The 133793-nt window shown below is 34.4% G+C and overlaps 20 protein-coding genes, 2 long non-coding RNA genes and 1 pseudogene across 37 annotated transcripts; 16 read left to right on the forward strand and 7 right to left on the reverse strand.

Annotated features, from left to right (window-relative positions):
- The first annotated feature begins 3577 nt into the window (after positions 1-3577).
- Positions 3578-4297, forward strand: LOC8266886 (auxin-responsive protein SAUR68). Its single transcript, XM_002522628.2, has one exon. The coding sequence runs from the start codon at positions 3682-3684 to the stop codon at positions 4123-4125; it is 444 nt and encodes a 147-aa protein (XP_002522674.1). The 5' UTR covers positions 3578-3681; the 3' UTR covers positions 4126-4297.
- A 953-nt stretch (positions 4298-5250) lies between these two features.
- LOC8266887 (auxin-responsive protein SAUR68) lies at positions 5251-6073 on the forward strand. Its single transcript, XM_002522629.4, has one exon. The coding sequence runs from the start codon at positions 5553-5555 to the stop codon at positions 5994-5996; it is 444 nt and encodes a 147-aa protein (XP_002522675.1). The 5' UTR covers positions 5251-5552; the 3' UTR covers positions 5997-6073.
- Positions 6074-7303: 1230 nt separating this feature from the next.
- Positions 7304-8047, forward strand: LOC8266888 (auxin-responsive protein SAUR68). The gene has a single exon (XM_002522630.4). The coding sequence runs from the start codon at positions 7542-7544 to the stop codon at positions 7983-7985; it is 444 nt and encodes a 147-aa protein (XP_002522676.1). The 5' UTR covers positions 7304-7541; the 3' UTR covers positions 7986-8047.
- Positions 8048-8329: 282 nt separating this feature from the next.
- Positions 8330-10220, forward strand: LOC125370377. 2 transcript variants are annotated; one of them, XM_048375492.1, is made up of 2 exons: positions 8330-9602; positions 9696-10220. In XM_048375492.1, the coding sequence occupies exons 1-2, from the start codon at positions 9465-9467 to the stop codon at positions 10128-10130; spliced, it is 573 nt and encodes a 190-aa protein (XP_048231449.1). In that variant the 5' UTR covers positions 8330-9464; the 3' UTR covers positions 10131-10220. Both variants share the same exon structure in this region; 1 of them encodes a protein (XP_048231449.1).
- Positions 10221-10903: 683 nt separating this feature from the next.
- On the forward strand, positions 10904-11508 carry LOC8266891 (annotated as a pseudogene).
- A 2715-nt stretch (positions 11509-14223) lies between these two features.
- On the forward strand, positions 14224-14943 carry LOC8266894 (auxin-responsive protein SAUR68). The gene has a single exon (XM_015721476.3). The coding sequence runs from the start codon at positions 14407-14409 to the stop codon at positions 14848-14850; it is 444 nt and encodes a 147-aa protein (XP_015576962.1). The 5' UTR covers positions 14224-14406; the 3' UTR covers positions 14851-14943.
- Positions 14944-15944: 1001 nt separating this feature from the next.
- LOC8266895 (auxin-responsive protein SAUR68) lies at positions 15945-16547 on the forward strand. Its single transcript, XM_002522637.4, has one exon. It carries the CDS (start codon positions 16034-16036, stop codon positions 16460-16462), a length of 429 nt encoding a protein of 142 aa, XP_002522683.3. The 5' UTR covers positions 15945-16033; the 3' UTR covers positions 16463-16547.
- Positions 16548-17798: 1251 nt separating this feature from the next.
- Positions 17799-18674, forward strand: LOC8266896 (auxin-responsive protein SAUR67-like). The gene has a single exon (XM_015721451.3). The coding sequence runs from the start codon at positions 18179-18181 to the stop codon at positions 18611-18613; it is 435 nt and encodes a 144-aa protein (XP_015576937.2). The 5' UTR covers positions 17799-18178; the 3' UTR covers positions 18614-18674.
- Positions 18675-18891: 217 nt separating this feature from the next.
- Positions 18892-22752, reverse strand: LOC8266897. Its single transcript, XM_015721450.3, has 6 exons — positions 22393-22752; positions 22216-22311; positions 20766-20806; positions 20467-20584; positions 20058-20138; positions 18892-19220 (listed from the first exon to the last, which is right to left on the reverse strand). The coding sequence occupies exons 1-6, from the start codon at positions 22606-22608 to the stop codon at positions 19164-19166; spliced, it is 609 nt and encodes a 202-aa protein (XP_015576936.1). The 5' UTR covers positions 22609-22752; the 3' UTR covers positions 18892-19163.
- Positions 22753-24041: 1289 nt separating this feature from the next.
- LOC8266898 (GATA transcription factor 19) lies at positions 24042-29800 on the reverse strand. Of its 4 annotated transcripts, none has more exons than XM_048375550.1 (11): positions 29095-29800; positions 28425-28523; positions 28180-28319; positions 27530-27634; positions 27255-27360; positions 26250-26309; positions 25992-26057; positions 25689-25754; positions 24951-25031; positions 24483-24560; positions 24042-24364 (listed from the first exon to the last, which is right to left on the reverse strand). In XM_048375550.1, the coding sequence occupies exons 1-11, from the start codon at positions 29359-29361 to the stop codon at positions 24317-24319; spliced, it is 1116 nt and encodes a 371-aa protein (XP_048231507.1). In that variant the 5' UTR covers positions 29362-29800; the 3' UTR covers positions 24042-24316. The 4 variants fall into 4 exon arrangements, with proteins under 4 accessions (XP_048231507.1, XP_048231506.1, XP_048231509.1 ...); XM_048375549.1 differs by having other exon boundaries at positions 27255-27369; positions 29095-29795; XM_048375552.1 differs by lacking the exon at positions 25689-25754 and having other exon boundaries at positions 27255-27369; positions 29095-29798.
- Positions 29801-32642: 2842 nt separating this feature from the next.
- Positions 32643-37181, reverse strand: LOC8266899 (GATA transcription factor 24). Its single transcript, XM_002522641.4, has 7 exons — positions 36647-37181; positions 35430-35513; positions 35200-35333; positions 34679-34801; positions 34332-34437; positions 34167-34238; positions 32643-33110 (listed from the first exon to the last, which is right to left on the reverse strand). Exons 1-7 carry the CDS (start codon positions 36962-36964, stop codon positions 33012-33014), a joined length of 936 nt encoding a protein of 311 aa, XP_002522687.2. The 5' UTR covers positions 36965-37181; the 3' UTR covers positions 32643-33011.
- LOC8266901 (KH domain-containing protein HEN4) lies at positions 36810-52364 on the reverse strand. Of its 11 annotated transcripts, none has more exons than XM_048375543.1 (8): positions 51453-52362; positions 50529-50972; positions 50154-50429; positions 49560-50039; positions 49394-49476; positions 47691-47802; positions 37986-38068; positions 36810-36942 (listed from the first exon to the last, which is right to left on the reverse strand). In XM_048375543.1, the coding sequence occupies exons 1-7, from the start codon at positions 52083-52085 to the stop codon at positions 37997-37999; spliced, it is 2100 nt and encodes a 699-aa protein (XP_048231500.1). In that variant the 5' UTR covers positions 52086-52362; the 3' UTR covers positions 36810-36942; positions 37986-37996. The 11 variants fall into 11 exon arrangements, with proteins under 11 accessions (XP_048231500.1, XP_048231497.1, XP_048231496.1 ...); XM_048375544.1 differs by lacking the exons at positions 36810-36942; positions 37986-38068 and adding an exon at positions 45907-46300 and having other exon boundaries at positions 50529-50705; positions 50799-50972; positions 51453-52361; XM_048375540.1 differs by lacking the exons at positions 36810-36942; positions 37986-38068 and adding an exon at positions 40582-40820 and having other exon boundaries at positions 51453-52364.
- On the forward strand, positions 38310-41579 carry LOC8266900 (costars family protein). The gene is made up of 2 exons (XM_002522642.3): positions 38310-38489; positions 41170-41579. The coding sequence occupies exons 1-2, from the start codon at positions 38409-38411 to the stop codon at positions 41377-41379; spliced, it is 291 nt and encodes a 96-aa protein (XP_002522688.1). The 5' UTR covers positions 38310-38408; the 3' UTR covers positions 41380-41579.
- A 4784-nt stretch (positions 52365-57148) lies between the features above and the next one.
- On the forward strand, positions 57149-57637 carry LOC8266903 (dnaJ homolog subfamily C member 4). Its single transcript, XM_002522645.3, has one exon. It carries the CDS (start codon positions 57149-57151, stop codon positions 57635-57637), a length of 489 nt encoding a protein of 162 aa, XP_002522691.1.
- Positions 57638-63780: 6143 nt separating this feature from the next.
- On the forward strand, positions 63781-64398 carry LOC125370304 (secreted RxLR effector protein 161-like). Its single transcript, XM_048375320.1, has one exon. It carries the CDS (start codon positions 63781-63783, stop codon positions 64396-64398), a length of 618 nt encoding a protein of 205 aa, XP_048231277.1.
- A 3622-nt stretch (positions 64399-68020) lies between these two features.
- Positions 68021-68509, forward strand: LOC8266906 (dnaJ homolog subfamily C member 4). Its single transcript, XM_002522648.3, has one exon. It carries the CDS (start codon positions 68021-68023, stop codon positions 68507-68509), a length of 489 nt encoding a protein of 162 aa, XP_002522694.1.
- A 22311-nt stretch (positions 68510-90820) lies between these two features.
- On the reverse strand, positions 90821-94219 carry LOC112535413. The gene is made up of 3 exons (XR_007216253.1): positions 94104-94219; positions 93576-93646; positions 90821-90935 (listed from the first exon to the last, which is right to left on the reverse strand). It is a non-coding gene; the product is annotated as an uncharacterized LOC112535413 (long non-coding RNA).
- An 801-nt stretch (positions 94220-95020) lies between these two features.
- On the reverse strand, positions 95021-99583 carry LOC107261524. 2 transcript variants are annotated; one of them, XR_007216251.1, is made up of 5 exons: positions 99487-99583; positions 98940-99011; positions 96517-96665; positions 95956-96046; positions 95021-95340 (listed from the first exon to the last, which is right to left on the reverse strand). It is a non-coding gene; the product is annotated as an uncharacterized LOC107261524 (long non-coding RNA). The 2 variants fall into 2 exon arrangements; XR_007216252.1 differs by lacking the exons at positions 98940-99011; positions 99487-99583 and adding an exon at positions 96977-97017.
- An 805-nt stretch (positions 99584-100388) lies between these two features.
- On the forward strand, positions 100389-100877 carry LOC8289854 (dnaJ homolog subfamily C member 4). Its single transcript, XM_002538408.2, has one exon. The coding sequence runs from the start codon at positions 100389-100391 to the stop codon at positions 100875-100877; it is 489 nt and encodes a 162-aa protein (XP_002538454.2).
- Positions 100878-103362: 2485 nt separating this feature from the next.
- LOC8266908 (dnaJ homolog subfamily B member 14) lies at positions 103363-103851 on the forward strand. Its single transcript, XM_002522650.1, has one exon. It carries the CDS (start codon positions 103363-103365, stop codon positions 103849-103851), a length of 489 nt encoding a protein of 162 aa, XP_002522696.1.
- A 1072-nt stretch (positions 103852-104923) lies between these two features.
- Positions 104924-107579, reverse strand: LOC8266909 (fructose-1,6-bisphosphatase, chloroplastic-like). Its single transcript, XM_048375322.1, has 4 exons — positions 107538-107579; positions 107277-107387; positions 106622-106707; positions 104924-106463 (listed from the first exon to the last, which is right to left on the reverse strand). The coding sequence occupies exons 1-4, from the start codon at positions 107577-107579 to the stop codon at positions 105869-105871; spliced, it is 834 nt and encodes a 277-aa protein (XP_048231279.1). The 3' UTR covers positions 104924-105868.
- Positions 107580-107800: 221 nt separating this feature from the next.
- Positions 107801-110155, forward strand: LOC8266910. The gene is made up of 2 exons (XM_015721464.2): positions 107801-108256; positions 109826-110155. The coding sequence occupies exons 1-2, from the start codon at positions 107801-107803 to the stop codon at positions 110153-110155; spliced, it is 786 nt and encodes a 261-aa protein (XP_015576950.2).
- Positions 110156-124750: 14595 nt separating this feature from the next.
- LOC8266912 (dnaJ homolog subfamily C member 4) lies at positions 124751-125239 on the forward strand. Its single transcript, XM_002522654.2, has one exon. It carries the CDS (start codon positions 124751-124753, stop codon positions 125237-125239), a length of 489 nt encoding a protein of 162 aa, XP_002522700.2.
- The last annotated feature ends 8554 nt before the right edge of the window (positions 125240-133793 follow it).

Here is a 133793-nt window from a genome sequence, read left to right on the forward strand (position 1 = left end):
ATATCATTGATTTTATTATTGCATGATAACACGGGACGGGACGACAGTAGAACATAAGAGTTTGATGAGTGTTCCGGTATAAATCCGAGAGTGATGGAAAAGGGTAAATAGGTAAATTTAAAAAGAAAGGATTAGGACTTGCCTTGATCGAGCTTGCTCTCTGGGCTTAGTAGAGTGTGTTTGCCGGAGGTAAGGTCCCTGATCGAGCTTGCTCTTTGGGCGCCGGCTTAGTTGGAAATCAAGTGTTCAGGCTGGAGGTAAGGTCCCTGATCAAGCTTGCTCTGTGGGCGTCAGACCTGTTGGATTAAGAGAGCCGAAAAACTAAGACAAGTGACCAGACTGGAGGTAAGGTCCCTGATCGAGCTTCGCTCTCTAGGCGTCGGTCCTATTGGAATGAGATTAGTCGGGATGTTAGAGTTGAGATTAGCCAAGATGTCAGTATGGAGAGTGATTGAGATGTTTGTGTTGGGATTAGGGTTCTACTGTAGTACTCTGTCCCGTAGCGTGTGAAAATTATTTTATTTAACTTAAGTATGGCATGACACGTATTTTTTCTTTTTACATGACTTATGTTTATTTCAAATTATATAAATGTATGATCGAAGTATATGCAAATGTTTTTCTTTTTGGATAAATATGATTTTAACTCACTCTCGAGACTGACAGTCTCAATTTTTCTGTTTTCCAGATCCATGACTGTTAGTCTTCCTGTGACTCTTATCTAGTAACCCGACTCCTTCATCATCAGGTGGTGTATTTGATTTGGTATGTTAATTTGTAAAATCTTAGATTCTTCGCAATTGTAATAGTAGATGTATCAGTTGTAAATTTTCTGAGTTTCAGGTCTCGCCAAATTCTTCTGGCAGACCGAATTAATTGTGTAAAATTTAATGGTTCCGATAAATTGTGGCATTAATAACATTAATTGAGATGAGATTTGTTTAAGTCAGTGAGTGTCAGGCTTACTACGAGATTTGGTGGCCTTACGCCTACCCATTCCTTAGTGTCGGTCACGGGCCCACAGACGGGGTCGTGACACTTATATTAGCAAGGCCCTCAGTAAGAAGAATCAAGATTTATCAGTTTACGAGAAGGAACAGCTAGCAATCTTATTTGTTCTTCACAAATGGAGACACTATTTGTGTAACTCCCATTTCATAATTAAGACTGATCATGAGAGTATCAAGCACTTATTACAACAAAGAGAATACACTATGGTGTAGCAGAAGGGATTAACGAAGTTATTGGGCCTGGACTACAGCATTGCTTAGAAGAAAGGTGTCTAGAACAAGGTGGTTGATGCCTTGTCCAGAAGGGATTGGTCCTAACAGGAGTCAGCAGATTGCCACAATATTGGCTCTATCTAGTGCCAACTTGGCTACACGAAGTCATTGATAGTTTTGTTAATGATTCCTCTAATCGGGAAATTATTCCAGCTTTGACCATTGATCTAGCAGCTAAGGAGCATTATGTGTACAATCAGGGGATTCTGAAGTATAAAGGAAGGATTGTCTTAGGTAATCAACATGATCTTAGGCAGAAAGTCATAATTTCTTTTCATGATTCTTCTATTGGTGGACACTCAAGAATGATGGGCACTTATAATAGAGTAAAGTCTCATTTCTATTGGTCAGGTATGAAGAAAAAGATATACCAATGGGTGGCCAATTGTGATGTATGCTAGAGGTGTAAAGGGAAAAATATTATATGTCCTCGGTTGTTATAGCCCTTGTCTATTCCTTCACAAGCCTGGCAATCCATTTCTATGGATTTTATTGAGCAACTTCCAAAAGTAGAAGGTAAGAATATTACTATGGTAATTGCAGACAGATTAACTAAGTGTAGTCATTTTTAGCATTATCACATCTTTTTACAGCTCAGAAAGTAGCAGACCTTTTCCCAATGTCTACAAATTACATGGTTTTCCTAAGACCATAATTTCAGATAGGGACAAAATCTTCACAAGCCTATTCAGGCAGGAGTTATTTAAATATGTGGGAGTCCAACTTAACCTCAGCTCAGCTTATCACCCACAATCTGATGGGCAGACTAAGAGAGTAAATAGATTTTTGGAGAATTACCTAAGATGTATGTGTTTTGAGAAGCTAAAATGTTGGAGTAAATTGTTAGCATTGGTTGAGTGGTGGTATAACACCAACTTCCACAGCAGCATTCAAATGACTCCATTTGAAGCATTATAGATTTAAGCCTGAACAATTACCACTGATCCATGACATTACTACCCCAGCAGCTGTAGTAGAAGAGATGCTAATTGACAGGCAACATATGGTGCAGCTGCTAAGGGATCAACTTGCATTAGCTTAACAGATGGCTGATAAGCATAGAAGTGACAAAGAATTTCAGGTTGGAGATATGGTGTTCCTTAAACTACAGCCTTATAGACAGAGTTCAGTGGCAGTGAGAAAATGCTTGAGAATATCTATTAAGTACTTTGAGCCATATAAAATTTTAGCAAAAGTGGATACAGTTGCTTATAAACTAGAATTGCCTAGTGATTCACAAGTACATTCAGTTTTCATGTGTCCTTTTTGAAGAAACAAGTTGGACCTACTAAACCAATTTGTATGGATTTACCAGCAATTCATTCAAATGGTGGTTTCAAGTTGTTACCTACTATTATTACAAGGGAAATCAAAAGGAAGAAGCAAACGGTTGTTCAAGCCCTAATGGAGTGGTAACCTCAGCCCTACTGATAGTACTTGGGAAGATTACAATTTCTTGAAGTCTCAAATTCTAGAGTTCTCCCTTCAAGACAAGGAAACTCTTAAAGAGGGAGGTAATGTTACATACCCAGCCCAAGTGAATGGAAAATGATTAGCTAGCCAAGAATAATAGCAGCTGTAGTATTTCGTTTATTAGTAAGAAAGCTGTCAATTGTCATTTAGCTTATTTATCTTTTAGTAAGTTTGTTATACCAGCTGATAGTACAAAAATTGAGGTAGATTCGATAAGATAAGAATGACCTATATAGGCACCACATATTGTATTAAGGGTATCCATAATTTAATACAATCATTATTCTTTCTATTTTTTTCTGTCTCTCTCTCTCTCCTTTTTCTCTATGTTAACTATTGTGTTATGCAACAGTCTTTTTGAAGTATTTATGCATATAGATTTACGCATATAGATTTACTTGACAGTTCTCAGACATATATTAGGTCAAGTATGCTATTTCCTTCGACCACAAATAGACTGCAATATCTAACTTGCCCAACAATGCCAGCTTTCACCACTAATGTCTTGGTTTTCACATAGAGAGTCATGAGCTTATCATTATTATTATTATTATTATTTTATGGTTCACATGGCTATTTTTGCATGTCAATTAATTCCATGAGCCACCTGCATGTCTTGTTACTAATTTGATACGAAACGACCTTGCTCCACTCTAGACATTAAGTTGGTTTTTCAAACACAAGCCAACATGTCCACCTTGCAAATAGGCTTTCACATCCACCTATCACATGGCTTTGCTTTCCTTGTTTCCTTACATTGTGGGATCTCTTTGGAAAGGTACTAGTCCTGCCCTTGATTAATATATAGCCAAGCTACTTCCTTTGCCTTCTACCCATCACAGCATAAGCATTGAGAACTCCAAAACCAAAGCTCTCCTCAACTTTTTTCTCTAAAACTCTCTTCCGCTATAGAATAATTAACAAGATGATCAGCACCAAGAAGCTCCTCAAATTGGCAAGAAAATGGCAAAAGATGGCTGCTATCAGGAGAAAACAGATCCCTTTGCCAAAAACCATCACACGAATTGATACAAGCAGTTGCAGCGTACCTGCAAAAGCTGAGAAAGGTTGTTTTGTTGTGTACTCTGCAGATCAGCAACAATTTCTGCTACCTTTAGAGTATCTTAACAATGAAATAGTAAGAGAGCTATTCGACATGGCAGAAGAAGTGTTCGGTTTGCCTAGCAATGGACCTCTCACATTACCGTGCGATGCAGAGCTTATGGAATATGCAATTTCTTTGATCAAACAGAAGGTTACTAGAGACATCGAACAAGCATTGCTGACCTCCATAGCTAGCAGTTGTTCATCATCTTTCCATCTCCAACATCAAGCAACAATCCACCATTTACCAATTTGTAGCTTCTGAAATAGATACAATTAGAACTGTAAATATAGATTACAAGTGTACATTAATATACATCATCAAGAATCTCAAAAATTTTGGTCCTATCTAGTTTTTTCTCCATGGAATATAAATTTCATTATCAATATGCTGAAATTTTTTGGTATGGCAAGAAAATGAGACTTGTAATGGAACCCAAAAGGATTCGGTACTTTCACATTGCCTGAAAGTGTATGGACTATTAAAAAAATGAATTTCGTGGATTATGCAATTCCACTAACAAAAATGCTATAGAGCGTCATATCATAATTAGCCATTAAGGTTCAGGAAGAAGAATATTTATTTTCCACAATTAAATAATAATTCCAGTCATATGTTCACTTGCGTAAGAACCCTGTCTAAGCTTCATTACTGTACGAATGTTTGAAAAACTTGTAATAAAGAGGAAAACAAAAAAAAATTAATGCTTACAGAGTTGACCACTTGACCTTACAAAAATGTTAGCAGACGGTTAGGCACATTCTCAAGAAATCAAGAATCTGGAGACATTGTGATCTATGAATCATTAGCAAAACCAATAAGAGTTGCGGAGAAAATGAGGTTAAAAGCCATACTTCAGGAATTGCAAAAAAGAAAACATCAATAACTAGGCCAACATAGCGAGCATCTTCTCTGAAGTAACTAACCATGTGCTTCTGCACTGAAAATAGCAATAGAAGATAGATTTTTACCAATCACAAAAGAAAAAAAATATCCATTCTAGCTTTCCCTTCAATAGTTTAGATATATATGTGCATACCTCTTCTTATAGTTAGTTAAGATTCCTTGGTTTCTGTTATGTTGCAGTCTTGTGTTCTATATCTTGCGAATTATATACTTACCTATATCTGATTTTGTTAATTATACAGAGATGTACAATCACACCAACAAATTCCGTACCTGTACTTATCATAATGGTACAGGGTGATAATGGAAAAAATACATAACGTTGGACAACTCTAGACTGGACTGGCATCTAAATTACAAGCAATTCTGTTCTGATGTGAGGTAGGAACTCCATGTTATCTGTTAGGTAGTTCTTAGATGTATGGGCCCAACTTCCCATCAATGGAGGGGTTTCTTGAATGCAAATAAATTGTTCTTAGAAGTATGGTCATGACCCACTCGCCTAAGCTCCACCTTGCATGGTAGATTATGAACATAAGAAAACATGCCTGACCCGTAATCAATCTCTCACAACCACCTATCACATGGTTTTGATTCCATTCCATGTCCACCTGCATTGTGGGAGCTCACCGGAGTGGATGGTGTCTGGCTTTGGTGAATATATTATCAACCTACTTGCAGTGCCTTCTACCCATCACAAGATTAGCATCCAGATCAAGAATATAAAGGTTCCTCCTCTATTTCTTCTCTTAAAACCCTTTCAATTCAGTTACTAATCTAACAAGATGATCAGTGCCAAGAAGCTCCTGAAATTGGCAAAGAAATGGCAGAAGTTGGCTGCTATCAGGAGAAAACGAATCACATTACCAAACACCATCACAAGTATTGATACTAGCAGTTGCACCACATCTACAAAAGCTGAGAAAGGTTGCTTTGCTGTGTACTCTGCAGATCAGAAACGGTTTCTTCTTCCTGTGGAATATCTTAACAATGAAATAATCAAACAGCTATTCGACATGGCAGAGGAAGAGTTTGGATTGCCTAGTAAGGGACCTCTCACATTACCATGCGACGGAGAGCTTATGAAATATGCAATTTCTTTGATCAAACAGAAGGTTACCAGAGAAGTAGAACAAGCGTTGCTGACCTCCATTGCTAGCAGTTGTTCGTCATCTTTCCATCTCCAACATCAAGCAGCGATCCGTGAATTACCAATTTGTAGCTTCTGAAAAGGTGCAATTAGATCTGTAAACATAGATTTATCAAGTGTACATTAATATACATCAACGAGAATCTCAAAATTTTATTCCTGTCTAGTTTTTTCTCCATTAGAATATAACTTTCACTATCGTTATACTGAATTTTTGGTGTTAGACATTGGCATTTATTATTTTAGTATGGCCAGAAAATGAGAATCCTGATGGAACCCAAAAGCATTTGGTTCCTTCACATTGGCTGAAAGTGTTTGGACTATTAAAGAAACGAACAATTCATAGATAATTTAGTTCCACATATAGAAAGCCATCCTTCTCTCCCATCAATTTGGGCATAAATGAAATTCTTTGATTGTGCCAAAATTTGCATCTCCCACTCACCCTGCCACCATATATGGCACCAGTCCTCCACCTCTACCTTCAGAAACTCCACTTTTATCAGTCCAACACCTTACTATTCAGAAATCATGTATAATATGATTGTTCTATATAAATTTCTTATGTAATTTTTTTTTTGTTACAATGTTTTTAGTAATTTAAAATATATATTTGATTGCTAAATCTTATAAATTAAAATACAAAGCTAAATATGTTTATCCAAAAATTTTAAGGATTTTCAATAATTACAATTATTAAAGTTTAATATTAAAAAATCTTAATATTTAGGATTCAGCTTCTATTTTTCAATTTTAACCAAACGTATGCTACAAGATCTTTATATACATGCAATTCATAGATACATCATCAAAATAGACCTCATAATACATTAGTTGCACAAGAATCTTCAAAAAGAGCAATGCTTTCGTGGTGGATATGTTTCAGACATCAAAATTTCTTAAGAACTCTTGCATGCATTTCAAAAACTTTTTAGTTTTCATTAATTATCATTAATTTATAATAATTGATTTATCAATTATGTTATGCTATTAATAAAATATATTTAAAATTAATACTTATATTGTATTGAGAAAATGCAGAATTTTACAAGATATTGGTCAATTCAGACTGGCATCTAAATTATTACCATATCTGTTTCTGAAAGACTTGTGCACAACGGGTTTCATTTATCTTTCAGGCAGTTTCTTGACATATTGGCTTCCGGGTCCTACTTGAAGTCTCTTTGTAATACCATATAAATGTCAAGATTGCATAATAAAATGTCCACAACTATTTCAGTCTTCACCACCAATAATTGAGTTACTTGGCATAACTGAATGTATCCATGTTATCCTATTCTTTCCTGTGGTATGCATTGTTTTGCTTTTAATTTGCTACGATATCCACTTTTATATCTGCTTCACTGACCACCTACTTGGCAGAAAGATTGCTACGAGTGATATGACCCAACATGCCCACCTCCCCAATAGCCGCTTACAACCACCCACCACATGGTGTTGCTTCCCATTTATCCCTACATTGTCTGCCCTTTGTGAATATAAATTCAAGCTTACAACCATTGATTTTATCCATCATAAGATTTGCATTATTCGCTATTCTAATATCCAAAGCTTTCTTTCTCCATTTTTCTCCCATCGATCTTTACCTTTATAGAGTACCAAGATGATCAGCACCAAGAAGCTCCTCAAGTTGGCAAGAAAGTGGCAGAAGATGGCTGCAATCAGGCGAAAAAGAATCGCATCCCCACAAATCATAAAGGCAAGTACAGATATTACAAGTACATCATCAAAAGCAGAGAAAGGCCAGTTTGTTGTGTACTCTGCAGATCAAAGACGATTTCTGCTTCCATTAGAATATCTTAACAATGATATAGTCAGAGAGCTATTCGATATAGCAGAAGAAGAGTTCGGATTGCCCAGCGATGGACCTCTTACATTACCATTTGAGGCAGAGCTTTTGGAATATGCAATTGATTTGATAAAGCAGCAGGTCACTAAAGATGTAGAAAGAGCATTCTTGACTTGCATAGCTGATCGTTTCTGTTCATTGTCTTTCCATCTCCAACATCCACTACCAAGCAATCATTTTCCAATTTGTAGCTTCTAAATATACTTAGACTTGTAAAGAAAGACATTCTTTTTCAATAGATTTTTGTCAGAAATTCTATCCGTTTTTGTAGTCTCCGATCAAAACCCACAAGTCTCTGGCCAAATTAACATGAAAATTAAAGATAGCCAGTCGCTCAATTCTTGCTAAAGGCGCACAGAATATTAAACCTGAAAAAAAAACAACCTTTTTTAAAAAAAAAAAAAAAACAATTGTAAATAACAGAGCAAGGACAAAAAAAGAAAATAGCCCCAAAAAAGAAAAAAGAGAAAAGAAAAGAAAAAGGAGAAAACCTAATCCTGGTCAGCTTCGGCCTAAAATTATATGCATGTTTTGCATATTCTGGAAATTCATTTACATTATCTTTTTGGAAACCTTACTTCTAATCCTTAAACAGCAGTGAAATCCTTATAAAATAAATATTTTTACATGCGAAGAAATTCTAATCCTGATCAGCTTCGGTCTGAAATTATATACATGTTTCTATATTCTGGTAATTTATATACATCATCTGCTTCAAAATTTCAATCGCTCTCTATCACCAACAATGGAGGGACCTTATGACTTACCTGAAAAGTCCTCTGACAACAACAACAACGTCAGCAACAACAATCATTGCACTACTGTCTGTGGGAACGCGAGTAACAATAACGCAATTCCTGCCGATGCGAATACTGAAGGCAACAGTGAAGCGGTGCTTATGCCATTCCCTTATAGTTATCTATATGAGCAAGACAACGATCACAACGGCAACGCAATCATTGTGAATGCTGATGTAGCGAACAACAATATTGGAGAAAATTTCATGCCATTGCATTATGATCAATTTTTGTACAGCAACATGGGGAACAATAATAATAATAATAATAATAATAATTATTATAATAATAACAACAATGCAATGGTTGCATATGAGAATGTATCTGACAATGGTATTAAAGGATATTTCAGGGGAATGCCTGTTGGTTATCGATTTATGCCTAATGATGAAGAGTTAGTGAACTACTTGAAGCACAAGGTCGAGGGTTTTCCCTTACCTCTTGGCCTTGTTCATGATGTTGATATATACAAGTTCCACCCTCATGAACTCACTGGTTAGTTTTTTTTTTTTTTCTTTTTTACTTCTTCATCAGAAAACTCACTGCTTAGTTAGTCTTGCATGCATGTCTGCCTTCATGTTTAAATTTAATTATACTTCTCCTCGTTTTATTTATACATGGAAAGATATAAAGAAAAAAAAAATCAGTTATTACATACAAGATATGAACTTAACATGAAAATTATATAATTGATTATTTAACTTAATTACGATTAGGAAAGTATGAGCTAATAGGAGAAAGGGAATGGTATTTCTTCACTCCTAGAAATAGAATATCCCCAGATGGGAGTAGGCCATCTCGAAAAGCAAGCAATGGCTATTGGAAGCCAACTGGAAGTGAGAAAGAGATTCCAAATGAGAAGAGCCCTGTAGGGGTTAGAATGTCACTAGACTACTACGAATTTTCGAACACGGAAATTCAAAAGAGGAAGCAATCTTCTGGTACGAGAACGGACTGGAAAATGCATGAGTATATTGTAAAGCAGTACAAAGACAATGGCAATGACTACAGAAAAAAGGTATGGACGTTAATGATTTTACTCATATTAGTGCTTGTATAGAAATTCCAGGACATGTTCTTTTCTTGATTTTTCTTTTTTCGCTTCTATCAGTTTCATGCATTGGCTCTTTGCAAGATATATAAAAAGAAAGCAAAAAATGATGAAGATGAACCAGCTGCGGGGACTTCAAGTTCTGTCCCAAAAAATGCACCGATCCAATCACAAGAGCCTTCTAGCTATGGATTTCAACCCATAAGTGGATTTGAAGAACAAGCTTACTGGACACAGATGATGATTACTGCAAATAATCTTTTGGTTCCACAGGGAACAACTTACGCAGAATTGGTAAATAATAAAGTTACAAATGTTCAACCTGTATCTGCGCAGATTGTGGAAGATCAGAGAGATAATTCTTGTCCTGATAGCCAGCGTCAGAATGATGACTCTTGTCCTGATAATGAGCATCAGAATGATGATAGTGGTCTATACTGTATCGTGCATTCTTCTCGAAGTTGGAATAAGAGATTGGAAAAGAATCCTAATTAAGTTCAAGTTGTAGCACTCCTCTTGCATCTCAATGTTGCTGATAGCTAGGAGGATGTTGCTGATACCTCAATTTGCTAATTTTTGAGTGATGAGTTTTGGGTCTTTTATACATTTTTGTAGCAACATAATTGTTATTTTACAGCAGCAGAGGTTTGCCTTTTATTTTCAATGCTTCTACTTTGTATCAATTATTACCTATCTTCCAACCAAAGTTTTAATATGAGGACAGAACATAGCATTTATAGGAAAAATGAATTTGAAACTACTAAAGCAAAACTAATGCCACTTGTAGTGGCTACCATCCAAAAGCAGGGATGTGTTATCCAAAGTATATGCATATATTTGCTTGGCAGTTCTCAGACATATTGGGTCTACTACAAATAGACTGCAATATCTATCTTGCCCAACAATGCCAGCTTTCTTACCTGATCTAATGTAGATCTTGGTTTTCAATAACTGTAGCTATTAGAAGTAGATCCACATTCAGGTCATGAGCTTACCAATTTTATCTTAATTTTTCTGGTTCACATGGCGATCGAGTTTGTTGTAAAATTAATTCCATGAGCCACCTGCTTGTCCTGTTTCTAATTTGATAAGGAACAACCTTGCTCCACCTTGAAAATTAAGTTGGTTTTTCAAACACCAGGCTGTCCACCTTGCAAATAGGCTTTCACATCCACCTATCACATGGCCTTGCTTTCCTTGTTTCCCTACATTGTGGGATCTCCATGGAAAGGGACTAGTTCCACCCTTGATGAATATATAGCCAAGCTCCTTCCTTTGCCTTTTACCCATCACAGCATAAGCATTGAAAACTCCAAATCTAAAGCTCTCCTCAACTTTTTCTCTAAACTCTCTTCCGCTACAGACTAGTTAACAAGATGATCAGCGCCAAGAAGCTCCTCAAACTGCCAAGGAAATGGCAAAAGATGGCTGCTATCAGGCGAAAAAGAATAGCCTTGCCACAAACTAATTATGCAAGTGAAGATACAAGCAGTTGCAGCACATCATCAAGAGCTGAGAAGGGTTGTTTTGTTGTGTACTCTACGGATCAAAAACGATTTCTCCTTTAGAGTATCTTAACAATGAAGTAATCAGAGAGCTATTCAACATGGCAGAAGATGAGTTTGGATTGCCAAGCAAAGGGCCTCTCACATTACCATGTGAAGCAGAGCTAATGGAATTTGCAATTGGTTTGATTAAGCAACAAGTTACCAGAGATGTAGAAATGGCACTGTTGACTTCCATTGCTAACAGTTGTTCTTCGTCATCTTTCCATCTCCAACAGCAAGTAACAAGCCACCAACTACCAATTTGTAGCTACTAACGTGTTGTAATACTTTTGTAAATAATACATATGTTGATAGATTTCGTTACAGTTCTCTGAAATTTTCCATCAAGTTGGTCATTTTCCCTTTGTTTTCCACATACCAAATTCAAACAAACATCTTACAAATAAATAACCAAAACCCATTAACATTATTTTATTCAACAGTTGTATTAGTAAGAAAAAGAAATTCAACCAGAAAAGAATCCTGGAAACTTATTCACAGAATAAAAAAAAAAAATAACCTACTATATTCTTGATCATCCAAAATCATTACATTCAAATTAAAGAATAATGATGATAAAAGGAAAAAAGACGACAGCATTCTTATTACTAGGTTTGAGCTTCTAACATCTTCCTAGTTTCTTCAAGCTTATTAGCAATTTCCTCAAGCTTCTCATCAGGATCAATGTAACCTTGTTCCATAAGCTTTTCTTGAATTAGCAAAACAACCTGGAGATAAAGTCTTCGCCTGATTTCATGTTCAAGATAGTCCTTGTTCTTTGGCTTCTTGGTCATTAAGTCCGGGTCAGAGAAGCGACCCGATGAGAGGATTGGACTCCGGGGCAAAAAGGGATGCCTAGGCTCTTGGCAGACTTTTAAGTGGTGTGAGATTAGGTTTGGTGATGGTTTGCAAGGCATAAACACTATGAGAGAAAACAAGCAAAGTTTCTCCACCGACGAATCCACGGTGAGATAGGAGAAAATAATAGGGATAACTTCAAATTTGAAAGATAAATGTTTAAATTTTTAAAAATTATAATTTAACCCAGTAAATGTTTATTGTTCAGTATATATAGCAGGTCCATAGTTTATTACAAAATAATATATCTAACTTGTTAAAATCTAATAATTCAATGTTTAAACTTTTAAAAGTTGTAATTTAGTATCTGAAATAAAAAATTATTAACTTATAGACAAATGACACTCTATTACATTTTCATAGTGAAATATAATATTTCTATGCAAGATAGTAAATTTTTCATATATACAATAAAAATTATAAAGATAAATTAAATATTATACATGTCATAAGAAGATGTATAAGTAAATAATATTATAATTAAAATTATCATCCTCAATAATTATCAATTTCTATTTTAGATATTTATAGTGATGGGATAAAAAAGACAAAGTGTCACTCAAAGTCAAAGTTGAATAGAGATTTCTTTAAAATAATTGATGAAATATCGAAAAAATAGTATAATTATAGTAATAATAAAAACAGTGTATTAATATATTAAAAATAGATATTTTTTTAAGATTACTCAATATTTTATTCTTGTTACTAAGCGGATAATATGTGTTTTAAGATTACAAGTCTGTAATTGCTATTAACTTGCTATATGCAGTCAAGTATTTATCAAAAAAGTTCACACACCAAATAGTAAATTTTAAAACTTTAAATATTTAATTATCAAATTTTAACAAGTTTACATACCATTTTTGTAATTAACCAACTCTTTTTATATAAATTACCGGTTCTATACATTTAAATGTTAATAATTTCCGGTTTCACACATTAAATTGTAACTTTTAAATTTTAAGAAGTTTATCCACCATTTTTATAATTATTCCGAAAAAAAATTATTTTGTTCTGTTTTTTTAGTTTTATTGTGTTACTTTGCATGGTTCTTCTAATCCCCATACCAGGAGTATTTATCCCCATTTCCAATCCACAACATGTCACTAGTTGTTGTTATTGCTGCTGCTGCTGTTGTTGTAGAGAGTTAAATTGAAGATAGGCAGGATTAGTCATATCTGATGACATCCCAATTGCTGGAAAATTGGTTGGACAAGGAGGAAATGTCTGCATCAAAACACATACAAAAGAGAATCAAAGGTTCGGTTAACCAGATAAAGTTGCAAACACTTGGAATTATAGCTTTAACTTAGCAAAATTATGATTCCATTACCTCTTTTGCGATCAAATTATTGATGTTAAAGTCAAGCCTTGGATTGACAGCAGCTAGTTTCATTGACAAGAACTGTTCATGGCACCAAAACCAGGATCAGGATTAAGAAATAAATGCACATAACCATATTTTATAGAGATAGTTAGTTGAGGATTAGCTAATAATTACTTCTACTTGTCGTTGAAGAGATTGAACATAGTTAATGATTTCATCAAGCATGCCAGCCTGTAATTTCTTTGCAGTAACATCATCAAAGTACTATTTCCAGATTTCCGTAGTGTCTGGGCTACCAAGTGAAGCTCCTATTAAATTGGCACGATGCTGTGTCTTCATCGGAAGACGTTTAGCTATGACATGGGAAAAGCTTCTGTATTCACTTATATGCACGTTTTATTCAACATCATAATTAGTTAAATTTCCTTTTTTTGTATTCTGTTGCAGTCTTGTGAATTATTTACTTTTCTATATCTGAATTTGTTGGTTATGGACTGGATCTATCTAATATAGATATGTACAATCACATCAACAATTTCCGTACCTGTACTTGTCATAACAGCACAGGGTGATCATGGAAAAATTAGATACCATGGGATAATTCTACACTGGACTGTGTAAGCAATCCTGTCTCCATGTTATCTGTTAGGTAGTTCTTTGACGTATGGGTCCAACTTGCAGTGTGTTTCTAAGACATGAATCTTTAGACTATATATCCAGCTTTCACCAATGGATAAGTTTCTCGAATGCAACTAGCTTGTTCCCAGAAAGATGGTCATGACCCACCCACCTGAGCTCCACCATGTTGGGCAGATTATGAGCAATCTCTCACAACCACCTCCACCTATCACATGCTTTTGCTTCCATGTCCACCTGCATTGCGGGAGCTCACTGGACCGTGTGGTGTCTGGCTGTGGTGAATATATAACCAAGTCACTTGCATTGCCTTCCACTCGTCACAGGATTAGCATCCAGATCCAGAATCTAAATTTTCCTCCTTTTCCTAAAACCTTTTCAATTCAGTTTCTAATCTAACAAGATGATCAGTGCCAAGAAGCTCCTGAAATTGGCAAAGAAATGGCAGAAGTTGGCTGCTATCAGGAGAAAACGAATCACATTACCGAACCCCATCACAAGTATTGATACTAGCAGTTCCACCACATCCACAAAAGCTGAGAAAGGTTGTTTTGCTGTGTACTCTGCAGATCAGAAACGGTTTCTGCTTCCTCTGGAATATCTTAACAATGAAAAAATCAAAGAGCTATTCGACATGGCAGAGGAAGAGTTTGGATTGCCTAGTAAGGGACCTCTCACATTACCATGCGACGGAGAGCTTATGGAATATGCAATTTCTTTGATGAAAAAGAAGGTTACCAGAGAAGTAGAACAAGCATTTAGGACCTCCATAGCTAGCAGTTGTTCGTCATCTTTCCATCTCCAACATCAAGCAAGGATCCACCAATTACCAATTTGTAGCTTCTGAAAAGATACAAATAGATCTGTAAAATAGATTTACAAAGTGTACATTATTATACATCAACAAGGATCTCAAAAAATTGTATTCCTATCTAGTTTTCTCCACATGGAATATAAATCTCAAAATTTTGTTCCTATCTAGTTTCTCCATATGGAATATAAATTCCATTATTATACTGAGTTCTTTAGCTGTTAGGATTGCATGGCAAGAAAATGAGATTTCTGACGGAACCCAAAGGGATTTGGTCCATTCGCATTTCCTAAAAGTGTCTGGACTATTAAAGAAATGAATAATTCATGGATTAATGTACAATTCATATCATATTTTAGTCATTAATGTTCAAAAGGACAAGATTTATTTTCTGCAATTATATTACAGTTCCACTGTTTACTTGCCTAATAACTCTGCCTAAGCTGCATTAGTTTTGCAAAACTTGTACTTGAGAGACATCTGTTCTATTTGCTTCAAATCCTATTACTGAAATGAATAAGTACAATCCTTGCCGTTGATAGACTGCTGCATTCGGATAATACATGCCAATCAATTCTACACCTGTTCATATCATTCTCCTACAGGATGATTGTCCTAAATCCAGACTAGCATCTAAAATGTTATTATTTCTGGTTCTGAAGGCTTGCGGAAGAACAGTTTCCTATTATCTGTTTGGCAGTTTCTAGACATATTGGCATTTTTGGTCTAACTGGAAGTGTCTTTTATAATACCATATAAAAATCAAGATTGCGTAACAATGTCCACAACTATTTTAGTCTTCACCAACCAGTAATTGAATGTAACCATGTTATCTTGTTTTCTTGTGCCATGCATTATTATGCCTTAATTTGCTGTGGTATCCAGTCTCATATTTACTTTGCTGGCCACCTACATGGCAGAAGGATTAAGATATATCACTCAGATGCTCTATCTTGAATTGCTGATTTTCAAAAACCAAACATGCCCACCTCTCCAACAGTTTCTTACAACCACCCATCACATGGTTTTGCTTCCCATTTGTCCCTACATTGTAGGAGCTCCATGAATAACACTTATGTCTGGCCTCTGCGAATATAAATCCGAGCTACTTCCATTGCATTCTACCCATCATAAAATTTGCATTCACTATTATTTCAAAACCTAAAGCTTTCCTCGTCCATTCTTTCCTCATAAATCTTCACCTTTATTGAGTGACAAGATGATCAGCACCAAGAAGCTCCTCAAATTAGCAAGAAAATGGCAAAAGATGGCTGCTATCAGGCGAAAACGAATCTCATTTCCGCAAACTATTGCAAGTGCAGATTCAAGCAGTTGCAGCACATCATCAAAAGCTGAGAAGGGTTGTTTTGTTGTGTACTCCGCGGATCAAAAACGGTTTCTGCTTCCCTTAGAATATCTTAACAATGAAATAATCAGAGAGTTGTTGCACATGGCAGAAGATGAGTTTGGATTGTCGAGCAAGGGGCCTCTCACATTACCATGTGAAGCAGAGCTAATGGAATATGCAATTTCTTTGATTAAGCAACAAGTTAATAGAGATGTAGAAATGGCATTGTTGAGTTCCATAGCTAACAGTTGTTCTTCATCATCTTTCCGTCTCCAGCAGTTACCAATTTATAGCTGCTAAAGAGATGTAACAGATTTGTAAAAAGTACATATATGCCTAATTTAATTGATAGATTATATGACAATCCTGTAAAGTTTTCCATGAACTTGGTCGTATACCATTTTGTTTTCCACAAATCAATTCAAACAAATATTATTAATTCAATAGTTGTATTAGTAAACAACATTAACCAAAAAAGTATCCTCCAAAATTAACTCAGAATAGTTTCCTCAGCATAAGAAAAAAGGAAAAATTAGAGGAAACCTGACCTACTATATATATTCTTGATCATCCAAAATCATTGCATTCAAATTATTAAAAATATTAATACATATAATACTAATACAGGAAAGAAAAACAGTAACATTTTGATTAGCAGGTTTAGGGTTCCAAGATCTTCATAGTTTCGTCAAGCTTCCTGTCAATCTCATCAGGATCAATATAACCTTGTTCCGTAAGCTTTTCTTGAACTAGCAAAACAAGCTTGAGATGAGTTTTTGGCTTGACTTCATGTGCAAGACTGTCTTTGTTCTTTGGCTTCTTGGCCGCCTATTGTTATTGCATCATCATTGCCACTAAGGGCATTATGATTATCAACATTAACAGAAGCACTCTTGATCTTGTTTGGCTTCATCAAATATTTGCTGATTTCAGTATGATACTCATCAGTGCCTGACCCTCTTGGTATCTCTAATCCAACCCCATTTTACATTCTCTGATAAATTTCTCAACTCCTCAATTATCAAGAATCTCAGTAGGGTTTTGTTTTAAAGCAAATTCTGATTGGAATTGGACATTTTATAATAAATTTCACCTGCCTATGCACCGTTTAGACTCTTAAACTCTTAAAGAATTAATTGTTTTTTAAAGTAACGATTTCTAATCCTACTTGGATGAAGTTCTTATTTTCATAGTAGGATTCGAACTCTGAATTTCCCTACTGTTTTTGACAATCAGCTGGGTTGGTATTAGCAGGAAGATTGGGACAAAACAATCTAAATTCAGAGCCCAGCTTGCTAGATAATTAGAATTTATAGAAAAAGAGAAACGTTGGCCTAAGTTTTTATGATCATCTACCTGGAATAATAGTGATCACAACCCATAGTAATTATATATTAACCAATATAATTATGTTACCTAACAAAAATTGAAGGGTCACCACTATAGTTGAATTTATCTATGATGGATTTGGCACATTCAAGAGCTGTGTTAGAATTTGTCCTTGAACAGATGGGTCCAATTTGTAGTGTATTTCCATAACATATATGCATAATCTACGAACACCAAACTTGCACAACTCTACCAGCAGTCACCAATAATTGAATTTGAGTGTAGATAGCTTCCGATAAATGCAACCATGATGACAGATTTGCCTTTTCTTTGGTTCGTGTAGTTCGTTGAGATTTTTCATATTCATGAGTCATGAGCCATTCGTCTTGTTTATATATTGCTGGCAAATTACTTGGCAGCAAAATATGGATATGAAACGCCTATATATGCTCCACCTTGATGCGTTGATTTTCAAACGTGTACCAAACATGTCCACCTTCCAAACAGACCCCTTACATCCACCAATAGTCTCACATGGTCTTGCTTCTCAAATAGCCCTTCTTTGTGAATATTTATAGTCAGGTCATTTCCTTTGCCCTTTACCCATCACAGGATAAGCATTCATCACTTGAATTCTAACATTTCCTTCTCTCAGGATCCATCCCTTTAGTTTTATAGAGCAACAGGATGATCGGTGCCAAGAAGCTTCTCAAATTAGCAAGGAAATGGCAAAAGCTTGCTGCTATAAGGCGAAAAAGAATCACAATACCAGAAGGCATTGGAAGTGTAGAGACGAACAGTGGTAGCACGTCAGCCAAGGGTCATTTTGTCGTGTACTCTGCTGATCAGAAACGTTTCTCACTTCCCCTGGCGTATCTCAACAATGAAATTATCCAAGAGCTACTCAATATAGCAGCAGAAGCCTTTGGATTGCCAAGCAAAGGGCCTCTTACAGTGCCATGCGATGCAGAGTTCATGGAATATGTCATTGCTTTGATCAAACAACAGGTTACTGGAGATGTACAAAGAGCATTACTCATGTCTGTAGCTAGCTGCTGTTCATTGTCTTTCTATCTCCAACATCAAGAAACAAGCAATCAAATACCAATTTGTAGCTTCTGAAGAGTCATCTTCAAATTTGTAAACAATGCATACATGTATATACATACATTTTTAATCAGAAGTCTCAAATCCTATCCGATATTAGTTGCATCTCCAAAAGTAATCATAATTTTTATGTTTGATTTAAAGCATCTACAGCTGCAAGTAAATTAAAATAATTACACACCAAACTTGGTGATCTACGCAAGAAGCATTGAACATATTGTCCAACACATCACAGGATTTATATAGATGTAGGCATCAACATAATACACATAAGAAACATCAAGCGAAATCGATTCTTGAAAATGCAATGCGCTTGATCATGAAACATATGGATAACAAAAGCCAAAGCAGTTAGGTTTCCAACAAAAAAAAAAAAGGAACCAAACTACATGGCTTTCTGCACAACTGCACAGCTATACAATTTCATGGAAAAGAAACCTTCAGAAAACAACTAACAGAATCAATCAATGAAATGGTATAAGCATAGTAACATGAGATTCACGCAGTTAGGGTTCATCAAAGCCATTATCAATGTTATCTGAAAACAGTACTGGCGTAGATGGCGTCAAACTCTTTCTTCCATGAGCAATTGTTCTAGCTCCTCCCTTCGCCGCTCTAATTGCTGTCATTTTTAATCCATGTTAGTCGGTATAGAAAAATCCAATCATCACAATTGGCAGACATAAACGAACTGTTATAAAAATTTCTAATAAACCAATTGGATATGCTTAAACCAGCTTGTATGAAGTCAAACCTAGAATTAGCATATTGACTAATTCCACATATGAAATGTAACAATCAATTCACATAAACTTGACTACTACTAACTATAATCAACACAGTGTTCAATTCACATAAACTTGGTATTTGCAACCACTACTTATTTAATGAATAAACTTTAGAGCTAAAAGCATTTGATCAATAACTCTGCTGCTCTATTAGAAACAGAGAAAGATGCAGTCCTCATTAAGGGGTCATATGCTTCAAAATATATTCGTCCAACGGCTTGGAACCCAATGAATTCAAGTCCATCAAACACTTAAAGAACCAAACAAAATCATATCATTCATCATCATCATCATTTTGGCCTACCTTCCAGCATCCTAGTTTAGCAGGCGAAGAAGTTTTTTCTACTTGCAGATAAGCGCACAGCAATCAGAAGATAGTTGTGAAAATAAGACTGAGAATTGGATTATGAATGAGGTCAAAACGGGCCATCACTTGGGTAAACAATTCAATAACTTTGATTAGACTTACAGGTATCTAAACATTCATTTTTCCTTAGCCCTAGAAGAAGTTCATATCTTTCCTTGACCACTATATGATGATGTCACAACTAAAGCCTAACTTCACAAACCTGAGTAGCACATAAGCAAGCTTGAAAGTAATATACAAGCAAGAACATCAAATGAACTCGTCTTACGATCCATACTTCTTTGTACGGTAGCAGTAAGCTTACCTCCAAATCCTTGACTGCCTGCTCCTTTGAAATTTCTTTCTGTTGGCGAGCACGTTTGAGAAAGCCGATGCACAGAATTCCCTGAAAATAAAATTGCATTCAAAATGAAACAAGATTTAATTAAAATAGAGATTCCTCAAAGGAAAGCACAGTCAAACTTGAAATCTTTTAAAATTTAATCAACTAGATGTATTGAATTTTACAAAGCCACTATAATATATGATCGTTCAAAAATTAAAATAACAATACAACCAAAAAATTAAAGTTGCAAACAAGTTGCTAAATAGATTGAAAATCATGAAGAAAAAAAAGGAATCTCATCAATAGTATATTTGAGTTGGCAATTTCTTCAAACGCCACCAGAGTCAAATTAAACCCAGGGGAAGTTAGTTACAATTTGTCATCTTACCGAAACAACATAAACCACACCACAAGCAAGTAGCATATAGCTTGCTATATTTTGTAGAAGAATAAGATCCTTCTGGCTTGATGAATAGTCAGGGAAAGCTCTCGTCATCACTGCAACACTAAACAGAGCAACCATAATATGAGAAGCCAAATAAGATTATTTATGAATCTCTCTCTGTCCATATGTCCCCTTCTTCTTGGAACATGACTCTTCCAATATCTTTATAAGAATTTCTTTTTTTGTATGCAAAAAATAAATGTAAAAATAAAAGCAAGTTCCTACTAAAACATAAGACATACAATATCTGCAGCATACCCCTACCAGCCCAATACTCCAACACCTGCAAATGGTTAAACAATGTTATTAAGTGATGCATGAGAAAAGGTCTGCAAGCAAGTATATTTTCACGTAGGCTAGACCTGAATTGTTATTACTGCTTATATTGACCTAAATGCATTAGGTAGTCATTGTTTTATTTTAATTTTAAGAGTACAATTCATTCTTTCTTTTTGTTTCACTAGTTTGAGCTTGCGGATTACTGATACCTACTGAAAGGCCGAACCCTAAACAGAAATTATATATAATAGAATAAGAGTTCCCAACAGTGCTAGTTCACTTCTACTCAAGAAAATTGCTTTAAGGTAAACTAGACCTAGTAACTGTGTCCCATGCAATAAAAGAACATAAATCAGCACTTAAACATGCCAGCAAGAGGGGGTTTCCTTTGTCCAAACTGAGATGTTTCGATAAACTAGTAAACCGGTTTGCAGTATTTACCAGGGAACTTTCCAAAAAATAGTTTTAACAGGGTTTATAAGCATAGCATTCCTCATCATGATATAAAGCAGTAGTAGGATCAGGTTCTATGTCTAGTTAGAAATAGTGGTGAACATTCATTAAGGAAATGCTGCTCTAGAAAGAAAAAGAAATTGTTTTCATACAGAGGGCAAAAGAATCTTTCACCGCATCATGATGATACTTGAAAATCAGAGCATGCAACAGCAAACTTATATATCAATGATTTACATTATCCCATCTCAACAAATAAACTCCACAGCCACAGGTCTCATATACCTCTTCAATAATAATGGTTTCCTAAGCTAGAACTTTTTGAGTCAATGTAGCTAGTACTATGCATTTTTAGTTAATGCCAAATGTGAAAGAAAGTTATTGTCTCCTCCCTAGTGCTTCTTTACCAATTCGAGAGAAAACTCCATGACCATGCACAATGTTCTTCACTAAATACTCTCAACCAAAAATGTGATGCATCAAGGAAGCAAAAACCATCCAAAATCTAGCTAGATACACTGTGCAAATCCTTCGACATTTATTCTACTAGCATCTCTAAACTATAGGTCTTGTTTGGAACAAATCATGGGCTGCAAAATTCAGGTCTATTCATATGATTCCATTTCTTTAATAGAAGCCTGTTTCGAAAAGTTGAAAAATTGAATACTAACTTCTCCAAAAATTAGAACTGACTAAATAGAATTGAATACTTGCATTTTTAGACTTTACACAAGGTCTAATTCTTTTCCCTTTCTTCTTCAAATAACCTTACCAAAACTTCACACTCCATATACACAAATCAAAATTTCACAAATCTCGTGTCAATATACTTATAACATACATTTCTTTAAACAAAATTACGCATAGCTAAAACAAAAATGTAAAAAATATCTTAAAAACTCAATATACACAAATAATATTACTTCACAAACCAAAAAAAAGAAAAAAAAAAACTCTAACCTGCCAGAACTTCACAATAAAACCCCACTCAGTCTCAGCAACAACCACAGAAAACGCAATCAGCACAGCATAGCACCTAAATATGCCATCAAATACCTGAAAAAAATAACAAAATAACAATCAACACATACAAAATGTAAGATTTAAAATTTTTAAGTAAAAGCGTTATATACTTACATCGGATCCGTCTCTAAAAGATCGAACAGCAGAGAGAGCATTAACGGCAATGCAAAGGATAGCAGTGAGAGCAGTTACGAAGCTAAAACATCTACACACCACTAACAACGGGTCTGCTCCTCTTCTCACTCTTGAGCTTGAACCTAATCGTGGAACTGTCTCTCCTCCTGCTCCTCCTCCACCACCACTTCCTTCTCCGTTACCGTTTCTTCCCATTTGCCTTGTACGACAAAAATAAGTCACGCAGAGAGAGTTTTAGGATTAATCAGAAAAAAGAAACTAAAGGAAAATTTTTTGAAAATTCGTTTTCTGTTTTCCGTGTGTATGTTTGTTAAGAATTGGGAAAGCGGGATTTTTATTCTTTCACCTGCTGTTCAAGCGCAGAAGAGAGACGGGCAGGTAGAGTGGTAATGACACGTGGCGGTTTTCTATTATCAGGATCGCACGTGTCAGTTTTCTGTCAAAATTACTTTCTTCTCTGACAAATTTCACTTGTTGCAATTATGTTCTCATTCATTCTTAGACGAATTTTCGCTACTTCAGACTTCATTCGTTGATTATCCAACCCAATTTAAGTTGAAATATATTAAAATTTTTATATTTCGTAAATTTAAATGAATTAAATTGAGTAAAGGAGTTTAATAAATATAAATACGGAATTAAATTATTTAACAAAAAATCTGTCCTTTTATTTTAGTAAATATATTTTCAAATATTTTTATATTTAATATAAATAAAAATACATAAGTTTTATATTTAGATTTTAAATTATTAGTATAATAATTTAAGAATTAGCTCACAAGTCTATTTATGAGCAGAGCCAAGTTTTAGTTATTAATAAAGCTATTCAAACAGATTTTTATTAGCATCCCTCGTGGCAAAATTTGGAAGGCTTTGGTAAAACTTATCCTACTTAATGTATGTATGAAAGATGGAATCAAGATTCAACAGAAATTAAGTTAGATAAAGGATACAAGTAGTCTTGTGAAAGATCAATACAAAGAAGCCATTGACAATAGTTTTCAGCATTTGAATGATATTCAAAAATATTAATTATGCAGCTAATTATTATTATTATTATTATCATCTACAAACTAGAATGATCAACTCCAAAAAAAAAAAAAAAGCTAAACAAAAAATATGCAGCCCTGCTTTTACTGTTTCTCAATTTTCGTTAAGCCCGAGCAGTAACTTATTAATCTATCTGAAATCGAGAGTTACAACCAAAATTTGACAATTTAGTGGATCATGGTCTAGCAATCATGTATTCCTGATAAAATTCTCCATAGACACCGCCGCCGACTATTCCAGAATATGCAGTTACCATACTACCGGTAACTTCATTTGGATCTTAACAAAAGATAATTTGAATAAGAAGCTCTTGTAATTTGAATAAGAGCTGTAGAGATGGTAGAAGCTGTAGGGAAAGAAAGACTTTGCATAGAAGCACTAGGAAAGAAAGGTTTGGTATAAAGTCTGTAAACAGAATTGTAACTCTACTATGATTACAAGGTGGGGTTTAGAATTTGTTTAATTTAATGATTCCTACAGGCAACTCTGGGCATTTCACTGGTACGGAACTTCTAACTGGATCAATGAGTAATGCTTAAATTTTAAAAAAATAAAATAAAAAATAAAAAGACATCATGTTTGGTGAACGCCACCGTGTTACATTCAATAAAAATTTGTAATCCTACAAAGAGATGTAGGATTACCAAATCACTTACAGAGCAACTTATGTTTACAATGAAATCTAATTTGAGAGAGTTGAAGAAGTAAAAGAGAGAGAGAGACACATTATTCTGTTTATAAACAGGAAAACCATCACTCGATCTCTATACTAGTTAGTATAAACTGCTCGATCCCTGGCAATATACTTGCTACATTTTCTCAAGGATTAAGGTTCTACGTGCATAGCATGGTCTCAAGTCCCTGACCACTCACTCCCCATATTACAATCACCAATGTCAACCTGTAAGTCGGTATCATGAACTCTGGAGAAGTAACTAGCATTTACAGTATTTAACCTAGCTGAAGGATATGGTTAGTCTCCAATATGCTTGGATGTCAAGTCGCTAAAAGACCACTACCTGATCATCAAAATTTCCAGGGATCTCAAATTCTGAACCTGAAACATTCCCGAGCCCATCCAATGTTTCTTGGAAGTCCTAATAAATGGAAAGATTAAAAAAGAAAAAGAAGTCAATGAGAAGATTTAGTTCATGGCATTAAGATCTATTCTTAATTTTATCTACATAATATATGATATCTTCATAGATATAGAAAGATGGGTTCATTCAACTCTAGATTTCCATGGTTAGATACAACTTATTTATGACCAGAAGACTTTATACTTTGGGCATTTATAATCACAGAATGTAAATTTACATATCAGTGACCTCTTTTTCTTTTCTTTTCTTCTTTTCTTTTTGTATCCTTTCTCCTTGCACAAGTTATTAGAATCTTAATATGGCTTTCTTGCTGTAGATCACCATAGGCAAATTACATGGCTACCATAGGACCTGTGAGATTTGTCACTTAATCAGCATGAAGTTTACCTCATCATCTAGGTTGACTGATGAATTCTCCACATGCGTAGGCAAAGGATCAGTGACAGTGTCATCAGTTTCAAGCAAATCCTGCATATAAGATATGCAAAGCTGATAATCAAGATCAAAAGCTATCTTGAAAATAAGTAGATTGGATATCCAAAACCATGGACTCCATTAAAATGTTTGGCCTCTAATTAGAGATTACTGCAAAGCTATATCGTTAATACCAATGAAGTCCAGTTACTAGGGAACTGTGTTTCTTTGCAATGCAACAAGTTCAATCTCCATTAGAACAGGTCTACAAGATAAAACAAGCACAGAACCATTCCAGATACTTAGTTGTCCAGTTTTTTTCACATTTGAATTAACACATATTTACATCATCTGAACCCCAAAGGAAATACGAGCAATTAACAGCTTAGTAGAAGGGGACAACCATTTTTTCCTTATTCATAAATGAGAACATACCCACTTCTGGAAACACTAACCTTCATACATCTTGGTAGAATTCGCTCAAGTCAGTATGGTAACTAATCAAATATCACATATAGTAAAAAGAGGGTTTTAAGTAATGTATATTGTAATAGTTTTTTTCACCAACATTATGCTATGAACCATGTAAGTCATGACAGTTAACTTAGATCCAAATCCCTAATATCACAACATGGCGACTACGACTTGCAACCATATCTGCAACCTTGCATACAACTGATAACTCATCTGCAAGTCCAGGAAAGGACATACCTGATCATTTGGCCTCATAGAATTCTCAGAATCTAATAGCACTGGTTTACTCTCTTCTGGGCTTCCCTAAAGATTGAATAATGCAGAGGCCAATAAGTCATGCCTTATTCAAGTAGCAGTGGACAGAGTTCAGACTGCTAATTTAGGTCAAAAGTAATCATTAAATGTGGTTTTATTCCCATAAACTAACAACAAATATACAAATGACAGTGTGAGCAATATAACTATGTTTAGCAGTGACCGGATTAATTTGCTACATTTTTGCTTTGTGACAAAGCATATCAACAGTACAAGAAACCATACCTCTTCATCCTGGTTAACATAAGGGTTTTCTTGTTCCATGGTTGAAGGCTTAAAATCAGGAGTGCCCTGAAATAATAACAAAGTTGTCACCCCTTCGATATGAGTTTATTATTGGAAATGAAGAAGTATGACTTGAAAAAAGGACCAATATGAACATTTACACAAGTCTTAACTGATCACTAAATCACAATCAAAGAAATAAAGATAAATGTTAATGTTGTCATTGAAAACAGGAAGTCGAATGACCAAGAGACATACCAGCTCATTTTGATCGAAAGAAACATGCCTCCCCCCTTTGGTAAGATCCCTCAAAGTGCCCTTTGAAATTAAATATCATTGAAATGTAAGTTACACCAAAAAAAAAATAGCAAAATTAAAAGAGAACTTTCTCCTAAGAGAAAAGAATCAAGGCAGTTAATCACATAAGTTCTAGAAGCTTTTACCATGACAAACAGAGACCATATTTAGTTTTAGTCAAGAAATGTTAATGTCTATTAGAATAGATGTTGAGTTCTCATGTTCAAACGCCTCAAAAACAAAAAAGAAAGGGTATCATAAAAAAGAAAATAATCTTATACATGCATTCGAACTGCTAATCATGTTCCTATAGAAGAGTGTGACTGCCAACTTGACAAATGAAACCCAAAATGCCCCCTTCAAAAAAAAATGTGGATCCAACTACTGTTGACCAGCGTGAATAGATTGCTAAAGTAATTAAGTAAGCGATCTACTAACTTATGTGAAAAAATATGTTTGATTAGATTCAATTATGCAGTCGAATTAGGTAGATTGATACATCACATATAGCAGAAGATATCATACATGTTAGGCTGTGCTCTCTCCAACCTAAGACTGATGAAAAGCCAACAAAATTTTAAAAAAAAATTCAAATGACAATGGAAAAGTATTTCCAAAAGCAAGAGATCAAGCAATGAAATCAAAGGAATCTTGCTCAATTAGATTAAAATGGAATGCATACAGAAAATTTTGAAATGGTAAATGATATGAAATAATGCTCTTCAATGGAAAAAGAATTACTAAACTTAAGAATGCTACAGCATTACATAGTTTCTGAGCAATGAGACCAATTTCTTCGTAATAGTCTAATATTCTACACCTAAAAATCAATGCAAGGAGAAAAAATGACCTAAAAAACAGCATCCATAATATCCAGTAAAGAACCAAGTCATCCAATTATAAAAAGAATAGTTATAGGAGAAAGTTCAATAAAAATAAGAAATCAATTAGCACCAAAGAACCTACCTTATTTGCCCACATAAGGCCACAAGCATTGCAGAGAGTTCTTGGACCAGCTGGTCCACGTCGCATTGCCGGAGTGGCATTCTCACTAGTCCCACAGTGTTGACATCTGCGTAAACTAAATAAAAATGCAGGAACGCATAACAACCAAAGGAGGAAAACACCAGCATCAACAAATGGCAGGACAAGCCCAAGCAGTGTGTCAGCTTCATGTAAGCTATAATCCTAGATTTAAGCATTTTTGCAGATGATTTAAATGAACAGTGAGTTCAACTCACATAGGTTCAGATTGAGGAGTCGTATTGCTTGGTTCCCAGTTGCTGCCAGTACCTGTGCTGTAACAATCCTTCAATGATGCAAATTGTCCATTCTTACGATGCATTCTAGCAGAGAAATTAGTATTCATGATTAGCAATTGTTTCAGATGCTAATAATGACAATGGAAACCAAAAGAAAGGAACAATAACAATAGGAAATCTTGAATTCAAACGTGCACATGTTGAAACATGTTTATAGAAGCCAATAATACAAATTAGTTCAATCACCATATGCATGCACAGAGAGAAACAGAATGTTACGAACTCAGCAAGAAGGAAAAGACAATCCTTGAGCTTTTGCTCACAAGTTCTGTTGAGATTTATATTGACAAGCAAATGTATAAGGTTTTTCTTTCTTCAATGACCTACAGAAATAAATAGAGTAGAATGACCTCACCTGAGGCAGGAAAGGTGGTGGCTTTCTGTGGTTAAAGGGTCAATGGGAACACACTATTTTTTTTCCTTTTCTTTATTTATTTGAGTTTGGGGTGGGCCACTAAACACACTGATGGGAAGGAAAGGACCATGTATACCACCCCAATAGAAATCAATTCAGCTAAGAGACTTAACATTCTTACAGCGACAGGACCTATAGATACTACGCATCCTACCTTTGGGCAACTTCTTTCCGGCAAGTGTAGCGGATTTTCTTTTCAAAGCATCTCTCTTTCCGCTTTTCACGAAATCTTACCAGGGAGGCAATCCTTCTTGAAAGTTTTGATTCCCGTGAAGTATCACTATCACCTAAACTCTGGAAAGTGCAGTAAGGAAACAATAGAATAGTTACAATTTGAATCTACAAAAAAGAAAGAGAAAAAAAAAAGAAATCAGGGAGCAGGGTCTTAGCAAGTAATACATGATATACACCAGCATTTTGTTGTACCAAAAATTCAGAACTTGGAACGCTAGCAGCAGGTGTATCAGCCCCTCCCAGAAGTAACAGCACAGCTTGCACCTGTCACATACGCTCCAGTGAATCAAAGTACAGAAAGACACCCACCCAAAGGATAAGAAAAACAAATAAAAAGATTGCAATCGGTGTAGAAAATGTCATACATATGTTAGCACCCGGACTAGAACTTTTCAATTTCTAATATGGCAGGAAGTGTCTGGAAAAGAAAGAGAAATTGAATAGTTGAATGCAGTGTGCTTATACCCTTGTAACAACATTTTCTTTTTTGGGGTAACTTGATAGAAACAATTAACCAAAAATGGAGTTGCTTGATGCACCAAAATCATTACAAATTCCAGATTTATACTTGTCAGACCCAACAGAAACGGAGCCACCTTGGATAAAGAAAGCCCTCATTTTCATCAAACGAGCTAATCTACCATGCCAAACCACCACTTGAAAGCACAACAAGAAGTAAAACAATTTTCTTTAAAAAAGAATTTGATGAAAAAAGCCCAATCAAATTCACTTAGAAAGCACACAGAAACAAGAAGTGAGCTGCACAATCGATAAAGAAGCACATGCATTTCACTGAATCAAAATAAAATAAAATTAAGAATTAAAATAAACAAACCTTATGAGGAGTAACAGCAGGAAAAACATAAACCTCTCCTTCAAAAGCAATAGTAAGCTCACTAGTTCTATTACTGCTGCTGCTACTAATTTCATTATTATAAATATTATTATTATGATTATTATTATTATTGTCACAATTCATTTTAGCCATTTCCTCTTCAACTCTATCAAATCTACAACCCCCATCAATCTGTAAAATCGATGTGTCATCTTCATCCTCATAATCATACTCCTCCCTATACGACGACGTATTACCCCTCTCCATTTCCCTTTCCTCAAAAGAAACGCCTCTTTTCTGCTCTCTCTCTCTCTCTCTCTCTCTCTCTCTCTCTCTCTCCCTCTCCCTCTCCCTCTCTCTATATATATATACAGAAAACAAAGCCTTTCTCTCTCTGTGTCTCTACGTATATAGAAATATAAAATATAAAACTTATAGATTTCTGCAATTTGTCAAAGCAGTGAAATTGGAGGCTTCTTTCTCTGTAATCTGTTTTCAAAATAATGGACTCCAAATTGACTGCAAATTAAATTTTATTTTATTTTATTTTTTTGCTTAAACTACTAATTAAGATCTACTACTATTTACAATTCTGTGCTGTTTTTAATTTCTTCAAAAAAAAATTCTTTTTTCTTTTTTTTGCTTGAATTGTGTATTTTTATGTTACTTTCTCTGTATTTTTATTGCCTTTCCATAGAAATAGTTGCAAATAAGCTTACAAAAGCAACAGAGCAGACTTCTTTCTTAATAGGTTCTTTATTCTTTTTTTATTTAATAACTGCCTTTTTCAGAGTTTTATTAGATATTCTATTTCTTAAATTCCATATTTTATAAAAAATATTGTGCAAAAAGATTATGAATATCTTTATTAATTTTTATAATATTAATCTATAATATATATATATATATATATATATATATATATAATTTTGAGATTTATAATTTTTTTATTATATGAAATTTTGTATGTGTATTTATCTTTATTTTAATATTTATATTTATTTTTTAATAGATATGCGGTAAATTTATATAGATTTTTCTTTTAATTTTTTATTTATATTTCTAATTAGATATAATTAATATTTTAACTAAATAATTATTATTTTAAAATAATAATATGTTATATTAATTAATAACTTAATTTCTAGTTAGATAATAATTCTAATTCTAGAAAATAAATATCTCAAATATTATATTATCAAAGAAATTAATTAGGTTGCTAGCTTATTAATTTCTCTTTCAGAATATTTAATAGTAATTTATCTTAGAATTTATGTGAAAGTTCTCAAAATAAAATATTTTGACATTTACTTAGAAAATGCAATGCTAAGTTGTTATTTTCTATATTTTATTTTTAATATGCTTGATTTGCTTTTAAAAATATTATGCATGTATCTTGATTTTTGTTACCTTTAAAGAATTAATTTATTACATAATATTTCTATTATCATTACTGTTATTATTGTTTTTTGACTTAAAATTATAATTTTTTAAATTAAAATTATTACTAATTATAAATAAAATCTATTAATTGAAATATAAATAATGAATTAAAACTAAAAATATAACTGATATATTATAAATGATGGAACGTTAGTTTTATGATAAACCAGCAAAATTATTAAATTTCATAAAATATGTGAAAATATCAGTTAAACACTTTTAAAAATAAATTTTTGTTATGATAAAATTAAGAAAAATGACTTTTAAGAGCATTGATTATAATATAATATAATAATATAATTAAATTAAAAATAATTATATAATAACAATTTAATAAGAAATACAATTAAAATTATTAATTTATTATGTAGTGTATTATTCTATTTAAAAATTTATATTAAAAATATAAATGTCATTTTCTATAATTAAGAATTATTATTTTCATTAAAAATTAACTTCTCAACCATCGTACTAATTACATACGAGTCACTGTTATTATTTAATTTTATTACAGAAGTAACATATTAAGAATATATTAGTATAATAACTTAAATAAAAATATAACTTAAGCAATATAAAATTTTATAAATTATTATATTTTTTATATATCAAAAATAAAAGAAATAATAAAAAAATTATTTATAAAAATATAAACACATATGTAAATATGTTATATGCCAGATTATTTATAAAATATGTTTCTAATTGTATGAATTATAAAGCATTTTAGAATACTTGAGAATTTAGATAGTGAAATTTAATTATGTGTTTCAATTTTTGATTTCCTGAAGAGTTAAATATGATATCAGATGGAGAAGAATCACGTGACCAAAGGACACGTGTCACGTGATTCCAAAGGACACGTGTCACGTGATTCCACCTTTGCGTATTATGTTTTTTATCATCTCATTCAAAAATAAGAAAAATAAAATTATCTCCTAAAATAAACAAACACAATTCATTTAAAGAATTTAGAAAATGTTGCAACATTCACCAATAACATGAAAAATGCCAAATTGCAATGTAAATATTTTTATTTATATTAAATAATAACTGTTTATTAAAATATTATAATTCAAGAGTGTGTAGATGAAATAGTAAGAATCTATTCCAATTCAATTAAATTTTAGGTATATGAATTTTAGATATAAAATTACGTTAAAATTCTTAAAATTATATTTTATCGCTCACAAAAGTTCTATTCAATAAAACTCTAAATAAATAAATTAGAAAAACTATAACACTATATATCAAAAAAGAATTACATAAAAAACTAAAACTATATATATCAATCTTTAAAATATTCATATACATTTAAAATATTTATTATTTTTAATACTTTTGTATAAATTGTAATAAATATTATTAATTATTATATTAAAGCATTCTATTAGAAAAGACTCTTAAAATATTGAATTTGATTCTAATATTATCAATTACATCATTTATTAATTTATAACATATATTCAGATTTATTAAATAAGAGAATTGAGCTGTTGTCTTAAAAATTAAATTAATAGCAACCGTTTGTATAATGTGTAAGTAGTTGACTAATTCATTGAAAAATTAAACAGAATTAAGAAAATAAAGATATTCTTTATATATTAAATTGACAATAATGAATTAAATGAATAAAAACCGCTGCCACGGTTGACTCCCACAACATTTTTATTTAAAAAAAAAAAAAAAACAACTATTGTGGAAAGAGTCAAAATTTAAAATGATTTGATATAATTTTCGAATAAGAGAATTGAAGTATTAATATTATATAATATAAGCTTAGAAAAAACATTGAATATGTTTATAATTAAATATTAAATGAATTTAATCTTTTTAATTTAGTAAAAGTTATTTTCTTTTTGAATTTTTAGATACTATCTCTTCTCAAACTTGATTTTCAAAAATACCATACAAGATTACCAAACAAAGCTTTAAAATGTAACTTTCCATACTACAAAATTGTGTAACCAAAGAAAAATTAAGGGAGATAATATTATTAACATTTATATAGATTACTAATTTGTAAAATAATTGTTTATAAAATTCTCTTGATAGCCTGTAAAATGCATCCAAATTGCAAAGAAATACACAATCCTGCAAGCATGAGAAAAAAATAACAAGAGTTCTGCTACTTGTCTTCAGCTTGAATAGTTAGAAGAGAAACAAAGTAACATGACACTGCAAGATCTGATCTTCAAACTTGAAAACTTATGTGTTCTGCTGTTTCATAACAGCATTTTATATATATATATATATACTTAGACAGAAACAGTCTGAATTATATGTACAGTTGGTTGGAACAAAGCACAACAGCTGTTAAACAGGTAGTAAATCTGCTTCGTATCAGTTTAATGCCGAATGGTGCTTGCAGTTTGTTGCGTACGAAGCATCGATCCACCTTAAGCAAGTTAATCTGTGCAGGATATGCTTTCCAACATCAAATGGGGCTTACTGCTGAGGAAGGAACTAAGGCTTCATGTTTCAGCTGTCAAAGCTAAGTTATCGCCGTTGGAAGTTGAGAGTCTCTCTCCTCCCGCAGTTACAACAGCAGTGTTATTAGCTTCACCTTCGCCCTGCAATGGAAGGAAATTAGTCATATATGAGTGACGTGGAATATGTTGGTGGTAACTAAGCAACATAGAACAGAAAAGAAAAAGGAACAAATATTCCACTTCAGTTAAACATTGTATATCTCTACCCCACAGAGCAAAAAATTAAAGCACTATAGACCTGCTAAGTTTTGCATTGGAAACAAACAATAGTTCCAGGTTTATAATTGGTTTAATTAAACCTGCAAATAAAATTTCTGTTTCAGTGTAAAGCTGCAGTCAAGAATCACTGATGGAAAGGACAAATTCCTCACATAGGATGATAAGAAGCACATCATTGCAAATCTGAAGCTCCTCAGCCAAGTGTCATTTATCTGATTTTATATCAGTTGATTACTTGATGGCCAACCTGCTTTTACACGACCATCCACTCTCTCTCTCTCTCTCTGAAGAATTATAGTTATACCATTTTTACACCAATGAAAGAATTGAAGGATAGTTCTGGAAGACTAAGCCTGGCATTGAGATAAAGGCAAAGCTATACTCATGTGTTAGCAAGGAGCCATGTATGACGGGTGAGGATGAAGAGAAGCCATGGATAGCAACAAAAAAGAAATAGGAAGGTGTAGATCCCAACAAATTGCTCAAATGAAGACAATTTGGTGTTGTCAAAAGATTCTAGGATAGTTGGATTTTCCAGTCATAGAAAGGATATCATCACTGTCCGATTTCAATATCCACACTTATAATTCAACAGTATTATAAAGGATAATAAAGAAAGTTATCTGGCAGAGAGAAGAAATATATAGGTATATAAATCAGATGGACTGGTCACTTAGTAAATCCGGAGGTGAGAGACACTCAACAGCATTTAGAGCTCGTGTCTGCTATATTTGTTGCTCAATTGCAAATGTGTACTTGTATACTACAATGATCTTCCATCTAGTTTCCAAAATAGGAATTAAAGAAGGCCTCGTATCATTATAGAAATAAGACTAAAGGAACTGAAATATCTATTTGTTAACTCAGAAATTTCATAAAAGAAAAAGAATAACATTCATATTCATCAACAAGGTGTACCTGTTCCATTGGCTTTGCAGGAGGACCTTGAATTCCAGCACTTGGCATCTTTGAAAGGTCTCTTAAGATTCCCTGCAACAGTTAATCCTTCCTAATGAGATGATTGGAATAGAAACTGACCCTTGCATAATTAACGCAGAAGAGACATTAAATCCACAACTAAACCTTATTAGCCCACTTGAGCCCACATGCATTACAAAGGGTTCTTGGACCAGCTGGTCCCCGACGCATCATTGGAGTTGACTTCGAACTAATTCCACAGTGAGTACATCTGCATAAAGAAGCATAAGTCTTATAAGAAGAAAGATAACAGCCAATTCTGTCAGAATGAGAAACATAAGTAATTTTGCAAGACAAGATTAATGATACATCACCAATCCAATAGGATCATAATTTTGTAGCATTACCATGCCACCTTAGAAAACAGTAATGGATAATACTATAAATTGGAAGAGAAAGGCCAAAAAAATAATATATTCTATGTTGATTAAAGAAACAAAATTGACACTCACGAAGTTTCCATCAAGCTCTCATCTTGTCCAGAACCCTGTGGTCCACTCCAGAGAGAAGAACCGGAGCCCATTTCATCAGAACTATTCTTGGATGAAGTAAATTGTCCCTTCTTACGCTGCATCCTGGCAATATCCACACATCAAATAACAAGAAAGTCATAGTGACCGGCAGAAGGGAAAAGCCAGTGAATTGATAGATAAAAAGAAAAGAAAACCACTATATTTCTTATAAATTATAATCTATCAAAGCAGATTGTGGTATTTTATTCTAAACTTTGCTTTTAGGAGAAAAATGGAAAAGGAAGAGAAAGCCTATTGGTCTGTATTTTTTTATAGGCACAGTAATAAAAAGTTGAAATTATCCACGCATACCATTTTAACTTCGACTAATCATAAGTTCCATACATAAAACAGAGCCTCACATCCATACGAAGGATAATCCAGCATAAATGCATTAGAACAAACAAGCCTCTATCATTTATACAGAAAGACATGCAAATGCAAATGCAAATTTGGAATACCTAAGTGCAACTTCTTTCCGAACAGTGTAACGGATTTTCTTATCAAAACAACGCTCTTTTCTCTTCTCCCTGAACCGGCGTAAAGAAGCCGCTCTGTGAGGTTGGGTTGATCTTCCAGACAAGTCAGTGGATCCCTATGAGATGTGGTTAAAGCAAGAAATGTAAAGAAACAGCAAAAAAAAAAAAAAAACTTGACAAAAATGCAGCCGCATAAACACATTACAACATACCCTCTGGTTAAGGGAGACCGTCTCCGTGGTAGGAATGCCAGAAGGAATTTCATACCCACCTAAAAGTAACAGCACAGCCTGCACCTATGGAAACCATAAAACCCAATATTATTTATGTGATTTATTGAGAAAGACAAATCTACAAGAAATCAGATCCGATTTTAGACAGATGAAAGGAAATAAATATCAGTGCAATTCCATAATCAGAAAATGAAAATGCCACATAAAATATTAACGAGTGAATTACACTTAATATCTTCATCATTTAATAATTATGACATGTCTCAGTTTGATTTACAAAATACATTTAAACATCACGTGACTCCTTAAAATCTCATAACACCAGCACGACTTTTTCCAACACATAGAAAAAGCTTGAAGGAAAATGAATCCTATGTTACATACTGCATTGCAATTATAAAGCTAACACATAAAATTATCGTTCCCAGTTAAAATAAAGGCAAGATCAGGAATACAGCACTGTTAGTGAAAATAAAACAAAATGTTGAAAAACCAAACTGTCTAGTAGTTACACATGAAGCCAAAAGGTATCAAGAGTTTGAACAACCAGCCAGACAGCATAAAGTTAAGCATCATCGAACACTTGAATTTTATCACAAACATCACAGAAATTTGAACCAATTCCTAGGTGGGAAAATTTGAACTTTTCAAAGAAATCATTGAAATACAAAATGCAGCATGATAAAGAAATTCATCACAAAAGAAAGGATAAGTCAAATCCTCCTTCAGTTTCTTCCTTGCAAAGAAGTACAACCCTATAAGCAAAAGACATGTCTTGAAAACAACAGACCACCAAAAGTCACAGAATTGGATCAACCATTTCTTAATAAAGCAATTCAACCCAAACCCAACTTTGAAATGCAGCCTGCTTCTACCAAGCAAGTATCAACACATAAAACAGCATCCCTATGATTCACCACACTAGACACCAAAAGGTTGCAGATTAACCAAAATATGTAAGAACAAACTTCAAAGCAAAAACAATATACCATTACCATGCGCTATACAAAAACACCATAAGAATTTGACCCACATCAAACTCAAAATAAGAATCCAAGCATCAACCCAATAAGCATGAGATGAAACCAAATAAGCCCAACATAATTCAGAAAACTAAATAACCCCTATATAAAATTCATTACTTTCAGCTAAATCAGCAGCAAAGCAGAAAACACAATTGACACAAACACACTCACCTTATCAGGGGAAACAGCATCAAATACATAAACCTCACCCTGGAAAGAGAGAGTAAGCTGGTCAGAACTGCCACCACCATATACAGCCACCAAAGGATAATCAGGGTCGCCAGTAACCTGAATTGCATCACCCTCCACACCACCAACAACACTTCCACCGCCATTTTCATAGTGATTGTTAGGATTATCTATAGACTCCTCACCACCTCCACCTATATCTTCATCTTCTTCTTCTTCTTCTTCTTCCAAATGGGTATTATGTATATTCATTGGCTCTCCAGTAGTATACAGCGACCCTTGTATATTTGAATTTGGCATTTTTCAATACATTTTTAACAAAAAGCCAATAAATGAGAATTGCCCAAAAAAGGTAATTAAAAATCTTTATAACAGAACAAAACAAACAAAGAACGTAAATTAAAAACTACCCAGTATACAAAATCACAGTCTTTTAACTTCCCAAATAAAGAAAATAAAAACCTAAAAGAATTAACAATAACCCAATAAAATCTATTCAACAGAAGACTAAAATGAACAATACCCTTTACTATTAGTTAGTTATAATAATAAATATTCTGGTTTTTCAAGTGTAGAACGCAGAGAGATGAAGAAAAAAAAAGGCAATAAATTTGAGAGGTTTTCTTTGAAGGGTCAAAAAAGAGAGAACAGAACAATAAAAATGAAGAAGAAGCGGCGGTGAAAAAGGACGACGATGAGGGATGGAGAAAGGACCTTGGTTATGGGGTTATCTACGATTATTGCCACTGGCTTTAGTTTAGCGGTGGTGGCCAGTAGGACTTGGGATAGGACAAGAGTGCCGTAATTTTAGGGGACAAGGTAGAAAGTGGATGGAGATTATTAAATTACATTGAAGAAAAATGAGAAAAAAAGGAATGGTTATTAGAGGTTGCATTGTATTTGAAATTTTTATCTGAATTGTGGGAGAAGAGGATTAGCTAGATAACAAATATATATATATATGGCTAATAACATTTCTTATTTATATTTATAACAGTTTTTTTAAAAATATTATTCCTCAAAATCTAATTTATAAATTATTTATACAACCAGAGAAGATACAATAAAAAAGTAATAATTTTTATAGTTTTATAAATAATATTGATATATGATGGAGGAAAAAGAAAAATTAAATTTGAGATTTTTAAAATTTTTACAAGAAAGTATTAATTTTAATTAATTTTTTATTTTTAGTTGTTGCATTTTTTAAAAAAGAGAATTATAAGTGCAAGTGGTTGGCCTTGCATTTGACTTTTAATTATATTTTTAAATAAACTATAGTACTTGTAGATAATATTAACAATTTATACAATTAATATACCTTTCAATTCATCATCTTCTGATTTCCTTCCAACTAATTATGTTCATGCTTTGCTCAGAGCAACTCTCTGTGCTCAACTGAACCTGTAATAATCAAGTATATGCATTACTAATTTAGCATTTAGGGACATTTCTTTTCTCTAATTTGACCATAATTAACATTAATATTCTCTTGTGGAGATAATCAACATTAATATCGTCCCCAAAACTCTTACTTTTACATAGTAAAAAGAAAAAATCAATTACAATTAAAAATTTGTAAAGAGAAATATATAATTTGTTTTTTGAGAAGAAAATATTTAAATTTTTGTTCTATAAATAAATTGTACAATAAAATATAAGACGTGTAGGAACTTAGCAAAACAAGACCACAAGACAAAAGCTTGGGAGAAAGATATTATCTGAAAAGAAAGAAGGTGAAACCATGAATGTAGAAGAAGAGGTTGAGAGACTCAGAGAAGAGATCCAGAGAATTGGCAAGATCCAACCTGATGGTTCCTACAAGGTAAATCTCTTTTTCTCTTTTCTAAATTGCTATAATGAACAAGATATTAGTTTGATGTCTTGGGTTCAGATTTAATTGGGAATCTATCTAGTATCTAACAATGGTGGATCTGCAATACATTCCTGATTTTGTGATATTTAGCCGAGAACTGGTAGTTAAATCTGAACTTTCCTTCGTCATTTTTTATTTGGGTTCTCTTTTTCGTCCATGTTTATATCTAAAAGTGCAGAATTTTTCAGTTCTTTGGTGATTAGATTTGGAAAAGCTTGGATCTTTTTTACTGGTTATGCAAATTTTGATCTCAGAATTTTGTTAATTTGTTTGGAGATCTGTGCTATATAGCCTGTATATCAAAAACCAAAATGGGATTAACGGGATAAATACATGTACTAGAATTACTACTTACATTATCATTTTCCATTCAACTATTACCCATTGTCTCAGTTACAAATTTTCTGCATCCATAGTTCATATATGTTCTCAAATTGTTTTGATTGTACAAATAAAGCAAGGCCGAGAGCAACTACACCAAACCTCTAATTGAAAATTATAATGAACACAAGAGTTCCACAGCATGATTACTTACCAATCTTTTGCAACAAATTATCTCAGGAGCTCCAGCTTTTAATTGAAGCTATATTTTAGTTGCTAATAAGCAGTTTGTAGGTACTTTTTGTGGTTAAGTCAGTAGGAGTTGCTGTTATTGCTAGAACTTGAATATGAGGAAACGACAGGAAAATTTGGAGAAAGACCAGCATACAAATTTTCATTTCAATTCTTTAGGCTCCTTTAGAGGAAGAACTGGAGCAGTGCTCTTATCTTTGCACGCAACCACCAAATGCTCTTAATCGTGCTTTTTTATTATAGTCCTCAAATTTCAAATTGTATCCCGTAAGAAGTCTGGTATCTCTATTTTAACAACACTAGGACCCTTTTAGCTTGATTCTGAGAGAAATCCTACCGAAATATAACATGGAGCATACTATCCTAAAATAATAAAAACATTGGATTCATGTGTAAAAGGATTTTAGTGTTATGAAATCGAATTACATAGATTTCTGTAATACAAATTAAAATTGAGGGTTCTCAGGTGAAACTCGCCCCACCAATACGACAGTAGACTTAAACAAATCTTGCCTTCACATTATGCATTTGACAAAGAATAGAGGTGATTTCCATGTCCTGATAGCTCTTTTTAGACAGATAGAATTTAACAACCGCTCCAAAAGTAAGGCAGGTTTTCTCAATCCCATCGGGCAGTTCTTCTCCAATGGCCTCCCAAGTAGATTACTTAGATGGGTACATCAATTTTCTTTTCTTTTTTTCATGATTCGCCCCCCCTTTATTAATTAATGATATGAAAGAATTCTTGACGAGGCCTGGCCATTCAATCATTTATTACCCTTTCTGCCAAATAAGGAGCCTTTAAGCTTAGTTTACTTTAATTTTTTTATTCAGGTATCTAAACACTTTCGAACATGATGAGAGATGATTAGAATATATATTGCCATGTTCACCTTCTTGGAGTTAGGTTGGCAATTTTCTAGTCAATTATTTATCATGGAACTGCTGTTGCGGACTCTATGGTAATCGTTCATTCTTCATATAGTTCAGGCTTTGATCAATTTCATCATTCATTTAGAAAGCCTTTGATCCCCGTAAAGGCTTTCTAGAACCATAATACTTTATTTTAGAGGATGTTGTCTAGGTCCAGAAAGTGAATTGTTCCTCGATTATGTGCATTGGTCAAGAGCAATTCAAGTCTGGTTTCTAATTTCATTGTTTGTTTGGTTCTGAAGAAACGTAACTGTAGCAATTAGGAATGATAAAAGTAAACCACAGTGGCAATTTTATTGTTATATTTCAAAATTCTTAAAAACAACTTCCCATGAAAAATTAATAAGTCCCAACTTCTGTTCATTGATTTATGCAATGTCGAAGCAATGATTATCTGCTTTCACATGCCATTTCATCTAAATTTGGTCTTAGATACATATAAATTATCCAAGCCAATATGGCAATTTCTGTTTTCTGTTTAAAATATCAATATTGAACCACCGACCCATGTAACTCACAATATATACAGGAGGAATCAACAAAATTTACATCATTAATACTTTCAGCAGAGAACGTACATTGTATCAAAACCAGCTATTTGTCAGAGTACATAGAGACTGAAAATAACAAAGCCTGCCATTTCTTTGCATCCAAACAGTAATCTCTTCAGCCTGCTACTACCACTTCTTGTATTGAGCCTGGTACTACTTGGGAAGCTCTTACAAACTTATTAAAAAGCCACTTTCCACTATGCCTCTGGCAGTTTACTAATAACTTTAAGTGAATCTGTTTCAGCATCACTTATGCAAGGTTTCAATACTATTACTGTTGGGAGTGTGTTTGTGTACTATACAATTAATGTTAACCGACTGGAACTAGAAATTGCGAGTCTGAGAGCTGTGTGTGAGCACAGTTCACTCTGAACACGTTACACAAAGCAAAAAAAAGGAAAAAAGTTTTTCAGCACATTTGGTTTAGCAACAGCAATTAATAGACCATGTAAGATTGCATGTGTTAATAATATTCACGCCGAAGTCCTGTTTCAGCCAGGAATCCTTATTCCTACAGTCAAGATCTAGAATTAACCTTAAATTTTAACAAAGATTTGTCTTATGTATTACAGGTAACATTTGGAGTCCTATTTAACGATGACAGGTGTGCAAACATATTTGAGGCACTAGTAGGAACACTAAGAGCAGCAAAAAAGAGGAAGATTTTAACATATGATGGCGAGTTACTGCTACAGGGAGTGCATGACAATGTGGAAATCATTCTCAAGGCAGCACCTGAGCCAGCATCCGCAACAGCAGCTGACTCAGTTGCGAAGAGTTAAAAAGGACTGCAGTTTTCGCCCAGCAGAACTTGTTTTCTCCTTAATATGGTCAACATAGTATATTCTGCATAACAGGAAACTTGTCCTTTTGTATCTTGGTTTGCTTTATTAAAGTTCTGCATGTGTGGGGAAAGAAAGAAAAGACACAAGATATCTTGATCAATAGTATCTTAAATATATTTTTATTTCCTCTTTTCTAATTTTTTTTTGTCCAGAATTTCTTAGGTTTCTTATTTTTGGGGTTTCAGTCTGTTCTTTGCAAAAATTTCAAAGCTTCAGCATTCACTTGAATCAGCACAAAAGGAAAGCATATATTTAAATACCAAAAAGAACTTGATGGATCAATTGCCATCTTACTAGTTGCGTCACAAGTCATAGCAGGGTAGTTGATTTGGGTTTGTCATAAACAACCCTCTCCTAATTCCTTAAGGACCCGTTGGTTCAAGATAGGAAATGAAAACAGAAATGGTTATATTTTAAATATTGTTGGTTCAATATGGAACCAGAATTGAATTAATTTGCAGTTGATACCAATAGTAATACTTAGTTATAGTTAAAAAAAAGATAATGTTTAATTTATAATTATTGTTTGTAATATTTATATTAATGACAAGTTATTATTTCACTGGTTTGACCATTTATAATCGATTTGACTTGATTCCTATAGAAATGAACTTTTTAATCCTTAAAAGGGAGGAATGAGTGATTCCCATTGATAAGGTAATTTCATTCCGATTTTAAAGTGATTTTTGATGAATCAATGACCAACAATGAGAATCACTCATTCTCATTCTTCTTTTTTTACAAACCAAACGACCCCTAAGGGTAATAGCAGTGTTTAGGTTAACTTAACTTTTCTCTGTCAACCCCTTTGCCTGTTGATTTTGCTTGCTATTACTTTCGTTCGGAGGAAAAAACTTCTATACGTACCTTAACTTGAATCCAGTGCTGGGAGTAATATGATACTGATGAGCCAAGCATGTCCGTCAAGATAAAAGACGTTGCCAAGATCATCATAGTTTCAGAAACTCCATATATTAGTACCAACTCAAATCCGACTGGCCCAATTAGCTTTCAAGCCTAAACTACTGACCCAAAATGGTTAACCAAGTTAGCTGATGGTTGGATTTGAATTATTATAAACTCATTTTCTTTCATTTTCAATCCTAATGCGGAATATTACAATCAGCTTCCCTTAAGCTCATGACATCTTTGTCACATAGTTTCTGAAGCTCCATAAAACAATAACCAAAACCAACCTAATTAACTTTCAAGCCTAAACCATTGGATCAAACAAGTAAACTAGTAGTTGTGTTTGAACTATTATAAACACATTTCCTTTCCTTTTCAGTCCTAATGCGGAATATTACAATCACAAACTCGATTTTTTTTCCTTTTCAATCCTAATTCGAAATACTACAATCATCTTCCCTTAAACTCGTGACAGCCTCATCGCGACTGAACTCAGGCCAAGACTGCACCTCAGATCTTGTATCCACCGCACCTCAAGTCTTGTATCTTAATGTGGAATATTACAATCACGTTCTCTTAAACTCGCAAGGTTTTCTTCGCGATTGAACTAAAGCCAAGACCGCACCTTTAGGTCTTGTGGTTTGTTGGTACCCAAGGCTGCTCCACCTCATTCCGCAGTTAGAGCCCTTTCTTAAGTGCCTATCAGCTCTGCACAATCCTGATTCAAAGTTGCTCTGATACCAAATTGCAGTAGCCTAAATCCAACTGACCGAATTAACTTTCAGGTTTAAACCACTGGCCAAAATGGTCAACCCAAGTTAACTAGTAGTTGGACTTAAACTGCTATAAACTAATTCTTTCCATTTCAATCCCAATGTGGTTTTTTGGGTTATATTGTGGCTCTTGTTTGTTGATTCTTGCGAGTTTTAGAATCATCATGCAGCTAACTTGTGCAAGTTTTTTATCAATAAAGAGAAATGGTTACAAATTAATTAACAATCTGAACTATGTTATAATATGCACACTTGATGGTGCTCAAGTAAAATAAATTCATAAAAAGAACTGAGATTTATTAACTGACAAGCTTATCCAGCAAACTATGTTCACTGACAGTTAGTTGTCTATCATTGACAAATAGAAACTGCTTCAAAGCTGGATAAAGACAATTTGATAGACTTCAGAATCCCAGAACTCCAAACTCTCTTTCCCTATGCTTACTGTTGTCTAATCAGGAAATACTCTTATTACACAGTTATGACCTCATGCCCATGTCCTTAGTAGATTTGTGCTAACCTTGAGCACAGTTCGTATCTTCAGATCTTGCACCAGTTCTTAGGATTCTTAAGGGTTTTCTCTGTCACATTTTGACCAATTCAAGACCATGCGATCATGAATTTTGCTGCACTAACTAGTAAATTCTTAATCCATCCTGACTTAGGAAAGCTACATGTCCGTATACAAATGGATAAACGAACCATGAACAGAAGCTAAGAACTGCCTTTGATAATTAGTATGGTCAATACCATGTTTATTTTTCTTAGACAAGATGTATTTTCTTTGTATGCTCCTGCCATTGATAATATTTCAAGTTCCATTTGAAATTAGTTTGGTTTTGCTTTCTAATATCTTTGGCCAATTTGGGTTGCAATTGAGATGATTATACATGCAAGCTTTTTAGGGATTAATTGGAATTTGAAACACCAATACTGCGTTTGGTTCAAGTCCATTATACAAATCAACTCATTTGCAAATCAACTTCTAATAAATTCATTTACAAATAAATTCTCATCTTTGGTTTATTAGATATAGAAAAATCAAATGACATTGCGTTCAACTTAAATCAATATTCTACCTTCTTGTTTGAGGGGCCATATTCTGCCTTTATTAAAATGTGTTTTATGTGCATCACATTCTTTTTTACATTTTTCCAGGTTCACAAGAATGAGCATTTTTTTGTTTTTAATTTAAATACAATATAAAGGAGTAGAGAGAGAGAGAGAGAGAGAGAGAGAGAGAGAGAGAGAGAGAGAGAGAAAGGAAGGAGGGAAGGAGATAGAAAAAGTAGTGAGTGAACGGGGGAGGGAAAGAGAGAAACAGAGAGGAGAGTGTTGAGAACCATTCTCTAAAAAAAGGAGTTAACTTAATATTGTATTCATTTGTAAATGCTAAAAAAATTGATATAATTTGGATAAAGTAAAATTAATTCCACCGAATTTGAAAACATATTTCGAATGAATGTCAAACCATACCAAACGTGACAAATGTGAATTTTGTAAAATGAGAATCATAAATTTTATGAAATTCAATTACACAAACACACTCTAAGAGCAGTATTGCAAACTACTCCAAGGTGTTGATAATACTTCTGTAATCATTCTCATGCCAAAACCTGCCAACCAGGAAAAGCTACCAATATGGTTCAGATAAATTTAAGTACTGCTGTTTTGCCTCCACCAGATCATGTTCAGAATTTACCGTATGATTGCATTTTTGTGTGATTTTGGGTTAGTAATGAAATCTCATAAGGGTTTGATGTGAATAATACTTGTGTCCTTATTTAGTACATTAGTCCATGTATCACTTAACAGAGCACTTCAAAATTTTGATTTGAGCAACTGAACTTGAAACTCAGAAATGGAATCAAATTCATGGACTAAATTTAGTTAAATTCATTAGGGAATCAAGTTTACTAAAGGTTTTATAGCATAGTTCTCCAGAACTAAGTGTTTCACTAAAAGAAATAAAAAAATAAATAAAGATTAGAGTGCATATTTAAAACTGAAAAGGAGCAAGCACATTTCATGTGAAGCCTCGAAAAGGTTTCTTTAACTAACCGCTTAAGAAACCTTATAACATCTGATTACCCGTTTGCCTTCTTTAAATTTAATACAGATTTCAGCCAAAGTAAAACAGAGGCTTCATCATTAAGTTTTACATTTTGTTTGGTTGAAATCCATAAAATTTATGGAATTCATTTATAAATCTAAAGTTTATGTGCTTTGAATGAAGTGAAAGTTAACTTAAAATTCTATATAATTAAATTTGTATAGAATTAGTTATAGCTAAACTAAATTCTAATAAAGTAGGTAGAATTTCTAAATAAATTTCACATTAATAAATCAATATAATAACACTAATGTATATATTGCAACTTTATCATTTCCATTTTACTTGCTTTCCTCGTATCTTTCTCCCAAATCAAATGAATTCTTTAATGGATTTCAACCAAACATAGCATTAGGCAACAATATCACATATAACACATACAAATGTATTTCTTTCCCCATTACGTTGGTTTCCCCTTAGTCTTTCTGGTTCTCATGTCTTATTTAACTGAAAGAAATGGAAAGGGAGTTGTCATATTGAATCAACAAATTATGCTACCTATAGAAAGAAAAATATTCACTCTTTCTTGTTCATTTTGCATCCTTAACATTCCAATTCGAGTGTGAATTCGTATGACATCAATGTTTGGTAAATGAAATGTGCAGAAAGATTATGAAACAAGGCATATTTTTGGATATTGCAGCTTTTGGAAACTAGGAGAACAGTAAGTTGGCCAGAAACAAAGCTAGGATACATCAAATAGTTATGAAAAATGTTCACCAAGCACCAGAAAATAGAGATGTTCAGTCACTAAGAAATTGATGAATTAGGCTAAATCTCAATGTTGGAAGGGACAGGGTTGACATGAATAGTAGGTACAAATTAGCGTACACCATTTTGGTGGAGGAATAAAGCAACTAAAACAAAATACTAAACTGGAGTTGTTGTCTTTGTGAAATCATAACTTAACATGATTTTTATTTTAGCATGATTGTCCAGTGAGGATAAATGCTTGAAGAAGACTTTGAGCTGCTTGGGTTTCATCAGGGGTCCCAGATATAACGATAATCCTGTCACTTGATCCTAGACGAGGTTCATGCACTATAACCTTGGCGCCTGAGATCTGATTAAGGAACATCATATGATGAGCTGACTGTTGAGTTTAAGAATAATATATTCTGTATAAAATGGCTTCAAGATTGAAACAGTTTTCGGACTAATTATAGCCTTCATTAGTATTTAAAAGAAGAATCAGGACTAAATTAAATAGAGTATAAAAATCCATCTCATCAGGATGACATATTTTCCATGCTCAATTTTATCATTTTAGGCTAATCAGTTCCTGAATGTACATGTCTTCGTTACAATCACTATCAAAACATTAAGATAAAAGTTCCCAAGTTTTGTTCCATTTTGCTTTTTGTAGGATATTTTAGAATTGGGATTGCACAAATTTTTTCTTTGACCTTTTCTGTTTTTCTTCATTATTATCCCAAGCATATGTATTTACCCGCTTGGCGTAATTAGCAGTTAACTGGCTTGTGTAGAAGGATTTTTATTGATTTGTGGATATGAAGTTTGTTTGGTATGATGATTGTAGAAATTACAGTGATGTGATTAGCAGTTAACTGGGGACTGCCTAGAAGAATTTTCTATTGATTTGTGGGTTTGGTTTGTTTGTATGATGATTGTAGAATTGAAATTGTAGACTTTGTGTTTGTTGATCAAGTTTCTAATGGTTGTAGATATACCAAGGGGTATCAAATTAATGTAGTGTTTTTACAACCATCACAATTTGGCCAAAAATGATGGAGATTATAAGTTTAATTTTTTTAATGGCAACTATGATTCAAGTTTATATTTCAAAATTTATGTGTTTCAGTGAATCAGGATTTGATACACTGATTTTATTGTTAATGTAGAACACCTTTTCAAACCATCAAAATAAGTCTCTTTTTTTCTTCATATTTAAAACTAGATTCATTTAAGGTGTCGCAAACTCTAAAGTAGCCAGCATTGTGAGTTTTAAATATCAAAAGCAACTCTGTGTCTAAAAAGCATCCTATAATTAATAATATTAAGAAAAAAAAAAAAAAGCAAAAGGGGAAGAGGAGCCTATATAAAGGAAGCCCCGGCTTGACCCCAAAAGAACAAGCTTGATAAAAGAGCAAGCTTGATAGAAACTAAGTTTCGGTTTCCTGGACCAGAATAGTTTAGCCACAGGGAATGAGGAAAATACAGTCTGCAAGTAATGTCTCAGCTATTCCTGATTCATCAACATCCTTTTGTCCTAAAATATAATTGAAGTTACAACTTCTAAAATCTATGCTTTATTATATGAGATTCTTAACATCATATCATAAATAAATGAATAAGACAAAGATTGACATATAACCACAACTGAATTATTAGTCATGTAAACAAATGAATGCATATTGATTAACTTGTTGAAATATCTTGGTCAATAGAATAAGATTTGAAGCAAAACAAAGAGAAAATCAGAACATAGGTACCTGTCTCAAACGAGTAAGATTGCTATCATTCTCCCCATACACAGAGCCAATAACATTTTCAGGAACTCTAATCTCTACAGTTGTGTTCGTCACTATAGCAGATTTGCTTCCACTACACAACCAGACAAGAGAATCAGTCAACTAGTAAAATCCGAGAGACCGGCTATTTCAGATGACACAAGGAGATAATATTCAAATGCTAGAAATGACATTGCAGTTTTTTGATTACTACACATTAAAATGATTTGGGTGCAGCTCTATACTTTAAGAATTCAGATTTCTAGTTCTTTCATGGCAATTTCTTTAATGCTTCCTATTTATTACATAAATGCATTTATCCATACCTTTTTATTCACCTAATTCACCCATTCTAAATTGCTCTAGATAAAGGTGAAGTGAAGGGTAGTCACCAATTCCATAATAATGGCATTCAAGAATATCAACATATACTGGCAGGTTTACCAATCCCATGCTGTATTTTTGTAAGAAATCATATAAATGCATGAGAAGATGAGAACAGCAAAGCATTAGTAGCAAGAAATAAAAACTGAATAGAAAGAATTACATAACTACTTTATAGGAATGAGTAATAAAAGCAACTGCCAGAAAAATTGACACAGTTCCACATGCACGCCTATGTATGCAGACAGAGAAAGGGCTATAATTGGATTTGGAGAGATTAAGGGTATTTCTGATTTTATTCTATCAGGATCCTATTTCAGCATCACAAATTTTTATGTTTTCACACCGGAGGGTTCTTAACATTATTTATGTTATAAAAATAAAAGAGTACAAAAAAAGATTCATTTTTCATATAAAGTAAAAAAAAAACTTTGGGATTGCTAAATCACGGATAAAATAAAGCAATGGGACCACCATAGTATTTTATTTTTGTTTTTTAACTCCTCCAAAGACAAGGAGAGGGTGGTTATTGGATCATTTACTGATTTAAACCTCATAAACTCTATGTTTCTATTCGATAAGAAAAGGTAAGTAAAAAGTGAATTCCATTGTGGAGCCATATGCAATGCGTAAACAATGCTTGTATGGTTGTTCAATTCTATCTTTTTCTTTTAATTATTCTTTATCTCTTCTTGTCATCTTTCTATTTATTATCCATCATGCTAACTAGAGAAAGAACATATCTTGATGCCTCTGTGTTTAGAAATTAACGGTCACCTACTGATATGAACAATGAATGCAAAATATTGGACCATTAAAAGATGCATTAGATTTATTGTGTCCAACAACAGCCTGTATGCCAGTGCTTGATAATCTTTAGTTTACAACTTTTTCCTACCAATGATGCCCTAATAATATAAATTCGCAAAAAGGAAAAAAAGAAATTACCCACTAGTTTGTGGGTTGGTATGGCTATGTCTGACTGGGTTCAGTAAGTTGATTTACTTACAAAAAAATCTATATATATTTTGTGGGTCTATAGTTGGAACCGGTGTTAATCTAATTTAAAATAAATATTTTAACCAAGTTAATTGAAAAAAATGAGCCTTATATGATAAAGGGGAAAAAAAAAAAGAATAACCCAGCCTACTTCAGTACAGTATAAGGCCTGACTGATTAAACAATAAGAGCAACAGTGCCAATAATTAATTCTGCTACACAAACTCTGATGGTTTTTGATAGTGTTGTAATAATAGCAATTAGATTCATTATATATTTGAGCTGTAGAATGTGGCACTGACCTGCCAAGTTCTAAGCCACCTTTAAATGAAGTAAATCCTCTACTGGCATCTGGGACAACCCTCGGATTTATTCCAGCCATTGTCTGAAATTGACCCCATCAATAAGTGGTAAACAAACATTAGAAGTCCATTACTGATTGGCAGCAGAGAGAGAGAGGGTTTTTACCTGTGATGCCCACAACCTCGGTGAGATGGGGCCATCTAAACTATGGGAAAGTCCTAGATGATCCATACTCTGTGTAAGCGTATTATGTCGATTTAAACTATGAGAAACACCAATTGGTGGGTGCAAATTATAAGGGGCAGGACCCCTTGGAGGCTCCTTCAATGTATCCCTCAACTGATCCCTCAATGTATCCCCAAAAGAATCTCTCAAAGGGTCCCTTCTTGCATCCCTCAAAGGACCCCTCATTGCAGCCCTCAAAGGATCCCTAAATGCATCTCCCAACGGCTCTCTAAAGGTATTCAATGGCTCCTTAAAGGCATCCCTCAATGGCTCCTTCAGTCTTCCATAGGGACTAGCCTCGGTTATTACAGTAGTGCTCCTTGTAACAGGAGTACTCAGTGCACTGGAGAACAGGTTATCTCGGAGTCTGCCAGTTACATGATACACTGCGTCCTTCACATTCATGAAATCTCCTGAAATCTGTTAAACATAAAGGCCAAATTGTAAAAGAGAGACAGGAAAGAACATGCCACATGAGACAATATTTGTACTTAGTGAACTAGTGGAAAAAAAATCAGTGAGGCTCTATGATACCTGCACCACTTGTTCATTTTCTGGTACACACTTTGGAAGCTGGTCACCAGCTAAGATTTTTATGCTAGTCCCAGTTGTCTTACGCATGTCTGAAATTATAATGCCTCCTTTTCCCAACAAACAACCAACCTGGTTTGATGGTACAACAAGCCTGGCAGCAAAAGGGAACCCCTTACCTGAGCTTGAATCTAGTCCCTTCTCAGTGCCAGCCTCCACAGACCTTGAGAACACAAGGACAACAGCCTTCTGTGCAGCAGAATATCGAGATTCTGGATTCTGCAGGAGAAGATGCCAAATGCAATACATATTTATACTTCACAGCACAGCACAATTGCAAATAGAAATATGAAACAAGCTAAAAAGAGCACATCAAACCTCTGAAGCAATAACAGTGATCAGACGTTCATCACTCTCAGCTATAGTAGCTCCTATAGTAATAGAAGCGCCCGTTTCATTCTGGAGAGCCTTGATAATGGTGCCTCCCTTTCCAATAACACCCCCAACCATGTCATTGGGACAAAGAATTTTGAAAACCACTTCCTGTTGGAACAACTTCATGTCCAAGGAGGGAACCCTATCAGTCTCTAACAAAAAATTATGAGGCACCGGAGCACAACTAACGGCATTATTTTGCATGGTTGGTACCATAATATTACGCTGCGGGGCAATCTCTACACGCATTTCAGGCAAAGGTTCTTGGGGAACTGCCTCAAAATATTTGCTGCTACCCACCCTTGGTTTATCAACTGGTTGACAATCTTGAAGGCAGCGAGAAACTGCAATTAGTGCTTTCTTTACAGATAAAATATCGCCCTCAATCTGAAAATATCAAAGCAATTTCACAAGCAAGTGTAAATACATCACTGAAATACAAGTAGAGAAACATGACAAGGTTGGCCCAAATAACAAAAATTTAATCCACTATCCACATTTGAAAAGAAGAAGGAAGAAACACATAATTTCATTATATATGCAACTCAATGCCAATCACCAAACTGATTTAATAAGATATATATTCAATAAAAGCCACTTATGTAAGTGAACCAAAAACAAATTCAACACCACAAAGTTTATTAACTTAATCTACAATACTGCTAGACCTCAAAATTTGCCCAAGAAAACCAAAAAAAAAGAATACAATCCAATTAAAGCCATTTATCCTTACCTGAAAAAATCAATTCAATTGAATTCTATCTAGTTAAAGTTTCATATCAAAGTGTATAGTTACTAGAACTCAATTTTTTCAATTATTGCACGTCAATCAAATAAAAACTTGAATTCGAAAATTTTCTTCATTACCTCGATCATCTCCTCATTAGGTCCGGCACAAACGGGCAATTTATCAGTCAAAACCCTGATTTTAACACCACAATCTTTCCTTATCTTCTCAACAACTTTCCCTCCTTTCCCAATAACCGAACCCGCCTGCTTCGACCCAGCTAACATTCTACACGAAACAACACCTCCTCCACCAGCCACCACATTTATCCCATCACTCTCCGCGGCCACTTCCAAAATCCTCTCAAAAACCCTAATTAAACCTTCCTGTGCTCTCGAAACATCAACTTCTTCACTCTCAACCCTTACTTTGGAAACAATCTGACCTTCTGCAATTACCGTTATAACCCTATCCGATGACTCTGCCGGAGACTCTTCTATTCGGATCTTGGCTCCGCTTTGCTGCTGTAACTGCTTGATTATGGTTCCTGATTTTCCTATTATCCCACCGATTCTCGACGCGTGGCAGAGCAATCGGAACGATACGTGTCCTGGCGGTAAAGGTAACGGCGCTGCTGCATTTTGATTAGCCGGAGGTTGTTTAGGTCGTTTATTGGATAATCCATTCGCTGTCGGGTTCGGGTCGGGCATTCCAGCTGCGTTGTATTGTATTGGTCGTTTTGACGGTGGATAAAGAAAGTTACTTCCCATCATAATAGTGACAATTTATGCGAAGAGATAGAATTGATTTTCCGTTTGTCGTCTCTGCGGGGCTACGAGTGGGAGAGAAAGGGAAGGGGAAGGTGGAGTTTTTGGAGGCTGTGATGCTAAAATGCGCACAGGGTGGATAGCACGTGAGAGATACGATGTCGTGTAAGCAGCGACGTATGTATCTAGGATCTTTGGTGGTGCCGTGTTGATGGGGTTTAAAGTGAGATCAGGGCCGTTTGATATTTGCCTATTTCTTTCCCTGGTGTGTGTGCGGCTGTGATGTGGTAATGAGGACCAATGATGAGTCATTTGCTTTATACCGTTGCTTTCCCAGTAGACCTGTTTGAAGCACTTCCCAGTCAAGTGATTCTTTTGGTCGATTTCTGTTACTGGGATGAGTATTGGAGGAAAAAAGGATATTTGGTAAAGGGACAAAAGAGTACTTTAGCTAGAGGAAGGAATTCTAACCCTATTTAAGCATTTGTGTTATTGTGAATTAAGCATGCAATAATTATTTTTACTTTAAATTTTAAATACTAAAGGCTATTTTATACTACTAATTTCTTATTCACCTGCCTTCCATATAAATATTAAAAAATTAAACTTATTAGTTATTTATAATAAAAAATAAAATAACTATTAAGTTTAAATAATAAATGTTTTAATATGAAAAAATTACATAATATTTATATTATTAATTCATATAATATTTATATTTTAATAATTACCTACTCTTTTAAAGTATATTCTTCAAGTATTTTACCATATATTTATTTTATAAATAATAACATGACTCATTGTTCTTAAATATTTGTATAGACTCGTAAGTTAATATTTATCTTATAGATATGGTGCACATATTTTTTTTTATTTTTTCTTTTGTATCTTACAATACACAAGTAGAAATAGTTTGTTTGGTGGCTAATTTTTAATAAAAATATATATAAACTGAAGAAACTTTCAATATAGCTTATTTTATATAATTTGCTATCAATTTAAAATCTATAAATTGAAAAAGTTTCTATTCATAAAGTTAGTGAATCATTCATTATTCTAGATGATATGCATACTTATATCGAATAAATAAATTTTAATTAATAATTCTTTTAATCTTTCTGTTATAAAATTACAATAGAACCTCTATAAAATAATAATATTGGGATCAGAAAAAATTATTATCTTTTATAGAGGTTATTATTTTATCGATAAATTAATATTTATTATTTTAGAGAACAATTAATATTTTATATATTATTTTTATTAAATTCATATAAAATTAATAAAAAATTAAAAAAATTAGAAATAATCTTTGATATTCTAGATGCATGATGGACGATGATGCATCGTATCAGAGTTAATTTGAAAATGATGTGGTTTAAGATGTAATGCATGCATGTACGTACATTAGAATATAAAATGTTTCAAGTGTACAATAAATTTTTTGTAAATAGAAGTATGCACTTTAATTTCATATATCAAAATATAAAAATTCATATATACTTTCTCCTCCACGGCTTCTCATTTGAAAGGTGTAAAAAAATTTACACTAACAGATCAGATGTGAAAAGCATTATGTGAATACAAAAATGAGCATCCATCTTCAAGTCAAAAAGATTTGCAACAATGGGTTCAAAAAAAGTTTGATCTCTCCCTCAGCCAAGGAATAATATCAAATATTCTCAAAATATCAACAGAATATTTGTCAAAAGAGATAACAATTAGCAATGTTAAAAGGCACAAACCAGCTAAATATCCTGAATTAAAAAAGGTATTATATGAGTGGTTTCTCCAATATCAAGAGAAAGTGAATATGATCGGAAAAATGATTCAAACTAAAGCAAAAGAGTTTCTATAGAAAATGTATGGTGATGCAGATTCAGACTTTAACTTCTGAAGTGGTTGGCTAGAGCAATTCAAGGCGAGACATGGAATTAAGTCTTATAGAAAGTTTGGCAAAAGTGGTTCAGTTATTATGGAGAATATTGAAAATGCTTTACCTAAAATTCAAGCTAAATTAGACAAGTTTCATTGGAAAGATATTTATAATATGGATAAAATATAATTATTTTATCCTTTGCAAACTGATCATTCATTAGCTACAAAGCAATTAGAAAGACGGAAAAAGAACAAAGAAAGACTTACTATTATTGTTTACTTGCAATGAGGATGATTCAGATAAAGTACCTCTGTAGATAATTGTTAAGTTTGCTAATCCTAGATGCTTTAGAAATATGAATATTGGCAATCTTAATTATCATTATCGAGCCAACAAAAAGGCATGGATGATTGGATTACTTCTTCAAGAATTTTTCATTAGTTTGACAATAAAATGACTAGTAGAAATGTGTTGCTTATCGTAGACAATTTTCCAGCCCATCCCAAGGTTATTAAAGGCTTGAAAAATGTTGAATTATTCTTTTTACCTTCAAATACAACATCTAAAATTCAACCATGTAATGTTGGAATTATTCGAATACTTAAGGTTTATTATCGCCATCATTTTTATTCTAGCATTTTGAAAGGCTATGAGATGGGAGCAATAAATTCTGAAAAAATTAATGTGCTAGATGCTATCAATTTTATTAATGCTGCTTGAAATATTGATATGAAGACAACAACTATTGCAAATTGTTTCAAACATTGCAAAATTCAATTCGAGGAATGTATGCCTCTAGAACAAGAAATTAGTGACGTTGAAGGGATTCATGGACTTGAAGAAGTTATTTCTAATATGCACTATAGAAATGCCATAAACATTAAACAAATTTTGAATTATCTTAGTGACAATGAAGTTTTAATAGAATCACCAACAAATGAAGAAATTATTGCTAATGACGATCAAGATTCAAATGATAATAATGTTTTACCACATGTTTATCCAAAAGAGGCTTTTCTTGCGATGGAGATCTTGAAAAATTACTTGCTTTAACATGAGAAAAATATATTAGATGTGATCTACGCTTTGCAAAAAGTTAAAGATGAAATTAAATTTACTTCACTTGCAAAGAAGAAACAATTGACTATATATACATATTTTAGAAAAGAATAAAATTTAAAGTAGAAGTTATATAGAAAGTGCTTTATTTTATGAATTTACACAGTATATGTAATTTTTATATGTATTTAATGAATTATTATTTTATATTTTTAATGGGCCTTAAGAATTTTTTTTTTAAATTATTATCTTATAAATTTAACAAAATCATTATTTTATTCATTGGCCCAAGTCGGAACCTGAGAAAATTATTATTTAGTCAAAGTTATTAGTTTATCGAATATTAATTTATCGAGGTTCTACTGTAAAATAAACAAATAGTTTTTAACTTGTTATTTTACTTTTTTTATTAGTCTAATCATAGTATAGGTGTTATGTTTTTATTTTGGTTTAAGATCCAATTAAAAATATACATTCTATGGTTTTCTTATATAACTAATATTTCACTTTAAAGAATTTATATTTCTTTTTATCAAAGAAAAATTTTATTAGTAAACTTTATAAAATTACATAAGATTTTAAATAAGAGATTTTTAAGTGTATAAATACTTTGATATGATAAGTAATTAGTAAGTAGTAAATTAATTTTAATATTAGTAAAAATTTCATTGTGATAAAAGTTTAGTTAAAAGGTACACAGTCTTATACAATATAATTAATGATTTATTATCTAACTTTATATATTAATTATATATTTATTTTAATTTAATATACATCCCATTAATACTTTTATGCATATAAGATAAGTAAAATCCATACCTGATTTATATTCTTTTAACTAAATAATACTACAAGATATCTATTAGAGTCCATGATGGTGATTAGAGAAAAGAACATAGCTTGCTGCCTCCTGTGTTTACAAATTAATTCCCACCAATGTCTGACTGATCCCTCAATCTATTCCCCCAATGGATCTCTCAAAGGATCCCTCATTGAAGTCCTCAGAGTATCCCTAAATGCATCTCCCAGCACCATTCCTGCACCATTTGTTCATTCTCTGCTGCACACTCTGGAAGTCGGTCACCAGCTAAGATTTTTTTATGCTAGTTCCAATTGTCTTATGCATGTCTGAAATTATAATGCCTCCTTTTTCCCAACAACAACCAACCTGGTTTGATGGTACAATAAGCCTGGCAGCAAAAGGGAACCCCTTTCCTGTGCTTGAATCTAGTCCCTTCTCAGTGCCAGCCTCCACAGACCTTGAGAACACATGGACAATATTATTCCTTCCATATTGACTAAAAGACAAATGAAAGACTCAATTACAGAATTCCAGCCCTTTATTCTTCAAACTGCACAAGAACATTCTCTGCAATTCCTGCTGCCACATAATGATGCTTTGCCACCTCATCATTCTCCAAAGCTGATATACCAGATGATTCAGCAGCTAAATAATCTTCCAGCTGGCCTTCTTCATCCCTTCCATTCTCCAATGCCATGTTCCCGACATTTCCCTATTTTATTTGCTGGTCTAATGTCAGGTACATTTGATGACATATTCTGAAGTGCACTAACTATAGAACAATAGTTAATATTCAAGTAGCAGCAGTCTGCAGTTGTATGCCCATGTTTGACTTCCATAACAACTCTGTGTAACCTACCCATTTTGTCTCATCTGATGCTTCAGTCCAAGATTTCACTGAAAATTCTTTTATTAGATATGGGTTTGATCAATTCTACATATCCTTAGGTTCTGCAAGAGATGAAGAGGTTTAGTCTTTTCCAACGCATATGAAACATGGAAAGTTAATTAAGCAACAGAAGAGGTTTAGTCTCCTGGGTTTGATCAATTCTTCATAAATGAGAATTCTAACGAAACCCAATAGCTTTGGTCCATTACGTCAGTAATTTCCTATTTTCTAAGTTATTATTAAGAGGGTTAAACGCGTATTTAACTGTACGCTAACTTACTAACTGATTAAAATTAACGCTACCAGTTTTTATAAATAACCAACACACTCTGACAACACCTACTCCAAAACAAAAACTAATTTCCTTTTTGAAGATATCTCCTGTCTTTCTTCAAAACCCTAGCTTCTCTTCTTCTTAGGGTCGCTACATTCAATCAACAATGGCTGTGTTTATGAATCATTATAGTGTGTTAGGCCTAGCATCTGCTGCAGGCCCTAACCTGACAGACGAAGAAATCTCCAAGGCTTTTAAGAGGATGGCGTTGAGGTTACATCCTGATAAGACCCCTCGTAATCCCAATGCCCATTCCAATTTCCAGAGACTCCTTACCTCCTATAATATTCTGAAGAATCCGATTTCCCGCAAAGAGTTTGATCATCTTCTTCAAGTTCAGCATCAGCGTCAGAATCAGGCTCAGAGCTGTCATCATCAGACTTGCAACAAGCGACAGAGAGAGGAGCAGCAGCAGTCTTCCATGAAGCGTCCGAGACACCCCATGGGACCATGCATGCCGTCTGAGCCACCAAAGAAGCCTGCTTTCACAATGACAGAGTTCTTTATGGAACTTGATCGCATCCGTAAATCAGTTGCTGAAGGTGGTGTTCACAAAGTGGCGGTTAATGAAGGCTATAATCATATTAGACTTTAGTATGTTTTGTAGTACTGATATACAAAAACCAGATATGTAATATTTTTGACACATCAATGAGAAAATTCAGTTGTATTTTTGACACATGGTATTGATCTTCTTGTAGTGCTTGTTGTTGCAAGGTTTATTAAATTGTTAGTTGTACAATTGACTAATACTACTCGAATTAAGCATTTATACCATTGAGTGTTTGATATTGCAGTGACGATTGATCAGTATCATTAATGTTGCAAGATTGTTTTTGTTGTCAGATTTTTTGTACTCAATATATAGTTTACAGTATACTTCGTAAAGAATATTAAAAAAGATTTTCCTGATCTCTAGTCTTCACTCCATGGAACATAAGATATTGTAGTACTGCTACAGATGAGAATTCTAAGATGATCCCCTTAAGATGTCTAAGTTGTAATCCCTTATCTGAGCTTTATAAGATGTCTGACGAAGTATTTGGATTTCCAAGTCAAGAGCCTACCAGTTACCATGCAGTGCTATCTACGGGGAACCCAAAAGATGCAGAGAAAGATTTGCTCGATTCTACGGGAACTAGTTGTTGCTTAATGTCTGGCTGTCTCCATCAAGGACATACAGGGAAAAAATTGCTTGTCAGTGCTGTTGAAGTTACAGCTTTTAATTCTGAAATAATCATCATGCATGTCTTTGAACAGAGTTCCAAGATGCTTTATACTGTAAATTCTGAGTTCCTGCAGAAATTCAGTGGTACGAGTACTTACATTTTATAAAGATAACTGCTTTTGTAATTTTTCATGGAAGGTTTTGTTTAATAATCAATTTATAATTTGAAAAATCATTGTCTAATGTCTGTTTCACACATGGTATCTACATCATGGCAATCATGTGTGCTAAAATCAAGAGCCACAATGCTTTTGCTTTAAAAATCCCATCAGGTTGTACATAGTGATATTGATGACCCTCTTACCTCACATGGATTTCTAGCCATGTAATCTCGAGGGTCAAAGTGGAGAATGCATTCTTGATTTCCATGTATACCAGTTGGTTTTCTTCGTCTTTCTGTCACCAAGATAAAACAAATAGCCATCATTTACCAATTTTGAGATTTTGAAGGGTTAATAATTAGATTAGGCATACAATTATACTTGAGTATCTGATTCTAATATGCACACAGTTTCGAACATTGTAGTTCCTCTTCTTTTACTTAATTAACTTTCCATGTCTCATATACCCTTTAAAGAGACTAAACCTCTTCATTTCTTGCTGAAATAATGTTTTTCCCCAATCAATTTTGTGCTGAATCTCTCATATATATGTATGCTGCATTGCGAGAAGGATCTGTTAATATGGAACTCACAGAATCACATTAAAAAATGTTGAATGTGTAGAGCATAGGATCTTAATTAAAATGCAGCCATGAAAAGTTGACATAGATTCATATCAGGTTATTTTGATGTATCTTTATTTTGGGAAGTACCGGTCACTCGTCTTGATCTATGATCATGAGCTACCGTTCCTTGTCTAACTTCAACTGGTAAAGCACTTCGCAGGAGGATATAGATATCACATATGCTCCAGCTTGCTTGGTTGATTATCGAATTTTTGATCCCATATTCCCCTGCAACGTGGGAAATTCATAGAACGGGTGGTGTCTGGCTTGGCCTATATATAATTCACTCACTATAGTTAGCAGTCTACAAGAAGTGTCTGCAGATATTCCTGTGAATGGCTCCATAGACTGTCTTGTCTGTTCTCAAGGCATTCAGCAATTTTTATGCCTAATATACTTATTCCCTATATTTCTCATGTCAGAATTCACCCTGTTTTTGTTTGAATAGGAATACACAGGAGGTAGGCCTGCTTATTAGACAAATACGGAGGACTTAAGTATTCATATATGTAACATAATTAAAAATGACTATGTTATGAGGTTATCAGACAGTTATTTATAAATTATGTTTAGATGAGGGAATTATATTGGTTTGTAGATTTGAGCTTGTTTAGAATATGCTAATCCAAATCCTTAAAGAATCTGATTGTACATGTGGTTGTCAGCTTTTATTTGGTTGTTCTGTCGTGTAAAAGATTAATGGATTTGTAGGATTTATAGTGGAAGTGCAAGAAAGAAGTAATATGTTTTTCTAAGGTAATTTTGTCATATTTTAAAGTTTGTAGAATTTGGTCCGAATAAGCATATCAATAGGTTTTAGCATAAAAAATGTTATCTTTGAGTTGCAAGAAGCAAAAGGTCCATCACAGAAGATAAGTAAATTGCCTACTGACATGTGTTCCGAAACAACCTGATTCAAGCTTTCATCTAGAGAGAACAGATATGAAAGGTCAAACAAACAAGTGATGAAAAAAAAAAGAACTTTTACTCATTTTGCACTTGGTTCAAGACACCCCTTTCAGAATTATCGTACCATCTGTGCTAAGTCATGACATTGCCTAAGATACCTGATGAAACCTGAATTATCTGAGCTGCCACCATTACATAAGGTTGAGCTGCCTAAACTAGAATTCCTAACCGTATTAAAAAACCTGACTAGCCAGATTTTCAAAGCTTGAAGTTCCCAAATTTCCTGATTTGCCACCGCACCTTCCAATGAAGAAAACAGAGTTTTCACTCATCTATTGAGGTGTGTTATAGTATATTTCATTTAGCCTTTCATTGTGGTATCAGAGCCACCATCTGGCGCCTGATCAAGAGGGCTTGAGTGCAAACACGAGAGAACAGTGAGGAAATAGACGTGAGTGAGTGTGTGAGAAATGGCAGAAAAGGGTAGTTTGCTAACTATTCCTTGTTTTGATGGAGATTATGAGCATTGGGCAATGCTCATGGAGAATCTGCTGCGGTCTAAGGAGTGGTGGCACTTGGTGGATCCAGGTTTTAACGAACCGGCAAGCGGTGTTGTCATGAATGAATCCCAAAGAGAGGTGCTAGCAGATTTAAAGCTGAAAGATTTGAAGGTAAAGAACTACCTCTTTGCAGCCATCGATAAGACATCGTTAAAGACCATTACGTAGAAGGATACATCCAAACAGCTCTAGGATTCAATGAAAACCAGATTTCAAGGAGATGAGAAGGTGAAGGATGCACAGTTGCAGACACTTATGAGGGAATTTGAGGTGCTTGAGATGAAAATGAGTGAGTCTGTTTCTGACTATTTCTCAAGTTGTATTAGTCTCCAACAATATGAGTAATCTAGGTGAAGGCATGGAGGATGCCAAGATCGTACAGAAGATTTTGCGCACTCTTCCTGAAAGCTGGAATTTCATTGTATGCTCGATTGAGGAATCGAAGGACCTGAAATCTCTTTCGTTGAATCAACTTCGAAGTTCACTCTTGGTTCACGAACCAAAGTTTCAAAAGCATAGTATTAATGTCGGCGAAGAACAAGCACTCAAAGCCACAGTGGATGTGAGTAGAGAAAGAAGTGGAGAAAGAGGTCGTGGCAGGGGAACATATAGAGGAAGAGGCAGAGGGAGACAAAGTTACAACCGTGCCACAATTGAATGCTTCAAGTGTCACAAACTCGGCCACTACAAGTTTGAATGTCCCTCTTGGGACAAGGAGGCAAATTATGCTGAATTTGATGAAAAAGAAGAGATGTTGCTGATGGCATATGTGGAGTTGTATCAAGCTAAGAGGGAAGACACATGGTTTCTGGATTGTGGTTGCTCTAAACACATGTGTGGAGATAAAAGCAAGTTTTCTGAATTGAATGAGGAGTTTGGTCGTATGGTGAAGCTCGGCAACAACAATAGAATGAGTGTACTTGGGAAAGGAAAAGTGAAGTTGTGTATTGAAGGAGTAACTCACATCATACAGGAGGTATACTATGTCCCAGAACTCAAAAACAATCTTTTGAGTGTTGGACAACTACAAGAGAGAGGCTTGGCAGTCCTTATGCATGAAGGAATGTGCCGCATATACCACCCGGACAGAGGCCTAATAATCCAAACCAACATGACAGCAAACAGAATGTTTTTATTGGTTTCAAAAAATCATGAGGAGAACTAGGAAAAGGTAGAGAAGAAAGAGAACTGTTTTCAAACAACTACTACTCAAAATCTCACTCATTTGTGGCATTGCCGTTTCGCACATCTTAGTCACAAAGGTCTTAGGACTCTCCATTACAAGAACATGGTTCGCGGGCTACCACAACTACATGCATCAAGTAAGGTGTGTGATGACTGTATGAAGGGGATGCAACATCGAGATCCAATTCCAAAGAAAAGAACATGGAGAGCATCCCACAAGTTGCAACTGATTCACGCTGACATTTGCGGTCCTATTTCCCCTGCTTCAGACAATGACAAAAGGTACATGCTATGTTTCATAGATGATTTCTCAAGAAAAGCATGGACCTATTTTCTATTAGAAAATTCAGAAGCATATATGTACTTTAGATGTTTTAAGATGCTTGTAGAAAAAGAAAATGGCATGTCTATAAAGTGTTTAAGAACAGATAGAGGTGGAGAGTTGTGCTCAACAGAATTTTCAGAGTTTTGCAAGCTGAATGGAATCGAGAGGCAGCTTACTACGGCTTACACTCCTCAACAAAACGGAGTTGCCGAGCGTAAAAACAGGACCGTGCTCAACCTTGTAAGATCAACACTTTCTGAGAAAAAAGTGCCAACACCTTTCTGGCCTGAAGCAGTTAAATGGGCAATCTATGTTCTCAACCGATCACCTACAGCCGCATTGTCAGACATGACACTTGAGGAAGCATGGAGAGAAAAAAAGCCATCAGTTGAGCACTTTCGGGTCTTCAGATGTGTGGGACATGTACACATTCCTGATGCAACAAGAAAAAAGCTGGAAGACAAAAGTGTCAAATGTGTGCTTCTGGGATTCAGTGACGAGTCCAAAGGATATAAGATGTACAATCCCACAACAAAGAAGATCAGAGTTAGTAGAGATGTAGTGTTTGAAGAAGAAGAACAATGGGATTGGGAGACGAGTCACAAAGAAGAAGTAAAAATGCAGCTGAAATGGGATGATGAAGATGATAAGGAGGATATCATATCTGAGAATTTTAGCAGTGAAAGAGAAGCAGTCACCAGGGAACTTCAAGTAACAGATGCAGGTCCTTCAAATGTCAACACAAACAGTGCCAGGATGAGAGCAAGGGAGGGTCGGGAAAGGACAACACCAGCCTGGATGAATGACTATGTCTCTGGAGAGGGACTTTCAGAGGAAGAAGATGCTAGTGATGTTGTCAACATGGCAATTATTGATTCCACTGATCCCACAACCTATGAAGAAGCAGTAAGGTTTGAAAAATGGAGGAAAGCTATGGAGGTTGAGATTGAAGCAATTGAGAAGAACCAGACTTGGGAGCTGACTGAACTACCTAAAGGTGCAAAGAAGATTGGTGTCAAGTGGATCTATAAGACAAAGCTGAATGAGGTTGGAGAAGTCGACAAGTTCAAAGCTCGACTCGTGGCTAAAGGTTACTCACAAGAGCATGGAATAGATTATACTGAAGTGTTTGCTCCAATAGCAAGGATGGACACAATAAGAATGGTGTTAGCTCAAGCTGCTCAATATGGTTGGAAAGTATTCCAACTTGATGTGAAATCAGCTTTCTTACATGGAAAATTAGAGGAGGATGTATACGTGGAGCAACCTAAAGGATTTGAGAAAAGAAACAAAGAGCATATGTTGTACAAGCTTCACAAAGCTCTATACGGACTAAAGCAAGCACCACGTGCCTGGTTCAGTCGAATCAAAAACTACTTTCTCAAAGAAGGTTTCCTAAAGAGTCAGAATGAGCAGACACTCTTTGTAAAAAGAATGAAGGAGGTAAGATACTTATTGTTAGTATCTATGTTGATGATCTTATTTATACTGGTGATGATGTTGATATGATGAGGGAGTTCAAAGTGTCGATGCAAAAAGAATTTGATATGACATATTTGGGGAGTATGAGATTCTTTTTGGGGATAGAAGTGACTCAATGTGATGAAGGAATATATATTTGCCAGAGAAAGTATGCAACTGAAATTTTGAGAAGGTTTGGGATGGAGGACTGTAACTCAGTCAACAACCCATTAGTTCCTGGACAGAAGCTGTATAGAGATGACAAAGGGAGGAAAGTAGATGAAACACAGTTCAAACAATTGTGGGGAGTTTGATGTATATCACTGCAACCCGTTCGGACTTAATGTTTGTGGTAAGTCTGATTTCTCGTTTCATGTCAAATTCAACTGAAATGCATATGTTAGCTATAAAGAGATGCTTGCGATACTTAAAAGGAACGGTTGATTATGGAATTCTGTATAAAAGAGGTGGAACAGAGGAGCTAGTTGGATTCATTGACAGTGATTACGCTGGAGATTTAGAAGGAAGAAAAAGTACATCTGGCTATGTATTTTTCATGAATAAATCAGCAGTTGCTTGGTTATCTAAAAAGCAACCTATTGTCACTCTCTCTACAACAGAAGCCGAATTCATTGTTGCAGCTAGTTGTGCATGTCAAGCAGTATGGATGAGAAGAATACTGAAGGAGATAGGCTATTCACAGCAAGGAGGTACAATGATTATGTGTGATAATTCTTCTACTATCAAACTGTCCAAGGATCCAGTAATGCATAGCAGGAGCAAACACATTGATGTGAGGTATTTCTTTTTAAGAGATCTTAATGAAGATGGAGTTATTAAGTTGGTATACTGTGGAACGAACAATCAAATTGCAGATGTGCTGACTAAACCATTGAAGTTGGGAGCCTTTCAGTCATTTCGAGAACAACTTGGAGTTTACAGGACACCTCTGTTAAACTAAATGCAGTATCAGTTTTAGTTTAAGGGAGGGTTTGTTAAGACTCTTTCTCAACAGTTCGTTTCGTGTCAATCAAGTTAGTTTGCTGTTTCAAATAAAATCCCTGGTTTGTAGGGATGTAGTTAGCCTTTCAATCATTCTTGTTTAGGATTACCACTAACTATTTCATGCTAAGTAGTGGGCTGCTATTTTTCAACTTTCTGTTATGTAAATGCCTACTACAAAGGCTGTTTCCTTTCAATGAAGAAAATAGAGTTTTCACTCATCTATTGAGGTGTGTTCTAGTATATTTCATTTAGCCTTTCATTTTTAATAGTCAGAAACAGACTCACCCATTTTCATCTCAAGCACCTCAAATTCCCTCCTAAGTGTCTGTAACTGTGCATCCTTCACCTTCTCATCTCCTTGAAATCTGGTTTTCATTGAATCCCAGAGCTGTTTGGATGTATCCTTTTGCGTAATGGTCTTTAACGTTGTCTTGTCGATGGCTGCAAAGAGGTAGTTCTTTACCTTCAAATCTTTCAGCTTTAAATCTGCTAGCACCTCTCTTTGGGATTCATTCATGACAACACCGCTTGCCGGTTCGTTAAAACCTGGATCCACCAAGTGCCACCACTCCTTAGACCGCAGCAGATTCTCCATGAGCATTGCCCAATGCTCATAATCTCCATCAAAACAAGGAATAGTTAGCAAACTACCCTTTTCTGCCATTTCTCACACACTCACTCACGTTTATTTCCTTACTGTTCTCTCGTGTTTGCACTCAAGCCCTCTTGATCAGGCGCCAGGTGGTGGCTCTGATACCACAATGAAAGGCTAAATGAAAGATACTAGAACACACCTCAATAGATGAGTGAAAACTCTGTTTTCTTCATTGAAAGGAAACAACCTTTTAGTAGGCATTTACATAACAGAAAGTTGAAAAATAGCAGCCCATTACTTAGCATGAACTAATTAGTAGTAATCCTAAACAAGAATGATTGAAAGGCTAACTACATCCCTACAAACCAGGGATTTTATTTGAAACAGCAAACTAACTTGATTGACACGAAACGAACTGTTGAGAAAGAGTCTTAACATTCCTAAGCTGCCAAACCCCACGTTCCCTCTTATACTAACCCTTCTCAAAAACATCAGACTATTTCAGCCAATTACTAGTCCTTACGTTATTTAAAGAACTATTCCATTATAATGCTTGATTCTTCAAAAGACCAAATAAAATTTGGCTGTGGTTTTTGGAAGCTATGGACCCCCTAATTGCTCTCCTAAATAGATATAAGAAAGGTCTAGAACTCATTGGATTGGGATTTCAATGAAGAAATGCTCATGGTTCCATTGTCTTGCCCGCTTCATGAAATTGTTAATAGAGTGTATTAGAACTCCTAGATATTCTCTGATGATCAATGGCTCTCGGATGGGTTTCTTTTTTTCTGGTAGGATAGATTTGGGACAGGGAGATCCTGTCTCTACCCTCCTTTTTGTTATTGCTATGGACTATCTTTGTAGAGCTATGAGAGTTAAATTGAGTAGTTCCTTTTAGTACCACTCAGGATGCAAACAGTTACCACTGACTTGTTTGTGTTCTGTAAAGGGGAACTCAACTCCATAAAACAGTTATAAAATGTGCTAAATAATTGTATAAATTTTTGGGGCTTGTTGTGTAAAAAAAAAAAGTCATCCTTGCGGGCAGTAGGTAACTGCAAATAGTCTCAAAAGGTTGAGTTTTTGGGGCATCATTAAGCCCTACGACTCCGGCTGGCTTTGGAGAAGAAGGTTTGAAGGTAGGCAAGGAGGTGAAAAGGTTCTATGACTATCAATTGGGTGATGCAAGTGTACTTTTTCTTTCTAGCTTGATCCCTGGTTGGGTGGTGACTCAAACTCAATTATTGAGAAGTACCAAGGTACTAACATTAGAGATTCCGGTATTAAGAAAGAGGCAAAATCTGAGTATATTTGAAGAAGAGGAAAATGGTATTTTCCTAATCATCTTGATGGCATTACAGTATCAGCTTGGGACTATATTGCAGGCAATTTCAGGGTGGACACTGGCAAACCTGATAATATTTCCTGGAACTTACTAAAGCAGGTGTGTTTCCTATTAATAAAGCCTGGATGGGCTAGCTTTATATGGACGTCTGACATACAACCTAGACAGAGTTTTATGCTATGGATAGCCCTCCATAATAGATTCATGACTAAATGTAGAATGATAAAATGGGTGATGGTTCTTAATGATCAATGTGTTCTTTGCAATCACCAGAATGAATCTCATAATCATTTATTCTTTTGAGTGTCAAGTCTTGCAAGTGGTTTGGTCAGCTGTTAAAGAGGCTCGTGCAATTAATACAATATCACTAAATTGGAGAAGATTATTAAGTTGGATGACCAGGAAATTTAGCAGGGGATTGAAGATCAGCATTTGCAGCAACTGTTTACTTTCTGTGGATTCAAAGGAAACGTGTTGTGTTTCAGAATGAAGTTCCTTATGTGCATACTGTGATTAGGCTTATTAAGAATGCCATTCTTTTGATATTTATTTATACCCTATAATATTTGACAAATTCATCAAACTCTTTTGGTGACTGGCCAAAAAACAAAGATAAAGTAAGATCACCAACCTGATGGTGTGAAGCTTCTCTATTTAACAAGCAGCCATGACAAGTGGATACAGACTCATATCAAGTAGATATAACTGAGAATTCTAATGAAACCGAAAAGGCTTTGGTACATTCACATTGGCAAGTGTTTGGACTGCCAAACAAATGAACTATTAATGGAACATTGTAGTTTTACTTAGATCTTGTAATGAATATCAAGATGAGAATTCCAAGTGTTTGAACCTTATAGGTCCGTTCTTAATGTACTTACATCGTTCAACAACTTCCTGCAATTTACATTCTGAAGAAATGCTTGGACTCCACGTTCTTGCCCACTTTATTAGATTGTTAATGGTGTTTTTTAAAACTCCTGGACCTTGTCCGATGATCAGTGGCTCATTGATGGGTTATTTCCTGGTGGGGAAGATTTGAGACAGGGAAATCCGGTGTCTCCCCTCATTTTTGTTATTGCTTCGGACTATCTTTGTAGAGCTGTGAGGGTTAAGGGAACTCAGGGTGCAAAAAGTGACAGCTCAGTCACCTATGCTCCACTGCTGACTTGTTCATGTTCTGTAAACTGGAACTCAGCTCTGTAATCATTTGTGTAAAGTTGAGTTCTTGGGGCCTGTTGTGTAAAAAACAAGACATCCTTGTGGGCAGTGTGGATAACTGCAAATAATATCAAAAAGTAGAGTTTTTGGGGCATCATAAAGGCGTAGCACTCCAGCTGGCATTGGAGAAGAACGTTGAAGGTTGGCAAGGAGGTGGAGAAGTTCTATGACTATCATATGAAACATGGAAAGTTAATTAGGTAGTTACCATAAATGAGAATTCTAACGAAACCCAATAGCTTTGGTCCATCACGTCAGTAATTTCCTATTTTCTATATTATTATTAAGAGGGTTAAACGCGTAGTTTCTATAAATAACCAACACTCTAACAAAACCTACTCTTTTTTGAAGATATCTCCTGTCTTTCTTCAAAACCCTAGCTTCTCTTCTTCTTAGGATCGCTACATTCAATCGACAATGTCTGTGTTGGCGAATCATTATAGTGTGTTAGGCCTAGCATCTGCTGCAGGCCCTAACCTGACAGACGAAGAAATCTCCAAGGCTTTTAAGAGGATGGCGTTGAGGTTACATCCTGATAAGAACCCTCGTAATCCCAATGCCCATTCCAATTTCCAGAGACTCCTTACCTCCTATAATATTCTGAAGAATCCGATTTCCCGCAAAGAGTTTGATCATCTTCTTCAAGTTCAGCATCAGCGTCAGAATCAGGCTCAGAGCTGTCATCATCAGACTTGCAACAAGCGACAGAGAGAGGAGCAGCAGCAGTCTTCCATGAAGCGTCCGAGACACCCCATGGGACCACGCATGCCGTCTGAGCCACCAAAGAAGCCTGCTTTCACAATGACAGAGTTCTTTATGGAATTTGATCGCATCCGTAAATTAGTTGCTGAAGGTGGTGTTCACAAAGTGGCGGTTAATGAAGGCTATAATCATATTAGACTTTAGTATGTTTTGTAGTTCTGATATACAAAAACCAGATATGTAATATTTTTGACACATCAATGAGAATATTCAGTTGTATTTTTGACACATGGTGTTGATCTTCTTGTAGTGCTTGATGTTGCAAGGATTATTAAATTGTTAGCTGTACAATTGACTAATACTACTCGAATTAAGCATTTATACCATTGAATGTTTGATATTGCAGTGACGATTTCAGTATCATTAATGTTGCAAGATTCTTTTTGTTGTCAGATTCATGTACTCAATACATAGTTGACGCATGGTGTTGGTGTTCAATGTACAAAATGACAAGTACTAGTCCTCAAATTATACGAGTCAATGTTTGATATAGCAGTGGCTTCATCTGATTGTGCGCATTGAATTAGTAACTGGGACTTCAGTGTGAGGGCTTCTTCTTTGGTGTCTGATTGATGTACTCAGTGCTTGATGCATGCTTAAATCGTTCTACTTAAACTATGCATATTCTACTTTAACTTTTCCTTAAGAAAAAAACAAATTCGCTGTACATAATGTATGCTTTCAGTTGTTTGGTACAATCTATAAATGTTAATCTAGTTATCTTGAGCATGACATGGGTATCCCTACAAAACTTGTATCAGCATTCATTTCTTGTTCTCTAGACATATTCAATATTCCTAAATTCAGGATGATTTTATGGAAAAACAAATAGATATTGATCCTAAATCCAGACTGACATCTAAGTGCCATCTAAATTGTTACTACTTCTGCTTCTGTGTATTCGTAAAGAATATTAAAAAGAATTTTCCTGATCTTCTAGTCTTCACTCCATGGAACATAAGATATTTTAGTACGGCTACAGATGAGAATTCTAAGGATGACCCCCTTAAGATCTCTAAGTTGTAATCCCTTATTTGAGCTTTTTAAGATGTCTGAAGAAGTATCTGGATTTCCAAGTCAAAAGAGTACCAGTTACCATGCAGTGCTATCTACGTAGAATACAGAAGATGCAGAGAAAGATTTGCTCGATTCTATGGGAACTAGTTGTTGCTTAATGTCTGGTTGTCTCCATCAAGGACATACAGGGCAAAAATTGCTTGTCTGTGCTGTTGAAGTTACAGCTTTCAATTCTGCAAATAATCATCATGCATGTCTTTGAACAGAGTTACTGTAAATTCTGAATTCCTGCAGAAATTCAGTGGTACGAGTACTTACATTTTATAAAGATAACTGCTTTTGTAATTTTTCATGGAAGGTTTTGTTTAATAATCAATTTAGAATTTGAAAAATCATTGTCTAATGTCTGTTTTACACATGGTATCTACATCATGGCAATCATGTGTGCTAAAATCATGAGCCACAATGCTTTTGCTTTAAAAATCCCATCAGGTTGTACATAGTGATGTTGATGACCCTCTTACCTCACATGGATTTCTAGCCATGTAATCTCAAGGGTCGAAGTGGAGACTGCATTCTTGATTTCCATGTATACCAGTTGGTTTTCTTCGTCTTTCTGTCACCAAGATAAAACAAATGGCCATCATTTACCAATTTTGAGATTTTGAAGAGTTAATAATTAGATTAGGCATACAATTATACTTGAGTATCTGATTCTAATATGCACAGAGTTTCGAACATTGTAGTTCTTCTTCTTTTACTTGATTAACTTTCCATGTCTCATATACCTTTTTAAAGAGACTAAACCTCTTCATTTCTTGCTGAAATAATGTTTTTCCCCAATCAATTCTGTACTGAATCTCTCATATATATGCATGCTGCATTGCGACAAGGATCTATTCCCATGGAACTTACAGAATCACATTAAAAAATGCCGAACGTGTACAGCATAGGATCTTAATTAAAAACTGGATATCCCTGCACAATTTGTTTTAGAATTCCATTGGAGAGTCTAGAATGGCACACAGATTCATGTGAGTTAGGAATTCAGTTCTCAGACATATGGGGCCCAACTTGCGATGTATTCCTACCACACATATTTTCCATAGAACCATCTTTCTCTAATGGTTGAGTTTCTTGATAGGATCAGTATTCATTAAAATGCAGCCATGAAAAGTTGATACAGATTCATACCGGGTTATTTTGATATCTTTATTTTCGGAAGTACTGGTAACTCGTCTTGATCTATGATCATGAGCTACCATTCTTTGTCTAACTTCAACTAGTAAAGCACTTTGCAGGAGGATATAGATGTCGCATACTCGATAAAAATTAATATTATCGAATTTTTGATTCCATATTCCCCTGCAGCGTGGGAAATTCATGGAACGGATGGTGTCTCGCTTGGCCAAGGTATAATTCACTCACTATAGTTAGCAGTCTACAAGAGGTGTCTGCAGATATTCCTGTGAACGGCTGATTTTGTTTTCTACACAGACTGTCTTGACTGTTTTCAAGTCCTTCAGCAATTTTTTTATGCCTAATTTACTCGTTCTCTATATTTCTCATGTCAGAATTTCACCATGTTTCTGTTTGAATAGGAATACATAGGAGGTAGGCCTGCTTATTAGATAAATACAGAGGACTTAAGTATTCATATATGTAACAGAATTAAAAATGACTATGTTATGATTTTATCAGACAGTTATTTGTAAATTATGTTTAGGTGAGGGAAATATCTTGGTTTGTAGATTTGAGCTTGTTTAGAATATGCTAATCCAAATCCTTAAAGAATCTGATTGTATATGTGGTTGTCAGCTGTTACTTGGTTGCCCTGTCCTGTAAAAGATTAACGGATTCATAGGATTTACAGTGGAAGTGCAAGAAAGAAGTAATATGTTTTTCTATCAGAGTTATATATTGATCTTTTGATAGTGCTTGATGTTGCAACATTCAATGTACAAATTGATAAGTAGTAGCCCTCAAATTATACCATTCAATGTTTGATGTTGCAGTGACTTCATCTGTGGCCATTGGATCTATTAAATATTGAATAAAAGATGAAGCCATATGTTGATTGCTAAAATGGTGAAGCTTAAATACAAGAAATATAACAACTTCTTTCAGAAAATAAAGCTACTGCAGCTGGAAATTAGGACTCAACAAACAAAAATAATTAATTGCATTTGACTAGGTGTCACTTATTTAAATGTGCTAAAAACTAGCTAACAAACTTGGACTCATTCTTCAAATAACTATAGCCGTGATCTTATCAGCTCTGTTCAAGAAAGACTCAAATTCTTATACACCTCCTTTGAGACTTTTCTTGACTACACCAATTTTAATCTTCAATTCTTCAAGCTTTGACCCAGGTAATGATTTTGTCAATAAATCTACAAGTTGTTCCTTAGATCTGCAATATTTCATTTCAATGGTCCCATTTTTTTCAGCTTCTCAAAGAGCATGATACTTAACAATGATGATTTTAGTTCTTTCATGGTGTATTGGATTTTTTGCCATGCAAATAGCTTATTTATTGTCACACCAAATCTGAGTTGGACCTGGACTTACTTGAGCAATATCAACCAATATTTTGTTAATCCACAAGGCTTGATTTATAGTTGTTGCTGCTGCAATATACTCAGCTTCGGCTGAGGATTGAGCCACTACATCTTGCTTTCTCAAATTCCAAGAGAATGCTCCATTGCCAAATGAAAAAATGTAACCAGTTGTACTCTTGGAGTCATCAACGCTGCCTGCCCAGTCACTATCAACATATCCTTCAAGAATTACATTTTCATGCCTGTTGTACCAGATACCTTCATCAATAGTCCCTTTTCAAGTATCTAAGAACCCTTTTTGTTGCACAAAGATGAGTTTGAGATGGGGAATGCATGAACCTTGATAACAGACTTGCTGGAAACATGATATTTGGTCTGGTTGCAGTTAAGTAAAGTAGGTTGCCAACTATACTTCTGAAAATACAAGCATCAGCTTGGTTATTTCCATCATTCTTGGACAATTTTTGATTTGTGACAAGTGGAGTTGTCACTGGTTTACACTTTTCCATTTTGAATTTCTTGAATATGATGTCTGCATATTTTTATTGAGAAAGGAAAATTCCTTCATTTGATTGATGCACCTCCGTACCCAAAAAAATATTTGGCTTCTCCAAGATCGGTCATTTCAAAAACCTGCATCATATAAGTTACTTTTCTAATCCTAAAATATTCATCGCCAAATCCTAGCAGAAAATATATCAGTACTTTTACTAGACTCATTAGAAAGAAATATTGATTTCTTATTTAGTTCTAAGAGAGATATTTTAATATCTTAAGTTTTTTTTGACATGTGTGACTGACTAAATCAAAGTCTAATTTTATTTTCTAAAAATCTAAATGCCCCAATTTTATTTTAGCATTTGAGGTAAACATAAGCATAAGGCACATGAAGATTACACTGGTAAGATTGATACTTCAAGTCGAGCATTAGAGCAAATCACATGTAAAATCAAAATTGATTTTGTGCTTTAAACATGTGAGGTGAAAACCTAATAAGTGAAACTAAACCATGCAAAGAAAGGGGGGAAGGAGAATAGAGCAAAACTAGAAAGGGATTAAAAATGACGGGGACGCTTAAGGAAAATTAATTACCATCCTGGCTTTTAAAAGCCTTAAAACAAATAATATAAATAATAATCCTAATTAGTTCTAAGAGGAGTTTTAAATGACTCACTTGGAATTCCTAAATCCATGTTATCAAAACCTGCAACTATAAAGAAATAAAGTTAGCAAAAAGACTAAGAACGAATAAGCTTGTAATTAATAGCAAAGAAATATTAAAATAACTGAGAAAATTAAAATTAATGTAAAATATTGTAGTTTCTAATCACACAATGGTTGTAATATTAAAAGATAATAATATTAACTTTATTTATAGTATAATTTATATAATATCAAAAATAAATTAATAAATATTTTTCAATAATCTTATGTTATTACATTAATAAAAAAAAATTTAAACCAATAAAATCTTTACAAATATTTAATTTATTATTATTATTATCATCATTATTATTATTATTATAAATAAGAGGTAGTTACTATATATTTTTGTGTTTTTCATATTATTTAACTATTTAACTCTTAACATTTAAAAATTATATTTTTCATCAATCTATTTTGTATCATATAATAAAATCTCCCTCCCTTAGAATATCAATTAAACGTCGCTAATTAAATTTTATTTTATACTATTTGCCCTCTGACTTTGGTGTAATATATAAATTGCCCCTTATAGTTTATTAATTATACTAGAACTTCATTTTCTAATTTCTGCAAAAATCAATTTTAATATATGTAAAAATAGTTAACTAGTGTTCTTTGATTATCATTGTCACGACCCCACCCGTGGGCCCGTGACCGGCACTAGGGAATGGGTAGGCTTAAGGCCACCGAAACCTGTAGTAAGCCTGACACTCACTGATTTAAACAAATCTCATCTCAAATTAATATTATTAAAGCCACAAATTATCTTAAATGCTACATTTTACATAATTTAATCGGTCTGCCAGAAGAACTAGGCGAGACCTGAAACTCAGAAAATTTACAACTGATACATCTACTATTACTACTGCGGAGAATCTAAGATTTACCAATTTACACACCAAATCAAATACATCACCCGATGATGAAGGAGTCAGTTATCAATAAGAGTCGCGAGAGGACTAATAAATCACGAATCGAAAAACAAGAAATGAGATATACCTAGAGTGAGTTAAAATCATATATCTAAAACAGTTTCAAACATTTCAATATCACATTCATTTAATTTTAAAAATAATTAATAATCACGCGAACCATACGTGTCATGTTAAGACATACGTGTCATGCCATGCTTAAACAAAAATTATTCCACATGCAACGGGACGGAGTACTTCAAAGATAACCCTAATCCCAACTCTAACATCTCGATTTATTTCAACACTTATGTCTCAACTAACCTCAACTCTAACATCTCAAACCTCTCATTCCAACAGATCGGCGCCCCAGAGAGCAAAGCTCGACTAGGGACCTTACCTCCGATCCGGCCACTTAACTCGGCCTTAGCCTTTTGGCTCTCTTATCCAATAAGATCGGGCGCCCGAGTATAGCTCGACCAGGGACCTTACCTCCACCGGTCACTTAAATTTCTAAATAAGCCGGCACCCGGAGAGCAATGCTCGACCAGGGACCTTTACTCCCAAGAACTACACTCTACTAAGCCCAGAGCGATGCTCGACCAGGGCAGGTCCTAATCTTTCTTTCTCAAAATTTTTACCTCTTTACCCCTTTTTCTATCTCTCTCATATTATATTGGAACACTCATCCAACTCCTATGTTCTACTGTCGTCCCATCCTGACACCCGATCATCCGGAAAAATTTGCGGACGATCACGGCCGTCGATTTGCAAACGAAGCCCGATCGCCACGAAACTGGTGCCATCGCGAAGCTTGAGCTGAGGAGAGTCGGGATATGCCCTCCGATCGTCCATCCTCCGCCGGAGCTCGCCGGAAAAGCCCAAAAACCTCGGCTGCCTCCACTTCGCCGGAACTCTCTCCTCCGACCACCAAAACCGACGCCGCTGCCGCCAAAAGGAAGCTCTCTCCAAGGGGAGCCGATCGCCACCAAGATCGGCCGGAAAGGCCGCCGGAAACGGCCAGAATGGCGCCCGGAAGCCGCTGCCTTCTTTGCGCGCCGACGCTGCCAGCTGCCTCCACCGCCACCATCGTGCTCGCCGTTGACGTGCGCTCCTTCCAACGTCAACGCCGCCCTCGGCCTGGCCTCCAACGTCCGTCCACCATGGACGCCGACGCCCCTCTCTCTCCTCCCTTTCTTCCCTTCTTTCTTTTCTCTCTCCCCGATTTTCTTTCCTTTCAATATCGACATTAGGCCCCCGAACTTTTTCTTATTACAATTTAGTCCCTCAACTTCTTAATTACTTACAATTCCATCCATCAAAATTCCAATTTAACCCCCAAACTTTCCTTTAGCCTTTCAATTAAGCCCTCAACTAATTAATTTGGGCCAAATCCGAATTATTGGATTTAGAACTTAGAGTTTAGAAGAGAGAAGAAAGCTCTTCCTGAGTCTAAATCTCACAGAAGAGATTAGAGTAAAAGAGAGTGAGTAAGAGAGAGAAAATCTTGTAACTCCTCCTGTAAGTCTATATTTTCTTCTGTTTCAAAGTCTTACAAAGTTGTATGTTTATTTAAAGCTTTCAAAGATTGTTTATATGTTTATGTTCAAAGTCTGTTATTATTAATAAAGCAATTCAAAGTTTATCTTCTTTATCTATCATCTTCTTCTTTCCCCATCATCAAGCGTATGCTCTGTGCTTGCCTCGTAAGAGGATCCTGCACATCAGAAACTTGCTGATTATTTCTGTTCAAATTTATTTTCAGATCTATAAGTTTATAGGCTGGAAAACAGATTCTGCAAGAGCATCTAAAGCTCCTACAGGCTGCTTAAAGCGTGAATCTGGTTACAACGCCACGAACTTAGATCTAAATCTTCACTGCTTATTATTTCCTTCTATTTCCTAGATGCAGGCAAGGAATTTCTAAAACTTGTTTTTTAATGCTTTGGACTATCTTTGTATGTTGATCAGACCAAGGAGGGGGGTTTTTCCTTAGCCTATCATGCAGGGGCTTTGCAAGACAGTTTAAATTAGGATAAAAATCCATAACATAATTTAAACTACCAAGAAATCTTTGAAGTTGGGTTTTTTCCAAAATTTTATCTGGAAACTTTGAAGTGAATGCAAGGGATCTCTCAATTGGAGTAATTGTACCCCGAGAGATGTAATGACCAAGAAATCTAATTTTCGTTTGAAAAAGAGATATCTTAGACTTTGAAACCACTAAACCATTTTTCTTAACAACATAGAAAAACGTTTCTAGGTGTTTAAAATGCTGTTCAATGGAATTTGAAAAGATTAAAACATCATCTATGTAGACAATGCAGAACTTTGAAAATGGATTAAAAATGTCATTCATGATTTTCTGAAATTCAGAAGGGGCATTTTTTAATCCAAAAGGCATGACATTCCACTCATATTGACCGAATGGGACTGTAAATGCCGTTTTGTAACGATCTTTTGGATCAATCTGGATTTGCCAAAATCCTGATTTCATGTCAAACTTTGAAAAGATGAATGCAGAATGCAGTTTTTGTAAAAGATATTTCTTATTTGGAATAGGATACCTAATCCACTTAAGAGCTTTGTTCAATGGTTTGTAGTTGATCACTAGCCTAGGAGTTCCTCTTTCTATCTCGCTATTCTTATTGACATAGAAAGCTGCGCAAGACCAAGGTGATCTAGACTTTGTAATTAAACCTTTAGACTCAAGATCTTTAATCTCTAATCTGCAATGGCTTTCTAAGGACTCATTCATCTGAATGGGTCTGGCTTTAGTAGGGATTTGCTTATCTGAAAAATCGTTTTCATATGGCAAATCTACCATATGTTGCTTTCGATTCCAAAAAGCATTTGGAAGATCAGAACAGAGTTCATTCTCAATCTTCATTTGAAAATCAGAAATTTTTCTTTGAATAAAATCATTTTGCAGTTGATCTAGGATTCTCTTCAAACCCACATCTTGTTGAAGATGAGAAAGATGGGTCTGTTTTCCTTTGATCAAAGCATTGATTTCAAAATTGTAAATGGAATGGGCTTTGATAAGATTCAAATTTCTCTTTTTTGGTTTTTCTAGAAAAGGAAAAACAATCTTTGAATCTTTAGCTTTGAAAATGATTCCAGCAGTTGTTACTTTAAAGGGAGTTATCAAATTGATAAACGGAGTCCCTAAGATAACCGTTTGCTGAAGATCCTTTGTAAGAATAAAAACATTTTTTAAAGCAATGTTATTATTAAGAATTGCGGCTTCAGTTTTACCAGCAATCTTAATCTTTGAAGAATTAGCTGAAGTCAGCCTTTCTTTGGTTTCTTGGTGAAACCTTTTAGGAACCGATTCATGATTGATACAATTGAGGTCCGCTCCCCAGATCAAACAAGGCGATGGTTTCTATCTGGAAATCTCCAGGGAAAACAAGCTTTATTTGAATCAAATATTTTCTTGAAGTAATTTCCTTTAAAACATTGATAAAGTTTTCAGGAACATTTTCAGAAACTTCAAGGTTTTGAAAATTATTTTCCTCATCAGAATCAGAATCACTATTCTGCTTGAGGATCAGGCTTTGAAGCAAAACAGAATCATTTTGTTGTTTTTCTTTCAACTCTTTGAGTTCTGTTTTGATGGTTTTGATCTCCTTCTGGAGTTCCTGAACAGTAGGAAGAGGGTTTTTCAACTTCTTTCCTTTGTCCAAAATCATAGTAAGATCATAAGTATTCTTACTGGATGAAGGAACCAGAGATTCAGTTTTTAAAATTTCTTTTAAAACTTGCTTTTGAATAAGAGGATCACTAATATGCTTTACAGCTTCAAGAAGAGCTTCTTGTTGCCTAGTGAGCATATTAATGTTCTTTGAAGAGCTCTCTGAATCTGTCTCAGAACAATCAGTTGAGGTTTTGATTTCATCGATTTGAAATTCTTCCTCACTGTTTGAGAACTCTGATTCAGATGAATCAACTAGAAGAGCAGAAATCTTTTGCAAAACTTCTTCTTCTATTTGAAGCTCATGGAGTCTTTTGGAAAACTTACAATACTTCGAAGTATGGCCTTTCTTACCACATTTGAAGCATGTAATTTTTGAAAAATCCTTTTTTGAATCATTCTTTGGAAATTTAGAATGAAATTTGGAAGAAGATGGTTTTTATAGAAATTCTCCTTGCTTTTAGAAGGCTTTCTATACTTTGAAAATCGTTTCTTTTGAAAGATTTTGGATAAGAATCAACTTTGCATTTCCCTTTGCAACTAGACACGGGCTCTATTGGGTTATATTCAAACCGGTTACGGGAAACTACCTAGTTCCTGCCTAGTCTTTTTCATTTCCCATTTGAAACGTCTTTGAAGCTTAAGGTCATGACAAATCTTTAAACCTTCTTTCTGGGTTAGACTAACTAACTCTCCATAAGTGTAGAAATCATAAGGGATTTGACCGTTATGGGTTTCTCTTATGGTATTCCTAACTCTTTCACCTAGAATCTTAGGTAAACCGGCTAAGAATTTTTCTTTCCAGAAAGGTTGGCTAGAATCTTCCCTAAGCATGACTCTGGTTAGGAAAGTGTCTTTGTAACTTTGGAAGTTGCTAAGCTTCTTACAGGTAAGATTGCTAAGGAGCTCGGCATTCTTGTCTTTGAGCAGAGAAGGGTCTCCTATGAAATGTAGGGAAATAGTGAGGATTAGGGTCGAAACCGCATCCTCAATTGGATTTCCTATTTCATCTAGGATTGGAGTTCCTTCACGTTGTTTGGATAGCACCTAGGATTTGGAGTTGCATTGCTTGAGTGAGATGATAATCCCACCATCCTTTTAACCGGCCGGAAAAACCAGCCTATCGGAGCTCAAAGAATGGCTCTATCGGAGGTACCACTTTGGGTTTTGTAGGCATTACCGCCATGGTCATCCTGTTGTAAGAGACCAAGGATGTTGTATTCGGACATCCCATCTATATTCCATTCATAGACGGAGGAGGCATTGAATCTAGATCGGGTTAAGATGTTGTTCCTATTCTCAATTCCTAGATCTGGAGCAGTACTCCTAGGAGTATTCCAGGTCAATCTAGGGGCTTGGATTCCCAATCTGTTGATGTTGAAGGGTTTTGGAATGGGGCTTTCAAGCTCTGAATCGTTAGACTCATCGCTTTGGGCTTGTCCTATAGCACTGATATTCCTACTACTTTGAGGAGTATCTGGTACTAGGTTTTTGGACGACTCAGAGGTTGCTAATCTACTTAGCTGTTCTCTGACTACTTTGGCAAACTCAGTTTGCTTTTGGAAATGGTCTTGGCTTTTAGAAAGCCGATATGGCTTAAAAACTGGGTTTTTAAGCTTCTCTGACTGGTTCGACTCTTTTGGTTGACCAGTACTAGGGATTGGAGATGTCACCACTATAGAGGGCTTTTGAATCTGGTTTTCTATTCTAACCAGTTGTTTTCCTATAGTGTTTAGGCAGGTGTTCGAATAATTGTTCTGTTGAACAATATTCTTGACATTCTTTTCAAGGTCTTCGCCTACCAATTTGTAAGGTGTTGCCTCTATCTCACTCTCTCCATAAGGAATGGTTATCTTCCTAAGGGGAGGATGTTCAGACTGGACAGTTAGGTTTTCTCCTACCTTCCACTCAGGGGCTTTGTTCCTTACTGTGACAGGACTAATGGACTTATCCTTAAAGGGATGAAGGATGCCATTTTCTTTGCAGTAAATTTGAAACTAATCAAAAAATTTGATTTGGGCTTTGTTTTGAATGCAAAATTGATAGTATTTTTCCTGAATACTATCTTTTTCTTTTAAAAAATTCTTAAAAAACCAAAGTTTCTTAAGATGGTTTTTCCTTGAATAGAAATCTTCATGCAAGAGTTTTTTATCAATTTCAAACTCTTTTGAAATCATGTTGATCTCTGCTTCAAGGTTTTGGGTAATGGCTGATGGTGATGGTGAAGATGGGGTAGAGGTTATCTCTATATCTTCGTCATCATTCTTTGGATCGATGTAGATCGGTCCGGGATGTTGCTTTGGTAATCAACATTCTGGAGTGTTTTGGAATATCGGATGTTGAAAATCCGGGTTGTGTTTGAGATGGAATTGGTTCTTTGTAAGGGGCATAGATAATGTATGAATTTTGGATACCCTTCCAATATCTATGGTCGAGGTTGAAGAACCATCATCAGAAAATCTAGAGGAAGTTGACTTTCTGTTGAATGTGATCTTTACCTTTCCATCTGGATATTGGGCTATGTGTTTGAGGTTTGTGTTTGGTTCTGTTTGCTTTGGAGAAGTAGGTTGGGTTGCACCTTCAAGGATCCATTCTTCTGGAAGTGTAATGTCTTTCCATTGAATGGTCTTTGGAATGGTTGTATTTGATTTGGATAGATCTGTTTGAAGGAACAGAGTTTCTCCTTTTGGTGAGTGTAGTTTGTGTTTGGAACCAAAGGCAGAAATCATAGCTTTGTAATGAATTTTGAAAATTAATGCTATCGGAATAGATCCTTCAAGCATTTTGTAATTGTGAGTTTTGATTTGAAGAACGATGCTCTTTAAAACATTTTTATCGTTTAAAGAAATCGTGATATTTGGAAAACAATTGAAAGAAATAGGTCCTTTATCGAGACTCGACTCAACAAGACCTAACAGGGAATCATAGAAATTTGTAAATCTAGCATCCCTAAGGACGGCTAATATGGAAGTATCTAGGCCTTCTCTGGTAAGGGGCTTAATACCTACCTGGACTAGACCTATGTGGATATACTTATAATCCTTTTCCATATGCTTTTGTAGGGTCTTTGGATTTAAGAGATAGATCTCTTCAAAAGGTTTTGAAATTTGGATATCTCTTTCTTCAGTCTTGATTGTAAAATCAGTCTTGAAGAGATGGAACTTTGAAAACTCATAAATTTGTTTCTTTTGGACTTTGGGTATTTCCCAATCGTCTATATGCTTTGAAAAATCTTCAATAGTGATTTCTTCACTATTTACTAGACCTTTGTACCTCGATGATTCAGAGGCAGAAGAATTTGAGAAAGAAGAAGATCTACAGAAGAAAGGTTCTAAATTCATTTTAACCTAAACCAAAATAACTTTCTAGACAAGCTCGGACCACATTTCTGCCTTTTACCGCCTATCCGCTTGGGTCTTACTACTCACAAGCATAAAATGAACAGAACTTGCCTATAGGAAACCTGATGCAGTCTAAAATGAATGTAAAATCTTTGTAATGTAGATATGCTTCTAATCCCGGAACCCAATTGGCTCTGATACCAAATTAGAAACAAGATCTAGGAAATAGAAGGAAATAATAAGCAGTGAAGATTTAGATCTAAGTTCGTGGCGTTGTAACCAGATTCACGCTTTAAGCAGCCTGTAGGAGCTTTAGATGCTCTTGCAGAAACTGTTTTCCAAACCCTATAAACTTATAGATCCGAAAATAAATTTGAATGTGAAATAATCGTGAAGTTTCCGATGCGGGATCCTCTTACGAGGCAAGCACAGAGCATACGCTTGATGATGGGGAAAGAAGAAGATGATAGATAAAGAAGATAAACTTTGAATTGCTTTATTAATAATAACAGACTTTGAACATAAACATATAAACAATCTTTGAAAGCTTTAAATAAACATACAACTTTGTAAGACTTTGAAACAGAAGAAAATATAGACTTACAGGAGGAGTTACAAGATTCTCTCTCTCTTACTCACTCTCTTTTACTCTAATCTCTTCTGTGAGATTTAGACTCAGGAAGAGCTTTCTTCTCTCTTCTAAACTCTAAGTTCTAAATTCTGAGGGATGAAGAAGGAGGACTCCTCTATATATAGAGGTCTTGGAGCTTTGGATACTTGTCACGGGCTTTGGATGCTTTGCTTAGTGGAGTAGAAATGATTCCACTTGTCTTTGGAGTCTTGTGGAGATTCTTCACATGCTTTGGAGTCTTTTGATAATGCCAACCGCCTTTTGAGAAAGTTGTCGGCCATGCTTTGAAAGAATCTTTTGCTTTTTTGACTTTTGTTTTTCTTTCTTTTGTCTTTTCTTTTCTTTTCTTTTTCTTTTTCTTTTTCTTTTCTTTTTCTTTTCTTTTTCTTTTTCTTTTTCTTTTTCTTTTCTTTTTGTGGGCTTTAGTGTGGGCTTTTTGGCCCAACACAAATAACCTTGGGCTACCATTTCTGGTTTTTAACCCATGGGCTTTAAAAGAAGGAGATAATATTTATGAGATTTTGAGTATCCCATAACAACTGCCTCACCGGATCATCCAAATCGAATGCGCAGATTAGCACTCGGAAGAGGATGATGATGAGGCTTTGGATTTGCCTTTAGAAGAAGTCGCTTCGTACAACTGTTTTATAAGTTGTAGGAAATCTTCTTCAGTTTGTGCAGTAGCTTTGGAAGGAGAAAAGACTTGTGCCAAGAACGTTGTTTGTTCTTTAGGAGGAGGCAATAAGCTATGTTTGGTCAAGAAGTTTTGAACGGCTTTTAGGGACAGTTTATCTTGGTGGTTGAATTTATCCCACCATTTTACTTTGAATCGACGGATAAGTGTAATCTCACCATCCCGGAAGCGGATTGAAGTGAAAGTACCATACACATACCCGTGGGTAAAAAGAAATTTGAACGGAAAAGGAGAAGCGGGGAAAACGCTTTCCATGGAATTTGGTTTGTAATTTGCTTTGAATAGGTTGAACAGGGTAAGACTTCGGAATAAGAGTCTCGGGGCATTACCGTAGTAATTCCACCACCGCTTAAACCAAGTAAGGGATTTTGGAGGTTTGGATATTGGTGTCAAGTAGAATAGCCAGGAGTGGCTTCTTCCTTCGTTTTGGATAAGAAAGGTATTGAACCAGGCTTGCTGGTAATCCCAATAGGAGAAAGAGGTGTTAAGATTTGAAGGGTAGGTTCTTTTTAGAGAAGTAGGGAAGGAACGAAGAGAGTGTAAATCCATACCCCAATCAGACGGGTGAAGGATTCTTTGGATTGTGCATGTTGAATATGCAGGGTCTTTATGGGCTTTGTCTTTTTTGAAATGCTTAAATTTGGCTGAACCAGTAACCTCAAGGATTGACTGGTAATAAGCCTGAGGCTTTGAAATATTCCAGGGTTTAAAAAACCAACCTGGAGGGAAAATCTTTGAAACCAATTTTGAGGGGCTTTCTGTGCAGAATCCTTCCTCAATGGTTAAAACATTTTGAAAAATAGGTTTTTCCAAATACTCATTTGATTTAAAACGTTTTGATTGTGTCAAAACAATCTCCTGAGAGTTTGGCTTTGAAAGACTATTTGAGTTTTGAGATAGATTTGGAGGAAAATCTCTATCTCAGATTTTGAAAAGGGATAGATAATATACCTTTACCCTTTGCAGAGGAAGAGGACAACTTTGGAGTCGCCCGGCTTTGGAATGATTTGCTTTGTAGATGGTTCGTATGGGGGATTGAACCATTTGTCTTTGTATTCTTCTACTCTTTGAATGAATTCAGGGTCTTCACGGGCAAGCCATTCCTGAATTTGTTTGGCTTGATCGGCTTTGAAAGGATCCATCCGAGGTTGAATTGGATCCGGTTGATTAATTCTTCTTGGATTATCTCACCCAAGTCCCGATGGGCTTTGAAGTTGAAGGGAGGACTTCCTTCAACGGGCTTTGAATTTTGGCCGGTTTTGAAGAGGCCGTAGACTTTTCTTCTTTAGATTTCGATTTTCTTGGCATTTTGTATCACTCCTGTTTTTGTAAAACTCTCTGGTTAGAAAGTCAGGAATAGAATTTGATTCTCCTCGAATAAATTCAATCTCAAAATCAAAAACAGATAAGATAGCTTTGCCAGCGGAAAATTTGTTTTGAAGCTATATTTTGGACATCTTTTTATAAAACTTCTTTTGCAGATTTGCAATCAATCCTTAAAAGAAATTTTTGATTTAAAAGATCGCTTTGAAATTTAGAAATACAGAGAATTATCGAAAGGATTTCCTTTTTGATAGTGGAATAATTCTTTTGAGTATCGTTCCAGTGAGCAGAAGTAAACTGGACAATACATTCTTTGGAATTTTGGACTTGCTTAAGAATCCCACCGTAACCTAACTCGATGCATCCGTTTCTACAATCTTAAATGCGAAGGATCACCAGATGCGTGCAAGGAATTTCTAAAACTTGTTTTTTAATGCTTTGGACTATCTTTGTATGTTGATCGGACCATGAGGAGGGGGTTTTTCCTTAGCCTATCATGCAGGGGCTTTGCAAGACAGTTTAAATTAGGATAAAAATCCATAACATAATTTAAACTATCAAGAAATCTTTGAAGTTGGGTTTTTCCAAAATTTTATCCGGAAACTTTGGAAGTGAATGCAAGGGATCTCTCAATTGGAGTAATTGTACCCCGAGAGATGTAATGACCAAGAAATCTAATTTCGTTTGAAAAGAGATATCTTAGACTTTGAAACCACTAAACCATTTTTCTTATCAACATAGAAAACGTTTCTAGGTGTTTAAAATGCTGTTCAATGGAATTTGAAAAGATTAAAACATCATCTATGTAGACAATGCAGAACTTTGAAAATGGATTAAAAATGTCATTCATGATTTCTGAAATTCGGAAGGGCATTTTTAATCCAAAAGGCATGACATTCCACTCATATTGACCGAATGGGACTGTAAATGCCGTTTTGTAACGATCTTTGGATCAACTGGATTTGCCAAAATCCCGATTTCATGTCAAACTTTGAAAAGATGAATGCAATGCGCTTTTGTAAAAGATCTTTCTTATTTGGAATAGGATACCTAATCCACTTAAGAGCTTTGTTCAATGGTTTGTAGTTGATCACTAGCCTAGGAGTTCCTCTTTCTATCTCGCTATTCTTATTGACATAGAAAGTACGCGCAAGACCAAGGTGATCTAGACTTTGTAATTAAACCTTTAGACTCAAGATCTTTAACTCTAATCTGCAATGGCTTTCTAAGGACTCATTCATCCGAATGGGTCCGGCTTTAGTAGGGATTTGCTTATCCGAAAATCGTTTTCATATGGCAAATCTACCATATGTTGCTTTCGATTCCAAAAGCATTTGGAAGATCGGAAGCGAGTTCATTCTCAATCTTCATTTGAAAATCGAAATTTTTCTTTGAATAAAATCATTTTGCAGTTGATCTAGGATTCTCTTCAAACCCACATCTTGTTGAAGATGAGAAAGATGGGTCTGTTTTCCTTTGATCAAAGCATTGATTTCAAAATTGTAAATGGAATGGGCTTTGATAAGATTCAAATTTCTCTTTTTTGGTTTTTCTAGAAAAGGAAAAACAATCTTTGAATCTTTAGTTTTGAAAATGATTCCAGCAGTTGTTACTTTAAAGGGAGTTATCAAATTGATAAACGGAGTCCCTAAGATAACCGTTTGCTGAAGATCCTTTGTAAGAATAAAAACATTTTTTAAAGCAATGTTATTATTAAGAATTGCGGCTTCAGTTTTACCAGCAATCTTAATCTTTGAAGAATTAGCTGAAGTCAGCCTTTCTTTGGTTTCTTGGTGAAACCTTTTAGGAACCAGTTCGCAGTTGATACAATTGAGGTCTGCTCCTGTATCAAACAAGGCGATGGTTTCTATCTGGAAATCTCCAGGGAAAACAAGCTTTATTTGAATCAAATATTTTCTTGAAGTAATTTCCTTTAAAACATTGATAAAGTTTTCAGGAACATTTTCAGAAACTTCAAGGTTTTGAAAATTATATATGCATTTGGGAAAATTTGGAATAACCAAATAAAAATATAATTTATTCCTCAAATAATTTATTTAATTAACTCCTTAAAAAGAAAATCAAACTAATTGGATATGGAAAATAACTCATTTGTTTATCTAACATGAACATTCAAAATTTGTATTTAAATCATTCTAATTAAACCGAATAAAAATAAAGCTAAAATTAACTTAAATAAAAACTCATTATTAAATATATAAAAAAATTCGGGGTATTACAATCATAATTTTAAAAATAATTCAATTCTAGTAAAATTTTTAAATATTTTAAAAGTACTTGTATTTATGAAAATATTAAAAATATATATAATTTAACTCTAAATTACTAAAATAAAATAAATATTATTCTTATTATTAATTTTTTCATACTAGAATTATAATTCTGCTAAGAAGTATGAAATCAAACTATGTTTTTTTATAGAATTAATTCTTAAATTGTATTAACTTTCAAGACAAAGAGATTTTAGTGCAATGACTAAATATAATTTCCACATTACCAAAAAATTTAGAGAGAAAATAGTATAAGCTTAAACCTGGTTCATAATTGTTCAACAAAAATTTTAACCAGTTAAAAATATTTTAGTATAGAATACTTTAAATTTAGTCCTAGGGTAGATATTTTAATACCTTAAATTTTTCTTGACATGTGAGACTGACCAAATCAAAGTCTAATTTTATTTTTTAAAAATCTAAATGCCCTAATTTTATCTTAGCATTTGAGATGAACATAAGTATAAGGCATGAAAAGACTACACTCGTAACCTTGACTTAAATTCAAGTTAAACATTGGAGTGATCACATGCAGAATGCTAAATTGATTTTATCCTTTAAAGATATGAGGCGAAAACCTAATAAGTAAAATTAAATCATGCAAAGAAATGGGGAAAAGGAGAATAGAGCAAAGATAAAAAGATATTAAGGATGATAGGGGATACTTAAGGGAAATTAATTATAATCCTGGCTTTAAAAGCCTTAAAACAAATAACACGGTTAGTAATCTTAAATAATTCTAAGAGGAGTTTTAAATGACTCACTTAGGATTCTAAATCCATGTTATCAAAACGTGTAGCTATGAAAAAATAAAATTAGCAAAAAGACTAATTCCAAAAACTTGCAATAAAAATAACAAATAAAAATTACACTAACTAAAAAAATTTAGGGTAATTACTATATACTCCTTATGTTTTTCCATATTTATCCCTTAATATCTAAAATTTATACTTTTTATCCTTTTGTTTTGTAATTTTATAATAAAAAACCCCTCTTGTCAAAATTCCGATAAGACAATCGTTAACTAGGTTTGGTATTATACTATTTGCCTCTTGCTTTTTGGTGTAATACATAAATTACCCCCTATATTTATATATTGCACTAATGTCCCCTTGCATTTTAAAAGTCAATGCAATTAATAATAAACTAAATTGATAAAAATATAATTTGATCCTCAAACTTCTTGAATTTTACAAAGAAATTAGAATAAAAATTTCTAGTATAATAAATAACTTTAAGAGGCAATTTGTATATTACATTAAAGGTCAAGAGGAAATTTGTATTACATTTAAAGATCAAGAGGCAATTTATATATTACATCAAAGATCGGGGCAAATAGTATAAAACCAAACCTAAGTAGCATTGTTTAACGAATATTTAGACGGAGCCAATTTTAGTATACAATTACAAAATAGAATGATGAAGAAAATATAATTTTTAGATATTAGAGAGTAATTAGTATAATATGAAAAATACAAGGGGCGAATAGTAATTATCCAAAAAATATTAAAGTTACTATAAAATATTAAGGTGAAATATTAAAGAAGAGGTACTTTGATACCTCGTCTAATCCTAGCAGAAGATGTACTAACCTTGACTAGACTCATTAGAGAGATATATTGGTAACTTATCTAGTTCTGAAGGAGATACTTTAATAACTTAAGTTTTTCTTAACATGTGAAATTCATCAAATTACAGTCTAATTTTATTTAATAAATCTAAAAATTATTTTATTTAGTATTAAAGTTGAACATAAGCCTAAGGGATGGGAGGATTACACTAATAAAATTAACTTACTTCAAGTTGAGTTGGAGCCTATCACTTATAAAATGCTAAATTGATTTTAGTTATTTAAACATGTGAGGTGAAAATCTAATGTGAAAAACTAAACCATGTAAAGAAAAGGAGGAAAAGAAGAATAAAGAAAAACAAGAAAGAGATTAAGGATGAGGGGGCACTTAAGGGAATCAATTACAAGCCTCGTTTTTAAAAGCCTTTAATCAAGTAACACAAATAATAATCCTAATTAATTCTAAGACGAGTTTTAAATGAATCACTTAGGATTCCTAAATCCATGTTATCAAAACCTGCAACTATGAAGAAATAAAGTTAGCAAAAAGGTTGAACACAAATGAACTTGTAATTAAAATAGCAAAGAAATATTAAAAAAGGGGTACTTTGATACCTCGTCTAATCCTATAAGAAGATACATTAATACCTTGACTAGACTCATTAGAGATATATATTGGTACCTTATCTCCTAGGGAAGATACTTTAATACCTTAAGTTTTTCTTAACATGTGAAACTGACCAAAATAAAGTCTCATCTTATTTCATAAATCTAAAAGTCATATTATTTAGCATTTGAGAACATAAGCATAAGGGATGGAAAGACTACACTAATAAAAGTTGAGCATTGGAGCCTATCACATACAAAATGCTAAATTGATTTTAGTAGTTTAAACATGTGAGGTGAAAATTTAATGTGGAGAATTAAACCATATAAAGAAAAGGAGGAAAAGAAGAATAGAGGAAAACTATAAAAGGATTAAGGATGAGGAGGCGCTTAAGGAGAATTAATTACAACTCTGGCTTTTAAAGCCTTAAATAAAATAACGCAAATCATAATCCTAATTAATTCTAAGAGGTGTTTTAAATGAATCACTTAGGATTCCTAAATCCATGTTATCAAAACGTGCAACTATGAGCAAATAAAGCTAGTAAAAATAATAAACACAAATGAACTTATAAATAAAATAGCAAAGATATATTAAAGAAGAGGTGCTTTAATACATGGTCTAATCCTAGCAGAAGATACATTAGTACCTTGACTAGACTCATTAGAGAGATATATTAGTATCTTATCTCCTAAGGGAGATACTTTAATACTTTAAGGTTTTTTTAACATGTGAAACTGACCAAATTAAAGTCTCATTTTATTTCATAAATCTAAAAGTCATTTTATTTAGCATTTGAGCTGAACATAAGCATAAAGATATGAGGATTACACTAATAAGCTTAATTTACTTCAAGTTTAGCATTGGAACCTATCACAGACAAAATGCTAAATTGATTTTAGTTATTGAAACATATGAGATGAAAACCTAATGCGGATTAAACTATGTAAATAAAAGAAGGAAAAGAAGAATAGACGAAAACTAGAAAGGGATTAAGGATGAGGGGGCGCTTAAGGGATATTAAATACAACCTTGGCTTTTAAAAGCCTTAAATCAAATACCATAAATAATAATCCCAATTAATTCCAAAAGGAGTTTTAAATGAATCACCTAGGATTCCTAAATCCATACTATCAAAACCTGTAACTATGAGAAAATAAAGTTAGTAAAAAGATTAAACACAAAGAAACTTGTAATTAAAAAATGCAAAGAAATATTAAAGAAGATGTACTTTAATACCTCATCTAATCCTAGCAAAAGATACATTAATACCTTGATTAGACTCATTAGAAAGATATATTGGTACCTTATCTAGTCCTAGGGGAGATACTTTAATTCCTTAAGGTTTCTTAACATGTGATACTAACCAAATTAATGTCTAATTTTATTTCATAAATCTAAAAGTCATTTTATCTAGTATTTGAGCTCAACATAAGCATAAGGAATAGCAAGATTACACTAATAAATTTAACTTGCTTCAAATTGAGCATTGGAGCCTACCACATACAAAATGCTAAATTGATTTTAGTTGTTTAAGCATGTGAGGTGAAAACCTAATGCGGGAAATTAAACCATGTAAAGAAAATGAGGAAAAAAAGGAATAGAGCGTAACTAGAAAAAGATTAAGGATGAGAGGGCGCCTAAGAGGAATTAATTACAACCCTGGCTTTTAAAAGCCTTAAATCAAATAACACAAATAATAATCCTAATTAATTCTAAGAGGAGTTTTAAATGAATCACTTAGGATTCTTAAATCCATGTTATTAAAATCTGCAATTATGAAGAAAAAAAAGACTGAACACAAATGGACTTGTTATTAAAATAGCAAAGAAATATTAAAGAAGAGGTACTTTGATACATCATCTAATCCTAATAGAAGATACATTAGTACCTTGACCAGACTCATTATTTTAATACATAAGTTTTTCTTAACATATAAAACTGACCTTATTTCATAAATCTAAAGTCATTTTATTTAATATTTGAGTTGAACATAAGTATAAGGGATGGGAAGATTACACTCCCACTATTGTTTCATGATAATTAATTCAACCACCAGCCTAATATTCCTCAAAAAGCTCTATATATTCTTTTTATGCACAGTCTTTTTCCCTTCCAAAAAGGCATAATTGGAGAAGGTCCCCCAAAAGAAAAATTATTCCCAATAGTAATATGTAAAGCATTATTACAAAATGAATTTGTTTTTATTCTTTTAGTGCTTTCAAAATTATTATATATATGAAGATATCATTTCTCCTTAGAAATATATAAATTTTTAACCAAAACCATCCCATTTTTTTTCCTGCTTTCCCTCTTGTACAAGACCATATCATTTTTGTGTGTGATAGCTGTATTTCATTATTATATGGCATGTTTTTGTGAGTATTATTATTAATGTTAACTTTTTCTGTTTAAAGTATGTTCTTTTTTGTTTGGTTAATGTTTAAAGTATGTCTTAATTATGTGTTTTCTAGAATAGAATTATAAATATGTGAGGCGAAAACCTAATGCAGGAAATTAAACCATGTAAAGAAAAGGAGGAAAAAAAGAAATATAGCATAATTAGAAAGAGATTAAGGATGAGGGGACGCCTAAGAGGAATTAATTACAACCTTGGCTTTTAAAAGTCTTAAATCAAATAACACAAATAATAATCCTAATTAATTCTAAGAGGAGTTTTAAATGAATCACTTAGGATTCTTAAATCCATGTTATTAAAACCTGCAACTATGAAGAAATAAAGTTATAAAAAAGACTGAACAAAAATGTACTTGTTATTAAAGTAGCAAAGAAATATTAAAGAAGAGGTACTTTGATACCTCATCTAATCTTAGGAGAAATACATTAGTACCTTGAATAGACTCATTACTTTAATACCTTAAGTTTTTCTTAACATGTGAAACTCGCCAACTTTAATTCTAATTTTATTTCATAAATCTAAAAATCATTTTATTTAGCACTTGAGCTAAACATAAGCATAAGGGATAGGAAAATTACACTAATAAGCTTAACTTACTTCAAGTTGAGCATTGGAGTCTATCATATACAAAATGCTAAATGAATTTTAATTGTTTAAATATGTGAGATGAAAAGCTAATGCGGAAAATTAAACCATGTAAAAAAAAGAAGAAAAAAAAATAGAGCATAATTAGAAAGGGATTAAGGATGAGGGGCCGCTTAAGGGAAATTAATTACAACACTAGCTTTAAAAAGTCTTAAAATAAAGAGCACAAATAATAGTTCTAATTAATTCTAAGAGGAGTTTTAAATGAATCACTTAAGATTCCTAAATCATTGTTATTAAAACCTGCAACTATGAAGAAATAAAGTTAGCAAAAAAACTGAACACAAATGAACTTGTTATTAAAATAGTAAAGAAATATTAAAGAAGAGGTACTTTGATACCTCATCTAATCCTAGTAGAAGATACATTAGTACCTTGACTAGACTCATTATTTTAATACCTTAAGTTTTTCTTAACATGTGAAACTGACCTTATTTCATAAATCTAAAAATCATTTTATTTAACATTTGAGCTGAACATAAGTATAAGGGATGAGACGATTACAGTAATAAGCTTAACTTACTTCAAGTTGAGCATTGGAGCCTATCATATTCAAAATGCTAAATTAATTTTAGTTGTTTAAACATGTGAGGTGAAAACCTAATACAAAAAATTAAACTATGTAAAGAAAAGGAGGAAAAGAAAAATAAAGCATAACTAGAAAGGGATTAAGGATGAGGGGGCGTTTAAGGGGAATTAATTATAACACTGGCTTTAAAAAGTCTTAAAATAAATAGCACAAATAATAGTTCTAATTAATTCTAAGAGGAGTTTTAAATAACAATTTAAATATTACAATAAAAATCAGGGCAAATAATATAAACTTAAACCTAATTAATAATTAGTTTAGTATAAAATAAAAAAAATAGAATGATGAAAGATATAATTCTATATGTTAAGTGGTAAACAATATGATATAGAAAACATAAAGAATATATAATAATTACCCCTAACACTAATCCTAAAAAATAGAATTTTAATTATATTATTAAAAACCATATTAACTAAAACATTAATTTTCTTTTAGAAAATAATTCTAATTTTAAAAAGTAGTACTTAAAATTGCATTTTTAATATCTTTATACTTAGTAACTTAGTTTTCTAATCCTAAAAATCTACTAACCTAAGGAAGAGGTAGTTTGGTACCTCGCATAATCTAATGAAAAGATACCTTAGTACTTTGACTAGACTCATTAGAGAGGTAGATTGGTATCATTATCTAATTCTAGTGAAAGATACCTTGGTACCTTCAATTTTATCTTCACATATGAAAAGTGACCAAATAATTCTAATAATGATTTTAAAAGAATAATGTAAATACAAAAACTTGAAGTGTTAATTAATATATTATATACAATGAAATTAATAAAATTGATTTGTCCATTCTTCTTATATTCAATATAAACTCTTTGAAATAGAATGGAAGATTGCATGTCATCAAGCCATATTTGAAAAGAAAAACGATCTCCGTAAAAAGTTAATGTTCTTACTATAGTAAAAAAAACTCATTAACACTAATTAACTTCTTTGATATATGGCTATGAACAATATCATTGTAACATATAGCACATTTATGAAATAATTAGTTAATTATTTAAAAATAATAATAGCAGGACTAAAATTGTTTTAGCTAAAATCTTAATTTTTTAATGCTTATATTAATAATTAATTTAATAGAATATAAACAGTTAGACTTTATCCTAAACTAATTCTTTACCTGCGAATTGCACAACCGTTGTAATGATTTTGATTATAAAGAATAGTATAAATTTAATATATTGACAAATTTGATAGAACTTTAAGTATTTTATTACTATTTATAAGAATAATTACTATTTGCCCCATGTACTTTTTCATATCAGTTACATCTAATATTTAAAAATTATATTTTTTAATCTTTCAATTTTATAATTTTATACTAAGAATCACTTTCATCAAGATTTTCGTTAAATAATCATTAACTATATTTGATTTATAGTATTTGCCCCTTCATTTTAAGTGTAATTCATTCTATTTCATTTCAAGAAGTCTATATCTAATATAAGAAAAATATATTTCATTATATGTTAACACTTTAAATTTCTATAATTACATTATCCTCTTAAAATCATTATTAAATTCTTTTTATAACAAAGTATTGACAAACATTACTATTATTTTAATATAATGGAAGATAATTATCTTTTTATTTTTATCTAAAATGGGTCAATAAGATTATTAAATACATTATACCCATAATATTTAAGATGCAAAGCAAAGCAAAAGGAATTACTCACAATAAAGTTAAAATACTTCACCATTTTGGTACTTAGGCTCTTTTTCCCTTCTCTCAGTTGGATGCTTTCTTGAATGGATTTATTTAGAGCTTCTATAACCAAAAAAAGAGTGCAAAAATAGCTTGTCCTAGAAAAAGGAAATTAACACATATGATATAAATAAATAAACCACAGGCAATCGATTTCTTGTTCTTCTTAATAAAGCGCCTAACAACACATATCAATTTGCAGCTAGCTAACCTTCAGAATTAGCATTATTATACTGCAATTGACCCAGGCTGGAGAGTGGACAAGGTAGCCAATGTATGCTAAAAGGCCATGATGCATAACATGTAATTCAGAACACGACATAGCCAATATATGCCAGAATGCCAAAAGATTTTTTTTTTTAAAAAGTATTAGCAAACATTTTAATATAATATAAGATAATTATTTTATATTTGTATCTAAACTCGGTCAATTGGAATATTAAATATATTTTACCTATAATATTCAATGGGCAAAGCAAAGCAAAATTATCGAATACAAATAAAAAGTAGAGTAATTTACCATTGTGGCACTTGAGGCTCTTTTTCACTTCTCTCAATTGGACGCTTTTATGATTAGATTTATTTGCTGTAACCCAAAAGGAGTATTGATCAAAACTATAGAGTCGAACTACAGGAAGATGAAAAAGAAAAGTCAAACCAAGTGTACAGCCAATATGTGTACCTTCGGAAGATTCTGACTATTGATTAAAGCTACAAAGCATTTCCAACAACAACTATATCTTAGAGTAATGTAGAAGGTTAAACAGATTCCACAAAGGGCTATGCAGAATAAAGAAGACAAAATTAAGCAAATGCATGCAATTTTACTTCCCGATTTCACTCATCCTAAGTGGATTATGAAATAAATTTTGGATTGAAACAAGAAACTATTAAAATATAGATTAAGATCAAGCCACAGGAAATTCATTTCCTTCTTTGGCACACAATAATTTATAGAGTACAAGATCAAAACTTCAAAACAAGAAAAGTATATTTCTTTTTTAGAAAGTTATCACTATTCACCTTATATCTCTCTTTTAGAAAATTATCACTATTCACCTTATATCTCTCTTTTAAAAAGTTATCACTATTCACCTTCTTTTAAGTCACGTATCATAAATATCAAGAAAAGCTAGCATTGAAAATAACAAGCATGTACGTTACAAGAACCAAATGAAATTAGGAGAAAGTTTGACCCAATAGCCAAAAATGCCCAACCAGAAATTAAAACCTAATCCTGCAAGGAAGAAAAGACAGAGAGAATAAACTAGAACCAAATTGAATAATTAAACTTAATCCAGCTACAACTATCTAAACATCAGCAATATCATAATTAAGTAGAGAAACAAAAACCAAAAGCACAAAATATTGAAAGCCAATCACTAAAGCAATCACCCAAAATAATATATTGATGTCTATTAATAATGCAATAAAACCACAGTTTCGCGACAATGGAAGACATAAGATTAGTAGGCAGTAGCATAAAGAGCTCAGCCTTCCATAGTTCCAAATCAGTCAGGATTAAGAAAAAAAAAATCATATTTCAATGTAAAATAATACTTCCTCAAACATTCAAAGTGTTGAACACTACAAATACATACAACTTAGCTTAGCATAAATTATTGTACAGAAACACATACGGTAGTAAAGAAACTCACTCATCATAAGAACATAACCACAAGGCTCCTTTCTCCGGATTGCTCACTGAGATTATTGGAATGCTAGAAGAACTCTTTGCAAGTCTAGATAAACGACAACTGTTGTTTCCAAAAAAAAGCAAGAAAAAATCACAAAACATATAATTACTGAATCAAAAATATCAAAACCACAAACGAAACTAATAAAGCTAGCATCAATTTTCATTCTCCTAACAAATTGATCAAAAAAAATATGATAGCAACCCAAAAACTTACTGAAATTTAAACTTTTTGTTTTAAGCTGAAATTAGAAGTAAAAAGTTAGGCACCAATAAGAGTTCTTCCTGAATATCTAACCATACGTCCCTAGAAAAACAATAGGTTGAAATATTAGTTAAACGTGCAAAGCCTGCCATTCATTTCCATAAATGTCGAACCACATGTACATGACCAAACCACACATATGTTATCAAGGTTCCTTTCTATAAGTAGTACTTCGTAGTTGATTTTCACGTGACAGAAAAGAAAAGGTAAAATCAATGGTTTTTTAGGTTTTAAAACCAAAAGCGATATTTTTTGTTATCCTTGGGAAAGAAACTGAAATTATTTGTTTGATGGTCTACTGCATCTAAATATTTAACCTAGAATAACAGATATCATCTATAACAGAGAAACAGCATATACAATCCTATGGAGGCTAAAAACAGATAAAAGGTGCAACACTTCCACATTTACCTGCATATTTCTAATTAAATGGGCAAAAAGAACCAGACCCGAGATGGCAATAAGTGTAGCAAATGCAGTTTCCAAACCCTGGCCGATGGAACTGAAAATATAGAAAGCAAAAAAATCCGTTAAAAGGTTATAATCAACCTTCACACAACACTTTTTACCACTACTCACACATTCTACGCGGATGAAGTATATAAGTTTGGAACAGAGCTATTCTACGTTGTAAAAGAAAAAGTGATTATCAATTTATGAGTCATGAAGATAATCATATGTTTAGTCTTTGCATGAGTACGAGGGAGGGGGACCAAAAGCTTCAATTAATTTTCAAGCATTGATTCAAACAACAAATAAAGATGATAAAATTTCATCTGTCATCACTTGTAATAGAATTTAACTTTTTTGGTACTTTCATAAATTTGTACCTCAGATTCTGCAAGCCCTACCAAAACCAGTAGAAATACTTCTCAAGAAAGTAAGATGAGATAACCTTTTGTGTCACAGCATTTGCAAATATCCCATATAATTAAAAATAATAATGTTTTTTGGATCACAGCCATTAAACACCTGAGTATTGTTTCCTCATAGTTTGCTTTCATCTTTGTTCAAAGTACCACAATCCAAATAAGAGAGACTGCACTTTCATGTCTATAAGCATACTTGCAGTACGTCACCTGACGCTCAATTGACAATAGATACCATGAGGCTCCTAAGACCTATAAGATCAAAAGGCTAATCATTGCAAGACTGCTAAGAGTAGAACACTATTCAGATCCAAAAGCATTTTTATACAGAAGTAGACAAAATAGTAATGCTAAATCATTTAAAATAGAAGAATGATAGCCCGTCATGCTCCAACTGAAGAATTAAGAATACTGGGAAACATAATTTAGTATTTTCACATAAAGTGATTGTTGCTCTTAAAACTTTTTCTCTACCCTTGAGCAAGACTTCTACCATTGCAGCATGCAATGGCCCAACTATTAATAAAATATTAGCATACAAAATTTGACTTGAGATTACATACATGATTAGCCAACATGTAGAGCAGGAGGTTATAGGTATCAGGATCTTATTCCCGAGGCTTTGATGATCTCAGAATCGTGGAAAGTACTGGAGCAAATCAATCAGTAGAAGAGCATTGTTGGTATGATGAGAATAGAGCCTCTAATTGCCAAAATAATAAACCATTTCACAATCTGCAAAAAATATCCGAACTTATTTTTGCTTATGATTCAAATTCTGTGAATTAAAAGAGGCTAATAATACACAAGCTCCACATACAAGGATCCAAAATAAAAATCTGTGCACAAGCCTGCAACTAATTTTTTAAAGAAAGGAACAGTCATAGTCAAGTTTATTCAAATGTACCCAAATTTGAAAATTGCAATCAAGGCCTTGAGAAGCGAAGCACATAGTGATAAAAGCCACTTATCACTTCTCCACAAGCTGGTAGAGACTAAAAGATGAACAAAAACCAATGCACAGGGCTCCTCAATATCATAATGCAATTAATTAAATCAAAAAATTATAAAATGGAACCAATTTTTCAATGATGGCAGCCATATCTCCACAAGCTAGTGGGATCTCATAAAAGCCAATACTCAAAATTCACTACTACTTAAGAGTATTAATTAAATAAAAGATTATGGATAATGACATCCAAAATAGCTTATTTTCCAATCTTTAACCTACAACCTGACGAGAGAAAGGGACTTCTGGGAAGTAAGGAACCAAATGAATTAGAAACCCCATAACTTCCCTCGATCAATCTAATTTAATTATATTCAAAATAGAAACCCCATTAATCAAAGAAAAAAGAACTCCCTCATGATTAGTGCTCATGACAACACAACGAGTTATAACACTGGTAAGAAGATCTTAGCCTTCCATAGTTCCAAATCGGTCCGGGGATTAAAAAAAAAGAATTATATTTCAATGTAAAATAATACTTCCTCAAACATTCAAAGTGTTGAACCCTACAAATACATACAACTTAGCTAGCTTAAATTATTGTACATTCTCTAGTAAGAATATTAGGAGTTAATACTGTTGACTAAAATAGAAACACATAAGGGAGTATAGAAACTCCCATCATAACATAAGGCCTCCTTTCTCCAGATTGCTCACGAGATTATTGGAATGCTAGAAGAACTCTTTTCAAGTCTAGATAAACGGCGGGCACTGTTGTTTCCAAAAAAAGCAAGAAGAAATCACAAAACATATAATTACTGAGTATAAAATATCAAAACCACAAACGAAACTAATAAAGCTAGCATCACCTCACCATTCTCCTAACAAATTGATCGAAAAAATAGGATAGCAACCAAAAAACTTACTGAAATTTAAACTTTTTATTTTAAGCTGAAATTAGAAGTAAAAAGTTAGGCTCCAATAAGAGTTCTTTCTGAATATCTAACCATACATCCCTAGAAAAATAATAGGTTGAAATATCAGTTAAACGTGCAAAGCCTGACATTCATTTCCATAAATGTCGAACTATATGTACATGACCAAACGAGACCTATGTTATCAAGGTTCCTTCCTATAAATGTGTGTCCATAAAAAGACGAGTTGGGTAAGAAGAAACTTTTTATTCTCAACCAGACCTAATTGGCAAACACAGACCAAACTAATGATCAAGATGACTGGCCAACTTTAATCTATCTAAATTTTAAAAAAAGATTAGCTAAAAAGAAAAGACTCCAAACAGATACTTGACAATCAACCCACTAAATGGATTTTCGAAATAAGAAGGAAAACAGAGAAAGGTGCAAACACTGAGATTCAATTATTTTGTTTTCTGATCTAATCTTTGTGTTCAAAACGCCAAAAAAAGGATTGGCAGGATTAAAACTCCCTACAGAAAGATGATCATTAAAATCTTATTGTTATACCCAATAAGATTATTAAATACATTTTACCCATAATATTTAAGATGCAAAGCAAAGCAGAATTATCGAATAGAAATAAAAAGTGAAATAATTTACCATTTTGGTACTTGAGGCTCTTTTTCCCTTCTCTCAGTTGGATGCTTTCTTGATTGAATTTATTTAGAGATTCTATAACAAAAAAAGAGTGCAAAAATAGCTCTACTCCCAATAAAAAAGAAATGAAAACATATGATATAAATAAATAAACCACAAGCAATCGATTTCTTGTTCTTACTAAAGTGTCCAACAACATAAATACAAAGAAAAATCACATAAAAATTTGCAGCTAGCTAAACTTCAAAATTAGCATCATTATACTGCAATTGACCCAGGCTGGAGAGCAGACAAGGTAGCCAATGTGTGCTAAAATACCATGATGCATAGCATGTAATACAAAAGACGACATAACTAATATATGCCAAAATGCCAAAAGAATTTTATTTTTTTAAAAGTATTAGCAAACATTTTAGTAAAATATAAGATAATTATTTTATATTTTTATCTAAACTGGGTCAATTAGAATATTAAATATATTTACCTACAATATTCAAGGCGCCAAGCAAAGCAAAATTATCGAATACAAATAAGAAGCATAGTAATTTACCATTGTGGCACTTGAGGCTCTTTTTCACTTCACTCAATTGGACGCTTTTATGATTGGATTTATTTGCTGTAACCCAAAAAGAATATTGATCAAAACTCTAGAGTTGAACTATAGGAAGATGAAGAAAGGAAAGTCAAACCAAGTGTACGGCCAATATGTGTACCGTCAGAAGATTCTGACTATTGATCAAAGCTACAAAGCATTTTAAAAAACAACTCAATCTTAGAGTAATTGTAAAAGGTTAAACAGATTCCACAAAGGATGATGCAGAATAAAGAAGACAAAATTAAACAAATGCATGCAATTTTATTTCCTAATTTCACTCATCCCAAGTCGATCATGAAACAAATTTTGGATTGAAACAAGAAGCTATTAAAATATAGATCAAGATCAAGCCACAGGAACTTCATTTCCTTCTTTGGCACAAAATAATTTATGGAGTACAAGATTAGAACTTCAAAACAAGAAAAATATATCTCTCTTTTAAAAAGTTATCACTATTAACCTTATATCTCTCTTTAAAAAAGTTATCACTATTCGCTTTATATTTCTTTTTTAAAAAATTATCACTATTCACCTTCTTTTAAGTCCCTTATCATAAATATAAAAATAAGAAGCTATTTACGTCACAAGAGCCAAATTAAATTAGGAGAAAGTTTGAAACCCAATAGCTTTGGTCCATTACGTCAGTAATTTCCTATTTTCTAAGTTATTACTAAGAGGGTCAAACGCATATTTAACTGTACTGATTAGAATTAACGCTACCAGTTTCTATAAATAACCAACACACTCTGACAAAACCTACTCCAAAACAAAAACTAATTTCCTTTTTGAAGATATCTTCTGTATATCTTCAAAACCCTAGCTTCTCTTCTTCTTAGGATCGCTACATTCAATCGACAATGTCTGTGTTGGTGAATCATTATAGTGTATTAGGCCTAGCATCTGCTGCAGGCCCTAACCTGACAGATGAAGAAATCTCCAAGGCTTTTAAGAGGATGGCGTTGAGGTTGCATCCTGATAAGAACCCTCGTAATCCCAATGCCCATTCCAATTTCCAGAGACTCCTTACCTCCTATAATATTCTGAAGAATCCGATTTCCCGCAAAGAGTTTGATCATCTTCTTCAAGTTCAGCATCAGCGTCAGAATCAGGCTCAGAGCTGTCATCATCAGACTTGCAACAAGCGACAGAGAGAGGACCAGCAGCAGTCTTCCATGAAGCGTCCGAGACACCCCATGGGACCACGCATGCCGTCTGAGCCACCAAAGAAGCCTGCTTTCACAATGACAGAGTTCTTTATGGAATTTGATCGCATTCGTAAATTAGTTGCCGAAGGTGGTGTTCACAAAGTGGCGGTTAACGAAGGCTATAATCATATTAGACTTTAGTATGTTTTGTAGTTCTGATATACAAAAACCAGATATGTAATATTTTTGACACATCAATGAGAAAATTCAGTTGTATTTTGGACACATGGTATTGATCTTCTTGTAGTGCTTGATGTTGCAAGGTTTATTAAATTGTTAGCTATACAATTGACTAATACTACTCGAATTAAGCATTTATACCATTCAATGTTTGATATTGCAGTAACGATTGATCAGTATCAATAATGTTGCAAGATTCTTTTTGTTGTCAGATTCATGTACACAATACATAGTTGACACAATGACAAGTACTAGTCCTCAAATTATACCAGTCAATGTTTGATATCGCAGTGGCTTCATCTGATTGTGCGCATTGAATTAGTATCATTATAACGGTAACTGGGACTTCAGTGTGAGGGCTTCTTTTTTGGTGTCTGATTCATGTACTCAGTGCTTGATGCATGCTTAAATAGTTCTACTTAAACTATGCATATTCTACTTTAACTTTTCCTTAAAGAAAAACAAATTCGCTGTACATAATGTATGCATTCAGTTGTTTGGTACAATCTATATTGTTAATATATTTATCTTGAGCATGACATGGGTATCCCTGCAAATTTTGTATCAGCATTCATTTCTTGTTCTCTAGACATATTCAACATTCCTAAATTCAAGATGATTTTATGGAAAAACAAAAAGATATTGGTCCTAAATCCAGACTGACATCTAAGTGCCATCTAAATTGTTACCACTTCTGCTTCTGTGTATGTATAGGTCCACAATGCAGTTCTGAATGACTTCGACAAACAGTTTCCATACATCCATTTAGGCGGTTGTTAGAAATATTGGCCGATTGGGTCCAACATGAAGTGCTTTCCACCTTGAGAGACGGCAAGATATTATGTCCATAACTCTTTCAGCTTCCATCAATAACTGTAGCTTGGGCATGTACAGGTTTTCGTTGAATGCAACCATGTTATCTTGTTTTCTTGATGCATGCATGATTTGCCTTACCCAATAGCCCCTTACAACCAACCATCACATGATTCTGCTGTCATTTGAATTACTGATAAGAGCATCAGCTTTCAATCGGTGAACTTGTATACTTTTTCTATACTTCCACTGTAATTGGCTTGAGCAAAAAAGAAAAACTAGGAATAGTGAAAGAATATGTATAGCAGGTTCGGTCATCTTCTTCCTTCCCCTGCACTATTTTCCAGTGGACAAGGAATTTCATCTCCATCCCTGTGCCCATTAAGAACTGGATCCTTTTGTCCCTTTTTGCACCTCTACTATACCAATATTTACATATATATATTGACAAGGTCATTTTCTGACTGCCCTGTTACAACCCATTTAATTTTTATATATTATCCATACCCATATTAATAAGGGTGGAATAGGATGGATAAAAGGTAAGGTTGGAATTTGCCACCTCTAACGGTGACTAGAGAAAATAACATATATTGAGGCCTCTTGCATTTACAAATTAATGGTCTCCTATTAATATGAACGATGAATGCAAAATATTGGACCATTAAAAGATGCATTAGATTTTCTTGTATCAACCAACTGCCTGTATGCCAATGCTTGTACTGTTCATATCAGTTACAGAATTTAAGCTTTGTTCCTTGGAAAACTAGAATGGTACATTATGAATATACCAGAATTGTGTTTAGATGCGGCTGTTATCTATATCTAGAATTATCAGTTTGCGCTTGTTTAAAACATGCCACTGCGAACATCAAAGAATCTGAATATAAATGTGGTCTTCAGCTATTACTTGGTTGCTCTAACTGTAAAAGATCAATTGGTTCATTTATTTAAAATATGCTCCTGGACATTCTCTGATGATCACTGGCTCATTGATGGGTCTTTTTCCTGGTGGGGAAGATTTGAGACAGGGAAATCCTGTGTCTCCCCTCATTTTTGTTATTGCTAGGGACTATCTTTGTAGAGCTGTGAGGGATAAGGGGAACTCAGGGTGCAAAAAGTGACAGCTCACTCACCTATGCTCCACTGCTGACTTGTTCATGTTCTGTAAACTGGAACTCAGCTCTGTAATCATTTGTGTAAAGTTGAGTTTTTGGGGCCTGTTGTGTAAAAAACAAGACATCCTTGTGGGCAGTACGGGTAACTGCAAATAATATCGAAAAGTAGTGTCTTTGGGGCATCATAAAGGCCTAGGACTCCGGCTGGCTTTGGATAAGAACGTTGAAGGTTGGCAAGGAGGTGGAGAAGTTGTATGACTATCGTATGAAACATGGAAAGTTAATTAGGTAGTTACCATAAATGAGAATTCTAACCAAACCCAATAGCTTTGGGTTTAACTGTACGCTAACTTACTAACTGATTAGAATTAATGCTACCAGTTTCTATAAATAACCAACACACTCTGACAAAACCTACTCCAAAACAAGAACTAATTTCCTTTTTGAAGATATTTCCTTTCTATCTTCAAAAACCTAGCTTCTCTTCTTCTTAGGATCGCTGCATTCAGTCGATAATGGCTTTGTTGGTGAATCATTATAGTGTGTTAGGCCTAGCATCTGCTGCAGGCCCTAACCTGACAGATGAAGAAATCTCCAAGGCTTTTAAGAGGATGGCGTTGAAGTTACATCCTGATAAGAACCCTCGTAATCCCAATGCCCATTCCAATTTCCAGAGACTCCTTACCTCCTATAATATTCTGAAGAATCCGATTTCCCGCAAAGAGTTTGATCATCTTCTTCAAGTTCAGCATCAGCGTCAGAATCAGGCTCGGAGCTGTCATCATCAGACTTGCAACAAGCGACAGAGAGAGGAGCAGCAGCAGTCTTCCATGAAGCGTCAGAGACACCCCATGGGACCACGCATGCCGTCTGAGCCACCAAAGAAGCCTGCTTTCACAATGACAGAGTTCTTTATGGAATTTGATCGCATTCGTAAATTAGTTGCTGAAGGTGGCGTTCACAAAGTGGCGGTTAATGAAGGGTATAATCATATTAGACTTTAGTATGTTTTGTAGTTCTGATATATAGAAACCAGATATGTAATATTTTTTATACATCAATGAGAAAATTCAATTATAGTTACGTATTATGTTTGCACCTCTTGCTTTTAGGTTGGTTCTGAGGTTTACTCTGCGTTTCTGTTTTCTCCAGTTTTGTTTTCTGCATGGATTGTCTCGTCCGTTTTCAAGTCCTTCGGCAGTTTTTATGCCTAATTAACTCATTTTCTATATTTCTCATGTCAGGACTCACCCTGTTTCTGTTCGAATAGGAATCTGATTGTACATGTGTGTACATGTGGTTGTCAGCTGTCACTTAGTTATTCTGTCACTTTGTTAATTGATCCAGATGTTTAAATTAGCATGTTAATGTATGCTAATATTTGACAAATTCATAAAGCTCTTTGGGTCACTGGACGAAAAACAAAGATAAAGTAAAATCCCCAACCTGGAGAGTTATTGCTTTATATGGTGTGAAGCTTCTTTATTTAACAAGCAGCCATGACAAGTAGATACAGACTCATGTACTGACTTGAAAATTTACAGAAACGAGATATGTAATATTTTGACACGTGAATGAGATAATTCTATCAGAGTTATATATTGATCTTGTGATAGTGCTTGATGTTGCAACATTCAATGTACAAATGGATAAGTAGCAGTCCTCAAATTATACCATCAATGTTTGATGTTGCAGTGACTTCATCTGTGGCCATTGAATCAGTATCATTATAATGGTAACTGAGACTTCAGTGTGAGGGTTTCTTCTTTGGTGTCCGATTCTCATTATAATAATTCTATTTTAAACTTTGTATCTTCTACTTTAAACTTTTCTTTTAAAGAAAAATTCAGCTACACATAATGTTTGCTTTCAGTTGTATGCTATATGATCTAGTTATTTTGAGCATGACATGGGCATCCCTGCACAATTTGTATTAGCATTCATTTCTTGTTGTTTTCATAGACATTCAACATTCCTGACCTCATAATTCTTGTACGTATATGTGCTATACATTATGGTATATGTTTTGACATGGTTTTGGTCTATATTTGCCATATCACTAGAAACATTAGAATATAGCAATGAAAACATGATTTTGCTGGTACTGTAACTGATATTTTGGAAATGATATTATCAACAAGGAGAACATGTTTACAGGGATTGAATCGCTAGATCGGGGAGGTACTCATGTCACATTCGGAAGAATCATTTTTTTTACATGATATTATGAGTAAAGGCACAAAGGAGCAAGACATCCCACATCATCTTCCAGCCTTTCATGACAGAACTCTTCATGCCGCACTTGACTGCCAATGAAATATGGAAGGTGAGTGTTATACGTCCAATCATAATTCCTCTGTAATTTGGGATCACTGATAGCATCAAACTTCATAACCAGGATTTACTTTCTGTTGAACATCTCCATAACTCTCTAGCTCTTCCATATCCTCCGGACTTCCTAGAAATAGAGGAAGTCTCTGATGTAACTTAACAGGTTGCATTGGGAGAATCCTATGCTTCCCATCAGAACCTCTGCCCTCAGCTTGCTCTGCAAGAAAACTAAGAGGATTTGCCTCCTACACCAGACGAAGGTGGTCCCTTGGGTTCATCGCGACTCCACCATACATCAATGTTCGATGAAAATCAGCTACAAGTGAACATATATAGCGGGCAGAGTACTTTTTAGGGTATCTGCCTTTTCCTTGTCTAACAGTGTCGATAAAGTATTAGAAGTCAAAGATGGGATCTTAGTATTTCTTCTTTAACATTATCAACTTCACTCTTATGTGTTCTAACAAGCAAAGTAACCAATGTTACAAATAATGGTTGTCGTAAATACTAAGCCGCGGACTCAGAAATAGAAGCCACAACCTGGGTAACATAAATGACTCTAGCAGGTGGTCCTATGGGGAATGAAGACTTGCCTGTACTGCCATGAAAAATTCTAAATACCCAGTATTTTTATAGTACATAATGCTATGATGTTTTTTTTTTTGAAGAGACAGAATCCCATAATGTGGATTAGATACAAAGTGCATTTGCCCTCCTGTCACTTTTTCCACCCCAATTAGTAGACAACAATACCATGACATTATGGCAGAAGTCACCAATTGTACCATGGAAATGATAAAGAAAACGAAAACCTGGAAAATTACCTCGAGGATTAATCTTAATGCCTGGGTGGGTGAGAATAAAATCTCCTGTTGAATAATCCAGTGTAAATGCATGTGTTCCAGAACCAAAGGTGGAGCAGAGTATTATGGCCAATGAATATAGCACATAACCAGCAGCTACAAGCTTAGCTCCACTCTGCAGAGAATTTAGCATAGCCTTCTCGTCCTGAGGTAGATGATCCAGTTCCACAAGGCGTTTATATACCCCAAAACTTGTTCCTGTAGGAATAGATGCATCAATATTACGAGAACCATCAAGGGGATCTGTTACCACCACAAAAGGACCATCATCATTTATCCATATTGGAGCATCATCTTCTTCTGAGGCCATGACAGCCACTTTTCCAGAATTTCTAAGAGAAGCAAAGATGATTTCATTCTGCAAAACGAGACAGATTAACCAATTAAAAACTTCATTTCCTTTTTTCAATCTTTTTAATATGCTGGTTAAAGAGAGTGGAAGGTGCTGTAAGACCAAGAATTCATTTCAACATAATAAAAAAAAAGAACTTAATTTTTACTCATTTCGCGCCTGGTTCAAGTCACTGGTTTCCAAATTATCATACCATCTGTGCTAAAATCACGACATTGCCTAACATACCTGACTAAACCTGAATTATCTTGAGCTGCCACCGTTACATAAGGTCGAGCTGCCTCAACCAGAATTCCTAACTGTATTAAATAAACCTGAATTGCCAGATTTGCAAAGCGTGAAGTTCCCAAATCTCATGAAGTGCCAATTCACCTTCCTGAGCTGCCAAACCCCACCGTTCCCTCTTATACTACCACTTTCCAAAGCCAGCAAACCACCTCAGCCAATTACTAGTCCTTACATCAGTTAAAGAACTATTCCATTCTGTTTTAATGCTTGATTTTTCATATAATCAAATAAATTTGGTTGTAGCATTGAAAGGTATACTTTAAAATCCTCAACCTATGGACCCCGTTACTGCTCTCTTAAGATATGCCTACAACTCATTGGATTGGGATGTCATTGAAGAAATGCTTAAGGGACTCCACTTTCTTGCCCACTTCATTGGATTGTTAATGGTGTTTTTTAAAACTCCTGGACGTTCTCCGATGATCAGTGGCTCATTGATGGGTTTTTTCCTGGTGGGGAAGATTTGAGACAGGGAAATCCTGTGTCTCCCCTCATTTTTGTTATAGCTACGGATTATCTTTGTAGAGCTGTGAGGGTTATGGGGAACTCAGGATGCAAAGAGTTACAGCTCAGTCACCTATGCTCCACTGCTGACTTGTTCATGTTCTGTAAACTGGAACTCAGCTCTGTAATCATTTGTGTAAAGTTGAGTTTTTGGGGCCTGTTGTGTAAAAAAACGAGACATCCTTGTGGGCAATACGGGTAACTGCAAATAATATCAAAAAGTAGAGTTTTTGGGGCATCATAAAGGCCTAGGACTCCGGCTGGCTTTGGAGAAGAACGGTGAAGGTTGGCAAGGAGGTGGAGAAGTTGTATGACTATCGTATGAAACATGGAAAGCTAATTAGTTAGTTACCATAAATGAGAATTCTAACGAAACCCAATAGCTTTGGTCCATTACGTCAGTAATTTCCTATTTTCTAAATTATTATTAAGAGGGTTAAACGCGTATTTAACTGTACGCTAACTTACTAACTGATTAGAATTTCTATAAATAACCAACACACTCTGACAAAACCTACTCTAAAACAAAAACTAATTTCCTTTTTGAAGATTTCTCCTGTCTGTCTTCAAAACCCTAGCTTCTCTTCTTCTTAGGATCGCTACATTCAGTCGACAATGGCTGTGTTGGGGAATCATTATAGTGTGTTAGGCCTAGCATCTACTGCAGGCCCTAACCTGACAGACGAAGAAATCTCCAAGGCTTTTAAGAGGATGGCGTTGAGGTTACATCCTGATAAGAACCCTCGTAATCCCAATGCCCATTCCAATTTCCAGAGACTCCTTACCTCCTACAATATTCTGAAGAATCCGATTTCCCGCAAAGAGTTTGATCATCTTCTTCAAGTTCAGCATCAGCGTCAGAATCAAGCTCAGAGCTGTCATCATCAGACTTGCAACAAGCGACAGAGAGATGAGCAGCAGCAGTCTTCCATGAAGCGTTCGAGACACCCCATGGGACCACGCACGCCGTCTGAGCCACCAAAGAAGCCTGCTTTCACAATGACAGAGTTCTTTATGGAATTTGATCGCATTCGTAAATTAGTTGCTGAAGGTGGTGTTCACAAAGTGGCGGTTAATGAAGGCTATAATCATATTAGACTTTAGTATGTTTTGTAGTTCTGATATACAAAAACCAGATATGTAATATTTTTGACACATCAATGAGAATATTCAGTTGTATTTTTGACACATGGCATTGATCTTCTTGTAGTGCTTGTTGTTGCAAGGTTTATTAAATTGTTAGCTGTACAATTGACTAATACTATTCGAATTAAGCATTTATAAAATTGAATGTTTGATATTGCAGTGACGATTGATCAGTATCATTAATGTTGCAAGATTCTTTTTGTTGTCAGATTTTATGTACTCAATATATAGTTTACAGTATACTTCGTAAAGAATATTAAAAAAAATTTTCCTGATCTCTAGTCTTCACTCCATGGAACATAAGATATTGTAGTACTGCTACAGATGAGAATTCTAAGATGATCCCCTTAAGATCTCTAAGTTGTAATGCCTTATTTGAGTTTTTTAAGATGTCTGAAGAAGTATTTGGATTTCCAAGTCAAGAGCCTACTCAGTGCTATCTACGGGGAACCCAAAAGATGCAGAGAAAGATTTGCTCGATTCTACGGGAACTAGTTGTTGCTTAATGTCTGGCTGTCTCCATCAAGGACATACAGGGCAAAAATTGCTTGTCTGTGCTGTTGAAGTTACAGCTTTTAATTCTGCAAATAATCATCATGCATGTCTTTGAACAGAGTTCCAAGATGCTTTATACTGTAAATTCTGAGTTCCTGCAGAAATTCAGTGGTACGAGTACTTACATTTTATAAAGATAACTTCTTTTGTAATTTTTCATGGAAGGTTTTGTTTAATAATCAATTTAGAATTTGAAAAATCATTGTCTAGTGTCTGTTCTACACATGGTATCTAAATCATGGCAATCATGTGTGCTAAAATCATGAGCCACAATAGTTTTGCTTTAAAAATCCCATCAGGTTGTACATAGTGATGTTGATGACCCTCTTACCTCACATGGATTTCTAGCCATGTAATCTCAAGGGTCGAAGTGGAGAATCCAGTCTTGATTTCCATGTATACCAGTTGGTTTTCTTCGTCTCTCTGTCACCAAGATAAAACAAATAGCCATCATTTACCAATTTTGAGATTTTGAAGAGTTAATAATTAGATTAGGCATACAATTATACTTGAGTATCTGATTCTAATATGCACACAGTTTCGAACATTGTAGTTCCTCTCCTTTTACTTAATTAATTTTCCATGTCTCATATACCCTTTAAAGACACTAAACCTCTTCATTTCTTGCTGAAATAATGTTTTTCCCCAATCAATTCTATGCTGAATCTCTCATATATATGTATGCTGCATTGCGACAAGGATCTATTGCTACGGAACTTACAGAATCACATTAAAAAATGCTGAATGTGTAGAGCATAGGATCTTAATTAAAATGCAGCCATGAAAAGTTGACATAGATTCATATCAGGTTATTTTGATGTATCTTTATTTTAGGAAGTACCGGTAATTCGTCTTGATCTATGATCATGAGCTACCGTTCCTTGTCTAACTTCAACTGGTAAAGCACTTTGTAATCCCAATGCCCATTCCAATTTCCAGAGACTCCTTACCTCCTATAATATTCTGAAGAATCCGATTTCCGGCAAAGAGTTTGATCATCTTCTTCAAGTTCAGCATCAGCGTCAGAATCAGGCTCAGAGCTGTCATCATCAGACTTGCAACAAGCGACAGAGAGAGGAGCAGCAGCAGTCTTTCATGAAGCGTCCGAGACACCCCATGGGACCACGCATGCCGTCTGAGCCACCAAAGAAGCCTGCTTTCACAATGACAGAGTTCTTTATGGAATTTGATCGCATTCGTAAATTAGTTGCTGAAGGTGGTGTTCACACAGTGGCGGTTAATGAAGGCTATAATCATATTAGACTTTAGTATGTTTTGTAGTTCTGATATACAAAAACCAGATATGTAATATTTTTGACACATCAATGAGAATATTCAGTTGTATTTTTGACACATGGTGTTGATCTTCTTGTAGTGCTTGATGTTGCAAGGATTATTAAATTGTTAGCTGTACAATTGACTAATACTACTCGAATTAAGCATTTATACCATTGAATGTTTGATATTGCAGTGACGATTGATCAGTATCATTAATGTTGCAAGATTCTTTTTGTTGTCAGATTCATGTACTCAATACATAGTTTACAGTACACTTCGTAAAGTACATTAAAAAAAAAATAGTAGGCTACAGATGAGAATTCTAAGGATGATCCCCTTAAGATCTCTAAGTTGTAATCCCTTATTTGAGCTTTTTAAGATGTCAGATGAAGTATTTGGATTTCCGAGTGAAGGGCCTACCAATTACCATGCAGTGCTATCTACGTAGAATACAGAAGATGCAGAGAAGGATTTGCTCGATACTATTGGGACTAGTTGTTGCTTAATGTCTGGTTGTCTCCATCAAGGACATACAGGGTAAAAATTGCTTGTCTCCGCTGTTGAAGTTACTGCTTTCAATTCTGCAAATAATCATCATGCATGTTTTTGAACAGAGTTCCAAGATGCTTTATATTGTAAATTCTGAATTCCTGCAGAAATTCAGTAGTAGGAGTACTTACATTTTATAAAGATAACTGCTTTTGTAATTTTTCATGGAAGGTTTTGTTTAATAATTAATTTAGAATTTGAAAAATCATTGTCTAATGTCTGTTTCACACATGGTATCTACATCATGGCAATCATGTGTGCTAAAATCATGAGCCACAATGCTTTTGCTTTAAAAATCCCATCAGGTTGTACATAGTGATCTTGATGACCCTCTTACCTCACATGGATTTCTAGCCATGTAATCTCAAGGGTCGAAGTGGAGAATGCATTCTTGATTTCCATGTATACCAGTTGGTTTTCTTCGTCTTTCTGTCACCAAGATAAAACAAATAGCCATCATTTACCAATTTTGAGATTTTGAAGAGTTAATAATTAGATTAGACATATAATTATACTTGAGTATCTGATTCTAATATGCACACAGTTTCAAACATTGTAGTTCCTCTTCTTTTACTTAATTAACTTTCCATGTCTCATTTACCTTTTAAAGAGACTAAACCTCTTCATTTCTTACTGAAATAATGTTTTTTCCCAATCAATTATGTGCTGAATCTCTCATATATATGTAGGCTGCATTGCACAAGGATCTATTGCTATGGAACTTACAGAATCACATTAAAAAATGCCGAACATGTTGCATGATTTTTAGTTAGTTTGTTAGCTGGTGTCCTAGTCTTTAAGAGCAAATCAGATATGTTATTATGCTTACATATAATTAGGGAGATAGTTGCTAGTGGATTAGTTGAGTCCTAATATCTCTCTAAAATCTGTTATGGTTTAGCCTATAAAAGGGCTTATGTTTAGTCAATAAAATGATGTTAATATATTAGCCTTACTAGATAAAACAAGTTTCTGCAATTCCTATTAACAGTAAATTATTTTTTCTTTCTCTTGCTATTTATTCTGACAGTAGTATGAGAGCTAGGTTTAAAACCTTATTTTTGTAGCAACAACAACAAACAAAGTAATGGCCACCGACAACTTTGTTCAACCATCCATTCCTCGCGACACTACGATCACTGGAGTATGTTGATGGAGAATTTCTTGGGGTCCAAGGAGTATTGGCAGGTTGTTTATGAGGAAATTGAGGAACCAGCGAATGGCACAGCTGTGACAAAGGCTCAGAAAAAAAAAATAGAAGGGCTGCACTTGAAAGATTTAAAGGCGAAAAATTATCTTTTTCAAGCCATTGATCATTCAATCTTGGAAACCATCCTTTGCAAAGACACGTCCAAGCATATTTGGGATTCCATGAAGAAAAAATATCAAGGTTCTGCAAGGGCAAAGAGGCAGCAGCTTCAAGCACTTCGTTTAGAGTTTGAAACACTACGAATGAAATTGAGTGAGTCAGTAACCGATTATTTTCCTCGTACAATGGCTATTGTCAACAAGATGCGAATTCATGGTGACAGAACAGATGATGTTGCTGTGGTTGAGAAGATTCTACGCTCCATGACTCCAAAATTCAATTTTGTAGTTTGTTCCATTGAGGAAGCTCATGTCATCGAAGAGCTTTCAATTGATGAGCTGTAAAGTTCTTTGCTGATTCATGAGAGAAAAATTTTCCAGCAAGAGAAGGAGGAACATGCATTCAAGGCTTCTACAGAAAATGATTCCATAACTAGAGGAGGTCGTGGTAGAGGAATGGTAGAGGCAGAGGCGGAGGAAGAGGAAACAATGATCCTGGCTACCAAAATCATTATCCGTAGCATGAGTTTCTTTCCCAAAGGAGAGGAAGAGGACGTAAAAGCCATCACTCTACATCTTTCAGAGCAAAGTCAGCAGACAAGTCTGATGTTGAGTGTTTTCGATGTCATAGGTATGGCCATTATCAATCAAAATGTCGAGTTAATTTGAATAAAGAAAATGGAGAAAGAACTAACTTTGCAGAGAATGAAGAAGAAGTGTCTTTGCTGATGGTTTGTCATGTCAAAGAAGAAACACAGAAAAATTTATGGTACCTGGACACAGGTTGCAGCAACCATATGAGTGGTGTTAGACGAGTCTTTTCATGACAATATGAAGTTTGGCGATGATTCAAGAGTCTCTGTGATAGGGAAAGCAGAGGTAACAAGTCAAACCAAAAGCAATGTTGTTCAGACTATATCTAATGTTCTTTTTGTTCCAGATTTGAGAACAAATTTGTTGAGTATTGGACAGCTACAAGAAAAGGGATATGAGATTTCCATTAAAGATGGAGTTTGTAAAATTCAAGATGAGAGATTGGGATTAATTGCCCAAGTTAATATGACATCTAACAGTATGTTTCCATTATATCTTCACACCATCACCAACTCATGTTTCTCTGCAAGGTTGAAAGATGGAAGCTGGCTTTGGCATTTTCAGTATGGGCATTTAAATTTTAGGGGATTAAAAACACTGCAGCAAAATAATATGGTGATAGGTCTCCCACAAATCCGAATTTCTTCTCAAGTATGTGAAGAATGTGTCATCAGCAAACAACATCGAGAACCATTTCAAAAAGGAAAATCATGGAGGGCGAGGAAGGCATTAGGGCTTGTGCGTTCAGACTTGTGTGGACCCATCACTCCGATGTCAAATGGAGATAAACGATATTTTATATCATTCATTGATGATTTTAGTAGAAAAACATGGGTTTATTATTTGCATGAAAAATCTGAAGCTCTCACAGTTTTTAAAAGTTTCAATGCTTTAGTTGAAAAAGAAGCAGGGACTCCAATCAAGGTGTTGCGTAATGATCGTGGTGGAGAGTACAATTTAGAAGAATTTGTTGTTTTTTGTGATGAGCAAGGAATAAAGAGGCAACTAACTGCAGCATACACGCCTCAACAAAATGGCATTTGCGAAAGGAAGAATTGAACGGATTGTCGAAGACCTTCAAAATAAATTACTGATTTTCCTAAATTAACTTGTAGAAATAGTGAAACCAGGTCGAATCCCAAGGGAACTTATGTGGATAGCTTCTCAAAGTAAAATAAAAAAGGGGGTTTTGAATGTTTGAATCAAAATTATAAATAAGCAGAAAATAATGAAAGCTGAATATTAAAGTAAATAAAAATCAATCTTAACAAATTTCTAATTCAAAAGTGCTAATTCCATCCAATTGTAATCATGATCATAGGCTAAAATATCAATTTTTATATTCAAGTACTTAGTCTACTTACTCGAAAAAGTCGTAATAAGTTTAATTCTCCTAGTATAATTGACTCAAACCCAACATCCAAATCAAAACTCACCATTAGTCAACTGGGCACGATAGCGTTCCATATCAACTTAATGATAGGATTAAGAACAATAAGAATGACTAAACCAACATTAATTTAATTGAGATAACTGTAATTAAAATAACCATGTTCCTTTATTTCCCTAGAGCCTATCATGCAAGCTATCTAATTCGAATAAGCCGCAATCACACACACATAAGCCAACTCCTTGCTACTTGTGTCAATCGTTCATGACAATTACGGATAACAAACTTAAAGTTTAGTAATAGAAAAATCAATATCAAAGTTGAGTCGTCAGTTCAATCAATATCAATAATTCATAAATAATAAGAACAAGAAATAAAGAATACTTGAATTAAAGAGGAATTCTGTTAAGCACAAAGCCTCACAAAATCACAATTGGAATTTATTCACTCTTGAATTAAAAACTAAAAAACTTAGCCACTCATGGTGGAGTAAGAATTCACAAGAATTGTAGAGAATAGGAGAAGGATAAGAATATGAATGATAAGCTCAAAGTATCTAGCCGTCCTTATATAGGAAGTAAAACGCTAAACCCTAATAGTAGAATCCTTATAAAAAAGAAATATGCTTCCTATTTAATCTTATCAAGGATAAGATTAAGAGTGATCTAAATAAATTAAAACCCTAAATACATGGAAGAAAGTTCTATTAATCTAACACTTCCAAAAATAAAAGGAAATTAACTAGGGATAGGTCCACCACAAATTAATCTTTGAAAATTTCAAAGCTCTCTTTCACATCTTTTAGCAGCTCATGGGACGCAAGGCGTGGTCACGCCTTGTTGACAGTAATCTTCTGCACAGAATTCTACGGAGCTCATGGACTGTAAGGCGTGGTCACGCCTTGTCGACAGTGATCTTCTGTGCAGATTTCTGCACCTCCTCCAAAAGACTTGGTTTTTGACAAATGATGACTTAAAACATGTCTTTAGGCTGAATTTTGCTCCATCCTTGATATTTTATCACCTAAGTCAGAATAAACAAAATTTTCATAATTAGGTACATTATTCAACCAAATCGCAAGGGAATTAAACACAATAAATATAACTATTTATGACCTATCAAATTCCCCCACACCTAATTTATGCTTGTCCTCAAGCATACCTCAATTCAACATACCAATTCTCCTTTTAACTTTCCTTTCATCTCTTTTAATCTCCTCAAATACTAAATAAGTTAAACATACATTAATGAGCTGAATAATAATAATAATCAAGAGATTAGCACTCATAGGATAAATTTTGTAAAAAGAACAGGTATCTCAATAATTTATCAAAATCAAAGCAACAAGACTTAACACCCTCACATGGTTTCACTCAATACTCTCAAAGTGCTTAGGGTGCATTTACTCTCAGAATCAAAACATAGCATGTTATTACCATGAGCTTGCTAATGAATCAAGTCTCCACCACTACACATGAATTAGATGCAAAAATCAAAGGGACTTTAAAGAGGCAACTAACTGCAGCATACACGCCTCAACAAAATGGCATTTGCGAAAGGAAGAATCGCACAATTTTGAACATGGTGTGGAGTCTTTTGAAGGAGTGGAGCTTCAAAAACTTTCTGGCCTGAAGCAGTCAATTGGAGCGTCTATATCTTAAATAGAAGCCCCATCGTAGCTGTTCAAAATGTCACACCACAAAAAGCTTGGAATCATCAAAGACCTGTCGTAGATTATTTCAGAATCTTTGGGTCTGTTGCCTATGCCCATGTTCCAGATCAGAAGAGGAAAAGCTTGATGACAAAGGAGAAAAATGCATTTTTCTTGGTGTTAGTGAGCAGTCAAAAGCCTATAAATTATACAATCCTATCACCAAGAAAATTGTTATTAGGCGTGATGTGGTAATTGATGAGGATCAGTTTTGGAATTGGGATGCAAACAGAGCTGAACAACCAATTGGAGCTGATTTTGATGGTGATAATAAAGATGGAAGGCAACAACCATTATAGCAAGTGCAAAAGGAGCAGCAAGCAGCCGAACCAGCAAATGAGCGTCTTTAACGTAATAAGAGGAGGCCTGCATGGATGGAGGATTTTATGGTAGAGGAAATTAATGAAGAAGATGTTACTCATTTTGCCTTATTTTCATATGGTGATCCAGTAGGTTTTGAAGAGGCGGTGAAAGAATCAAAATGGCGTGAAGCTATGAATGTAGAAATTTCTTCCATTGAGAAGAACAACACTTGGGAGTTGACTAATCTCCCTAAAGGCCAGAAAACTATTGGCGTTAAATGGGTCTACAAGACAAAGCTGAAGGAGAATGGCGAGGTAGATAAATATAAAGCGCGACTCATTGCTAAGGGGCTATAAGCAAGAGTACGGTGTGGATTACAAAGAAGTGTTTACTCCTGTTGTTCGGCATAATATGATCAGAATGGTGATTGCACTAGCTGCACAAAGTTCATGGCCATTGTTCCAATTGGATGTGAAGTTGGCATTCCTACACGGCAACTTGGAAGAACAGGTATTCATTGAACAACCTCCTGGTTATTTTAAAATTGGAAAAGAGCATAAAGTTTATAAGCTGAAAAAAGCATTATATGGGTTAAAGCAAGCTTCACAAGCTCGGTATAGTCGTACTGAAGCTTACTTTTTAAAGGAAGGTTTTAAAAAATGCCCATATGAGCATACAATGTTTGCTAAATCTAGTGATGATGGAAAGCTGCTTGTTCTTTGTTTATATGTGGATGATCTTGTTTTTACTGGGAATAATGATGAGATGTTTGATGAATTTAAGAAGTCCATGATGCTTGAGTTTGATATGACTGATCTTGGCATGTTGCATTATTTTTTGGGCATTGAGGTAGTGCAATCTGAAGCTTGGATTTTTATTTCACAAAAACAATATGTGTGAGAAATTTTGGACAGGTTTGGGATGAAAATTGTAATCTCGTTGGCACACCGTCTGAAGTTGGTTTGAAGCTTGTAAGGGATCCTGAAGGAAAGAAGATTGATAGTACTTCTTACAAGCAGATTGTAGGAAGTTTGATGTATTTAACAGGTACAAGTCCTGACATCATGTTTGCTGTAAGTATTATTAGCAGGTTCATGGAGTGCCCAAAAGAGGTCCACTTACTTGCTATGAAGAGTATCCTTCGATATCTGCAAGGCACGACTGATTATGGATTGTTTTATAAAAAAGGTACAAAATCAGATTTAACTGATTTCACCAACAGTGATTATGCTGGAGATCAAGATGATATGAAGAGTACTTCAGGATATGTTTTTATATATGGATCGGGAGCTGTTTCATGGTCATCAAAGAAGCAACCAATTGTTACTTTGTCAACTACCGAGGTTGAATTTGTGGCTGCTGGCTTAGAAGGATTCTTGAAGAATTAGTTTGTGAGCAGCGAGGAGGTAAAACAATTTATTGTGACAATAGTTCAGCCATTAAACTCTAAAAGAATCCTGTTCTACATGGAAGAAGTAAGTATATAGATGTCAAATTTCATTTTCTGAGGGATCTCACAAAGGAAGGTGTCATAGAAATTCTTTACTGTAAAAGTGAAGATCAAGTTGCAGATATCTTTACCAAGCCTATCAAGTTGGATTTGTTTAAGAAGATGAGAAAGCTACTTGGTGTTGCCAAGTTAAACTGAAGGTAGTTTTCAGTTTAAGGGAGAGATTGTTGCATGATTTTTAGTTGAGTTTGTTAACTGGTGTCCTAGTCTTTAGGAGCAAATCAGTTGTGCTTACATATAACTAGGGAGATAGTTGCTAGTGGATTAGTTGAGTCCTAATATCTCTCTAAAATCTGTTATGGTTTAGCCTATAAAAAGGCTTATGTTTAATCAATAAAATGATGTTAATATATTAGCCTTGATAAAACAAGTTTCTACAATGACAGAATGTGTAGAGCATAGGATCTTAATTAAAAACTGGATATCCCTGGACAATTTGTTTTAGAATTCCAAAAGCATTGGACAGTCTAGAATGGCACACAGATTCATGTGAGTTAGGAATTTAGTTCTCAGACATATGGGGCCCAACTTGCGATGTATTCCTACCACACATATTTCTAGACTATACAACCATCTTTCCCTAATGGTTGAGTTTCTTGATAGGATCAGAATTCATTGAAATGCAGCCATGAAAAGTTGATACAGATTCATAGGGTTATTTTGATGTATCTTTATTTTTGGAAGTACCAGTAACTCGTCTTGATCTATGATCATGAGCTACCATTCCTTGTCTTACTTCAACTGGTAAAGCACTTTGCAGGAGGATATAGATGTCACATATGCTCCAGCTTTCTTGGTTGATTATCGAATTTCTGATTCCATATTCCCCTGCAACATGGGAAATTCATGGAACGGGTGGCCAATTTATAATTCACTCACTATAGTTAGCAGTCTACAAGAGGTGTCTGCAGATATTCCTGTGAACGGCTACATAGACTGTCTTGTCTGTTTTCAAGTCCTTCAGCAATTTCTTTATGCCTAATTTACTCATTCTCTATACTTCTCATATGAGAATTCACCATGTTTCTATTTGAATAGGAATACATGGGCGGCTAATTTATGAGTTTATCATACAGTTATTTGTAAATTATGTTTAGGTGAGGGAATTTTCTTGGTTTGTAGATTTGAGCTTGTTTAGAATATGCTAATCCAAATCCTTAAAGAATCTGATTGTACATGTGGTTGTCAGCTGTTATTTGGTTGTTCTGTCGTGTAAAAGATTAATGGATTCGTAGGATTTACAGTGGAAGTGCAAGAAAGAAGTAATATGTTTTTCTAAGGTAATTTTGTTATATTTTAAAGTTTGTAGAATTTGGTCCGAATAAGCATATCAATAGGATTTAGCATTAAAAATATTATCTTTGAGTTGCAAGAAGCAAAAGGTCCATCACAGAAGATAAGTAAATTGCCTACTGACATGTGTTCTGAAACCACCTGATTCAAGCTTTCATCTAGAGAGAACACATATGAAAGGTCAAACAAACAAGTGATGAAAAAAAAAAAAAAAACTTAATTTTTACTCATTTTGCAGTTGGTTCAAGTCACTCCTTTCAGAATTATCGTACCATCTGTGCTAAGTCACGACATTGCCTAAGATACCTGATTAAACCTGAATTATCTGAGCTGCCACCATTACATAAGGTTGAGCTGCCTAAACTAGAATTCCTAACCGTACTACAAAACCTGACTTGCCAGATTTTCAAAGCCTAACGTTCCCAAATTTCCTGATTTGCCACCTCACCTTCCTAAGCTGCCAAACCCCACGTTCCCTCTTATAATAACCCTTCTCAAAAACATCAGACTATTTCAGCCAATTACTAGTCCTTACGTTAGTTAAAGAACAATTCCATTATAATGCTTGATTTTTCATAAGACCAAATGAATTTGGCTGTGGTTTTGGAAGCTATGGACCCCCTAAATGCTCTCCTAATATAGATATAAGAAAGGTCTAGAACTCTTTGGATTGGGATTTCAATGAAGAGATGCTCTCTGATGGGTTTCTTTTTTTCTGGTAGGATAGATTTGGGACAGGGAGATCCTGTCTCTACCCTCCTTTTTGTTATTGCTATGGACTATCTTTGTAGAGCTATGAGAGTTAAATTGAGTAGTTCCTTTCAGTACCACTCAGGATGCAAACAGTTACCACTGACTTGTTTGTGTTCTGTAAAGGGGAACTCAACTCCATAAAACAGTTATAAAATGTGCTGAATAATTGTATAAATTTTTGGGGCTTGTTGTGTAAAAAAAAAAAGTCATCCTTGCGGGCAGTAGGTAACTGCAAATAGTCTCAAAAGGTTGATTTTTTGGGGCATCATTAAGCCCTACGACTCCGGCTGGCTTTGGAGAAGAAGGTTTGAAGGTAGGCAAGGAGGTGAAAAGGTTCTATGACTATCAATTGGGTGATGCAAGTGTACTTTTTCTTTCTAGCTTGATCACTGGTTGGGTGGTGACTCAAACTCAATTATTGAGAAGTACCAAGGTACTAACATTAGAGATTCCGGTATTAAGAAAGAGGCAAAATCTGAGTATATTTGAAGAAGAGGAAAATGGTATTTTCCTAATCATCTTGATGGCATTACAGTATCAGCTTGGGACTATATTGCAGGCAATTTCAGGGTGGACACTGGCAAACCTGATAATATTTCCTGGAACTTACTAAAGCAGGTGTGTTTCCTATTAATAAAGCCTGGATGGGCTAGCTTTATATGGACGTCTGACATACAACCTAGACAGAGTTTTATGCTATGGATAGCCCTCCATAATAGATTCATGACTAAATGTAGAATGATAAAATGGGTGATGGTTCTTAATGATCAATGTGTTCTTTGCAATCACCAGAATGAATCTCATAATCATTTATTCTTTTGAGTGTCAAGTCTTGCAAGTGGTTTGGTCAGCTGTTAAAGAGGCTCGTGCAATTAATACAATATCACTAAATTGGAGAAGATTATTAAGTTGGATGACCAGGAAATTTAGCAGGGGATTGAAGATCAGCATTTGCAGCAACTGTTTACTTTCTGTGGATTCAAAGGAAACGTGTTGTGTTTCAGAATGAAGTTCCTTATGTGCATACTGTGATTAGGCTTATTAAGAATGCCATTCTTTTGATATTTATTTATACCCTATAATATTTGACAAATTCATCAAACTCTTTTGGTGACTGGCCAAAAAACAAAGATAAAGTAAGATCACCAACCTGATGGTGTGAAGCTTCTCTATTTAACAAGCAGCCATGACAAGTGGATACAGACTCATATCAAGTAGATATAACTCAGAATTCTAATGAAACCGAAAAGGCTTTGGTACATTCACATTGGCAAGTGTTTGGACTGCCAAACAAATGAACTATTAATGGAACATTGTAGTTTTACTTAGATCTTGTAATGAATATCAAGATGAGAATTCCAAGTGTTTGAACCTTATAGGTCCGTTCTTAATGTACTTACATCGTTCAACAACTTCCTGCAATTTACATTCTGAAGAAATGCTTGGACTCCACGTTCTTGCCCACTTTATTAGATTGTTAATGGTGTTTTTTAAAACTCCTGGACGTTCTCCGATGATCAGTGGCTCATTGATGGGTTTTTTCCTTTTGGGGAAGATTTGAGACAGGGAAATCCTGTGTCTCCCCTCATTTTTGTTATTGCTACGGACTATCTTTGTAGAGCTGTGAGGGTTATGGGGAACTCAGGATGCAAAGAGTTACAGCTCAGTCACCTATGCTCCACTGCTGACTTGTTCATGTTCTGTAAACTGGAACTCAGCTCTGTAATCATTTGTGTAAAGTTGAGTTTTTGGGGCCTGTTGTGTAAAAAACAAGACATCCTTGTGGGCAGTACGGGTAACTGCAAATAATATCAAAAAGTAGAGTTTTTGGGGCATCATAAAGGCCTAGGACTCCGGCTGGCTTTAGAGAAGAACGTTGAAGGTTGGCAAGGAGGTGGAGAAGTTGTATGACTATCGTATGAAACATGGAAAGCTAATTAGGTAGTTACCATAAATGAGAATTCTAACGAAACCCAATAGCTTTGGTCCATTACGTCAGTAATTTCCTATTTTCTAAATTATTATTAAGAGGGTTAAACGCGTATTTAACTGTACGCTAACTTACTAACTGATTAGAATCAACGCTACCAGTTTCTATAAATAACCAACATACTCTAACAAAACCTACTCCTTTTTGAAGATATCTCCTGTCTTTCTTCAAAACCCTAGCTTCTCTTCTTCTTAGGATCGCTGCATTCAATCGACAATGGCTGTGTTGGTGAATCATTATAGTATGTTAGGCCTAGCATCTGCTGCAGGCCCTAACCTGACAGACGAAGAAATCTCCAAGGCTTTTAAGAGGATGGCGTTGAGGTTACATCCTGATAAGAACCCTCGTAATCCCAATGCCCATTCCAATTTCCAGAGACTCCTTACCTCCTATAATATTCTGAAGAATCCGATTTCCCGCAAAGAGTTTGATCATCTTCTTCAAGTTCAGCATCAGCGTCAGAATCAGGCTCAGAGCTGTCATCACCGGACTTGCAACAAGCGACAGAGAGAGGACCAGCAGCAGTCTTCCATGAAGCGTCCGAGACACCCCATGGGACCACGCATGCCGTCTGAGCCACCAAAGAAGCCTGCTTTCACAATGACAGAGTTCTTTATGGAATTTGATCGCATTCGTAAATTAGTTGCTGAAGATGGTGTTCACAAAGTGGCGGTTAATGAAGGCTATAATCATATTAGACTTTAGTATGTTTTGTAGTACTGATATACAAAAACCAGATATGTAATATTTTTGACACATCAATGAGAAATTTCAGTTGTATTTTTGACACATAGTATTGATCTCCTTGTAGTGCTTGATGTTGCAAGGTTTATTAAATTGTTAGCTATACAATTGACTAATACTACTCGAATTAAGCATTTATACCATTCAATGTTTGATATTGCAGTAACGATTGATCAGTATCATTAATGTTGCAAGAGTCTTTCTGTTGTCAGATTCATGTACTCAATACATGGTTGACACATGGTGTTGGTGTTCAATGTACAAAATGACAAGTACTAGTCCTCAAATTATACCAGTCAATGTTTGATATTGCAGTGGCTTCATCTGATTGTGCGCATTAAATTAGTATCATTACAACGGTAACTAGGACTTCAGTCTGAGGGCTTCTTCTTTGGTGTCTGATTCATGTACTCAGTGCTTGATGCATGCTTAAATAGTTCTACTTAAACTATGCATATTCTACTTTAACTTTTCCTTAAGGAAAAACAAATTCGCTGTACATAATGTATGCATTCAGTTGTTTGGTACAATCTATAATGTTAATCTAGTTATCTTGAGCATGACATGGGTATCCCTGCACAATTTGTATCAGCATTCATTTCTTGTTCTCTAGACATATTCAACATTCCTAATTCAGGATGATTTTATGGAAAAACAAAAGGATATTGGTCCTAAATCCAGACAGACATCTAAGTGCCATCTAAATTGTTACCACTTCTGCTTCTGTGTATGTATAGGTCCACAATCCAGTTCTGAATGACTTCGACAAACAGTTTCCATACATCCATTTAGGCGGTTGTTAGAAATATTGGCCTATTGGGTCCAACATGAAGTGATTTCCACCATAAGAGACGGCAAGATATTATGTCCATAACTCTTTCAGCTTCCATCAATAACTGTAGCTTGGGCATGTACAGGTTTTCGTTGAATGCAACCATGTTATCTTGTTTTCTGGATGTATGCATGATTTGCCTTTCCCAATAGCCCCTTATAACCAACCATCACATGATTCTGCTGTCATTTGAATAACTGATAAGAGCATCAGCTTTCGATCGGTGAACTTGTATACTCTTTCTATACTTCCACTGTAATTGGCTTGAGCAAAAAAGAAAAACTAGGAATAGAGAAGGAATATGTATAGTAGGTTCAGTCATATTTTTCATTCCCCTGCACTATTTTCCAGTGGACAAGGAATTTCATCTCCATCCCTGTGCCCATTAACAACTGGATCCTTTTGTCCCTTTTTGCACCTCTACTATACCAAAATTTACATATATATATTGACAAGGTCATTTTCTTACTGCCCTTTTACAACCCATTTAATAAGGGTGGAATAGGATGGATAAAAGGTAAGGTTGGAATTTGCCACCTCTAACGGTGACTAGAGAAAATAACATATATTGATGCCTCTTGCATTTACAAATTAATGGTCTCCTATTAATATGAACAATAAATGCAAAATATTGGACCATTAAAAGATGCATTAGATTTTCTTGTGTCAACCAACTGCCTGTATGCCAATGCTTGTACTGTTCATATCCGTTACAGAATTTAAGCTTTGTTCCTTGGAAAACTAGAATGGCTATATTATGAATATACCAGAATTGTTTTTAGATGAGGCTGTTATCTATATCTAGAATTATCAGTTTGCGCTTGTTTAAAATATGCCACTGCGAACATCAAAGAATCTGAATATAAATGTGGTCTTCAGCTATTACTTGGTTGCTCTAACTGTAAAAGATCAATTGGTTCATTTATTTAAAATATGCTCCTGGACATTCTCTGATGATCACTGGCTCATTGATGGGTCTTTTTCCTGGTGGGGAAGATTTGAGACAGGGAAATCCTGTGTCTCCCCTCATTTTTGTTATTGCTAGGGACTATCTTTGTAGAGCTGTGAGGGTTAAGGGGAACTCAGGGTGCAAAAAGTGACAGCTCAGTCACCTATGCTCCACTGCTGACTTGTTCATGTTCTGTAAACTGGAACTCAGCTCTGTAATCATTTGTGTAAAGTTGAGTTTTTGGGGCCTGTTGTGTAAAAAACAAGACATCCTTGTGGGCAGTACGGGTAACTGCAAATAATATCAAAAAGTAGAGTCTTTGGGGCATCATAAAGGCCTAGGACTCCGGCTGGCTTTGGATAAGAACGTTGAAGGTTGGCAAGGAGGTGGAGAAGTTGTATGACTATCGTATGAAACATGGAAAGTTAATTAGGTAGTTACCATAAATGAGAATTCTAACCAAACCCAATAGATTTGGGTTTAACTGTACGCTAACTTACTAACTGATTAGAATTAATGCTACCAGTTTCTATAAATAACCAACACACTCTGACAAAACCTACTCCAAAACAAGAACTAATTTCCTTTTTGAAGATATTTCCTTTCTATCTTCAAAAACCTAGCTTCTCTTCTTCTTAGGATCGCTGCATTCAGTCGATAATGGCTTTGTTGGTGAATCATTATAGTGTGTTAGGCCTAGCATCTGCTGCAGGCCCTTACCTGACAGACGAAGAAATCTCCAAGGCTTTTAAGAGGATGGCGTTGAGGTTACATCCTGATAAGAACCCTCGTAATCCCAATGCCCATTCCAATTTCCAGAGACTCCTTACCTCCTACAATATTCTGAAGAATCCGATTTCCCGCAAAGAGTTTGATCATCTTCTTCAAGTTCAGCATCAGCGTCAGAATCAGGCTCAGAGCTGTCATCATCAGACTTGCAACAAGCGACAGAGAGATGAGCAGCAGCAGTCTTCCATGAAGCGTCCGAGACACCCCATGGGACCACGCACGCCATCTGAGCCACCAAAGAAGCCTGCTTTCACAATGACAGAGTTCTTTATGGAATTTGATCGCATTCGTAAATTAGTTGCTGAAGGTGGTGTTCACAAAGTGGCGGTTAATGAAGGCTATAATCATATTAGACTTTAGTATGTTTTGTAGTACTGATATACAAAAACCAGATATGTAATATTTTTGACAGATCAATGAGAAAATTCAGTTGTATTTTCGACACATGGTATTGATCTTCTTGTAGTGCTTGATGTTGCAAGGTTTATTAAATTGTTAGCTGTACAATTGACTAATACTACTCGAATTAAGCATTTATACCATTCAATGTTTGATGTTGCAGTGACGATTGATCAGTATCATTAATGTTGCAAGATTCTTTTTGTTGTCAGATTCATGTACTCAATACATAGTTTACAGTACACTTCGTAAAGTATATTAAAAAAAAAATAGTAGGCTATAGATGAGAATTCTAAGGATGATCCCCTTAAGATCTAAGTTGTAATCCCTTATTTGAGCTTTTTAAGATGTCAGATGAAGTATTTGGATTTCCGAGTGAAGAGCCTACCAATTACCATGCAGTGCTATCTACGTAGAATACAGAAGATGCAGAGAAAGATTTGCTCGATACTATTGGGACTAGTTGTTTAATTTCTGGTTGTCTCCATCAAGGACATACAGGGCAAAAATTGCTTGTCTGTGCTGTTGAAGTTACAGCTTTCAATTCTGCAAATAATCATCATGCATGTCTTTGAACAGAGTTCCAAGATGCTTTATACTATAAATTCTGAATTCCTGCAGAAATTCAGTAGTAGGAGTACTTACATTTTATAAAGATAACTGCTTTTGTAATTTTTCGTGGAAGGTTTTGTTTAATAATTAATTTAGAATTTGAAAAATCATTGTCTAATGTCTGTTTCACACATGGTATCTACATCATGGCAATCATGTGTGCTAAAATCATGAGCCACAATGCTTTTGCTTTAAAAATCCCATCAGGTTGTACATAGTGATCTTGATGACCCTCTTACCTCACATGGATTTCTAGCCATGTAATCTCAAGGGTCGAAGTGGAGAATGCATTCTTGATTTCCTTGTATACCAGTTGGTTTTCTTCGTCTTTCTGTCACCAAGATAAAACAAATAGCCATCATTTACCAATTTTGAGATTTTGAAGAGTTAATAATTAGATTAGACATATAATTATACTTGAGTATCTGATTCTAATATGCACACAGTTTCGAACATTGTAGTTCCTCTTCTTTTACTTAATTAACTTTCCATGTCTCATTTACCTTTTAAAGAGACTAAACCTCTTCATTTCTTGCTGAAATAATGTTTTTTCCCAATCAATTCTGTGTTGAATCTCTCATATATATCTAGGCTGCATTGCCACAAGGATCTATTGCTATAGAACTTACAGAATCACATTAAAAAATGCCGAACATGTTGCATGATTTTTAGTTAGTTTGTTAGCTGGTGTCCTAGTCTTTAGGAGCAAATCAGATATGTTATTATGCTTACATATAATTAGGTAGATAGTTGCTAATGGATTAGTTGAATCCTAATATCTCTCTAAAATCTGTTATGGTTTAGCCTATAAAAGGGCTTATATTTAGTCAATAAAATGATGTTAATATATTAGCCTTACCAGATAAAACAAATTTCTGCAATTCCTATTAACAGTAAATTATTTTTTCTTTCTCTTGCATTCTGACAGTAGTATCAGAGCTAGGTTTAAAACCTTGTTTTTGTAGCAGCAGCAACAAACAAAGTAATGGCCACCGACAACTCTGTTCAACCATCCATTCCTCGCTTTGATGGACACTACGATCACTGGAGCATGTTGATGAAGAATTTCTTAGGGTCCAAGGAGTATTGGCAGGTTGTTTCTGAGGGAATTGAGGAACCAGCGAATGGCACAGCTGTGACAGAGGCTCAAAAAAAAGAAATAGAAGGGCTGCACTTGAAAGATTTAAAGGCGAAAAATTATCTTTTTCAAGCCATTGATCGTTCAATCTTGGAAACCATCCTTTGCAAAGACACGTCCAAGCATATTTGGGATTCCATGAAGAAAAAATATCAAGGTTCTGCAAGGGCAAAGAGGCAGCAGCTTCAAGCACTTCGTTCAGAGTTTGAAACACTACGAATGAAATCGGGTGAGTCAGTAACCGATTATTTTTCTCGTACAATGGCTATTGTCAACAAGATGCGAATTCATTGTGACACTCATGTACTGACTTGAAAATCTATAGAAACGAGATATGTAATATCTTTGACACGTGAATAAGATAATTCTATCAGAGTTATATATTGATCTTTTGATAGTGCTTGATGTTGCAATATTCAATGTACAAATTGATAAGTAGTAGCCCTCAAATTATACCATTCAATGTTTGATGTTGCAGTGACTTCATCTGTGGCCATTGGATCTATTAAATATTGAATAAAAGATGAAGACATATGTTGATTGCTAAAATGGTGAAGCTTAAATACAAGAAATATAACAACTTCTTTCAGAAAATAAAGCTACTGCAACTGGAAATTAGGACTCAACAAATAAAAACAACTAATTGCATTTGACTAGGTGTCACTTATTTACATGTGCTAAAAACTAGCTAACAAACTTGGACTCATTCTTCAAATAACTATAGCTGTGATCTTAGTAGCTCTGTTCAAGAAAGGCTCAAATTCTTACACACCTCCTTTGAGACTTTTCTTGACTACACCAATTTTAATTTTCAATTCTTCAAGCTTTGACCTAGGTAATGAGTTTATCAATAAATCTGCAAGTTGTTCCTCAAATCTGCAATATTTCATTTCAATGGTCCCATTTTTTTCAGCTTCTCAAAGAGCATGATACTTAACACTGATGATTTTAGTTCTTTCATAGTGTATTGGATTTTTTGCCATGCAAATAGCTGATTTATTGTCACACCAAATCTGAGTTGGACCTGGACTTACTTAAGCAATATCAACCAATATTTTGTTAATCCACAAGGCTTGATTTTACGTTCTTGTTGCTGCAATACTACCACTCTTCGGCTTCGGCTAAGGATGAGTCACTACATCTTGCTTTCTCAAATTCCAAGAGAATGCTCCATTGCCAAATGAAAAATGTAACTAGTTGTACTCTTGGAGTTATCAACGCGGTCACCACCACCACATCCACTAAGACATATCCTTTAAGAATTACAATGTGATGCACTTTCATCAATAGTTCCTTTTCAAGTATCTAAGTACCCTTTTTGTTGCAAAGATGAGTTTGAGTTTGAGATGGGGAATGCATGAACCTTGATGATAAGACTTCTGAAACATGATAGCCAGTGCAGTTTACTAATAAGTAAAGTACTTAAGTACCAACTATACTTCAAATACAAGCATCATCGTTGGTTATTTCCATCATTCTTGGACAATTTTTGATTTGTGACAAGTGGAGTTGTCACTGGTTTACACTTTTCCATTTTGAATTTCCTGAATATGATGTCTGCATATTTTTGTTGAGAAAGGAAAATTCCTTTATTTGATTGATGCACCTCCATACCCAAAAAATATTTGGCTTCTCCAAGATCAGTCATTTCAAAAACCTACATCATTACTTTCTTGAATTTCTCCACCATAAGCCAATCATTACCAATTATAAAGAAATCATCAACATATAATGACACAAGTAATTTTCTATTGCCAACCTTCTTCACATAAAGAGTTGATTCATTTTGGCTTTTGCAAAAATCTTGACTGATAAAGTGAGCATCCACTTTGCTGTACCAGGCTCTAGGAGCTTGTTTCAGTCCGTATAAAGCTTTCTTAAGCTTGTAAACATCATTTTCATGACCTGCAAGCACAAAACCTTGGGGCTGGTTAATATAAATGTCTTCTTGCAACTCAGCATTCAAGAATGCTAATTCTACATCTAGATGAAAGATTTTCCATCCTAAATGTGTTGCAAGTGCTATAAGCATCTGTATGGTTTCATGTCTTGCCACCGGAGCAAATGTATCTCCAAAATCAATTCCAGGCAACTCGAAATAGCCTTTCACTACCAATCTGGCTTTATGTTTGTAGAGAGAACCATCTGGATTTATTTTAGACTTATAAATCCATTTGACACCAATGACATGTCGATGTTTTGGTCTTGTAACAAGTTCCCATGTGCTGTTCTTGTTAATCATGGCTATTTTCACTTTCATTGCATCTAACCATTCTGGTAGTTGTGACGCCTCTTCAAAGCTTGAAGGTTCAGCTACGATAAAACTGCACCTATCATAAATGTCAGCTAAGGATTTGGTCCATAGTACTGGAGCATCAGGTTCTGAATCTGATTTTTGAGTATGATCAGCATCCTCCATATCTTTATTGATATTGAGAATTTTTTTAACTTCATTAGTATTCCAATTCCAATATACAGCCTTATCAACTTGAATGTCCTTCCAAACAATGATTTTTTTTGTCTCCAAGCTATAAACTCTATAACCTTTTGACATTGATGCACAACCTAAGAAGATACCAGTTTCAGCTTTCATGTCAAGCTTGGTCAAGCTTGGTCTGCTTTGCTTGGTATTGTATATGTAACATAGTAACCCTAAAATTCTCAGGATGAATTCACACTGTGTGAAAGCCTCTCAATTGGTGTCATATCTTGAACAGCTCTTGTATGTAATCTATTCAATGATATGATAGATATTGTATATATATAGCCACAAAAGATTTTGGCAAATGCTTCTCAGCAAGCATGCATCGCGCCATTTCCATCACGGTTCTATTTTTTCTCTCCGCTACACCATTTTGTTCTGGAGCATAACTTACAGTAAGTTGATGCTTGATCCCCATTTCTTCACAAAATGAGTTGAATTTGCCGGAAATATATTCTTTCCATTATCTGATCTCAGCTTCTTTATTTTGCAGCCACTTTGATTTTCTACCAAAATTTTGAACGTTTTGAACACTTCAAAAGTTTGAGATTTGTTAGACAAGAAGTAGACCCATGTCATTTGTGTAAGATCATCTATAAATAAGATGAAATAAAGATTGCCGTTGAGAGATGAATACCTCATTGGACCACATAGATCAGTATGGATGAGCTCAAGTTTTACCTTAGCTCTAAACCAGCTTCAGAAAATGGTTTTCTGTGAATCTTTCCCAATTGACATGCCTTGCAGATTTCAGTGCTTTCACCACTTATCTCTGACATATTTGAGACCATTCCACTAGATTGCATATGTTTAAGAGCATTCAAGTTAAAATGACTGAATCTTTTATACTATAGTTGTGTACCATCATGCTTTACTACAAAAGCTTAATGGGTTATTTGGTTCCAACATATAGGAAAGCTGGTATTTCTCATTGCAACTCTTGCAATTTCAGCTCTATTTTCATCAAACATTATGCAAAATTTTCTTTGAATGAAAGAGTATAACCCTTCTTCATCATATGTACCACACTTAATAGATTTTGATCAAGTTCAGGAATGAACAAGACATCAAGGATTTGCTTTGCACCTTTGCTGATTTGTAAAGTAACGGTACCTCTTCCTTTTGTATCTAGAACTTTCCCATTACCAAGTTTCACACTCCCTCTGTAAGTTCTGTCTAACTTGGTGAAGAGATTCAAATCGTTTGCCATATGACTGGTGCAACTACTGTCTACATACCAAGTTTTTCTTGAAGCTATTACATGTATTATCACCATGAATATATGATATTCGGTTGGCTTTTAATCTTCGATATAGTTGCCTTGTTGAGTTGGCAGTTCTTGCTCTTGCTGGTGTTTCTTCTTTCGACAATCCACCTCCTTATGTCCCCATTTTTTACAAAATCTGCACTGAATTTTTCCTTTATGCCAACAATCATTCTCTAAATGATTTGTTTTCTTGCATGTTCCACATGGTGGAAATGTGTCTCTTGGTGCAGCAGATGCCTTGTCTTTATTTCTTTTGTCAATTTTGATTTGGCCACCATGAGTTTGTTGATTGTTGTTATGCCTTGCTTGGAAGGCTTCCTCCATCACATCTCCATTTCTTATAAATGATCTAGCTTCTTGAGCTTGAAGTTTACTCCAAATGCCACAAACCAAGTATGATTTGATAAGTTAAGAATCAAACACAAGGTTTTGCAAGAAATTAAGCAAAAAACTCACAAAGAGCAAATAAAGATTATCATTCATCAATTGATTTTTACAAATAAATTTGGCTTTGATATTTATAGCCAAAACAAGACAAAGAAACCTAAATGGATGTCTTTTGAGCTTTCCCATCTAGAAGGAATTTATTGAATCCTTTCACAAAGTTCTTGAAAGAACCCATAACTTGATTTCCCACAAGGTAGAAAACTGAAATAGTATGCTCATTAGCCTCAAGCATTTAGTTGCATGCGATTTTTATGGTGCGAATTCCCTTATTCCATAAAAAAAGAAACTAGAAGCTAAATACGAATTAATAAATAAATAAAGATGAATAAACTAAAGTCAAATCAAGAACCAGAGAGGAGTTGATTGGTCAACCATAGTCCTAGATTCTTTAAGCCAGCCTAAGGAAAACAAGGAGAAATTGGTATGGGCCTATCTAATAACACTCTAATCCAAATTACTTCATTGTATGTGTCCTAGACATCAAACTCCTACTTGTATTAATTGAAAACAATATGATTTCTCCCTTTCGCTCGTGGATTTACATCTCATCCTGCTTGATAATCAAGCAAAGCATCAATGCCATCGGCCAAACTTGTCAAATGCCTTCTCATGATTCTTTACGCTAATCATTGTCCCATCAGGAGTTCTCGTGCCGAGAGGAATAAGGAATGATGGAGATCCCAATAGTCCAAGCCCTAAATTTAGGCGTGCCTAGATTCTCGTCGTTCACTCCTTCCTCCAAAAGATTCGACCGAGATCATTCGAGAATGATATCAATGCTCGATCAACTGATTTCATATTATTTGAGAATGATATTAATACTCGATCAACTAATTTAACTCCCTTGCATTTTGTCCAAGCATTGAATTTGTGCCTATGCTTGCCGCTTACAGGCGCTTTCACTCGACACTTGTGCTTATGCTCCCCAAATACAATCAAACCATCATACTAAACAAAGATTAGAAAGAGAGGCATAAAAGAAATGAACAAAATCAGAACATAGGTACGACATCGGGTCCGATAAGAAAAGAAATCACAACTTCTTTATTCTTCTCCGTACGGCTAGACGTAAGGATCAAATCAAATTGATTTAGACACTAGGATAGATAAAGAACACACAAAATAAAGGAAGGACCCGAGAGATAAGTCTATTTTTTCCAAGTCGTGATTAGCTTGCAAAGTTCTTGAAAGAACCCATAAATTGATTTCCGACAAGGTAAAAAACTGAAATAATATGCTCATTAGCCTCAAGTATTCGGTTGCATGCGGTTTTTATAGTGCAAAATCCCTCATTCCATAAGAAAAATAAACTAGAAGTTAAATATGAATTAATAAATAAATAAAGATAAATAAACTAAAGTGAAATCAAGCACCATAAAGGAGTTGACTGGTCAACTATAGTCCTAGATTTTGTGAGCCAGCTTAACGAAGACAATGAGAAATTCGTGTGGGCCTACCTAATAACACTTCGACCTAAATTACTTAATTGTATATGTTCCAGACATCAAAACGGTCACGTTTCTACTTATATTACACATGGATTAATCAAAACAACATGATTTCTCCCATTCGCATGTGGATTTAGGTCTCGTCCTACTTGATAATCAAGCAAAGCATCAATGCCACCGACCAAGCTTGTCAACTGCCTTCTCATGATTCTTTACGCTAATCCTTGTGCCATCAGCAGTCCTCATGCCTAGAGGAACAAGGAATGATGGAGATCCTAATGGTCCAATTCCTGAATTTGGGCGTGCCTAGATTCTCATCGTTCATTCCTTCCTCCAAGTGATTCGACCGAGATCATTCGAGAATGATATCATTGCTCAATCAATTGATTCCATTTCATTCAAGAATGATATAAATACTGGATCAACTAATTTAATTTCCTTGCATTTTTCCAAGCAATGGATCTGTGCCTATACTTGCCGCTTACATGCGCTTTCACTCGACACTCGTGCTTATGCTTCCCAAATATAACCAAACCATCATACTAAATAAAGATTAGAAAGAGAGGCACAAAAGAAAGGAAAGAAATTGCAAGTACTTTGTTCTTCTCCGTACGACTGGGCATAAGGATCAAATCGAATTGATTTTAGACACTAGGGTAGACAAAGAACACAAAAGAAACGAAGAACGCGAGTGATAAGTCTATTTTTTCCAAGGGCAAGTCGTGATTAGCTCGCAAAGTTATTAGTGCGAGTGCCTCCATTCTTGGTTGAGAGCATATCAGTTTGGTATCAGAGCCAAACTTGAAGGTTTAGTTACTTATCTTTTTAATTATTTTCGTTATCTAGTTCTTCATTGTGTGTGATCTTCTTCTTTTATCCTTCCTTGTGCGATTTCTTCTCCATCTAAATTTTCTATTCATATATTGATTCAAATCAGAAAGTAAAAATCTGATTTTCTTTCATTAATTATAAAAAGGAAAGAGAAAATTTAGATCTGTTTGATCTTCATACGAATTCATTCAAACTAAAATTGACTAAATTTGAATGTGTTTAGTTCTTGACTTGTCCGTCTATCTATAAAAAAAGAAAGTTTATTCTAAATTGGTTGAACGAAGTTAAGC

Source organism: Ricinus communis, chromosome 6, assembly GCF_019578655.1.
Source record: "Ricinus communis isolate WT05 ecotype wild-type chromosome 6, ASM1957865v1, whole genome shotgun sequence".
NCBI classification, from domain to species: Eukaryota; Viridiplantae; Streptophyta; class Magnoliopsida; order Malpighiales; family Euphorbiaceae; genus Ricinus; species Ricinus communis.

Bases quoted from the DNA above. Each gene is read 5' to 3' on its own strand.
- LOC8266886 (XM_002522628.2), top strand. From the start codon at position 3,682: ATGATCAGCACCAAGAAGCTCCTCAAATTGGCAAGAAAATGGCAAAAG.
- LOC8266887 (XM_002522629.4), top strand. From the start codon at position 5,553: ATGATCAGTGCCAAGAAGCTCCTGAAATTGGCAAAGAAATGGCAGAAG.
- LOC8266888 (XM_002522630.4), top strand. From the start codon at position 7,542: ATGATCAGCACCAAGAAGCTCCTCAAGTTGGCAAGAAAGTGGCAGAAG.
- LOC125370377 (XM_048375492.1), top strand. From the start codon at position 9,465: ATGTCACTAGACTACTACGAATTTTCGAACACGGAAATTCAAAAGAGG. The intron at 9,603-9,695 runs GTATGGACGTTA...CGCTTCTATCAG, and splicing joins GCAATGACTACAGAAAAAAG to TTTCATGCATTGGCTCTTTG.
- LOC8266894 (XM_015721476.3), top strand. From the start codon at position 14,407: ATGATCAGTGCCAAGAAGCTCCTGAAATTGGCAAAGAAATGGCAGAAG.
- LOC8266895 (XM_002522637.4), top strand. From the start codon at position 16,034: ATGATCAGCACCAAGAAGCTCCTCAAATTAGCAAGAAAATGGCAAAAG.
- LOC8266896 (XM_015721451.3), top strand. From the start codon at position 18,179: ATGATCGGTGCCAAGAAGCTTCTCAAATTAGCAAGGAAATGGCAAAAG.
- LOC8266897 (XM_015721450.3), bottom strand. From the start codon at position 22,608: ATGGGAAGAAACGGTAACGGAGAAGGAAGTGGTGGTGGAGGAGGAGCA. The intron at 20,139-20,466 runs GTAAGATGACAA...TTTTATTTTCAG, and splicing joins GTGTGGTTTATGTTGTTTCG to GGAATTCTGTGCATCGGCTT. The intron at 19,221-20,057 runs GTAAGCTTACTG...TAAAAATGACAG, and splicing joins AGGCAGTCAAGGATTTGGAG to CAATTAGAGCGGCGAAGGGA.
- LOC8266898 (XM_048375549.1), bottom strand. From the start codon at position 29,361: ATGGAGAGGGGTAATACGTCGTCGTATAGGGAGGAGTATGATTATGAG. The intron at 28,524-29,094 runs GTTTGTTTATTT...CGTATGTGACAG, and splicing joins CTGCTGTTACTCCTCATAAG to GTGCAAGCTGTGCTGTTACT. The intron at 25,032-25,688 runs GTATGTCCTTTC...TCTTATATGCAG, and splicing joins CTATGAGGCCAAATGATCAG to GATTTGCTTGAAACTGATGA.
- LOC8266899 (XM_002522641.4), bottom strand. From the start codon at position 36,964: ATGCCAAATTCAAATATACAAGGGTCGCTGTATACTACTGGAGAGCCA. The intron at 35,514-36,646 runs GTGAGTGTGTTT...TGGTTTCCATAG, and splicing joins ATGCTGTTTCCCCTGATAAG to GTGCAGGCTGTGCTGTTACT. The intron at 34,438-34,678 runs GTGAGTGTCAAT...TTCTTTATGCAG, and splicing joins GAGAGCTTGATGGAAACTTC to ATGTACTCACTGTGGAATTA.
- LOC8266900 (XM_002522642.3), top strand. From the start codon at position 38,409: ATGAATGTAGAAGAAGAGGTTGAGAGACTCAGAGAAGAGATCCAGAGA. The intron at 38,490-41,169 runs GTAAATCTCTTT...TATGTATTACAG, and splicing joins AACCTGATGGTTCCTACAAG to GTAACATTTGGAGTCCTATT.
- LOC8266901 (XM_048375538.1), bottom strand. From the start codon at position 52,085: ATGATGGGAAGTAACTTTCTTTATCCACCGTCAAAACGACCAATACAA. The intron at 50,973-51,452 runs GTAATGAAGAAA...TGATATTTTCAG, and splicing joins CTAATGAGGAGATGATCGAG to ATTGAGGGCGATATTTTATC. The intron at 50,040-50,153 runs GTATCATAGAGC...TATGTTTAACAG, and splicing joins AAAATGAACAAGTGGTGCAG to ATTTCAGGAGATTTCATGAA.
- LOC8266903 (XM_002522645.3), top strand. From the start codon at position 57,149: ATGGCTGTGTTTATGAATCATTATAGTGTGTTAGGCCTAGCATCTGCT.
- LOC125370304 (XM_048375320.1), top strand. From the start codon at position 63,781: ATGTTTGTGGTAAGTCTGATTTCTCGTTTCATGTCAAATTCAACTGAA.
- LOC8266906 (XM_002522648.3), top strand. From the start codon at position 68,021: ATGTCTGTGTTGGCGAATCATTATAGTGTGTTAGGCCTAGCATCTGCT.
- LOC8289854 (XM_002538408.2), top strand. From the start codon at position 100,389: ATGTCTGTGTTGGTGAATCATTATAGTGTATTAGGCCTAGCATCTGCT.
- LOC8266908 (XM_002522650.1), top strand. From the start codon at position 103,363: ATGGCTTTGTTGGTGAATCATTATAGTGTGTTAGGCCTAGCATCTGCT.
- LOC8266909 (XM_048375322.1), bottom strand. From the start codon at position 107,579: ATGGACCAAAGCTATTGGGTTTCGTTAGAATTCTCATTTATG. The intron at 106,708-107,276 runs GTCAGCAGTGGA...CTGGCAATTCAG, and splicing joins AGTTTACAGAACATGAACAA to GTTTATTTAATACAGTTAGG. The intron at 106,464-106,621 runs GTATGTTAGGCA...CTCTTTAACCAG, and splicing joins GATAATTCAGGTTTAGTCAG to CATATTAAAAAGATTGAAAA.
- LOC8266910 (XM_015721464.2), top strand. From the start codon at position 107,801: ATGGCTGTGTTGGGGAATCATTATAGTGTGTTAGGCCTAGCATCTACT. The intron at 108,257-109,825 runs GTTAATGAAGGC...TCCAATTTCCAG, and splicing joins GTGGTGTTCACAAAGTGGCG to AGACTCCTTACCTCCTATAA.
- LOC8266912 (XM_002522654.2), top strand. From the start codon at position 124,751: ATGGCTTTGTTGGTGAATCATTATAGTGTGTTAGGCCTAGCATCTGCT.